The following is a 144,179-nucleotide window of genomic DNA, read 5'->3' as shown; positions in this document are numbered from 1 at the left end:
TAGTTTGGACATCAAGTTATCTAGTATCACCTTATTATCTTCCTCTAGTCTTTTTCAAGATTGACTTTCTATCTACCACTATGGGTTTTGAGTATTTTTCTACCAAACCTCAACCACCTCTAGATGATCCTATGTTTCTTGATTTCTTTATGAAATTGCAATATTTATACACTCAATACAACAAATTATAAGAGACTAATGATCCTTCTTACCATCATCTTACTAAGGAGCTAATATTAAAAGTGTACTCTATGCTTGAGAAAATTATAGAGAAAAAATAGAATCATCACATGGTTCTCTTTGAATTATTCCATAAGTATATGATTCTTCCTCTTCAAGGTCATCTTCTTCAAGGTCTACATATTTGTCTTCATCTATTAGATCTAAAGACCTCTTTAGAAAACAAGAAAGTGATACTTCCTTTGAGCCTATGTCAAAATTTCATGACAAGCCTATATTTGATCACTATGACGAAGACATGGATTCATGTTATTCACTTGATGAACAACACAAAGATCCTAGGCATAATTTTGAGATGAATTTTACTCTCTTGGAAGATTCTTATAATGTCATCTTCAAAACACTTCTTAATACTAAGCTCATCACATTGCCTAAGTCTAGTTCATATGGAAACCCATTCTTGGAAATTTATTGTGCTTATCATCAATATAATGATCATACCACTTCAAATTTCATGGAGTTGAAACATAATATCCAAGATCTTATTTATTATAGAGTAGTTTCTATTGAGAACTCTATAGACTCATGCAGTGAGGATCTCTTGAGAAAGATCATATTAATGAACCTATGTATAGTGATGATCTTCTTGAAAAATCCAATTCTTCCAACACTCATGTATATCCCAAAACATCAAATATTTCCAACATTCCTCCATCAAACAAATAACCTAATTCCTTTAGCAATAGCTATGTGTACCCTCAAGGGCTACCTCTAAAAGAAACTCAAGTTAACCTTTACTTGGCTGCAAATATTTTCTATACTACTAAGAATTATAAAGATCTTCAACATTCATCTGATGTTATTCCTACTATGACAACTTCAACTAGTGCTTCACTATCTCTTTAAGATTTCAAAAATCATGCTCTCCCTTGTCCTTAGAAGTGGCTCTATATTGAGAGGACTCTCAAAAAGATGAAGCTATAAATGTCAAGAAAGATCAAGATCAAGCACCCTTTCATCTCCTTCAAGATGTCACTCTTCCATATCCTATATCTTTTACACCTCCCAAGTATGAAGAGGATACCAATTCTACTATCTCCATTGAGTTTATGAAAAATTGTGAGAAAATTACTACTATATGATATCCAAAGAAACTTTTCAAGATCAAAGTAGCCATTCTTGTTTTACTTCTCCATATCCACTTCAAAATTCTATGCTCCTATCAAAGCTTCTCATGAGGCTATTGATGACCTTGGTCATGTTTCTCACTCTAAAGATGTTAATATCCCTATCCACTATCTGTTTGCATCTCCTAAGTGTATTATTGGTCCTTATCCATAAAAGATAAATCCTTCAAACTTTCCATCCATATTGGGACCTTATGTTCCTTCATCTCCTACATTTTCCACTCCTACCTCTCCTATTGTACCTCAAGATCAACAAAGACACTCATCCTTGACAAATTTTCATTATCTATCCACATGAACAAATCATATCATCCTTATTCATCCACAAATCCCATGTGTTTTGGAAGAAATTTGGATGTACAACATAGGAACTACATGAATCCATTTAAAAATATAGATCACTATGTGAATGCAAAGAAAGAAATAAATATTCAAGATACCGCAAAGGTACACTAACCAATGAGAAAAAAATTGGGTTCCTAAATCCACTATTGAATAAATGCATTCTAAATCTTCCAAAGGAAAAAAATAAAATAAAAAATCTATATGGATTCCCAAGTCTCTCTTGAAAGAATTGAATATTGAAAATAAATCAAAGTTGACATTCAAGCTTCCAAATACTTCTTAATCTCTAAGACTATATTGTCTATTAGTGTCCAAAAACTTCATCATTTACTAGGAAAGATTACATGATCATCATTGCAATTGAGTTATCTAGTAAAGGTTGAGCATATGAAGCTCATAACGGGTAGGATAATGATTGTTGAGTATTCAGTTGAGATCAAGCACATATACATGCTGAGAAATATAGTTGGAACCAAGAAAATTGACAAGTTAATGATTTCTAAGGAAGAAGATATATATAAGTTGAGTGATAGTATGAATGAGCCAATATGAACAAGCATCAGAGCATTCATGTCTTGAGAAATTTAGTTTTTTCATATGAGTTTGTAATGGTACAAACACATATGCAAACCATTTTGGAACACTTCTATATGAAATTTAATATTTTTAGAGCCAGCTAAGGAGATAATCACATGTCATTATAGTGGTTAATGCTCCCAAGGAATGCAATTCAACTAATGAAAAATTAGATAGAAATGACAAAAGATGGTGAATTGTAAATTGTTGATCAAGATCTAGAACATTCATATAACATCTATTTAAGGAGGATTCTAACCCTAGTATCACTGTGTATGCATGAATGAAGGAATGAATGTGCATATGTGTATGTGAAGAGAAAAATATTAAGTTTTCCAAAAGATCAAAAAGAGGGCAATCAGAGAAGCAAAGGACTAAATAGAAATATCAAATTAGGAGATTAGATCATAGACATAGAAAAAGAGGAGATCTAAGACTAGCTTATAGAGAAAACTAAGGATTAGGTACTGAATCAGTTATTTTTAATTGAATCAGGATAAATATCTTAACATAATGGTCTTAATAGACCTATGTAAACCTCCTAACAGAGTCCTTACTTCATCGTGAGTGTAAAATCATTTAACAAGGTGAGACCTAATAGTCTCTAAAATGAGTGTAAAATCATTTAACAAGGTGAGACCTAATAGTCTCTAAATATTTTAACAAGGAAGACCCCTCACAAGATAGATCATATCTTATGATCAATTATTGTAATCTTAACAAGTTAACTTTATTGTTGTAACTATGAAGATTTGAGGGTTTCATCCCCACCCCAGTTTTACCTTCACATTTAAGTGTTTCTAGATTACCAAATAATTGTGTTATGTGTGGAATCTTTCATGAATGTGATGAGTTTCATTTATGTTTCAACATTATAGTTTTAAATGGTAGATCTAAAGTATGAGATGAATTAGGTGTGAAATCATCATTTTGGTTTTATAAGTTAAAGTTTAAGATCTTGATTCACCCCACCTCTTAGTATCTTGTTTCCCATTAACCCTTTCCAACAATTGGTATCAAAGCCTAGTTCTCTTATTGGGAAGCCTAACAACTTGAGAGGATCAGATCATGGAGATGGAAGTGTATAAGATGGGAAAAATCATTGAGAACCAAACAATTGAAATGTAAATCATATTACAACAATTAGAAGCAAAAAAAGAAGAGTTAAGAAAAACCCTAAAAAGAAGGAAAGAGATAACTATTCAAAAAAATGAAACATAATGAAAAGAAGTTTACACAAAAGGACTACTTAATAGTGGAAAGACGGGTGGTAATGATGAAGCATTGACAAAACTACGAGAGAAGAATAGTGCCCTAATCAAAGAAGAAAAATATCTAAAGAGAGAACAAGAAATACAATCAGTTACACTATGTAAAGAAATGGAACAAAAGAAGAAAGCAATGGAAGACAGGCTCATGGTTGAAGAAGACAAAATAAAAATGGCTATTAGACTTGAAGAGAGATTATTTGAAGTACAAATTCTTACAAACAATCAGTTGAACATGATAAATCAATTGATAGTTGCCAATTAGGAAGCAAATAGAAAAGACTTGGAAATCACAAACCTAAGATTACAGAATGAGAAATTGAGAAGTGATTTAAAGCATGAAAAATAACTTATGGAAAGAATGAACAAACCCAGTGAAGTTGTCAAACACTTAAAAAAACTATCGAGGTCACCTAGAGTAAGTGAAACCTCTAGACTTGGATGCAATAAGAAATTTTCATCTACTGAAGAAGGGGAATCATCCAAGAGTGGAATAGAGGAATGTCAAATTCAAAGGAGAACCTACATGTCATCATTTCATTGTGGGAAACTTGGTCACATAACTAACATTTGTAGAAGAAAAAATGGTATGAAAACTTATAAACCTAAATTCACTGGTAATTATTTTAATTGCAAGAAAGTAGGACATCAAACACATGAATGCAGATCAAAGAACAATGAATCAACCAAAAATGTATCAAAATTCCAAGGTTATTTCTAAAAATATCAAAAATATGGACATAAAGCTTATGAGTGCAATTTCAAGACAAAACCTAAGTGGATACCTAAGAAACAAACACATACATTAAGGAAAGACAATTCCTACAGTTTGGATTACAATACATGGAAAAGTTATCACTATTATGGAGAAAATGGACACATTCCAGAGAATTGTATCAAAATACATTTCATAGTAAATAACAAGAAGTCGATAAATGGAGAAATAGTATGTTTCAATTGTCTCAAAGTTAGATATATCAGTAGAAACTACAAAACTAGGACACCAACACCATGTAATGGAAATGACAAAGTTGAAAGAAAGAAAACATGGATACTAATAGTGAGAGCTAGAAGCAGTGAAGTAGAAAAAGAAAAGATCACCTAGTTTAATAGATTAGGTGATAACTCCACATCTAACTAAATAAAGAAGGGATGTAGGAACTGTATATTCAATATTATATTTTACATTAGTTCCTAGCATAGAAGTGTTAAAGGTTCATATGTGCATATGTAAAGGTGAATTAAGAACATATTTTAAGGGAGAACCAAATCATAGAGTATCAAGCATCAATGGAACAATATATATTGGCCAAGATTTGTAGTGCAGACCAAGTGATCAACGGAGTTGATGTATTTGACTGAGTTAACTAGTATTGGCTGAGTGAGGTAACCTTGATAAAGAAAGAATGGAGACTGAGCTAGCTATCATGTACCAATAAAGTATGAGGGCATTAATTGCAAGCCTAAAATGAAAATATAAAGGTATTTATTGAATTTGGACATTCATTTTTATTCATTAGGCAATCAAAAAGCTCATGAGAGATTTAATTCAATCAAGGCAATTTTAGTGACTATTGCAAGAGAATAATAGAAGAATACCAACAAATTTGCAAAGTAAGTATTACTCTCATTGATGACTTATTTACTCAAAGGAGAAATCAGCTGTTACTACAAAACCTTAGTTCATAATCACATCTAGAAGTGAAATGTTGAAGGACAAAAGTGCACAAATTGTAAGAAATGACCAAATTCTTCCTAATTTTATAAATTCAGTAAACCTCAAAAACATTGTTTATCATATTGGAGTTTTATCATCAGTTTTTCCTAGAGTCTTGACTATTCAAGATATAAGATCTTGTTATCTATGAAAGGTAGGAGAAATTGGAGATTTTGAGATTAGCAAAGCTTATGAGAATTTATGTGTTGATGGAGTTTTGAAGAATACAAGATCATTACTGAGAAAGGGCTTACCCATCCCCTAGGTTTTCCAAAGGTTTTTAAGGTCAAATGGATAAAGATTATTCTTAGCCACATTTATGACATATAAATATGATTAGAAGGTGGGCCGATCAATATAAACAAAGTCATCATTTGCAGGGTAACTAGGCACCCTACCTTGGATCAAACAAAAATATAAGAAGCGCAACAAAGAACAAAATTGAAACTCTAACCAAGGAAAAGTGGAATGGTTAAGGAATGTCAATTGATGGAATTGAGGATCCATTAGTTGAAATTGTTGTTTGTGTGATTGTACACAAGTTTTATCAATCCAACAAGATAAAGAGTATACCATGTGTAGTAGTCGATTTGGGGTACAAAATTATGAAGAAAGATCATACCTATGATCTTGCTGAGCTGCAACTTCACCAACTTACAAAGAATCCATAAGCAGTAAGGAAAGTGAATAATACCTCTTGTAAGTTTGGATCTTTATTAGTTTGTATATTTTTATATGTACAAAATTCTTTTCCTACCATTGGAATAATTTCTTGAGATAGAAATCAACAAACTATGGAGCAAATAAGTGACTTAATTAGTAGATTGGGAGAAAATTTTGAAGCAATAATGGATAATTATTTTGAAGATTTAAAAATGAAGATGAGGATTCCTAAGTTTTTTGTAGATAAGTATTACAATGAAGTATGTTTTATTGGAGATACAAATTTTGTTTATGCACAAGTAGTTTTTTGAGGGTAGCATGGCTAAGACCAATACCTTACGATGTGAATGTAGATGAGGTCACTGCAGTAGTTATTGCTTTTTTGGTTGAAGATATTGATATAGCTGCCAAGAAATTTGCCATGTATGAAATAGTAATTGTTGAGCTGATTACTAAATCCAACACACCCAAAGAGGAAAAGAAAAGAAAAATGAAGAATCATGAGGGAGGTCATTAATATGAAGAAGGGTCTAGACAACCTATAGAGGCCAAGGAAGGAAAAGAAAAAGAACTTTTTGTTGCAAATCCTCGAGAAACTAAGAAGAGAAAGGTTGTTATTATTGAGCCTAAGGTAAAGGCCAATATGAAGAAGGATGTGCAAGGGATGGTGACACCTCAAAATCCAAAGGGAAAGGTGATTATCACTAGGTCAAAGACATCCTAGCCCCTTTCCAAGAAATTCATAGGAAGTCGAATGAAGAAGAGGAAACTAACTAAAATACAAAAGCATCTAACACAAGAGAAGTTGAGGATAAAAATAATTGTAGCACAAGAGGAGGAAAAAGATGATGAAAGGACCAAGTCTAATGAACACAAAAAAATTCAAATAGTGAAGAGAATCCCTCCAATGACTATGGATCTAGTATGTAACAAGTTGAGAGAATCAAAAATAATAATGGGAGTCAAAGATACTCATTATGATTCTTTGAATAATGTTGATCAAGATAAGCTTGAAGAAGCTACAATTGAAATGATGATCAAGTTTAGACATACGCCCTTGAAATTGGGAGATGGATTCCCAACAGGATTGTACAAATGAGTTGATGTAAAGTGAAAGTGGGCACTAGCCATAGAGAAACAAATAAGAGAGACAACACTAGCACAAGCTATACTGTATTTAGGGAAGACTCACATGTCTTTAGCCCTTAAAGAATTTGTAAAAAAGTTTATTATAAGAGATGGGTCATATAAGATTTTGAAAAATAAATCTCATGAAGTTGAGCAAGATAGTATCAATTATGGAAAAAAGAATTTGGATTGCTTACTCCATCTATGGAAGTGAGGGAAGGCAGAGATGCAATAGAATTTGAAGATGAATACAAGTAAGAAGTTTCCAAGCTAACCAATGAAATTTAGTAACTAGTCAATTAGTGTGAATAGAGAGAGATTGCCACAGTTGAAGATGACATTCACACCCCTCCACCAAATTTTAATATAATAATTGAAGAGGACATTCAATGCTTAATGTCAGATCAAGGTAAGCTCTACACTAACCCACTTTTTTTACATATTATAGCTTATCCAAAGCTATGCTATTTGAAGACTGATGATTTTGATGTGACATTAGTTATAGAGAATACAAGTTTTGAGAAATTTGATAAAGATTTAATTTTTTTTGCACCACTTACTTGTATGCCCCATTTTGAAAAATGGGAAAATTTTGTAAAGGATACATGCACTGAAGCAATAGTGGAAAAAGTAACATAGAAAGAGTAAGAGGTGACTCAAGCTCTTATTCAATTTTTGATTGCAAAGGCTATAGAACTCACAACTAAGACACCTATACAATAGGTGATTCCTAAACAAGTATAACAACTAAGATTGAGATCAAGTGACAAGGGGAAACAACTACAATTATCACTGCGTAGTGATACACCCCCACTATCTCAAGATGTGATTCAATCAATTGAGGCAGATGAGTTAGTGAGTCTTGATTTGGTAATTGCATTACCTATGTATGATTTTAATAAACTAACTTTTGAGAAAATGCAAGAGCTATAAATCTTGTTGAGTCCTAAGGAAAAGAAAGAAAAATTGAGAAGAGAGAAGAAGAGGAGGTAGACATTTCATATTGTCAAAAACATTTTTGTATATGCATTTGAGATTATAGATTTGAATCATAAACATACAATTTTGGATTAGCTAGTATATTTAGTTGATAAGATTCAGATGGAAGATATAAAGACCAATGATAAATTGTAACAATGGTATGAAAGAAGAGTTGAGCATAAAGTATTAGACAAAGTCTCATAGGAACTTGTACATAGACAAGCTAAGCTTTCTACATCACTCACATAGCTAGAAATAATTTTGAAAATCATCAATTCATTGTATTTGAAATTGTATGATATTGATTTCTTTATAGTTGATACTAAACACTCATTATAAATGCTACATGCAAACATGAGATCAAGTGTAGTTGCATTGGGAAAGAATGCAAGTACAAGCTCATCCTCATATAATGAGTTGACATTTTGTCACAAGAGGTTAGTTGAGCTCATGGCTAAAGAAAAAGATATAAAGAATAAGTTGACATTGATTCAACTTCAGTTACTCCCACATATAGAGACTATTTAGAAGGAGATATCTATTGCCAATTTTTTTTGAAGAAAGATACACATTTTTCACATATTATAGATTTTATTGTTATATCTATCAAGCTAGAAATTTAGTTTCAAATTTTGGATCAAGTTAACTAGAGATGGAATAAAGGCTATGCCACTATTGTGGCATGTCATAAAAAATCCTTCAATAAGTATAAGTTAGCCTTGACAACCCCAAGCCATTCATGACAAAAAAAAAAGGGGAAATACACCAAAGGGGGAAATATTGGTGAAATACACCACAAGGGGAAACATTTTTGAAGTGATAATAAACGCACTAGAATAGAATAAAGCAGCATTAAAAGATATCAGATGATCATTATGGTCTCCAGGGAAGTACTTATTTTGAAAGAAATTATTATCATGACAAAGTTGTTTTTTTTCACTAATGTCAAAGGAGGAGATTGTTGATCTCTAAGTCTATTTTTTCTATTAGTATCCAAATACTTAGTCATTTACTAGGCAAGATTACATAGTCATCACTGTGACTAAGTTATCTAGTAAAGGCCAAGCATACAAAGATCATACCAAGCAAGATAGTGATTGTTGAGTATTCAGTTCAGACTGAGAACATGTACATGCAAAGCAATATAGTTGGAGCTGAGCACATTGAAAAGTCAATGATAGTCAAGAAAGAAGATATGTAGAAGCTGAGTAACAGTACAAATGAGCCAATATGATCGAGTGCCAGAGCATTCACATGCCGAGCAGTTCAATTTTCTCATATGATTTTATAATGGCATAAACACATATGTAAACCATTTTGGCTGACTTCTATATGACATTTAATATTTGTAGAGATAGCTAAGGAGATGATCACACATCATTAAAGAAGGTAATGATCCCAAGGAATGCAATTCAACCAATCAAAAAATCAAATAGAAATAACAAAAGATGGTGAATTATATGTTGGTCTTAGATTGGTTTTGACAATTGAGTGTCAACATACTTAACCAATTTCTAAGTTCATGTTGAGTATGATATGGATTCTAAGCTACAGTATGTGTTGAGTTAGAGATTCAACAAGTGTTGAGTAAACTTTAGGTGCCAAGCAAGTTTCAAGTGCTGAGCCACTATAGGTGCCAAGTCATTATAGGTGCCTAGTAAATTATAGATGCTAAGCAAGATAGAGTTACTATAGGAGCTGAGCGATACATCAATCCTATATGTGTCAAGCATTGGCAATCAGTAAGTGTCGAGTACCATAGAATCAAGATATGAGTTTGTGCCTTCACAAACTTAGATGTAAAGCATTTTTGAGCCAACTTAAGATGAATCTTGAAGGATCTAAATGATAAGATCGAATCTTTTGCATTCCCTATGTAATAAACATGCAACCAATAGGAAAAGTGTAAAATATCATTCATACATTCATACCTAACCCTAAGTCTTTGAAGTCTTTATAAGGAGGTCGATACCCCATAATTCATGTATGGAAGAGAGATATATGGGAGAATGCTAGAAAAATTTAGAGGGGTGTAAAGACTTAGAGGAAGAGCAACACTATAAAATCAAGTTGTTTAGAATAGAGTATTAGCAATACGAGTAGAGAGTTATCAGATCAGGAAGGATCATATCAGATTAAGTAGAACAAGGATCTAGAATCAACAATTAAAGATTATAAGTCACCAGGTCAACACGTTCTAATACTTTCTAGCCATTGTATTAGGAATGAAAATCTTATGGAGATAGGTTGGTTTAATAGCCATGTTGTACACCTTTAACAAGGTGCTAAATCCTTTAATAGGGTAACATTCCAAGTGAGTGTTTGTAAATCCTTTAACTAGGTCACTTTTAATAGGGCATAAAGCCTTTAATAGGGTAGGCCTTTCACAAGGTAGAACATTGGAATTGGTAAAACTTTGTAACCTTAAACAGTTACATATTACTGTAGTGATAATTTTTGGGTGTCATCCCCACCCTAGTTTTACCTTCTCATTTTGGAGGGTTTCTGGGTGACCAAATCTTGTGTTATCTATTTTCATCCATGTCTTTAATTTTATGTTAATTAGATATGGTAGATGCATGTGAATGATCTTAGTTAAAAGTTTTTAGAGGTTAACTATTGTTACTTTTGATTCACACACCCCCCCCCCCCCCCTCCTCAAAAGTAAATCTTCCCACCTGTAATTTCAATAATTGGTATCAGAGCCTAGTTCTCACAAGAAGAAGCCTTAAAGCTTGGAGAAAAGATCTAAAAATGGAAGTCTAAAAACTTGAGAAGGTCATAGAAAACTAGGTGATTGATATACAACTCACTCTACATACTCTAGAAGAAGCAAGGGAAGAACTAAGAAAATCCTTAAAGAGAAGAAGAGAGATTGCCATAGCTGAGAATGATGCACAACACAAGGAGATTGACACCTCAATTTTTTTTGCAAATGGAGATTCCAAAGAGTTTGATGCAATAATAGTAGATCTAATGGAGAAGAATAGAGCTCAAGTAGAAGAGATCAGAACTCTCAAGATTGAACAAGAATCTCAAGCCATGATGCCTTGCGAAGTGACTGAATAAAAGAAAAGAGCCATTGAAGATAAGGCTATGGTAGAAGATGACAAGAGAAACCTTGCTAATGGATTGGAAAAAATGTCAATCGAATTTGCAAGAAATTTCCAACATGTAGCTAGACACCCTAAGTCTGATGATGAATGCACATCATGAACTAAATGTCAAGGATATTGAGATCTCCACACTAAAGATGCAAAATGAATAACTACAAAATGATCTGATAAGAGAGAACAAAATTGTAGAGAGTTTCAACCAACCTAATGAGGCCATCAAGTACTTTGAATAGCTACTAAAATCACCAAGAGCCAACAATGACACTTTAGGACTAGGATACACCAACACTAAAAAGGGAGAGTCATCCAAGATTGTAGAAGAAAGAAGTAACAAAGGTAAGAACATTAAACCTACTTGTTATTTTTTTGATTAAAAAGGACATACCTCTAATGTGTGTAGGAGTAAGAATTCCCATTAGCATGAAAAACCCAAAAACATGGGTCATTGTCACAAGTGCAACAAGTAAGGACATCAAGAACATGATTGTAGGACTAGGACTATCAAAACACCAAGATTTGAAGGTCACTGCTAAAATTGCAAGAAGTAAGGACATATAGCTTTTGAATGTAGATCAAATCCTATGTGGATGCCTAATCAACCAACAAGGGGAAATAATCATGGACATCACTATAATTGGGACTAAAACACCAAGTATAGCTGTCACTACTGTCAAGAGTATGGGCACATCCCTAAAAATTGTATAAGAACACATTTCAATGGAAACTATAGTAGATGGTTGAGCCAAACCACATGTTTCAGTTATTTGAAGACTAGACATATCAACAAAAATTTCCCAACAAGGTCAAAGGCACCTAACTCAGAGTTCAACAAAGGAAAAGGAAAGGTAGACATTGAACACATCAAAGGAGAAATGAATAAGACATGGAAGAAGAAAGATGGAGGAAGCACATCTAGTGAAGGGATCACTTCACCCAAAAGGTCAAGTGGTCACACTTCATCTAACTAAGAAAAAGAAGGTGTGTGGGATTGATATACAAAGCTTTATCATACATTAATTCCAAGACAAGTAAGTACTAAAAAGGATAGATCAGCTTGAATAGAGATGCAAAGTTAAAACTTCAAGTTTTCACAAGTGTTGCTGAGTTGCCTTTAGATGCCTAGTAAATCCTAGTACATGCCAAGTTGATTGCTAAAGCTAGTAGAGACTGAATAGTTAATTGTAGCCGAGTTGGTAGTGGAAGCTAAGAAAAGAGAAATTTTAGTTGAAGCCAAGTACGAGAAACTCCAATGCATGTTGAGTGTTGAAAGAAAATTGAAGCTAAGTGGATAGTTGTACATGCACTAAGCATTAAATGCTATGAAATTAGGGTATATGTTCATATTTTTAATCATTTTTCACCATCGCGAGAAAAGAGAAAAGATGAAGAAGAGATCAGAATGATTTCCAAGAAAAATTTTGAGCATTTGAGTAGATTTCTACACAAATTCAACATAGTTCATCAATTCCAAGGTATTTACACTAGTGCTGAGTTACACAGTTTCAAATTTTCTTCATGCTTAAACCCTAGATAGAAGAAATGTCCTCTAGTTCTAAGAAACCTTAGGAGAAAGAGCTATTTTAAGTTCAAATTGTGTCAAATGAAGTTAAACAACCAAATTTTTGACCTATCCTTGAAGTTGCCTACAAAAATTACCCAGCTAGAGCCCTATCCATAATTCCTCCTAAGGTAGTAATGGTGCAAGATGTTAGGAGATGTTATAACTACAAGATAGGAGCCATGGGATATATGGAGATTAGAGAAGCTTATGATAGGTTGTGTAAGAATAGAGTTTTCAAGGAAGAGTTCCAAATTAGGGTTTAACTCATGCCCTAGAGTTGCCTACTATTTTTAAAATTGAATGGATTAGGATTGTGCTAAATAGGATTCATGATGGAAGTTTATGGTTGGAAGATGGCCCAATTAAGATATCAAAGATGATTTTTCATAGAGTAATAGGGTATCCAACCCTAGATTGGCCCAAAACCCTTAGAAGTGGCTCTAAGGAAGCCATTTAGAAGAATATAGGAGCCAAATGGAACAAGAGAGGCATGACCATAGATACTTTTTAGGATCCTCTTGTTGACTTTGCTGTTAGAGTGATCTCTCACAAGTTTTACCAATCTAGTAGACTCAACAATGTACAATGCATTGCAATATATTTTGGCTATAAATTAGTCAAAAAGGATCATACCTATGATCTAGCAGAATTGCAATTACATCAAAACAATGAGAACTAAGGGAGCACAATGTAAATTTGTTGTAATTTTGATTTGTATATTTTTCTATGTATAGAATGAATTTCCATCCTTTGGAAAAGTTAGCTGGAAAATAAACAGGTCCATTGTAGGTCAGGTAAATGAGTATATTGAACAAATGGGGGCAAATTTTGAGACACTTATGACAAGTTATTCTGAAAATTTCAAGAACTCCATGAAATAGAGACTAAGAATACTTGTTTCATTAGTTAAGCAACATGCAAATGATGCTTGTTTTCTTGTAGATATTGATTATACTTACATACAAGTAGCCATACCTAGAGTAAGATGGCTTAGACCTCTTGGATATGAAATAAACATTGATGAGGCATCTACAACCATAATAACATTACTAGCAGAAGAAGTAGATAAGAGTACACCACATTTTGGGACTTATGATGTGGTAAGATCAAAGGTAGATATGGAGTTGAAAATTGCTTCCACATTAATGAAAAAGGATAAATTGGTGAAAAAGCTCAACGCCAAATTTGGAGAAGGCAAAGAAGAGATAGAGGAGGTAGAAGAAGATTAAGAGGTAGATGATGATGAAGATGAACAAGGACAAGGACTACTAGCATTAACCCAAGGCATGGGTAGGATTCTGAGGAATAAGAACGTGTCAAGTAGGAAGCACCAAAGATATAGTTGAAGAAGAGGAAAGCATAGAAACAACCTACTACATAGCCAAAAGGAAAGAAGAAAATGAACAAGCCTAGCCCAGGAAAGCCTACCACAAGGGAAAATACAAGGGAAACAACAATTAAGGTGGCAAAAGAATAGGAAAAGAAGAAATCCACAGAGTAGGAAGGGACAACACAAAAAAGAGAAGAAAATATGTGGCACCACCATAATCAAATGAGGAGAGGACAAAGTTTTGATAATAAGAAATTCAGAGTGGTAAGACGCTCCACCAAATCTAACTTAGAAAATATTTGTGACAATATTAGGGATAATGTAGATCTGTCAGAGTTAAAAGATATTGATTTTAATAAGCTAAGTAGAGAGGAATAGAACAAAGTGGAAGAATCAATCTACATTATGATGGCCAAGTTCAAGAGTACTCCACTTGAACTGGACAATACTATGCCTAAGGAGATATACTCCATTGTTGAAAATAAATGGCATTATTGCCTAAACATGGAGAAAGAAATAAGAGAGTCAACATTGGCTTGTGTAATGCCTAACCTAACTAAAGGTAAAATAAGCAAGGCTAGCAAGAAACATGGGAGAAAATTTGCACACAAATATAGAGCCTTCAGTATTCTACAAAATAAGATTGATAATGTTGTATAGAATTCCACAAAAATGTGGAAATTGATTTATGGGCTGACTACAATAAAGGAAGAACAAGAATATCCCTTTGAGGGAAGAAATAATGATGAAGAGGAAGAGGAAAATGAAAAGGAGGAAGAAGGAAGAAGGAGAGAAAGAGAAGGAAGAGGTTACAGTGGATGAGGAGACATAGAAAGGTAACATAGCAATAGTTGAAGAGAAACAATAGAAATAGAGTGTCCAAGACACACAACTACCACCACCTAGTCCTCTACATGTAACTCCTACATCTGCAAAAACTATAATTGTGAAGGATGATCCTGATGCTTCAAGTTAGAACATTAATCCATTGACTGTAGAGGATCTCAAAAAGATCCTTCACCAGACTACTTTGCAAGCACAATTGTGCACTAATCCAGATTTGGTAAGTGTAGAGAAACTTCAAAAGGCTATAGTTGAGATAACCAAGGAGAAGGTGAATACACAAGAATGACCTTCACAAATTCCTATAGCTACAAGTGGTCAACCAAAAGATCAAGTAGCACAAGACTCATTTTCTAAGATCTATTCCACAGTTACAATAACTTCAACTACCAAGGAGCAAACAAGATAGAAGGATACTTTTGCTCCTACAACATAGATTCAAGGTGCATCTCCTCTAATCACTATAATTGATCAAGGTATATTTAAAGAAGATAAGGAAGAGGAGAAGATCCCTAAGGAGAGAGAGAACAAGAGGCAATACAAAAATTGGTCAATTTTCCTACTACAAGGAATCCTACTAAGCAGTCGAGCACTAATGTAGTACCACTACAAATATCAACACCAATCTTGAGCTCTAGCAAGGTAGCAAGGGTACTTCACTATGGAGATCCTACACTTGATGAAGAAATAGTCATACCAATTATGACTACAAAAAAATGAACATAGCACAAATTAATGAAGTACAAGAGGCACTAGAGAAGAAGAAAAAGTAGGAGATACTTAGAAATGACTATAGAAAAAGGCAAGCATTAATAGAAATTAAGGAAATCTTTCTTGATGCATTCAACTTGCCAATACCTGATGAAACAAAGCCTATTATGGAGCAAATATCAAACATAGTGGACTAGGTACAAAATGAAGACCTTGATACCAATGTCAAATTACTAGAGTGGTCTGAGAAAAAATTTCAAATTAAGGTCAATGAGAAAATATCTTCTGAAATAGCACTATCACAAGTTGAACTAGCTAAGAAGGTAGAGAAGGTCAAAACAGTACTTGAGAATATATTTTCCTTGTAACCCAAATTGTGCGATTCCTCATATTTCACACAAGGGACTAGCTAGAGAATATTGAGCTTGGAGAGGAACCTCAAAATATCAAGCACACAGCTACCAAAGGATCTAGCTCAAATTCATAAGTATTTTGCTACAACACTTCACACCCAAAAAGAATTAGTTGTACTTACAGTAGATGAGGCCAACATCAAGGCCAAATTAATACAAATTTAGTCTACAATCACCCCACATATGGAAGTATTGCATAAAGACATGGCCTATGCAGAGAATGTTTTGAAGAAAGATCCAAATCTTTCTACATTAGAAGGCCTAGTATACCTTGCAACAGAGACAACCATCTAGCTTAAAGCACTAGAAATTGCATTAGACAATTGGGATGTTGCTTTGAAGATTATCATGGAGGTGAATAAAACCTTTTTGGCTAAGTATTCCATTCATTCATAGGACCCTTTGACATAAGTGTCAAAAAGGGGGAGATAATACAATATGTAGATATGGGGGAGAAATACATTTTTGAGATGGAGAATAAGATATGGGGAGATATACCCAAAGGGGAAGAGATACCCAAAGGGGGAGAGAGTCAAATTTTGAATTTTGAGGAAGGAAATATAGCCAAAAGGATACAAAAATAAACTGTAAGGAGATGTGTAAAAGGGGGAATAGAAACAAAGGGGGAGTACAAACAGAGTAGAAAAGAGCATCAAAAACATCAGCATGTGACAAATCTAACATAGGAGGTTTTGGATACAAAAATGGTGCACCAACTCAAGGGGAGTTACAAGTTTTTGGGTATATAGTCTTATACAAAATTTTGAACAAGTTTTTGAAGTTTTTTACATATGCTGAAAAATAATGTGTATTATACTCATAGAGATTAGATTCATAATGTTTAGTTAAGTGTTTTTGACACTCATGTCAAAAAGGGAGATTGTTGGTCTTAGATTGGTTTTGATAATTGAGTGTCAACACACTTAACCAATTTCTAAGTTGATGCCGAGTATGATATGGATGCTGAGCTATAGTATGTGTCAAGTTAGAGATTCAATAGGTGTCAAGTAAAATTCAAGTTTCGAGCAAGTTTCAAGTGTTGATTCACTATAGGTGCCAAGTAAAGTATAGATGTCGAGCAAGATAGAGTTACTATAGGAGTCGAGCGAGACAAGAATCCTATGTGTTGGGCATTAGTAATTAGTAAGTACTAAGTAACATAGAATCAACATATGAGTTTGTGCCTTCAAAAACTTAGATGTAAACCATTTTTGAGCCAACTTGAGATGAATCTCAAAGGATCTAAAAGATAAGATCGAATCTTTTGCATTCCCTATGTAATTAGCATGCAGCCAATTAGAAAAATTGAGAAAGCATGCAACCAATAGGAAAAGTGTAAAGAATTGAGCAAGAAAGATGGATGAATATCATTCATAAATTTATACCTAACCCTAAGTCTTTGAAGTATTTATAAGGAGATCAATACCCTGTAATTTATGTATGGAAGAGAGATATATGAGAGAATGCTAGCAAAATTTAGAGGGGTGTAAAGACTTAGAGGAAGAGCAGCACTAAAAAATCAAGTTGTTCATAATAGACTATCAACAATATGAGAAGAGAGTTATTAGATTAGGAAGGATTAGATTAAATTGAGTAGAACAAGGATTTGGAATTAGCAATTAAAGATTGTAAGTCTCAGGTCAACATATTCTAATACTTTCTAGCCATTGTATTAGGAATGAAAATCCAATGGAGATAGGTTGGTATAACAACCATGTTGTAAACCTTTAACAAGGTACTAAATCCTTTAACAATGTAGCATTCCAAGTGAGTGTTTGTAAGTCCTTTAACAAGGTCATTTTTAACACAGTGTAAAGACTTTAACAGGGCAGGCTTTTCACAGGGTAGACCATTGGAAGTGGTCAAACTTTGTAACCTTAAACAATTACATATTGTTGCAGTGATAATTTGTGGGTGGCATCCCTACCCGACCAAATCTTGTGTTATCTATTTTCATGCATGTCTTTACTTTATGTTAATTATATATGGTAGATGCATGCGAATGATCTTAGTTAAAAGTTTTTAGAGGTTAAATACTATTACTTCTGATTAACCCCCGCCAACCCCCTCCACCCCCCCTCGCTCAAAAGTAAATCTTCCCACCTATAATTCCAACAATGTAAATCATCAATCAAGATCTAGAACCTTCACATAACATCTATTTAAGGAGGATTCTAACCCTAGAATTAGTGTGTATGCATGACTGAAGGAATGAATGCGTGTATGCACATGTGAAGAGAAAAAAAAGTTTGAAAGAAGATCATAAAGAGGGCAATCAAAGTAGTGAAGTACTAAACATACTAGATATTATATTAGGAGATCAGATTAGAGATATGGTAAAGAGGAGACATAAGACCAATTTATAGAGAAAACTAAGGGTCGGGTACCTAATCAGTTACTATTAATTAAATTTGGGCAAATCTCTTAATAGAGCAGTCTTAACAGACCTATGTAAACCTCTTAACATAGTCCTTACTTCATTGTGAGTGTAAAATCCTTTAACAAGGTGAGACCTAGCAATCTCTAAATATTTTAATAGGGAAAACCCCTCACAGGATAGATCATATCTTATGATAAAACATTGTAACCCTAATAGGTTAACTTTATTGTTGCAACAATGAAAATTGTGGGTTTCATTCCCACCATAGTTTTACCTTCACATTGAAGTGTTTCTAGGTTACCAAATCATTGTGTTATGTGTTGAATCTTTCATGGATGTGATGAATTTCATTTATGTTTCACTAGTATTGTTTTAAATGGTAGATCTAAAGTATGAGCTGAATCATCTGTAAAATCAACATTTTGGTTTTATAAGTTTAATTTAAAAGTCCTAATTCACTTCCTCCCCCTCCCCCCTCCTCGCATCTTAGTATCTTGTTTCCCATTAAACCTTTCCAAAAAGGATTCCACTCCATCTCCCTCCAAAATTACTCTACCACCTCATACATCTAAGCCTTAAGATATTTCATCCATGTTTCATCATCCAACCACCTTTCAATATGTCTATCAATGTTGATCTTGCCCACTTTTTCACCTACACTTATGCAGTCCTTTCAAGCCTACACTTACCTACTATTTATCCTCCTTTTATCCTTCCAAAGAATAGAACCTTATCCTCCATATACCTTCCCTACTATCTCCCTTCCATCATCCTATTAGCATCTTTGATTAGACATTTTTATGGTCTTGGCTTATCATGACATATCCTTCCAATAGGATCACTATCCATTCTAGCTAAAAATCCAATAAATAAAAATTTAAAAATGCCTTGGTGAAAACTTGGTAAACATGCACCTTGGTAGAAAAGGTAAAGCTAAATAAATTCATCCCATGGTGAAAATTAGTTCTTTTGGCACCTTAGGCTTGAGTTGTTGAGATAATGATTGTTGCACATATTGCATAATATTTTTATGTTATATTATTTTAATTATTATGTAATTTTACACCTAAGAGCCCCTAGATGAGTGTGCAATATGTAGAGATTCCCATGGGATATTCTTGATGAGTTGTAATGTGACATTGTGATAACATTTGATGTAATTATTCAATATTGGGGAAAATAAGTAAATGTCCAATATTAAATGTGGGGTCAATTGGTTAGGTAGCACATGGTTTATGTAATGCTACTTCATAGTTTTGTGGGACATTCTACTATATAAGAAGCCACAAGGGTAGTTGTAAAGACAAGACAAAAGAGTAAAGGGAAAGAGCCGAGCAAGACAAGGCTTGACAAGTTAGCAAAGGGATCATTTGTGAAGGTTGGAAGCATGGCATGGGATGTGTGAATTTTTTCTTGTTTACATGGATTGTTTGGTTGTGGCTATGGCTCTGAAGGCTTCCATGGTTGTATTGTAATAGTGATTTCTTTGAATAATACAAAGTGATGGATGCTTTTTGGAGACTGGGTTTTTCCCTCAATGAGGGTTTTCCAAGGTACATCTTGTGTCACAATTTTCTGGTATGTTGTCTATTCTTTTGCATGTGGATTTTAATTGCATATTTATTTTAGATAAATTATGGGTTATGTGGAAACAATTATAAAAATTTTCTTGCAAGTTTCCTTACAAGTGGTATCAGAGCTATGGTTTTGTTGTTGTAACCCTAGATGGGAATACATGAGAGGATAAAAGAAAGGGCAAGATATATGGGTTTAATAGATAGTTTAATAAAGATCTACAAGTTTTTGATTTTTTTTATGATGAGATGTTGGTAGATTTTGGAAATGTGAAATTATTGGACAAAAAGGTTTTTTGGATGTTTCATTTAAATGAGAGTTTTAGGGGGAGCTTGTAGAAATGACCTCCTCGGCAAAAACAAACCTCACCATTGGATCCAAGTTAGTTTTTCAATAAATATTGATATATAATATGCCCTAGTTTAGCCATGCTAAGGGAAAAATATACAAAATTTTTTAGTTTCATCTCATGACAACCATAAAATTTAATCTAGTCAGAATTTTCATCATAAAAAAAAAAATTCATAGCGAAAATGGTAAAAAGTCTATCTTAGTAAAATGACCATAACTTTCTCTCATTATATCATATTTTGGACTTCTTATAGTCATTGGAAAGGTAATTTAGAGAACTACAACTTGGTGTAGGTTTGATTATGTGATTTTAACATTTTATCAAGTTTTAAGAGCCATAAAGTTAGATTTTTTTAATTTTGAGCACAGATTTGGATGTAACTTGGGCACGCAAAGTTAGATTTTGGACTTTGAGTAGTCAATGGAAAGCTCTTGGAGAGCTCTAAACATTATTTTAGATTTGGGGTAGGTTTGGCATGGTTTATTTGGTGATATATTGACTATGGTAACATTGCGAGTTTATGACATTGTATTTTTAAGAAATTTGGATTTGATGTCATTGTATACTAAGTTCATATTTTAGATTGGTCTCATGATGATATGGTTATGAGTGTTTAATTTGCATATGTGTGATGATTTTTTGGATCTACAAATTGTGTAGTATTATAAGTGGTCTATACTTATAGGTTGCATTTATGACTTGGTTATGGGTTGTCTTTTTCCATTGATCTTTCATTATTGATGCATATTTAGATTGGTGGCTTACATTTGGGTTTTATATGCTCTTAGTCAAAATGATTTACTGATTCTTTTTATAGAGAAGGTATGAGATGTTGTTACTAGGTTAGTCTTAGTGGAGGATTGTGGTTGACTATTTTATGTTGACAAGTTCCAAACTTTGAAAGTTAGATGCTTGGTTCATGGATGTGATCATGGTGCCATAGATTTTTGGCATGACATGATTGGTTACATAGGTACATCCTTAATGTTCATTGATTTAGATTCCTAATTTTTTAATGGTGGTATATTATATTCTTGGTTAAGGATCATAGTTATTTGGTTTCTTTTGAGGAGCTTATAATGTGCACTTTGAGTTCTTTGTTGATTTGATGCCTTGGTTAATTCTCATGGTTAGAGGATGGTTTTTCATCATGATGTCTTTGATATCTAGGATACCTGATTTAGTGGGAGCTTGTCATAGTGATGAGGTGGTAGTGCAAGATTGGTTCTTGATTTGGTTTGAAGATCTTGGTTTCACTTGTTACTGACACTTTGGTTGTTTGAGTGTAGACCTAGAGGATCTTCATAAAGGAGATAAATTATATGATGTCATGGGTCAATTGGTACCATGGTTGTGTGGGAGTTTTTGGCACACACACACACACACACACACACACACACACACACACATACACACACACACACACACACATAGATAGATAGATAGATAGATAGATAGATAGATAGAGTGAGAGAGAGAATTTTCTGATGTTGGAGGTTTATCTTAAATCTTATTACAGTAGAAGCATTTTTGACATTTGTATGGGGCACTTGTTATCTTCATGGTATGTGGAGATGGTTTTCTTTATGATCTGTGGAGATGGTTGCATCTTGAGGACTGATGTGGTTCTTGGTAAATGTGTGGTTTATGGTTTTATTTGACATGTTATCCTTGGTGTTAGGATGATTTCATTATAATGTCATGATATACTCTTCATATACATTTAAAGTTTTGACATGTTTTGGTATGTTTTATATGGAACATGTTGTCTCTTTGGTTGATATGGTTTAGATCGTATTGTCATGTTTATGTTCATGAGGCCATGTTTGGAACTTTGACATTGATCTTGGTTTAGTTTCTTGGTATTGAGTACATTGATAATTTTTTGGATACTTCATGATATATTTTTATGTTGCATTTGGATTTGGCATAGATTGATTAGTTATAGGTGCTCATTTATACTTAGAGATGGTGGTGATGCTAATTTATCTTATGATCAGAGAAGTATTTGTTGGGATAGTTGTTTGATTTCAGTAGGAAGTTCAAGGAGCATTCACTTGATATTGACTTGAGAGGAGATTATTCTTAGATAAGTCTTGGTTGGAGACTTGGATATATTGATGAGAATTCTCATTCCCACTCATGATGTACTTGGTGATTTACTACTTGAGAGGTATAGCCCTTTGTTTCTCTCAGGTGTATTATGTTTATGTTTGTCATTCATGGATATGGATCTAGAGCTATGGTTTATGAGTTAGTTATGTATTCATTTGAGAAATTATTTAGCATTGGTTATCTCCATGTGCATATGTTGTTGTTAAATTGGTTGAGTTTGGGAGATAGTTTTATATTGGGAATATTCTTTGAATTAGGAATGGTTATTCCTTGGTTTAGGGATGGTTTATGAGTTTGATCATCTTGTGATAGGCTTACATCCATGATTAGTTATATGATATGGTTTGGGTGTTGTTGTGGATTCTTTTTGGTGTTTTTTTGAGGAGATCTTACTTGGAAAAATTTACATCTAGAGGTGTGTGTAGAAGGACATGATACAAATTATTATTTTTATGGTTCCTCTTTGGTCCTGGTTATCTTCCTGGATGTTTAGTTTCACTTACATTGGATTTAAGATTGGTTAGATATTTTAATCACTAGTTTGTGTTGATGTATTTCATATGAGAAATGACATGGTTGTTCCTTTATCTCTTTCCTTTTTTGGTTGTGGAGAACTTGGGAGAGTGCTGGAGTCTTGTTATGAGAGTTGTTCTTGCATATTATTGATTTATCTATTGTGGATGTCCTTGATATTATATGGATTCACTTCTTTTATATGTTATGAGTAGATTGGTTAAAGATTTGACATTATCTTTTGCAATGGAGATTCTTGGTATATATGTGGAAAATATTTCTCTTGATGCTTGCGATTGTAGGTTATAGATTGAATATATTGATGATGTGAGATCCACTTGGTATACCTTTGGAGGTATGGATAGTTGGATGGGTTGACACTTGTTGTGGGTGTTATTTCAGCTATGGAGTTTTTCACAACTATAGATACATGTGATTACATTTGGATAAGGTGTTTGTGCTTGGCATTTTAGCTAGTATATGATTTTATGATCTTCTAATGTAAGAGGTTGGGTGGATTTCTCTTTGGATGGATTATATGTATGTATGGTGGCAATGGCATAATAGGAGGTGGATCATTCATGATCAAGATTATAGATACTTTGATTTTGTTATGGCTACTAGGATGGAGTACATGGTGTAATTGGATCCATGATGGTGGATGTGCTATGAGGGATTGTTTCCTTGTTCATTTAGTGGCTATGAATTGACCCTATGTAATGTATACAAGAAGTGGGAGATTGTTGTAATAATGAGTGTTGTGATTGGTGTAATAATGAGTGTTGTACACATTACATGATATTGTTATTTTTGGAAATATGACTAAGTAGGGTAATTTGGTATGATGATGGAGTTATCATTTATGGAAACATATATATAATGTGAGGAAGGCGCTATGTATAGATGATGTTTCTACAATTAGACATAGAAAATTGTCTAAGAATCGAATAGGTATATAGTAGAACATAGATAGTTTTGATATGTATGGATGACATATTAATTATTGGTATGTGCATAGTTAAGGAAAAATAGTACCATATGTGAGGATTATGTTTCTAAGTTTGCAATTTAGTATGGATAGTACAAAAGGAGTTATAGAATAAGCACTAGTGAAGGTAGTGTACAAAGAAAAACATAGAATATTAGTAATTGGGTAATTATGGGTTAAAGAATTATTATTTTTATGAAATAATTATTTAAGTATTTAGGGATGAAATCCTAGATGTCAATCCTAAGAGAGAAAGATTTAGGTTTATCAACATTAAACTATATTAGGAAATTGAAAGACAAGATTGATAATCTCAAATCTAGAAAGGAACCTAGAGAGAAGACAAAATATAGTAATTAGGTATCAAAATTAAAGAAAGAAAATGAGATTTTGAAACATGTATTGAAGATTGTTGAACTAAAGCTAAGTTTGAAGAAATATGATAGCAAGGTTGAGTCAGATCTAAAAATGCAGATCTAAGGTCCCGTCTTACTAAAGTAACATCTAAACTTGAATCCATCAAGATAGATCATGTAGAACTTGAGAAGTACAATAATATTTTGAAAGGAGAGTTAACCTAGGCTAAGAAATATTTAGAAAAGGTATATTCAAATAGTGAAAAAATTGATGAGCAACTATATTATCAAAGAACTTCCTATGATAAGCTTGGTCTTGGATATTTCATTGAAGAAAAATCAACAAAAAAATCCAAAGCAAGAAAGGAACAAGATCCATTTTTTGAAACCCCTAAACCTAAGAAGAATGATTTAGTCAAGTTTGAATCTAGTCAATTTGTAGATGTACCTAATGAACTTGAACATACAAGTCAACTTGAGAAAAATGATGAATCTAAGAAAATAGAGCAAGTTGAATCACCTAAAGAGGTAAGGTATGAATTCAAAGGTAGATGTTTTCTATGTAATGAAGTTGGTCATATGAAGAGAGACTATATAGGTAAGTCATTCAAATTGAATAGAAAGAAAATGGAAACCTCTTCTCAACCCTAATTTCCAAAAGGAATGATCCAAATTGATTAATCACAAGAGAGTGATCAATATAGAAAGGGATCAAGTGATGGGAAATAGGGAGAAAGGATGTTATATAATATTTCTATTATAGGGGGGATTATGTGCTTAATCCTAAAATAGATAAAAGACAAATACTCACCTTAAAATAAGATAAATCTAGAAAGTGTTGTTCTCTGATGTTTGTATGTAGTTTTTGGAAAATCTGTAACTTGTTTTGGACTGGAAATGTTGAGATGAAGAAAACCCATAAATATTTTGTCTTTTTGAAGGGAGGTCAACCTTGACCCTATTGGCAAGGAACAATCTTACCCTAGGACAAAATTATACTTTGAAAAGTTGACCTTGAGTTGCACTACTCTGATGAAACCTAACAATGAAGCTATAATACTCAATAGATATGCAATTATATTTGAAATGTAAATAAGTATATTGATATGAAAGATTGAACATAAAATTAACAAATATAAATCAAAACCTCCATGATTGTATGCTTAGAATCCACCTTAAAATAAGAATGAATAGATCTTAAAGATGAACAAATGATCTTGATGGAAGATTACACTACCATGATGACTAGATCTAGGGTTTTGAATGATGAATCTTGAATTCTTGAACAAAATCCTTTCGAAGGCTTGAATGTTTCAATCATTGATCTTCAATGGAGAACTTGAATTCTTGAATGGTAGAATGTTTTCTCACTTTAAAAGTAGGTAGTTTCTCATAGATAGTAGTCATTCATGTGCTATAGATCCTTGATGGTCTATATATTGTAGATATGTGTGGATGAAAAAGTAGATGTCAAAATGAGGGAAGAAGGCTTCCTTATATAGAGATCTAGGGCACTAACTCCTACAAAAGACCAACATAGGAGCATTAAATCCAATTTAATCTCAACTCTTAGGAATACACCTAGATTAAACTTAATTTAAGATTCCACCATTCTAAAACCTGAAACAACTAACTCAAAAGTGAGAAAAGAAACTTTTCAAAGCCTAAGATCCCAAAACTCATAGAAATTGAAAATGGAGATTGGGGGTAGGGACAAGATCAACTCTGCCCTAAGTTAGGGTCGAGGTTGACTTTGACCCAGAGGCCAAAGTCCTTAGTTTCACATAGGAGTTTATCAAAAATAGGTTGGAAATAGAGAGGGAGAGAAGAAAAATAGAGGGAAAATAGCTAGATCCATGCAAGGACCCATTCAAGATGCTTGACATGACCCTTGACCACTTACTCAAAGGGTTAAACACTCTTAACATGGAAGTGCTTCCATTTTAAGATGATACATTAAGCCCCCACTTTAGCAAGAGTATGGAATCAATGCAAACTCTTGTTAAAGGAAGAGAAGAGAGAAGAGATCCAAGTGCATTCATCACGAGATAAAATAACACTTAAGTAAGGACATAAGCCCCCAAACTAAGGTTTCTAACTCAACATACACACACGAGAGTGAAAAATGAAAACCAAAACAACAACATAAAAGGGTTAGTACAAACAAACCCAAATCAACGAGCACAAGAAATCTTGCTAAGAAATATTTCTCCTGCTAATATCATATTTAGAAAGCTATCATAAAAACATAATTGATTACATAAAAAATGCAAGAGAAATGCTATAAATAACATAGCTTCATGATCTAGTCCTACTATCATGAAATAAAAAAAGAAAAAAAATAAGAAGTGATTACCTTGCCTAGTAAGATGCTCACCCTTCATGAATCACCAAAAGAGAGGGATAGTCAAATAGGTGGCCAAACCTGATAGTTCACCCATAAACTATGCTTGGAATTGTAAATGCATCTTCTTACAGCTTCTAGAATATTCATAGGTCCACCTTCTTATATCACTATGAATATGAAATGTGCATCTTCTCAAGATTTAACATATTGAAAATTTGAAAAGTGTGTATCTCTTTTGGACTTAGCAAGTTATGTGTGTTTTAAATTACGATAAAAGCAGGTTTTGAAGGGACCTCGAAACCCTTTAACAAAAAATAGAAAGATAAAGCAAGACAACCCAACCAAGAAAAAACCTGCAACAAACTGTAGAACAGTATCAAAAGCAAGTTTTAGAGGGACCTAAAACCACTAGAAAAGTCCAAAAACAAACTAATCCAGGTTTTATAGGGACCTGGAACCATAAAAAGTCTAAACTATAAAAAAACTAGAAACCAAGACCAGAGTCCCCAACCAGCAACCAATACCAGATAGGCACCAAACCAAAGAATCCACCCCAGTGCCACTATTGCAGCTCCAGGATCAATTTAGCTACTTTCTTACCAATAGCAGTAGTCTCGTGAATGGAAACAACATCCATAGTAGCAACATCTTTCATAGCACTCTTCCTCAAGCTCTGCCTAGTTCTTTTGCTTGGACCCTCAGCCAAAATGATATCTTCATTCGCCCTTTTGCCCAGGCTAGCAGTGGCTGCCCAAATACTCGAGGTGACCTGTTCCATCTTAGTGCTACTCTCCTTGATTAACATAGTGAGGTTTTGCTCATAGTTGTTAAGTTTTTTAGGGATGTCTCCCATCTGTCCTTCCATATGACTAAGTTTAGCATTGATAGTATCCAGGTTATGTTGCAAAATTTCCACCTTTTTCTTCAAACCCATTATTTTATTGTAGATCCAGGAATCAACCTTGAGACTGGTGTCAGCTTTCTCCTTAGCAGAATGCAGGAAGGTAAGCATGGTATCCCTCTGCATAGCATCACAATCATCTTCAGAAGTCTCATGAGGGGGGGAGCAGACATTGTCATTGATATTCTCCATTTCTGTTTGATCCTCCTTTCAACCCTCAACATAGTCCTCAGGATGAGCAGAGTCCTTCCTTTTTTCTTCCTCTATCCCCTTAACAGGAGAAGCAGTAATAGTCGTATGGTCCTCCTTATTCTTCTCAATAGGATTCCCAATAGTGTTATCTTCCACTTTATTACCCCCACTAGAAATAACCTAGTTGCAATCATTATTAGATTTACTCTGTTCAAAGTTACCTTCACTATTGTTTTCCTCTTTTCCTTTTTCATTATTATCTTCAGTCTTCAGATTCCCATCCAAATTAGAACTTAACTCTCTAGTTTTAGTATCATCCTCATCCTTAGGTTTTCAATTCTCATAGCTTTTTGAATTATCAGTCTCAGACTCCTCATCCTCAAGAACTTGAGAGGCAGAGGGTTTCAAATTCAGGGCATTTTCTTTACCTTTAATAGAGTCACCCTTCTTTCTCTTAATGGGCTCTTTCTTCTTGTCCTTAGAGGGAGTAGAGGAAATGTGCTTATTTTTACAATATCTCTCAATAAGAAGGATCATACCTTCATGAAGAATGGGTCTGGAATCCTTTTTCTTATGGGCTCCTAAACTATTAAGTAAAGAAAACTGCAAAAAGAAGGGGAAAGATATACTATCTTTATATCTGAAATGATTTAGAAAATCAAAATGACATTTATGAACTCTTTTATTTCTTCCATCAAGTATGAAATACTCATGGATGCAGCATAGAACATCCCTCTAGATCTCCTTTATCTAGTTCGCATTAAAGAAATCACCATTCTTTTCCAGAAGCTTCTCCTCTTCTTTCGTTTTCGAAAACTTTTTGTAGGCTGCATTTGAAATACTAGTTTGCTTAGTGAATTTTATGCCCACCGTAGGAAGCCCTGTGATCTCAGCAATAAACTCCTCCGTAAGTTTCACAGTCACACCATGGAGAGTGACTTTGGCATTGGACCAGTTCTTAAAGAAACCCGTAGTGATGTGTGGCTTAAAACAATTGAGTCGCTCCATGGAACGAGTCACTTTTCCTTTTTGCAGAATTTTCCAAACATCCTTGCAAGCCTTCCATGCCTCACAATTTTTTGGTTCTTGTTTGTACGGTTCGCCCCCATCAGTAGAGAACAGTAAACACATTCAAACCAGAAAAACTAGACGCTTAGAAGGAGAGGGTTAGAAAGAAAATTGTTTTTCTTCCCACCAAAATAGACACCTTTGTTCAGAGAAACATGCAAACACCACATCGCATTCATTTGAGTGTACTTCATAGGGAATGAAAATTTGGCAATAATTTGATCACTCCACGAAATCATTAACTTTCCAATCTTTTCAAATCTTACCCACCTTTGCATGAATAGCTTCATAATGAATAATTCCTTTGAGATCAACTTGATTATTTAATTCATCAGTCCACCTCACCATTTGCCCCATTAGGACAACATAGTTGGCAACCCAATCAACATCACCATTGGCCTCCCGAAAGGTATGAGATATGACAACTTTTTCAAATTTTTGAATAAGGTATTTAATCTCCTTGATAGTGGTCTCTATCGACCATGAGATAGCACTTTTATTATTAAGGATATTAATAATATTTAAAGAGTCACCTTCCAACCATAATTTTGGACATCCCAAATCCACAACAATTTTCATAGTATAAAGGGTCGTCATAGCTTCAGCAATGTGACTATTAGTCTGACCTATAGGGATAGCTATAACATCTTTAACTATTCCCATATGATCTCTCAACACACCTCCACATCCCGCACTCCCTAGATTTCCCTTAGCAGCACCATCAAAGTTTCCTTTAATCCAACCATTCGGAGGGGAACTCCAAGTGACATTCAATCTTGGGTTATCAGTTTGAGTCTTAGGGTTTCTAGGAAACATAGGATTATCAATAGGAAAGGTTTGATTAGATATTTCCAGAGATCTAAAATTCTCCTTACAAGCTCTAATAATAATCTGACCAAGCACCCATCCAGGAACCTCTCTGTTTCTAAAAATTCTATTATTCCTTTCTTTCCAAATACCCCAGCAGAGATGAGGCAGAGTAATTTTCCATAGAAATTGAACATCAAAATTCTTAGACGGGCATTTCCAGCTTTTAAAAGAAGATTCCACATTGTTATGATGAACCCAAGTCAAGTTCCAATACATTAGGATCTCAATCCAAACCATCTGGGAATAAGAGCAGTTCAGAAATAGGTGGTCTCTATCTTCAAAACCATTCTTACATAAAATACACCTATTCACCAAATTTATACCTCTTTTTTGCAAGTTATCAAGGGTCATAATTTTATTTTGAAGCAGGCCCCAAAAGAAGAAACTAATTTTAGGAATGAGACCCTTAATCCAGGCCTGAGACCACAAGGGATGATTTTCCTTCTCCTTAGAAGCAAAGAGTGAAGAAGCCTTGTATTGCCCACTAGGACCAGCATACCAAATAATCTCATCCTCAAAAGAAGGGTGAAGAGAAATAGAATTGAGAGATAATTGGATGTGATAGAAACTTTGATCAATGTCCTTCAAGTTAACCCAGGCATCATTCTGCCAATAATGACTAACAAGAGTGCCATATCTCTGCTTGCATAAGTCAACTTGATTCAGATCTTGAACATCTTCAATCAGGAGGTGATCCTTAAGCCAGACATCTTCCCAAAAACTCACCCTAGACCCATTGCCAATTTTCCATGAGCACCCTTCTCCAAGCATTTTCTTAGTACCCTGCACAACTCCCCAAATTGAGGAGGGATGAATAACATCAACAGAGGAGAAGAAATCAAGAAGAGAAATAGAGTTAGGGAGGTACTTTTGTTTCCAAATGGTACTCCATTCTTTCTTCTCATGGAACACATGTCATCCTTGTTTAGCTAGAAGAGCTTGATTCATGCTTCTGATTTTCTAGATACCCAGACCACCTTCCCTAACCGGTTTACAAACATGATCCCAGGCAATTAAAGGTATTCTCTTTTTTACCTCTAAACCAGTCCATAAAAAATCCCTTTGAATTTTATCAATAGCCTCAGCAAATTTAGTGGGGATTTTGAAGAGACTTAAGGCAAAAGTTGGTATACTTTGGAGAGAAGCTCTAAGAAGAATTAATTTACCAGCCTGGCTTAAAAGGTTCCCTTTCCAACCTACCAACTTCTTGCTGAATTTTTTAATGAGGTCTTCGCAGAAGGAATCTGAAACCTTCAAGCCTAAAGGAAGACCCAAATAGGAAGAAGGGAGAGAACCAATAGAATATCCAAGGATTTTGGAAATTTTATGTTGTCCAAGAATGGGGGTATTGAGAAAAAACAAAACACTTTTATTCCAGTTAACCAGTTGACCAGAAGCAGAGGAAAAAAGATTTAAAGCTTGCTTCAAATTTTTGGCTTCCTTGACTTTGAATTTCCCCATAAAAATGGTATCATCAACAAATTGGCCATTAGAACAAATAAGAGGATGGGAAGAGGGTTGCAAACCCTTAATGACTGCTCTACACACTAGATCCCCAATGTACCTCCCCAAAAAATCAACCATTATAACAAATAGGATGGGGGAAAGAGGGTCCCCTTGTCTCAATCCCTGAGAGGGATTAAAAAAAGGAGAAGAGCTACCATTAACTAGGATAGCAATAGAAGAAGAAGAGATTAACTAATGAATCAGTCCAACAACTTTCTTATCAAAGCCAAAGGCAAGTAAAATATTAGAGATGAAAGACCAATCAACTCTGTCATAAGCCTAAGCAATGTCCACTTTCATTACAAATCCTTGATTGTTAGAACAAGATAAGTTATGAATATTCTCATGAGCCGAAATAAAAAAATTGAGGATTTGTCTACCTGGAGTGAAGCCATTTCGTTGGTCAGCAATGAGCAAAGGGGTCACCAGAAGCAGTCTTGAAGTAAGAACTTTGGAGATAATTTTATATAGAGAATTACAAAGACTAATCAGCCTAAACTGGTCAAGTGAGTTAGCTCCAATTTTCTTAGGGATCAGGCACAAGAAGGTGGAATTAACTTCCTTCAGCATTTGTTTTGCCCCAAATAATTCCTTCACCACATCACAAACATCTTTTCCTACAAGTTTCCAAAATTTTTGAAAGAAAAACATGGGAAAGCCATCAGGACCTGGAGCTTTATCTCCTCTTAGAGAACAAACAGCTTTGAAAATTTCATCATTCTTAGGAATTGAGCTTAACAATTTGTTCTGATCCTTAGAAACCAGAGTGGGGATCACTCTGAGAAACTCAGCTTGATGTTCCAAATTGATGAAGGGATCCACTGTCATTAGCCCTGAGAAAAAATTCACCATTTCTTCTATGATTTCCTTATCCTCCTTAATCTTCAAATCTCCCTTCATAAGATGTGAAATGTGAGATTTGGCTCTATGCTTTAGCATGGATAGATGGAAAATTTTGGTATTTTTATCTCCTTCAGTCAGCCATGTCAATCTAGATCTTTGCCTCTAGTAGATCTCCTCTTTTGTAATGATGTCATGGTATTGAGACAACTTATCATTTTCTTCTAAAAGAAGGTCAGGCGTGTATCCCTCCTTCTGAATTTTATCCTGAATATTTTGGATCTCCTCTTTCAAAATAGATTTATTCTCAAAGATGTTCCCAAAGAAATTTTTGTTCCAAATTTTAACTTTCTTTTTGACATTTTTAAGTTTAGTAGTCACTCTGAAGAGAGCATTACCATCAATTTTGATATTCCACCATTCTTCCATTTTTCTTTCAAACTGAGGGTACTTCATCCACATTTTTTCAAATCTAAAAGGAAAATTCCTCTTCGAACTAAACTTGATAGCAGAGAAGATAAGAGGGAAATGATTAGAACCAATTTTCTGGTGGGCTTCCAGTTTGTAGATGAAATCTCTAGACCAATCCGAAGAGATAAGAGCACGATCAAGCCTAGCCTGAATACAATCATTACCAACTCTCTTATTACTCCAAGTGAACTGAATGCCATGAAGATCCATATCCAATAGGCCCTCTTTGTTAATAAACTCTCTTAGGTCCATTCTTCCTTCAAGCTAGGTAGCATTACCTCCCATTTTTTCATGATCATAAAGAGGGACATTAAAGTCTCCCATGATTATCCATTGTCCAGAGTAATCTATACTTTTAAAGTTGGATATAGAATCCCAAACCTTCTTCCTTTGGCTTTTCATGTTGGGCGCATATATATTCACAATATACCAATCCTCATTTTGATCAGCACTGGTAATTTTAGCAATCATAAAGTATTTATTGGCACCCAAAATTGTCCCAGCAAAGCAATTTTTTTTCCATAGCATTAGGGTTCCCCCTGAAGCACCTTCTGAACTACTAGCATTTAAAGAGTAATTTTTAAAAGCTTTTATTTGCTTTTCTTTCTCTTTATTCATTTTTGTTTCTTGTAGCAGAAGAAAATCAGGTTTCTGTTCTCTAACAAAATTCCTAACAACATCTAGTTTATGATAACTGTTCAACTCCCTAATATTCCAAGTAATAATTTTCATTTCCATTTTTTAGGGTTATAATGTAGAATAGTTGCTTGACAACCATCAACACTATTCTGCAAGCTTTCTATCTCCCTGGTTTTCTTAGAAGATTTCCTTCTACGTCCATCCAAGGACCCAACATCTGGTTTCACCTTTGACTATTGGTCTAATTTTTTACCAGAATTTATCGGGGTCAAGGCTTTGGGGTTCACTTTAGTATGTGAATCAAGTTTACTGCTTCGAGTCTCGACCCCTTTTATATTATTCTTTTTTTCATCCCTTTTCCTTGAGTTTAGTTTAAGCTGTGAGATACCTCCATCTTCTTTGATAGCTTCTAGGATAGGAAGGTCCTTTATAAAAGTATCCTGTGAAAAAATAGGGTCAAAAGCCTGCAACTCCCTGGACTGAGTTGGTTTTTCCTCACTATGGGCTCCTGATTTAGCCAAGAATTCTCCTTCCTCAAGCTCAAACTTCTCATCCATATCACCCCATTTATCCTCCATCTTTCGATAGAGAACAATTTTCTTTGATAAGTCTGGCAGCTCATCTATTCCTTGTTCAGGTAAAATGGGATCAAGTTGTAAGCTAGTCACTTCTTTTTTAGAGTTCTTTTTCTCCGTATCAGACATGAGCCTAGCCCCATCCTCAAGAAGAGGCTTAGAACCAGTATCCACAATCGCTTGTGGAACTTTTTCATTCTCATACTCTTTCTTCTTTTGCTGAAACTTAGTCTTATTCGCTACCTTCTCAGTACTGAAGAGATTTTTGCTCTTGCAAGGATGGTTTTTAACTAAATGACCTTGCTTCTTACAAGCATAACAAGCATTAGGAAGATCTTCAAAAAAGATTTCTTGGGTTTTCTTACCAAGCTTAGAAATTAATTCCACTTTGTCTGGGAGATGATTCAGATCTGCCACCTTCACATACAGTCTAGCACTGTGGAGTTTGGATCTGGTCATAGTAGCATTATCCAGAGCCACCAATTCACCAAAAGAGCTGGAAATACCCTTAAAAATGTCCTCAGAGCCACCAATTCAGCAAGTTATGTGTGTTACCCTTAGAGGATTTAGAAATGCATGTCCCTTCAAGATTTAGCACATATATAAAAAAATTAGAAAAATGTGTTTCCTTCCAAGATTTAACATATAAAATAAAAACTATAGTACAAGGGAGACCTTATATATTTCCCCTCCTTATTGTGGATATTTACTAGACATGATAAGGAAGAGAAAGAGGATACCTACTTCACAACGTAAGGAGATATCTTGTTAACAATGTATACTATATTCTTAATGATGGATATTGACCCCTACATTCAAGAGTATAGATAATCATGAAAAGGATATGTCACTTATGGAAAAAGGATTCTCAAAGAAAGAGATCTTATTAGTAAGACCCCCATCATAGAGGAATGCTTTTAGGTAAAATATCATCTTTCAAAGAAAATCTAAGTGGGAACAAAGATTCAATCACCAAGCCTCCTATAAATAAGAGGAAATGGAATCTTTGGAATGAGGAAAACAACTCTAACACCAAAGTAAGGGTAAGAGATTATAAAGAACATAATTTTCAACATAGAGAAAAGGTGATGACCTAGGACAACAACCTCTCAAATAAAAAGATTATCCATAGTCAAAAGATTAGTCAATATGAAGAAATAATATTGCAATAGATATGAATGTCACTAAGCTAAGGAAAGTAGTTCCCTAGACAAAGAGAAAGAAGGAAGAACCTTGCCCCCCAAGGAGGAAGACAAGGGATATATTTTCAAAAAAAATGTCTTAGAAAAAATTATCTTGAACAAATTCTATAAATGAGTATAAAAAGAATACAAAATCATAGAGAATGAGGAAGAAAGAATACCAATTAAGCCTAATAAAAGACCTAATGGATCCTAAGGGATTGGATGAAAATAAACCTCTTGCCCCATGGTCTAGAGACAAGAGGAGAAGAGATATATACTATATAAACAAGAGGAGAATCCCCTATCTCAAAATTATGAAGGAAATGTAAAATTCCATGAGTGAGATTTTGAACAACCAACACCATGCAAATCTAGTTTAGGAAATATATGAATAGGATACTTAATACCATGCTCATTAACTCCAAGACCTAAACCTTTATAACCTTGTTTAGTGAGCACAATATATCCTATAGTGTACATATCATGTAAATCTTCTGTAGGAGGTGATTTTTTATCATGCTCATGATTAGAAAAAAAGTATAAGAAGGAATAATAGGTTTTGAAGAAGTTTCTTTAATCTTTCCCTTAATATCATCATGAATCAAAGGAGAAGGTAAATCAAAGAAGGCTTGCACATCTTTATCCTAAATTATAGCTTGAATGTCATCATAAGAAGAATGAGGATTAATACATAGATAATTAGTTATCAGATTAGAAATAATAAGATTCAGATTAGGAAGATTAGGAGATGGTATATCATCTAGAAAATCCTTCACATAATCCAAAAGAATAATAATTCTACCACATGAATCTTTAATGAAAGTTTTAAATGTAGAAAGACTATTATCAATTAAATTCACAAAAGCACAAGAAAGAATAAAATGAAAGATCATGAACATAATAAAATGAATGATACTATCATAAACATCATAATTATTGTAAAGAGATGCTAAAAGAAGGTTAAGAAGAAACATAACCACACACCAAAGCATCTTCATAATATTCATAGTAAACAAAATGTAAGAAATATTTTGTAATTTGAAAGAGATTTTGCAATTTTTTTGTATTTTTGAAATATATAAATGAAATAAATCTAAGTAACATGTGAGATCTAACATAAGATGCAATTCTAACAACAAAAAGAAAGATTTGTCTATCACGGGTTCATCAAAATGAATAGAAAGAAAATGAAAACCTCTTTCAAACCCTAATTTTCATAAGGAATGATCTGAATTGATTAGGCACAAGAGAGTGATCAATGCAAAAATGGATCATGTGATGGAGAATAGGGAGAAAGGAGGTTATATAATATCTCTATTATAGGGGGGAGTATGTGATTAAATCTTGAAATACATAAAAGACAAATGCTCACCTTAAAATAAGATAAATTTGGAAAGTGTTGTTTTTTGATGTCTATATGTAGTATTTGGAAAATTAGCAAACTATTTTGGATTAGAAATATCAAGACAAAGAAAACCCATAAGTCTTTTGTATTTTTGAAGGGAGGTCGACCTTGACCCTATTGGTGGGGCACAATCTTACCCCAGGGCACAATTATACCCCAAAAATTTGACCTTGACCTATATTGCTCTAATGAAATTTATATTCATGGATCTTGCAAGTTTGACAAAAATGGTATCCAAATCTGCTCTTCAATTAATTTTTCCACACTTTTATGTGCAAGAAAGATGGTTTTGTTGTTTGGATGAGGGGTTTTCCTCAGTCAAACCCCAGTTTAGAATCAACCTTAATAATAGAATTGAAAGAGAGAATGCTAGCAAGTAGTAGAAGTAAATCTAATAATGAAGCTTTGATACTCAATAGATATGCAATTGTATTTGAAATGTAAACAAGTATATTGATATGAAAGATTGAACATAACATTAACAAATGTAAATAAAAAACCTCCATGATTGTATACTTAAAATCCACAATAAAAGAAGAATGAAGAAATCTTGAAGATGAACAAAGGATCTTGAAGGAAGATCACACCACCATGATAGATAGATCTAGGGTTTTGAATGATGAATCTTGAATGCTTGAACAAAATCCCTATAAAGGCTTGAATGCTTCAATCCTTGATCTTCAATAAAGAAATTAAATGCTTGAATGATAGAATGCTTGATCACTTGAAAAGTAGGTATTTTCTCATAGATAGTAGTCATTTGTATGTGATAGATCCTTGATGGTCGATATATTGTAGATATGCATGGATAAAAAATTAGATGTCAAAATGAGGGAAGAAGGCTTCCTTATATAGAGATCTAGAGCACTAGCTCCTAGAGAAGGCTGACATAGGAGCATTAAATCCCATTTAATCTTAACCCCTAGGAATAGACCTAGATTAAATGTAATTTAAGAGTCTACTATTCTAAAACTCAAAATAATTGACCTAGAAGTGAGAAAAGAAACTTTCTAAAGCCTAACATCACAAAAATCCTAGAAAACTTGTGTGTATCATTCAATTATGTGAAGAGTTAAGGAGTAATAAAGAGTGATTTGACAAAAAATTTGAAGGAGAATTGAAGTGTTTCAATTTAAAAGTTTAGAAATCCCTAAATTACACATTGAAGTGAGGTATTTCACTCTTAAGTAAGGATTTAATCTGTGAATTGTGTTAAGATTTCAAGTGTAGAAATGGACAAGTCTTTGTTACATAATGTGGAAGATGAAGCAAGATCCTAGGTGAAGGTAAATCTTGTTAAATATGTGATTGATGACCCTAGCACCACATTGTCCTAAATGTCTAAGAATGTCATTCACCTAGAAGACATGGGTAGTTACTTAAGAATAAAATTTGAAAATGTAGGAGATTAACACGTCTTTGAGGAATTCAATCATATCTACAACCAAGATATGAGTTATCAACAAGGCATTGAGTATCTGAAGGATAATGACCTAGTCAAGTTTTTGTTTTATTATGAGTTTGATAATGAAAAGTAGACCAAGATAATATTAAGTAGAATTCATGATGAAAAGTTTTGGTTAGGGGTTAATGTGGTTGAGATCTTAGCTCACCATATTCATGAGGTCAATGGATTATGCAATGAAGGTAGTATATCAGTGAATGATAAGAATATCAAGAAGTTAGTACTTGACAACACTAAGTCTATTTACAATGATAGAGGTGTAGTGATGAGTAGAATCAAGGAAGAGGATGTTAGATTCTTGAGTAGACTTATAGTAGCAAGGATGTGCTACAACTTCAAAGAAGATGATATGGTAGTTGGCTTTATTCAAGCATCTTTTAAGACCTATCTTGACAAAGAGAAATTCAACTTGTGTGAGATCCTAAGAGTGTAGTTGATAGAGAATCTGGGTAAGATAAAGAAGGTTAAGAATGACCAGTTCATATTTCAATCCTTGGTCACTCATGTTTTTTTATGTGATCCAAAGATTTCCATTTATGTAAGCATCAACCATAATGAGGAGAAATAGAAGCACAATGGGAAAGATTTCTAAAGTCTATAACATGCACCTTATTGAGAAGGTCAATGATAGTAAAAATATTATTATGAAGACATACCAAACTAAGATGAGGGAGATATTCAGAATTCCACCCTCCATGACAAAAAAGTACAAAGAAGATATTTGATTTATGGTGGATGTTGAGATAATGGGTGTTGCACACATTGCATAATAATGTTATATTTTATTATTTTATTTTATTATGTAATGTTGTACTTAGATGGACGTGCAACATGTAAAGATTCCCATGGAATATTCTTGATGAGTTGTATTGTAACATTGTGAAAATATTTCATGTAATTATTTAATATTGTGGGAAAGAATTAAATGCCCAATATTAAATGTGGGGTCAGTGGGTTAGGTAGCACATGGTTTTAGCACATGGTTTATGTAATACCACTTGGTGGTTTTGTGGGACTTGCTACTATATAAGCAACCACAAGGGTAGTTGTTGTGAGAGTAAGAGAGAGAGAGAGTGACAAGGAGAAGAAAAAGGCAAGAGTCGATCAGGACAAGGCTTGACAAGTTAGCCAAGGGAGCATTTGTGAAGGTTGGAAGCATGGCATGGGATGTGTGGATTCATGCTTGTTCACATAGTTTGCTCGGTTGTGGCTATGGCCATGAAGGCTTCCATGGTTGTATGGAAATGGTATTTTTTGTTGAATAATACATGATGATGGATGCTTTTGGAGGCTGGGTTTTTCCCTCAATGAGGGTTTCCCAGGGTATATCTTGTGTCACATTTTGTGGGTATGTTGTCTATTCTCTTGCATGTGGATTTTAATTTCGTGTTTAATTTTAGATCTATTATGGGTTATGTGGAAACGGTTATATTCTTTATTGCCAAGTTTCCTTACAGTGGATATAGATTTCACATACATTAAGGCAATAGAGCCTAGGATGTTGTATGTTGAACCCTTGGGATATAAGATCACTGAAGATGAAATAGAATGGTATACCAAGGATATCCTTGAATCAAATAAAGATGAGGAATTTGATAGACCAGGAACCTATGAAGAGCTGATTCAATCAGCTAGCCAAACTCAATTGGAAAAGTTAGCCAAGAAGAAAGTAGAATCTATTATGAAGAATACTATGGAACAAGCTAGGATGATAGCTGACGAAGAGATAGCAGTGAGGAAGATCATAACAAGGATGAAAAAATTTGGTCAATAAGGGATGATGTACATTCTACCCTTGGCATCTGCTAGACCATCAGAAGGAGTAATAGTGGCAGCACATTCTACTACAACACCTATTGCCTCTTTTGTAGTAGTATCAAAATAGAAGGTACCCATCACACCTTCTATTCCTCTAATAAAGGAATTAGAAGAAAAAGAAGATAAAGTTGTTGAGATGAAAAGGAAATTAGTTAGACAGGAAGAGGGGAAGAAAGAGTAACTTGATTCTCCCAAGAAGAAAAGAATGAAGGCAATGGAAATGGGATCAGGAAAGAGATAGAAGGAACTAATGCTTAGCTTGCCTAGAAAGAATATGTGAGGTCAATTAGAGCCTCAAAAGATAATACAAAAGAAACTAGAAAGTGCACCCTTAGGAAGAAAGGAATGGAAGCCTAAAATTGAGAAGGTAAACAATACAATCATCAATAAAGGGAACTTTGTTCAATTAAATACGTTTTATCATTTATTTATAAGGATTGACATATTAGAGCTAGAAAATGTTGTTATTAGACATATAATTTTGTCTAATAAGAATTTTGAGGATATTAAGGATGAAATCCCAAAAGACCTCTATGCTAGGCTAATCAACAAAAGGAAAAAAGTTGTTGAAGAACATAAAAATATAAGGAAAAACTAAATCAGTAAACTATGTCAAGTGGATAATGATGAACATATGGCTAGTTTAGTGAATAGTCTAGAATCATATTTGAGAAAAAAGAAAAGGGTCATACTAATAATGAGAGGGAATCATCATGAAGTTAATGAGGAGACTAAAAGGACTATTGTGCAAATGATGGAAAACCTAAACAAAGAAGCAACAACAACACCACATCTCTCAATTGGAATTGATATAATGTAGATTGGTGACACAAAGGTCACAATTGATACAACTAAGAATCATTTTAAGGTTTATGGTACAAGAATTGTTGGCAATATCTCCACCTACTCTAGTTTTGAAGAAGAAGTAGATGATAAAGAGGACAAAAGAAAGAGTGAGGAAGAAGAGAAAAGAAAGAAGGAAGAGGGGGAAATGAAGAAGGAACAAGAAAGAAAGATAAAAATGGATGAGGAAAAGAAGAGGAAAATAAAAAGAAGGAAGATGAAGGTAAAAATAAGACATGGAGGAAGAAGAGAAGAAGAAGAAGAAGAAGAAGAAGAAGAAGAAGGAAGAAGAGGGAAAAAATGAGGAAGAAGAGAACAAGAAGAAAGAGGTAGAAGAATAGAAAAGAAGAGAAGATGAAGAGAAGAGAAGAAGAGAGGAGAAAGTAAACAAGAAGAAGGAGGAGGAAGAGGATAAGATGACAAATGCACTAAGAATATATCTTACCCTTGCAACTATAATAGACTAAGATGATGATGATTAGACATAACTGATATCATCTTTGAATAAGATCATCAATAAGAACAAACAGGTGAAGAGTTTGTAGAACAATATTATGGATGTAACTGAAAAGTTACATACTACACTTGTAGTGAGAATGACAAATCCTTATCCAAAGGATAGAGATAAGGTATAAATTCAAGCATTTGATGGTAAATTCACCAACTTGTCAGTCATGATAGCATCTCAAGTCCCTGTAAAGCATGATGCTCAAATGTTTGACATATTATGTCAGAACATCAAGAATGATCTAGGATCTTTTGATACTCGTATCAAGGAGCTAAGGAGATGTGAGCTAGAAAGAAAGGTATTGTATCCCAAATGTTCTATGTCTTTTAATTTCACTAAGGATAGTAATGATGAGCTAAGAATGAAACACGCTGAAGTCAAGGCACTAGCAGATCAATTTATTCAACCAAGCACCAAAATTGAAGACATTGAAGGATAGATAAACAAGACTTATGATGAAATAAGTATGATAGAATAAAATAGATAAATAATTGCAAAGAGGTTCTCTCTTTTGAGAGAACACCTATCATTAAATATTAGCACACTTGAAAAACAAGTAGAGGGGTGTCTGAAAGAAAAGATATCCTTTGATAAATTTGAAGGATACATGGGAGAATAATTTGAAAAGTGTGAAGGAAATTTTAATGACTACATTTCATGTTTATCCACCTAAGTGTAGAGGTAAAGTTCTACAATTTTGGAATGTATATAGTTTTTGACACCTTTGTCATTGATGTCAAAGGGGGTGAAGTATAAGAAAATTGTATAAAGTATAATGTAAGGGGACTAAAATTAAAGTACTAAGGGAGATTAATATTGTATAGTAATAGGAGTTATAAGAAAACATGATTATAAATGTAATTATCCACATAGATTTTCAATTTTGAAGTTTTGTAAATTTTTGTAAAGGACAAGTTTTGAAGAAAGTTATTGTACAATATTTTGGGACTTAGACAATTTTCCCATATGTTCCCATAAATTCCAAAGGGGGGATTATTGGAAATATGGCTAGGTAAGGTAAGTTGGTATGGTGATGTATTTTTCACTTATGGAAACATATATCTCATATGAAGAAGGTACCATGTATAGATGAAGTTTCTATATTTAGACATAGAAATTGTCTAATTATCTGATAGTTATATAGCAGAATAGGGGTAATTTTGATATGTGCAAATGGTAGATTAATTATTGGCATGCACAGTTAAGGATAGATACTACAGAATGTGAGGATAATTTATGTAAGTGCACAAGTTAGTATAGATAGTATAGGAGTTATGGAATAAAAACCAGTAAAGGTAGTGTATAGAGAAGAACATAGCATATTAGTAATTGGGTAATTATTGGTTAAATAATTATTTTGTTTATGACATAATTATTTAAATATTTAAATATGACATCCTAAATGTTAACCCTAAGAGAGAAAGAGTTAGTTTTATATTTTTCCAAGCATCTGAAAGCTTGAAGGATGTCTGGGCAGGTTTTGATCAAATGTAAAGGTATAATAGAAAGATTTTATTATGTGAAGTAATGTGGAAATTTTATGTGATATGTGAACTCATATGTGAAGTGTATTGATGCAAATTCTGATGCATGATTAGAGGTATGCAAAGAACAACAAGGAAAGATCAAATATTAAAGATATCAATAATAAAGAGTTTTTTTTGTATCTATCTCTTTCGTATCAAGAAACTATATTGTATAATTGTATTTTTGGGCAGTGAGCTCATCTTTCATACATTTTATAATATTATAGAAGAACTCATAACAAGGTAGAGACTTTTAACAGGGCCTAGTCCTCTAACAAGGACCGAGACACTATATGTACTTAATAGACTTCTAATAGGGTCAAAATCCTTAACAAGATAATTTTGTGTTAATGAACAGATTGTCCTCCAAAGAAATACATGTATATTAACCCCAAAAATCCCAGATAGGAAGATTGAATATGTACTAATAGTTGGGTCACTTTGCTACTGAAAAGCATAAATGCCCTCTAAATTTATCTGGGTACAACTCCTTGTAAATGATTTACAATGAATCAACTAAACTATGATTGATAATGCTTTTAACTTGAAAGCAAAAATGGTTTGCAAACATCTATCTGTAAACATGATATAGATGTAGAAAAAGTAAGTAACTAAAAAGGAAATAAATTACACAAAGTCCATTTATCCAAATTTTACATAACAAAGAAAATGAAAAAAAGTAATGAACTTTTCATCCTCTTGAGAAAGTGAAGAATCAAAGCTTCAAAGACATTTTGAAATCAACACATATTCAGAAAATAGTGACACTAAAATACATTTAGAGAAAACTAAAATTTATACAAAGAACACAATCAATGGAAATATAATTGCCCAAACTTCAAGTTTTGATGTGTAATTATCCCTCAAATCTCCCTTCTCTAAAATGTAAAAGATTACATTGATCTCGTTATATATTTGCATCAAAATCACCATCTAGAAGAAATAGAAATTCCCTCCCTTACATTACGCTTAAAATCAAAATTTCTCCCTTTTCCTAACACAAAGTATAGAAAAAGAACAAGAGCTCTGCTCTTCCATAACCCACAGTCTACTTTCTTTCCCTCTCTGAAGAACTAGAACCCTTATTTCACCTCTATTTCACATATTTATCTCCTCTTTCTTTGTGAGAACCTTTCAGTTTCCCTAACTAAATCTTGAAAATATTTATCATATTCTCTTTAACCTTCTAATTTTTTCATTCTCTCGCAAATATAATGTTTAATTACCAATTAAATATTAGGTAACAACTCTAATGACATATGACATTTAAGTTGTAATACAATATATCATCCTTCATATTTCATATAGAGGCCTGAGGACACCTAGAGAGATCATGTGAGAGATTTGTTTATAACTAAGATTCTTGGTTTTTCATACTTGTGATTTAATGTTCTCTTGGTGAGTGTTGTTGATTGATAATATGAAACATTTAAATCTCTCTGAACTTGACATGATTGCTCAAATGATGAATTGGGGGCCAAAGATAATGAGCTTAAATCTCAAGTTTATATTTTGCTAATCGTTAGGGAACTTTCATGTTTTAAGGATTTTCTTGAGAAGGTTCTTACCATCAATGGTGTATTCTATCAAATAGTTCACAATCAACCTATATCTGTATATTCATGTTGTGTGTTAGTGAGGTTGTTAAAAATTGTAGGTGGTATTCCTGCCATTGGCATTCATCACCTACAATGGCTATGTCTACACATCATGCCTTCCCATCACATCTAATTCCACAAGCCATGTCAAGATCTTGGGTTTGTGTTTGGCTCTGAATGGTTTTGGTGAAACATATGTATGTTAGAATTTTAACCAATGGAATTTCATCAAATAGTTCATATGCATCTTGTGTCCTTCTACTTATCAAGTTGATGGTGCTTTGGTTTAAAAAAATTCTTGTTCCTATTCTCCATGCATCAAATCCTTGAATATAAATGTGAACTTCTTATAGAAATGCTACCATACATGCCAAGAAGATCTTCATTACTTGTAACTCTAGTCGACATATGGCATTCTATCAACCATGTCACATTTATCATCTATGACCTCTGGCCTTCATTATGAAGTTTTCACTTGATATTATTGATTGGGAACCCTTTTCCAAATGAGATGAAAGTGATATGAACCAAATTCTTTGACTCCTTTCACACTTCTCTTAATGTGACATTCATGGTAACTCAAAAAAGTAGAGGACCAACCTCTCGACATTGCACAAATTACCCAAGGATCAATTCTATTGAATTTGTAACTCATAAGAAGCCCTACCAAGTGGGAACATGATGAGGTAAAGATTCTTTGCATTAATTCACCCTTGATTATCACCATAGGCTACTTCTAAATACTTCTTAAAGGTTTTGTAGTCTACTTAGGATGTTGAGATCAAGTTTGAAATGAGTATAGGATCATAGGATATAGGAAACTTCATTGAGTTACACCATTTCTTTTCTTCTTAGAAAGGCCAAGTGAGCACCATCATTCTCCACTTCTCTATCAATATAATCAATTTCATTTGGATTCCTTTTAGTTGGATTCTAAAATCTGAAAATGCAATCATATATACTAATAATCAAACTTGAGCTTCATCACCTTGACTAAACTAATTGTACCAAATTGGATCACATAATTGTCATGAAACAAGGACTTTAGACATATCTTTGAATCCTCTTAGGAACATCTTGAATCTCATGGACTTATACTTCAGAAGTAAAATCACTAGAACCCTTGCAGAATGGAACTAAATTCTAGGGTTGAATCAAACATGGATTCTGAACTTCTCTAAATCAAATGAATTTGCATCTCAAACCATGAATTTGAATTTCTCTTGTACACTTTAACCATTGAACTTGAACTTAGACTAGAAACTAGAAGCTAAATTTCAATATTGACAACTAATGAACCTGCAAGATGAACCATTTTGAAACAAAGAAACACTGGACTTATTCCAATCAAATCGAACCACTTCGAATTGCTTTGAACCTTAGTTCAAAGAGGTTCAAGACCATAAATTGAAAATTTTAATTACTGGGTCTATATTGGGTACCAACATTTTTCTTACTGGATAATTTTGTGGGTACCATCCCCACTAAGTAATTCCCTTGGCCAAGGTTTCCCTGGTTAAAAAATATGTTGTTATGGTTTTTCTTTGTGTATGGTTATTATATTTCAACATTATTAGTTTACTTTCATATGTATGTTATAAAGTAATTAACAATATTTAGTTTTGGAAAAACATTTGTATAATATTGATTCACCTCTCCCCTCTAAGTATTCCCTATTTGTAATAGTTATATTGTATTGTTTTATTTTAATATGTAATTTCGCACCTAGGAGAACTATAAGATGGATGTGCAAAATGTAAAGATTCCCATGGGATCTTCTTGATGAGTTGTACTATAACATTATGATAATATTTGATGTAATTATTTAATATTGGAGAAAAGAATTAAATGTCCAACATTAAATGTGAGGTCAATGGGTTAGGTAGCACATGGTTTTATCATATGGTTTATGTAATATGATTTGGTGGTTTTGTGGGACTTGCTACTATATAAGAAGCCACGAGGGTAGTTGTTGAGACAAGACAAAAGGGAAGACAACAAGAGTTGAGCAAGATAGGGCTTGTCAAGTTAGCCAAGAGATAATTTGTGAAGGTTAGAAGCATGACATGGGATGTGTGGATTCATGCTTGTTCACATGGATTTCTTGGTTGTTTCTATGGCTTAAAAAGGCTTCCATGGTTGTATTGCAATGGTGATTTTGCTGAATAATAATTAGTGATGGATTCTTTTTGGAGGCAGGTTTTTTCCCTCAATGAGGCTTTCCTAGGGTATATCTTGTGTCACAATTTTGTGGGTATGTTGTCTATTTTCTTGCATGTGGATTTTAATTGCATGTTTATTTTATATCTATTATGGGTTATGTAGAAACAATTATATTTGTTTTTCTGCAAGTTTTCTTACATGAGTACCATAATGAAAACATAGAAAATGTGCATTATGTGTCATTCCTCCATCATCTATATCTATGTCTTTTCTCCTTGATCTTGACAATTTTGAGCTATCCATGCACATTGGCTATCTTATCCACTAGCCTCCCTATCATGATCTTGCTTTTTCACTCATAGCATTCATATCTAGCTTCATTCTTATTGCTCTATCCTATCATTATCCTATCTAGTTGACCTCTTGGTATTGATCTAAATAAAGAGAAACACATGGTTCTTAGAAGCCTTTTAATGTATGTACTCATTTTGGGATATACTCTTTCATGGCCTCATGCCATTATCCTAGATGCTACCTCACTTATTGGCTTCCACTAGTTATAAAAAATATGGTTCATTTCAATATTTTACCCTTTTCCCTAGCTTGGGTACTATTGAGCCAATCCTCAAGGATCACTTTCACTTTACTTTATACTACTTAACTATCCATCTTTTCTTATTCATTGGCTTGCTACTCTATCATACCCTACACCTTCCTAGATAATAAGATAAAATGCTATGATCTTTCTTAAGAGTTAGTTAATCTTGGAAAGTGTTGAAAACCTAGAAATAGGTACTACATGAGACCCTTGCCCCTATATTTATCAGAATATTTCTTTGCACTCATAAACCATTCACCTTATTCTACATTGACTTTCCTAGCCTTGAACTAACTCTTGTCTATGTCTAGTGGGCACAAATTGTAGAGCTAATTGGGTCTTCGAGTTGCATTGACATTTCTTTGGCATCTCTCTAAACAATATTTTTCAACACTTCCCCTTGACATCATGTATTTTCCAACACTTATCAAATATTTTAGCTATAGTTTAGGATGTTATGATACTTCTCATTAGTGGACTTGAGTCCTAAGGAGACAATCATGTGACCTCTACACACACACATGAACACTAAAACCAGCTAAGAATTGATGACTTATTTTCTTTGTGTGTTTTCTATGATAATTTCTTTACCAAGTGTTCCTCCCCTAATAGTCTCTTGAGGATGTATGAACTAGAGTATGGGGAAATAGGGCATATTTTCCTTTAATTTGTATCTACCAGTGTACTTTGTAGCTCTTAGGTGTCTTGAAAATATTTTTTGACACTTAGGATCTACAACATACCATCCTTGTCTATTTTTCTGTAAGTGCACACTTATGGCCATCTTGACATTTTTTGTCTTGATGCAAGCATAATCTTGCTCCACTAAACCTAGGGAATCCAACTGCACTATCATCTTGACCTTTATGTCTTTGATGCATAGGTTGGGTTTTCACATTCCTATTCAATATATATAATCTTTGTATCCTCATAGATATACTAGTGATGATTGTATGATCCTCTAATGTCCCTAATAAGGCTTGATGATAAAAACTATCACCTACTTATATAACCCTTCAAATTGCACCTTTTCATACTAGCTTGTATTCTAGGGTTCACTCTAGCTTAGCTTGCATTTGAGTGTCCAAAGAGTCTTCTTTATCTTTCATGCATGGGCTGGTCAACTTTTTTCATCCTCTTGGTTATTCTCAATCATGTCTTCCTCTTCTTTTGATCTTTTCATCATAAGGGGTTAATCTCATTATCATATTTAATCTAATCTTTTGGAACCCTTTAATACCCTTTTCAACTTATCTTGATCCTATTTTTGAACTTCTTGGATTTGTGCAAAAAATTCACCCTACCAAATTTTGAATCTTGGATCCATTTTTTGGATTGAAATCAAAATTTGGGTCCATCTTTCTGGTCAAAATTATCTTTTTAATTTTTTCCTCCTACATATTTGGATGACTTTCTAAGGCTTAATCTCTAAATCTTTCTAGGGAAATTATCATTTCTCCATTTCTTCATCGTTTCTACTCCACATATCTTCTCTTTCATTCAACTTCATTTCATTTCACCTTTCTTTTTGTTTTGACCTAGAGTTGATGCTTTTTTCTGGTCAAAACTAGTCAAACTAGGGTATCTCTTCATTTCTTGGTGACTAGTCTTTGGCTTTAATTTCTTATTTGTCATCATAGAACTTTCTTTATCTTGATTTCATCAAATCTAGCTCATTTTTGCATCTCCTCTATTCCATTTCAATTTTGATCCTAAGGGGCCAGGAATATTCTACCATTACTATAAATTGGTTTTCCTTCTATGGATACCTATTTTCTCTTAATTTATCATCTTGCTTCACATATCAATGCTCATCTTGGGTATTGGTATTCTTTGTCTCTTTCCTAATGTTTAGTTTTATTTCTAGCTGACTGTACATTCATGATTTTCTATCTATCTATCTTCTATCTTGCCATCTTCATTCTTTGACATCATGTGCTCCTAGATTGATAACACATCATTCAAAGAGGGGACAATGTAATCACCAAAAAATGATCATTAAGACTATGTGTTAGAGTGGGGTTGTCATTGCACCAAAATACAAATATATAAATTCCTGATACAACCACTCAAATTAGAGTACATAGGAGGTGGTTAAGCCCTTGTCATAAATCCCAAGGGGATTACTAAACAAATTTCTAACAATCTCCCCCTTAGTGTTACTCGAGGGTTTGAGGAGTTGAACCTATGATCAAACTTTGATACAACTTGTTAGAGTGGGGTTGTCATTGTACCAAAATAATGATCTATCAATGCCCAATACAAGCACTCAAATTATACTAGACAGGAGGTGATTAAGCCCTTGTCACGAATCTTGAGAAGAGAACTGGACATATTTCTAACACTATCAGCCCCCTTTCTAGCATTTTTGCATAATTTATCCATTGTTTATTCCTTATCAAATAATTAAATTACAATTTATTTGAGTATTACGTATGGTTTGACCACCTTATCCTAAGTCTTTTGTTTAATTGAAAGAACTTGTTTTGTTTTATCCTAAGTCTGCACATAAATCATAATTACTATTTAAAAAAAAGAGAAAATAAATTTTTTTCTCACATGAGGGACACACTTTTCTATGTGAGAGAAATCTTTATTTTCAAAATATCTTTAATTCTCCTCCACTCATCTTTTTCCTCTTAAATATCATTGTTGATCTTTCTTAGTTGAGATTCTTGTGCACATGGATCACTTGAGATGTATTCTCCACCCTTGATTATGTCTATTTTCCCTCTTAATATTTTTACTCCATTTATCTTTGAAAGGAGGCTCTCTCCTCACTCTCTTATAAGCTTATGGTCTCATGCTATTGTTATGCTACAAGTTCTATTGGTAGTTTTGTAGCTTTTGAAGGACTTGGAACATTCTTGAATTTGCATTCTCATACTTGCATCATGGATTATTTGCATGTATCTTAGCTTTCTTTATGCTCTATCTTAGATCCAATAGCTTAATTAGAGAGTTTTTTAATACTTTCATTCTTGTTAGTTTATCTTGCATTTGCATTTCTCACTTATTTCATTTAGACTTAATTTTTCATTTTCATTTAATTTCATATCAATTCTTTGGTACTGGAATTCTTTCTCTTATCTTTGGACCTCTCATTCTATGATGCACCTTACAAGGTTTGCATAGCTTGGTTCATTTGAGAGCCACCATACTACTATTTGCATTATTTAATGTCACAAATAGAGAGCTCTAAGTCTCATTTAATGGTTGCCAACCTATTGGTTCCTTTGGATGGAATGTCTTAGAGAGGTGTACTCATTAGTTTTTGTATACAAACATAACAACCAATCTAACTAATCCATATTAATTATCTCCTTTATGTTCAACGTGATTATTTGAGGCTCTTTATCTCCCTCTTTGGCATTGATGGAATTAAATCTTGAAATAAACCATCCAATATCAATCATCAAAATATTTAGTAGGGTAAAAGCACAAATTTGTGTCACCATTTAGGATACCAAAACCTATATTGGTGAAATCTCATTTCTATATCAAAACTCAATTTTTTTCAAAAACTAAAAATACCCTTTTATAGATATCAGATTCAATACCATCATTATATAAATTTTTGAGTTTTTTCATTAGCTATCATATGTTATAATTTTAAAATATTATAAGTTGATATTTCAACATTTTAGAAGATGCTCCCTCAAAAAAGGAAAAAAATTTAAATCATATCAAAAAAATTTAAAAATTATATTGATCTCTAGAGGAGAGAGTCCTCTTTATGAATATGTAATTTTTTTCAAGAAGGTATAGATTTAATAGGGAAGTTTTGATGGGAGAAAAAAATTGTTAGATTCTAACAATGTTGAGCTTGAGTGCTTATAACAAAGAGAATATATATCAAAAATAATTATTTCTTTTTTTGTTCCCTAGCTATACATGCCATCTATAGGATATTTTTTAATTAGAACAAAAAAAGATGATTTTAATATACTTTTTTGATAGGAACCACACCCTATATTTTTTATAGTTAAAAAAGGGACTTCAAAATAAAAGAAAATTAATAAATTCTTACTCAAAAAAATTATAGAAATTATAGGTACAAAATTCAACCAATTCTACACATTTCATCAGTTTACATCATCTTTAAATTCTAAACACAGATACCATTTTTTTGTCATTAATGTTGAACTGTCGCATTCTCATATCCCATTTCTTTATAAAAGGTGACATAGGTTTGTGCTTTTACCTAGTAGTAAAATAGTTCTATTCAAATTGATCTTCCATCTTCTACTTTATCTTCATTAGGTTCTTTGCTTGGCCTGTAACTTATAACTCCACTCATGTACTCTATATACTTCCCCTAGGGCATTAACACCTTCTTTTGAATCGTCTCTTCAAGTAAGAGTTACTTCATTACACATATTCTCCTCTACTTATTCTCTGCCCCTTTCATTTATATACATCATGTTTTCAAATGCATATCTCCCTTATGAAATCACTCCTAAGATATCTCTCCCCTTGTAGAACATGTTTCAATATACAGTTTTCCCCTTTTGACAACAATGCCAAAGGTAACTATAAGCTTCAATAAGAAACTTATAAAATTTATAGTTATACCTTGAACCTTGCATGTACTGATCACTTCTTTGCATTACATCATTATTAAGAATTTAGGACATACTAAAGAGTTAACTCATGCATCAACTCCAAAAAGATATTTCGATAAATCAAAAATTGATGCAATCCTACATCTTCACTTAGTGAACATTGGATATGGGAATGATCCCTATTTTACCTCATAGATATTCAAAATCTCCATCTTTCTTATACCATAATTCATGATCTCCAATTCCCTTAAGATAGCTAAAGATTCTTTTTGCTGCAGTCAAATGTGTCTACTTAGGATTGGCTGAAATCCTTGCTACTATTCCAACTACATGTGCAATATTAGGTATATTATGAACTACAAATTGCAACTTCCCAATCATAGATCTGTATAGTATCTCATTCACTTTTTCCAAGTTGTCATCCTTATAAAATTTACATCCAATGACCATTCATGTACCTACTAGTTTTGACTCTTCCATACGAAATGTTTTCAATATCTCTTTGATGTATTAGGACTGAATAATGTATATTCCACCTTTAGTTTGATGAACTTGCAAACCAAAAAAGATTTTATCTCACCAAACATTGACATTTCAAATTATTTCCTTACTTTATTTGCAAATGACTTACACATAAATGCATTTCCTCTAAATATAATATCATAAAAAAATATTTTTGTTATTAAGACCTTATCTCCAGCTTCACTCTTCAAGTTATTAAGACAACACATGCTTGATTTCTGTGTTATCTCCAACATGTGTTATTAAAACCTTATCTAATTTTTTTAATGGTACTTTCTAAAAAAATTTCCTAAATTAGGCTCAATTCTACGTTATCCATTATTTCCAACATCCATTGGAAGCTCAACATTTTTCTCAGCATGCTCTTGTTGTGGCTTAGATAGTCCAAGCTATTTCACGATGGCTCTCTACAATTATTTAGATATCCTCTATTATGACTCAGTTTTATGCTTAGGTAAAGTGTCAGGTGATTTTCCCTAAACATAGACAAATCTATTATAGTCTTTAGGTTCCTTCTTGCTTTCCTCATCGTTTTAATCCACAAACTCATCAATTTTCACATCTAAAATCTCAAATCTATTGTAGTTATTTCTTTGCTCCTAGAAGAGTATCCTAGGAATATTCCTTCATCCCCTTCATCTCCTTTTAGTCAAAATTTCTATTTCTAGCATCCTTATGAATATAACACCTACTTCCAAAGATTTTGAAATAATTTACATTCAACATGTGTCCATACCAGAGTTCATAAGGTGTTTTTTATGTCATTTCTTCAATTGTACTTGATTAAGGGTGTAAATAGTAGTATTCTCTGCCTTTCTCAATAAAATTTATGCAAATTCATTTCTTAATCAATATTTTAATAGTACAATCAACAATAGATCAATTTCTCCTTTTAACGATGTCATTTTGTCATGGTGTCCTTGGTTCAGATGCTTATCTTTTCATTTCATTCTCATTACAAAAGTTAAAAAATAATTAGACATGAACTCACCTCCTCTTTAAGATCTTAAATATTTTAGTTTCTTAATAGTTTCCTTCTCAACTCTTGACTTGTAATATTTGAAAATATCAAATTTATAAGATTTAACTCTTAGAAATATTACATTCATCATTCTTGAATAGCCATCAACAACTAGAATGAAGTATATATATCATTATAATAAATTTCAACTTCCATATGACCATAGAGCTTAGTATGAACAAAATATAATATATAATTAGATGAATATAACTTTCTTGAGAAACTTGACTTAGTCATCTTATCGAGTTGATATTCTTTACACATAGCATTATCAAGCTTATACAAGTTTGAAAAACCTCTCACTTTCTTCTTCCTACTAACTTTAACCATGTTATCAAAGTTTACATGGAAAATCTTCTTATGCCATAACTAAACTTCTTTAACCCTAGAAAAAAAACACACAACTATATTAAAATCTAAGTAGAATAGGTTACTTCTTGTTTATAATTTTTATAATAGTTATATAATTTTTGAATCCCAATCATCATGTTCTGACATATTCAACCGTTACACATTCTTCTGTTATCTACTGAATCGAAACAAAACAAGAAAATGTAAAGGGCTATTGAAATTTTTTAGGATGATGTAATATAGAGAGCTTGTGTAGGTTTTAAACTAGGATTTATGATGCATGGGAAAATTAAATTTTAAAAGAGAGAGAGAGAGAGAGAGAGAGAGAGAGAGAGAGAGAGAGAGAGAGAGAGAGAAATTGTTGAGGAGAGAGAAAGTGACGAAAATAGAAGGAAAATAATAAAAAAATAAAATAGGAAAAAAGGAGAAAAAAGGAATTTCTATTTTCAAGGTGCATAGGTGGCATAAAAAGAAAAATAATAAGTCATTCCATTAATCGAGGTGTATAGATGGCAATTTAGAAGTTTGTGGAAAGTTCCTTGAATCGTGTATTTAATATTTGTTGGGTGCTTAATTGTATTTGGGGTGGGAATTTAATATTTATTTAAAGGTAGTTTTATTTACCTTTTATCCCACATTGGTTGTGTTTGTAATGTCTTGGGTTAGAAGTGCCTATTTAAGCAAGGCTTATTATCATTTGTAATCGAGTGGGAGAAATAGAAGCTCTTCAAGAAAAGCTCTTCAAGTAGAAGCTCTTCGGATGTAATTTCTTGTAGAAGCTCTTAGCGAGAAATATCTCTTATATTGTAAGAATTTGGAGTTTTTCCATTTGGAGAATATTCTAATGAATTTCAAGTATTAATGGAAGTTTTATGAAGCATTTTGTCATCTCTCTTGTCTCCATATTATTGCATTTTTGGTTGTGAGTTGGTACGGGTGGTGTGGCCCATCATCAGTGGTATCAGAGCATACCTTTGTCAGTGGTAACAGAGCATATCTTCATCAGTGGTATCAGAGCGGGAGTTCCTGAGTGTGCGGACAAATCACCGAACGTGAGGCAGTTTGCACTAGGACCTTGAGTGGGTGAAGTTTGTCAAGAAGTTCTTGATTGTGTAGACAGATCACCGACTGTGAGGTAGTTTGCACGAGGTTCTTGTTTTGCACTAGATTTGTTTTATATAGACTTGAGTATGGAGAAGAGAAAGAAGAAGATGACTTTTGTGATTGGATGGATTCTGAGGATTCCTCGACTTGAGAAATTTAGAGCAAGAAATCAACAATCATTGCTAGTTGATTTGCAGAAGCAAGTGAATAAATTAGAAGCTGAGTTGCAGAAACGAAGAGCATGTCACCAGAAAAGAGATGTTGATAATTCCTTGGATGTGGAAAAGGAAGATGATCCAGTGGAAGAGCAAGCAGATGAAGAGAAAATTATTTGCGAATCAAAAGTTGAAGAAGATGAAAGAGAAGAGGAAGAGCATGAAGATAACTAGATTTGTATGCCAAAAGTAGATGAAAGTAATTGGAAGACTAAAACAATGGAGGAAGAGTATAGTGCCTTAGTTTGAGATCAAGCAAGTGGAGTAGTTACGTGCATTTTTGACGACATAAAAGAGGCAAGCGAAGATGAACATGTCAAAGAGATAATTTTTTATGAATCATGGGATGTTGTCTTTGATATGAGTTTAAAAGATATTAATGATGGTTTGAATGAGGATCTTGTTCGTGATGAATGGTATGCAAAGGAAGATTGGTATGGTGTTGCTGGATTTATTATAGGTGTGATTAATTCAACAAGATTGGATAAGGATGAGATTTATACTTGGATAGAGTTCATTACAAAGGAGAAATTTTAGGATCGGATACTTGTTCCAGCTATGTGTTGGAGGAAGAGGAAAAAAATCTGTCAACAGTGGCTACTTCATTTTGTGAATCCATATTCACAAAATTTTTCCTACCATGGGAGTCGGATGTAGGAGCATCATGCATCAGCAAAAAGAAAAAAAAATGTGGAAGATTTGCATGTTGGTTTTCTTGTCCCTATTGAGGTGGAAGCTTGTGGTGAAGATGAAGATGGTTGTATATCTTTCTTTTGGCGTCAAAGTGTGGGACACACTTTTCTATCTACCAAGGGAGTTTGATGCAGGAGCATCTTGCATGGGAAAATTAAATTTTAAAAAAAATAAAGAGAGAGAGAGAGAGAGAGAGAGAAAAAAAAATTGTTGAGGAGAGAGAAAGTGACAAAAATAGAAGGAAAAATAATAAAAAAATAAAATAGGAAAAAAGGAGAAAAAAGAAATTTCTATTTTCAAGGTGCATAGGTGGCATAAAAAGAAAAATAATAAAAATAATTGTCATTCCATTAATCGAGGTGTATAGGTGGCAATTTAGAAGTTTGTGGAAAGTTCCTTGAATCATGTATTTAATATTTTTTGGGTGCTTAGTTGTATTTGGGGTGGGAATTTAATATTTATTTAAAGGTAGTTGTATTTACCTTTTATCCCACATTGGTTGTGTTTGTAATGTCTTGGGTTAGAAGTGCCTATTTAAGCAAGGCTTATTATCATTTGTAATCGAGTGGGAGAAATAGAAGCTCTTCAAGAAAAGCTCTTCAAGTAGAAGCTCTTAGCGAGAAATCTCTCTTATATTGTAAGAATTTGGAGTTTTTCCATTTGGAGAATATTCTAATGAATTTCAAGTATTAATGGAAGTTTTAGGAAGCATTTTGTCATCTCTCTTGTCTCCATATTATTGTATTTTTGGTTGTGAGTTGGTATGGGTGGTGTGGCCCTTTATCAATTTAAATTAATAAAGATATAATCCCCTTCTTGAAGAGTAGAAGAAATCTAGTTCTTTGGATGAACCACTATAAAATTTGTTTGTCTTGTGTCTTGCCTTTTTCATTTCATCTTTTGTTGTTCTATATTTTTCTTTTGGCTCAACAATTGGAATTAGAGTTGGTTAAGCTTGATTTTATTTTCTAGAAATCAAGAAGGATTTATAGGCAACATGGACGAGGTAGATAAGTTAAAAATTGAAAAATAATTTGGACAAAACTTTGGGCTATGAAAAGTGTAGATTGAGTCTTTTCTTATCATGGAGGATTTCTAACCTACATTTCTTGGATTTATGATAGATAAAAACTAGTAGAGAATGGATTTGAAAGAAAGGGAAATAATTTTCTTATCTCTCTTGAGTAATATGATATTTAATTTTTGAAGAGAGACCATGAGAGAGATCATTGAGAAATTATTTTCATTATATGAGATAACTTCAACATCAAACACAATTTTTATAATGAAGAAGGTTTACAATCTGAAAATGAAAGAAGGGGGAGTAATGTCAAATCATTTAAATAAGTTAAATGCATTTGTTACTCATATCATTTCAATTTTTATAGCTTTAAATGATGAAATAAAATCCAGTTTATTGTTATGTTCACTTCCAAATAACTGGGAAGGTGTAGTAATGATTGTGAGCATTTTAGTAGAAGACAAGAGCAAGCTGAAATTTGATGAAGTTGCAACCACACTACTTAGTAAAGACATGTGAAGAAAGCACCAAGAACCCTCTTTCAGTGATGCTTTAACAATTGTGAGCACAACAAATAGAGGTAAAAGTTATGAAAGAGGCATATCAAATCATCATTCAAGGTCTAGAGGAACAAATGACACTTTTTGGTTTTGTAGTAAACTAGGGCATACAAAAAAGTAATGTTAGAAATATAGAAGGTATCACTGATGTTCTATAACCGAGGAGATCTATAAGAGAACATAACTGTCCAAGAAAATTTCATGATTATTACTTATTATTTCCTTTGTGTTCTAATAAGGTAGAGCCATAAGTAGTTAAACAAGCATGCAATGATATAAATTCAATGTATTGGATGGATGCCATGAAAGATGAATTGAATTCTTTACATGTTGATTAGATATGAGATTTGGTATCACATCCATCAAATTGAAAGGATTTGAAAAATAAGTGGGTTTACCAGATAAAAGAGAAAAATGGAGGAAGAAAAAGTTACAAAGCCAAATTAGTAGTGAAGGGATTTTCTCAACAAAAGGGTGTCAATTTTAATGATATTTTCTCTTCCATGGTGCAAATACAAACCATTCACTTGGTTTTGGGCATTGCAACACCTTGGGATCTTGAGATTGAGAAACTTGATGTGAAAACAATGTTTCTACATGGGGATATGAAAGAGGAATTATACATGGAGAAGACATAAGGATTCATCAAACAAGGGTAGGAGAATTTATATTGTAAATTAAGGAGAATTTTATATGGGATAAACAAGGTTTTAATCACTATAAATCATACCCATGTATTTACTACAAGAGGATTCCTACTAGTGACTTTATGATTTTACTAATTTATGTTGATGGCATGTTGGCTACTAGGAATAGTGTGTACATTGTTAATGGGCTGAAAATGCATTTGGATCTTCATTTTTCATAAAAGATTTAGGGGTAGTGAAGAGGATACTTGGGATGGACATAATTAGAAAAAGAGATAAATGAGAAATTAGATTATCTCAAGAAAAATACATTTAAAAAGTCTTAGAGAAGTTGTCAAATACAAAATTAGTTGCTACTCCATTAACTCCCATTAACTGATCAATTTTGCTTGTCTTTTAAGATGTGTCCTTCCACTTTGGAAGAAAACTTGGGATGGATGGTGTTCCTTATTCTTCGTTAATTGGGGATTTTATGTATGTAATGGTTAGCACAAGTTTATATATTGCTCATGTAGTGGGAGTTGTGAGTGGTTTTTGAGTAATCCTAGAAAAACTCATTGACAAAAAATTCAATGGATTCTTCTCTATTTGAAAGGTACTTCCTCTCATTTTTTATGTTTTAATAGTATGACTCCTTATATTTGTGATTATGTTAATTCTAATGTGGCTAGAGATTCAGAAAAAAGGAGATCTACTATAGGTTGTGTTTACTTTTGTTGGGGTAGTGATTAGCTAGACTTCTCATAAGAAAAAAGTTATTGCTCTTTCCTCTACCAACTAAATTTATTTCTTACTAAGGCGTCTAAAGAGATGATATGATTACAAATATTTTTTGGAGAGTTGGGGTTTAAACAATCCAACTTCACTCAATTTTTATTATAGCAGGAGCGTCGTTCATTTAGTTAAAAATTCAGCTTGCCACAATCACACCAAGAATATAGAAACCAAATTTCATTTTATTCTTCATAATCTAGAAAAGGGAAGATTACAATTAGAGAAGATTGATAAAAAAGGTTAATTTGGCTAATGTGTTAACAAATGTTGTATCTCGAGAGAAGTTGTAATTTTAGAGCTTATCTTGGTATTGTCATGACAAAGCCATAAGGATTCCAAGTGGGGCATATATCTATCCAGCTCTCCTTGCAACATTTATTGGACTTCAAGTGGGAGATTGTAATAGTTATACAATGTCTGAAGCCTAATCATCATGTTTTGACATATTCCACAATTACACATAATTCCTTCATTTATCACATTATATAAAACAAAACAAGATGAGGTAAAGGGTTAATGAAAGTTTTTAGGATGTGGTGATATAGAGAGATTTTGTAGGATGTAAACCAAGATTTTAAGTAATAAATATATAATCACCTTTTTGAAGAGTGGATGCAATCCACTTCTCTAGATGAACCACTATAAAATTTCTTTGTCTTGTGCCTTGCATTTTTTATTGTTCTGTATTTTTCTTTTGGCTCAAAAAAAACTTCTCATTCAATCCATATTTTTTTCCAAATGTTAGCCTCAAATTGATTCTTCAAGAAATTGGTCATATTCTCCTTGCTCAGTTAATACTATGCTTTCTCGATCAATACTAAGCTTGGTTAGAACTACACTTACTTGGTTGACACTGGTCATTATTCATTAACTGGTTGACACTGGTCATTATTCATTAACTTAATTATGTGCTTGATGATTACTCTAATAGCTTTGTGACTATTAGTCCTTTATTTACTAACCTCATTGACAAGCTCGACACAACTCACTATTTTGTTGTCTTTCCACTTCATAACTTATTTCCTTCCTTTCCAACCAAAGTAACTTGCTTGTGTATCATCTCAACACTTAATTAAATCATCAAATCAATGCTATATTGCCAAAGTCTAAGTCATCAAGTGCCCGTTGAAATACACATACTTATAAGTATTTTCTTCCATTCCATTTTCTTTTTCATCATTCAACCAACACTACACACATATGAATATTTTGTACCTTACTGAATCAACATGATGTCTTGCCTTTCTAGGCTTGACATCAATAACAACATTAAAAAATTATCTAACTAATCCACATATATTATCTCCCTTATCTTTAGAATGATCAATTGGGGCTAATAAGAGGTGGCTAAAACCTTGAGGATAGCTTGGTTGTACTTTTCATGATAATTTTGGAGAAAATTTTATGATGTGTGAGGGAGGATTTTTAAACATAATTCTTGAATGATTTATATGTTTGTTCATTTTTTATTTTTTTTTAAATTTTTTTTGGGGGGGGGAGGGGGCGAAGGGGGGAGAGCCATATATGAGATTTTAAAGGGTTAAGAGCTTGATTTAGTTATGTTTAATTGGCTCTTCTTCTTCCTTGTATATTTTTGAAAGTGCAGACTTTGGTTTGAATGATGCATCTCAAGTCAAATTTGTCTTCGTCTCTTCATATCCCTCCTTCACTTGAATCTTAATAGGACTTGAGGTATAGAATAAATTTTTTATCTTATACAATATGAATCTATTATATGTTCTCATGTTATATGATATATTTACTTTCCATTCATGCAGTGATTTAAAAGAATTGAGTTCTTTTTTGTGAAAATTGATATGTATTTTCCTATGATTTTTAGCAACCCATTTTTGGAGATTTTTTATTTGAAAAGTCTAAATTGAGTCTAATATCCTTCATAACTTATTATTTAAAAGGTAAATTCAGAGATATCAAATGGGTTTCTCATAGATTTTATTCTTAGGGTCAAACTAATAACCTAATATGCACATTTTTCATACTAAATTTGTCCATTTTGGGTTCTATTTTTTCAATCAAGTATAAATCTAAATGATACAAATTTTAAAAGTCATATACATATGTTAATTTGATATCAAATATGTTCCTATGTCTTATCTTTCATCTTCCACTAGTTTGATGGGTTTTTTTATATGTTTTGTTAAAGTTACAACCATTTTAGTGAAGATAGGTATGAACCATGACTAGGGTTTTCTATTTTAGAATATAAGCCATAAATTTCATTGGGCCACTATTGGGTCTTCACATAAATTTAAAGGAAAGCATGCATTGATATTTTCTTCATTCTCACTAAATTGATTATCTTAATTATGTATTTTTCAAGAGATATGGTTTTTTGTTCAGTGATGGCTATTCTTGGCATTCAACTATTATTTGAAAGAAATCAATTTTGAAAGTTGTTAAGTGTTTGAGGGTTGTAGTTTATCAAAGGCTTTTAGGGCCATATTTTTTATTCATTTGGACCCTAAATTTAATGAATAAAGTTTTGATATAATGTATGCAACATTTTGATTCATTTCATGCTTTTTGAAGGATAGATTAGGGTTTAGGGTTGTCTAGGGAGCTAGGGACATCTAGAGGTTTTCTAAACCCAATAAAATAATGTTCTAATTTAATTATCAAATTTTTATTAATTTAAATTATTTTTCTATGCTTTTATGACAATTTATTAAGAGTTAAGTAAACTAAGAACTTTAGGTGAAGGACTCGCCATAGGTGTTAGTATCCAGAAGTGGTAGGTAGAGGATCATAGTTTAGGAGGTTGATGCCAATATTTAAGGGTCATGTGATGATGCTCACCTATTGAATACCCTAGAATTCCTCACTCTTGATGTTGTTTCCTCTAGAAATCCTTTTTGCTTTATTTTTTATAACCTTATTATTCTTTATTTTGGTAATAATCTACCACCTTAGGCATGTCCTAGTTGTCACCTCTTATGTTGACCATTGTTGATTTTATTTCTTAGCTCCATTTGTTGTCTCATGGATGATCCCTATCCATGTTCCCTTTCAAAGTGGCCTTTGAAGACTTTATAGTCAAGTGTATTATTTTGTGTTGAGATGTATTAATGTGAATGTATTCATGTAAATCTAATCTCTTAAAAGGAGTCATAAGTATATTGCATAATGATGTAATTCAGTTAGAAAGTAGTGTAAAGATAGAAAGGGTAGATCTAAGAGAAAGAAAAGGAAAAAGTGAACATATTGTATTATTTTTGAGGATTTAAAAGATATTATTTTAATAATGGTATTTTTTCAATTATCTCATATGTGTATGGATAAAATAAAAATGAACCTACGAAGAGTTATGCAATGATGTACCTAATTAAATGATAAAAAGAAAAGAAAACATTATCTTTTAACTTAATGTTCAAAGGATGTGTTATGAATGATAACTTGTGGAAATTATGCTAGCAATCATGCATAATTATGATATGATGGTAGAGACTAACTTGATTTTATTGATCACTAAATGACTTATATTTACCTAATGTAATTAAAATTAATTTTGGTAAATAATACAATGAATACCATAATGAAAATTTATCTCTACCATAATTTGTAAATAGAACTAATATTAAGCATATACTAGTAGAGATTATGAATTTGATGATTGATTTTGAGGAAATGGATTGAGTTGATAATTCAAATAATGATAGTTGATTAACTTACATTTAACAAAGATGTCAACATTAAAATGATCGTAGACTAATAAAGATCACAATTCAATGCATAACTTGATAGATACAAATATGTTTGATGACATATCTTTTGTAGTTATTTTATGGTTAGTAACCTCATATTTGAGTTTTTTTAATATTTGTTTATTTGTCTTTTTAAAATGATGTATATCTCATTGGTAAAATCATACTTGCAATTTTAGTAGTTAGATGGTGTTTTCTCTCAGGTTCCATAGTGTTGCCTGACATCTAGTATCAAAGCCCTAGGTTGCCATACTAGGAATTATGGAGACTCATAGATGATTGATGAATAACTCTTAATATTTTTTATAGACCCTTTTTAATATTTTATAGAGGGTTAGTAAAACTTGAATCCTATAAAAGAAAGATAAATTCATGGATATTCATGTTGTCTTTGAATGGTTTTATCTTTCATCAAAAACTTATGTTTTTCATTTTGGGTTATAATAACATTAATTATATTAATAGTTTGTGTGCTCTTATTCTTGGGAAAAGATCTAGGATTATGATATGTAATTATGCCTCTAGAAATGGTAACTGCTATCCTATCAATCCTTATTTTACCAAAACTAGTTCTTAGCTTCTAAAGATTATGAAGTATATTTTCAAGTTTAGTTCATACTAATTGTGTATTTGTTTGTGTCTTTGATAATTCTCACATTGAAAGATTAACAAAATGATAGTATTTCTTGGTGATAAATGTATTTGGGTGTGTTTGTTTCTTCCCTTATCTTTTAGTATATGATATAGGAAATCTCTCTCTCTCTCTCTCTCTCTCTCTCTCTCTCTCTCTCTCTCTCTCTCTCTCTCTCTCTCTCTCTCTCTCAGACTAAATTATTTTATTAAGTCAAGGTAATTTTATCTTGCATTATGTTCAAGTATGAGTAGATCATGAGTAAGTGCATTTACGATTATATGAATTACAATTAGGTTATGTATCTTAATACATTTCTTCAAAAAACATTCTTTTCTTTGAAGTGTCTTGCAAATGGATATATGTAATAGTATATAAGAGAATAAAATATTATCAATGATAAATAAAATATGCACTTTTATTAAACAACACTAGCACCATGTGAGTCCTAATTTTCTATTGTGCTACAAAAAAAAGACGTCATAAGTTAAGTGTTTCAATTAGTTCTATTTGAGACAACTAGAATAAAACATTACACTCAAAAATTTCATGCAAAAGTAGGCATACTAAGACAATCTTCCCCTAGCAAGTTTATGTTCATATTGGTAAAATAAAAGTTTGGATGACATATTAAAAATTGAGTAAAATATACATATGAATGAATAAAATCTTGAGAGTAGTGTCTTGATATTAGAGGTGATGAATTTGATTTTTTTTCCTAGGCAGGAGTATAGTTCATAAAAATCTTACAAAATATGTCTTCTTCTTGAAAGACATGAAGAATAATTGGCCTTAATAGTAGAAAGTAAATATTCTTTTTTTTTATTTCCAAAATACTAGTTTCAAGTACATGCATGTTATGTTTAAGTGTAAATGGTATACTAATGCTCTACATGACTTAGATTTAGTCTCTAAGCACCAAGAAGTAGAAATTTGTTTATACATACTATATTGTCTTTTATCTTGGTTAGAAGAAAGTTAGGAGTAAATAATAATTGTAATAGGAATGTTATTTAAGCTCACAATTTATATTCCCATATGCCATTTAGGGTTAACAACTTAATTTTTTTAAAACTTTTTCATTGGGTCATGAATGTTGAAAGAAAGGAATAATTTTTATACCTAAATTCAAATGTTGGAGAAATGAATATGAAGAATAAATAACAATGTCTGATGATAAATTTCTTGATGATTAACACAATGCATTCTGAGATATGTTTCACATATTAGATAGCCTTTTTGTAAAGTTGCTATGTTTATTCCATAAGACAAAACTATGACCTTTTATGATAAGAAATTTCTTATGTTACTAATATATATATATATATATATATATATATATATATATATATATATATATATATATATATATATGATTGTAGGAAAAGAATGACTTCTAGGAGTACGTCAAATTCTAGGGGGTGGTATAATGCCCCTCTAACCCTAACATGTAATTTGGAGTACTAAGGGATGTAATTAGAGCACTAGGGTTATCTTGAAGGAATATTTTCTTCTAAGTGCTTGGGTCCAAATGTTACGTCATGTAATCCAACTGACAATGATAAATGTATTCCTATAAGATACCTCAACCAAGTGGATGAGATATTGTAAGATTTTTATTGATAATATATTTAATGATTAGGAACTTGACTATTAATTAGAATAAAAAAATTATTGTGATGTGTGTAAATATTGTATCTTCATGATGATCTTCTTGTAATTTCTATCCTAATAATACTATCTATTTTATTTGGATTTGGATGAACCCTTTGATTTGATTATTATTGATGGAATGCATACCACCTAGGTAATACTCTTTTTTAATTCTAGAACAACATCTTAATCACTCAATTTATATGTTGCTAATGATTTTTTAATTTCATTAGTGCATTGTTAGTAAACAAATTTGTCACTTTGAAATCATGTAATTCAGCCCAATGAAGTTTACGTAGAAAACTATTCCCAATAGTTGGATAGGCCCTTGATATGTGGTCTTCCTCTATGTTTAGAGGGGCAACTCCATCATAAGAAGTACATTTTGGATTTTGAAAATGCTAAGGAAAAAATAAGCATTAAGATTTGTTGCACTTTGTTCTTGCTTAAAGAATGTACAGACTTATAACAAGAACTCAAAATGATAAAGATTTTGAACTCCATCAAGAATACTAATGAGATATGTATATATGTATCAAATGAAGGAACTCTGACTTTCTATATCATAGACACATTTTTAGGATACCAAGAAAAGTACTTGATCACATAGAATATATTTCTAACTGAATATTTGACTTTACCAAAAGAGAGACCATAAAATGCAATATTCTCACATGATGAACATAATTGATAAGATTTCAAAAAATCAAATATATTGAAAATCATTTGAAATTAAATTGGTTTTCAATGCATGAAGCAATACTACTTCAACAATAAAATTGTTCTCTAAATTCTCAAATTTATAGAAAGTCATTTTATAAAACAAAATAATCCTTTATATAGACCTAAGGTCAAGAAACTACCCCTTTTATGGTTAATATTCTACCTCCCAGTCATGTGTTTTTGGTGAGGTTAATTAACCTTGCTGAAATTAACTTGTACTAGGAAAACATCTAAAAAAATGACTTAAGCACAAAATTCTTCAAAAATATATGAACTATACATTTGATTACTAAAATATATAGTTGTTAGAATCCATCCATCAATATGTGATAGATTTATTCTTGAAAGCCTTGTAAGTGTCAAGGATCTCTACCATCAAATCATAATTAAGAATGAACACATTTTCCATCCTAAGTTTAGTAGTGAAGTATTTTTCCTAGATCTCTTCCAACTCCTACTAATATGTTGAAATACTACAATCCTCAATAATGACAAAGACTAGGCTTAGCTTCTTCATGGTTTCAACATTTGACACTTGATGAATGCTATCTCTGAATGAATTCTAATAGTGGCAAAATCTAGAAGAAACTAACAATCTATAAGGCCCTTTCTCTAGTGCCTTATTATAAATGTTAAATGTCATGGATACAATAAAAATATAAAAAAAGATAGGGATGTAAGATGATTTTTTTGGTTATATTAGGTTGATATGTTAAGACCTTATTGAATCAAGGCTTGGGATGTCATGGCACTAGCCTTAGAAATATGAAGAGGACTTCATAATATCACGATGATTCAACACTCACCCTTGTGAGAGGAAGTTGTTATTACAATTGGGTAAGTGTTTACATAGGATGATTACATATGATGCAAACATAATGATTCAATTATTATGCAAGTAGTGAGAAGATTAACCATTATGTTGATGTTTCATTAGGATAGATTGTATTAATTAATAAAATGTGATGGTTGTATCCAACGATGGATTTTGGACCTATGTTGACATGATTAGGAAAGTATCCTGATTACCTGACATAATTAATTTTAAGGACATACACCTTATGATGTGTTATCTCATAATGATAATGAGATACTACTAGTAATTTTACTATATTTAATTGAATTAAAAAAAATACTAGTGATTTATTTTATTCCTCTAATTGTGACATTTACATTTGATGATTTTTGCTTATGATATATACTAGGACCTAAATTTCATAATGGATGATTTAATAGTTATGTATTTATTATTTCATCAATATGATAGAAAAGGGATTGTGATGGGATTCAGGATGTTAATTTGATCATGTTAATTAAAGAGTAATGTTGATATGCAAATTTGTGATATTTTAATGTTTTGAATGTTTAATATGGAAATGATTATAAAAGGAAAGTTATTCATAATAATTTAATATGTTGAGGTGAATTAGGAAATATTAAATTTTTCATGTACCTATATACATGTATTTTATATGATTTTTCATTGGACCACTAATGCTCGAGTTTAGTGTGCAAGAAATTGAACCATGAAAATTAATTGGGGAAACAAGGTCCAAACTCATGTGGACATAGTATAGCCAAGGTGAATCTTTGGAAGATTAAAAACCTAATTTTAATGTATTTATATTGTAAATATGAGTTTTCATGTGTGTACCAAATTCAAATTATGAGTAAATTAGGGACATGTCATTGTGAGGTGTAATGTGTTTATATGTATCACTTGACACTTGTAATTGTTTATATGTTGATGAAAAAGGAGATAAGATGGCACTTATCTCTCATGTTAGAAAAAATGATATATGGATTATTCACAATGGCTATTCACATAATATGACTAGAGATAAAACAAAATTTGAGCACATGGAATATTATATGGAGGTAGTGTGAGATTTGGAAACAATGAACCTTGTAACAAAAATGGAAAAGGATGTATTTCATTGACTAAAGAACTTTTATGTGACGATGCTTATTAGGTTGAAGGACTAAAGAATAATCTATTGAGTGTGGTATAGTTGAATAACATTGGATTCAAGGTAGAATTCATGAATGGACATGCCAAATTACTGGATGGAAAAGAAAATCTAGTTGGATCTGGCAAGCAAACAAAAAGTAATCTATTTTATCTTGATATTAGTGATTTTTCATGTTTAATTGCTCAAGTAGAAGAAAGTTGGTTATGGCACAGAATGCTATGTCATGTAAACTTTGATAATCTAGGTAAGACAAGAAAACATAGAAGAGTAAGAGGTATTCCTAGTTTGAAGAAGCCTGACATGGGTCTATGCAAGAATTGTCAAATGAGTAAGATGGGAAAGACTAGCTTCAAATGCAAAAACTATCAGTCAAAAGAAGTCTTAGAAATTGTTCATACAGATTTATGTGAACCTATTGGAATAGAAAGCTATAGTGGAGAAATTTTTTTCATTCTTTTTGTTGATGACTATTCTAGAATGATGACAGTAATGTATCTAAAAGAAAAATCAAAAGCCTTTCAAAAATTCAAGTGGTATCTGGCAAGAGTAGAAAAGGGTTGAAAGAGATTGAAATGCTTAAGATTAGACAGAGGTGGTAAATTTATCTCCAATGAATTCAATAATGTTTGCATTAAAAGAGGAATCAAAAGACAAGTATTAGCCCCTAGTATACCACAACAAAATGGTATAGCTAAAAGAAGAAACATATCTATCATGGATTGTGCAAGAACCTTGATGATTGAAAAGAAAGTTGCTCTCAAATACTAGAAGGAAGCTATCAACACCGTAGTTCATACCTTGAACAAAGTACAATTGAAGAAAGATTCAAACAAAATACCTTATCAGCTATGGTATGGCTACAAACCTAATGTAAGTTACTTGAAAGTATTTGACAGCAAATGTTATATATTGAAAGAATCTAGAAAAGGAAAATTTGATCTAAAAGGTGATGAAGGCATATTTCTAGGATACTCCTACAGAAGTAAAGCATACAAATATTTGAATTTGTCTACTCATAAAATTATAGAAAGTGCAAATGTTAGAATTGATGAATTTGCAGAAAAGAGTGAAAAAGAAAGCAACAAGGAACTAGAAGATTATAGAAGATTTGTTTACTATGAACCTGATACCCTGCCAAATCTATCTAAAAGAAAAGAAGATTCATCTCTCAAGTCCCAAAAATCTCCAATAGTTACTAAGTTATAGATAGTATAATCTGAGTTATAGTTTGAAGGACCCAAGTCACAATTAGAGGCTACCAAGCTAGTTCAAACCGACCTTGATAGACTTGAGTCATAGACAGAAGGACCCAAGCTTGAAACTAAAATTCAAAATGAAGATGGTGGAACTCATTCAAAGAAAAAAGAACTTGTGTTAGCAAGATATGTCAAAAGGTATCATGCACCTGATCAAATTATTGGAGACAAAACATATGGAACAATGATAAGAAGAAAATTAAAAGGTACATGTTTACTTGCTGAATTTGAACCTAGAAATGTTAAGGATGCTCTAAAAAATGGAAGTTGGATTGAAGCAATGAATGAAGAGATAGAACAGATAGAAATGAACAAAACTTGGACTCTTGTTCCTAGACCCAAGGATAAAATATAATTGGTACAAAGTGGTTATTTAAAAATAAGCTAAATGAAGATGGAAAAGTTTTTAAAAATAAAGCAAGATTGGTGTGCAAAGGCTATTCTCAAGAATAAGGTATTGATTATGGTGAGACTTTTTCTCCTATGGCAAGACTAGAAGGTGTTAGAACTTTACTAGCATATGCAACACATAAAGGATTGAAAGTATATCAAATGGATGTTAAATCTACATTCTTGAATGGAATTCTTGATGAGAAAGTCTACATTGAACAACCATAAGGTTTTGTAGATCCTAAGAAAAAACACTACTACATTTGACCTCATTTTTCTACCAAAATTTTTGACCATCAATTAAAAAGGTTTAGGTTGGTCAAATTGTAGAAGGAATTTTTTCTCTTTTTTAAAAATCTAACCCATTTTGGTCAAAATTTTGACCAACATGGGCTTTAACTTTAAAATGAAAATCATTTGACCAAGCATACAAAGGCGTTGGAGGATGGTTAAGGGTTTAAGTTTTAATTTGCGAATGGATTCCCTAAAATTTGTCTTGAAATTGAAATTGAGATTGAAGGAACTGGTTAAAGTTTTGGTAAAGAGGGGAAAATATTTGCACAATTTGATGTTTCTTGGTTTGGGATTACTGTTGGTGTTAGTCATGGCATTGGCATTTATTCATAACCACATTGCAGAGGGGTAAAAATTGATGGGGAAGTAGAGCCTTCATCATTCTTGTTACAATCAGGTCATCTCTACTCCCTAATCACAAGGCAACCGCATCAGATTTGCCAGAGCTAGTCTTTTGGTCACAACAATATGATTTCTTAGCCTTAATGCCCAGGGCACATTATTCTGCTGGCCAGCTAGGGCTAGGGCCTATTTTGGTAAATGAAACATTTGGAATGAAGACATTCTCATTATTTCTGACAACCACAATAGGGTCAGTGTATGAGTACCAACTTCCAAAAATTTTAGGTATATTCTCTCTTTGTAATGAAAATATATAAAAATGTTGAATTCTTTGACCCATAAGATGTGAATATATCCATTGGTCTCTATTTTTTGGTGAAAACTATAAAATTCTATATTTGTCCTGACACTTTTAGCAGTAAGAAGCATAAACAAGCCATAACCTATTCCATGCATTGAGGTGAATGCTTTTCCTTCAAACCCAATAAAATGTTGCTACTTTTGGAATTGATACATGTGTAAGTATCTCAAGTATAGACCTCTGGAGAAAATACTTGCTATTCACCGCATTGTTGTTCTCAATAAATCAACATTTTAAATTTTTTTGGCAACTTTTAAGAAATTTGTGGTAGAATAAAAGCTCTTAATAAATGCCTAAAATGCTCCCACCATCACATGCCTACCTTGCATTTGGGGTGAAGAGGCCAAGCACCAAATATCTAGGTCTTTTTGGTTTCATGCACCTTGCTTTGTAGGTTGAGAATCAAAAGAAATAAAATAATTTCATTTGTGCTGAGGTCTATGGTTAAAAATATTCAATTTTTACCAAACAATTAGAAGCAAGTTGAGCAATGGAGAAGTTGCTATTTTTGAAAATTAGGGTGATTTTTTTGATTGAATGCCCGTGAAATTTGAAATGTGACAAAAGTTGAGAGACAAAAAAAAACCACTCCGGCACACATACATGCAAGAAATAGTTCAGGTTTCAAATTAGACCATTTATTTTTCCTATGGACCTAATTGTTTTGCATCTGGTTCTTTCTATTGAAAATGCCACCACTATATTTTACATTGCATGAAGTTTCATTTATTTAACAACATTTCTTATTTTGTATGCTTGGAAATTGACTTCTTTATGCTTTATGAGTTCACATGGATGTTTTAGAAAATATCTCTAGGATTTATAACATAAATTGGACTCAAGGAAAACACATTTATAAAATTAATAACCTATGTGAGCTTTAATGGGAACATTTCTATAAGCTACCATAGTGTAAAATTGATAACTTATTAAATGTGTGTCTTTTTGGGAACATTTCTTTAAGCAATCAATGTTAAATTACAACTTTTGAGGACTAGCTAATCATGATTCATGAATTAAATCTGGACCATTTGAAAGAGAAATCTATAAAGAATTTGGTGCTATAAGTAGAATTTTGCTTGATGATACTATCTTTTATTTTGGTTGTTAATTGTTTTCAATCAAATTATGGCTATAATTAGCATGCATATGTAATTTACAATGTATTGAATATCTCAATGTTTACCCAAACAGATGTGGCACATAATGTTTAGTAATACATAATATGTTATGCTTATATGGGTTAGGAATGTCAAGTAGAAGCAATATTCTTATTTATGTTAGGAGTGTGAATAAAACCCTTTGTGGTTATAGATGTCAAATGCACTTGATTTTCTAGAATCAAATTTGTCTATGCAACTAACATGAGCCAAAAATTTCCTCAAGAAACATGTGGATTATGAAAACCTCATTCACTTTGGCCTTGATTTTTCACATATCAATTTATATTTCATGTGATATTATCCTCAAGTTCTTTCTATCAAGCTTTGATTAGTTTTCTTGTATGAATGCTTCTTATTTTCTCATATGTTTTGCTTTTAATAAAAGACAAGTATAGCACAAAGAAATATGATGCCTTTAAAGTGGATAGACCATAGGCAGCCATTTGATTCTAAAGTTACAAGATCTATTCTAGGAGTGTTGCTTTAGGTTGGCAGGATTGTTTTTCCATTAGATGATGGTCGACTTGGGGAGCTTCATTTGTCAGGCCTTGGTGAGGAAGATGTTGGCCCATCTCCACACAGTGTGTTTCGACAAAAAAATTTGCTAGTTATGAATGGTCAGTAATAGATGCACCTGAAAGTGAAGGTGGAAATGCAAGATATTGTAGAGTCTCAGGGACCTTGGAATTGTGTTGAAGGGCTCAAGGATGCACAAGGTCAAGATCAAACAACTGATTCTAGAATCTCGTCAGCAATGAGAAGGAAAAAAGGAAGAGCTTATCAGAGTTGTTCTTCTATTCAAAAGATGCATAGGCACAGTTTACATTCTGAAACCAATGATAAGTACAAACCCAATAACAATATTGACACCCTTTTCGAATTCGTGCTATGCAACAAGATAGATCCTTTTTCTTGGTGACAGATGATGGGATAACCTTTGAGCACCTTCTAAATGAAAACTTATGGATTTGGTTGAAACACGATCATTCATATGTTGTTCATGGCATATTAGGAGTATATAATGGTAGTCTATTTTTTGTTGACAATTATGATAATCTCTTCATCCGTGAGAGGAATGCTATTGGTTTAATATGGTTCAACTATAGTACCATGGAAGGAGGAAGAAAAGTGATGCTAGGATCACCATGGGATGTTCATGGTCAAGATCGTAAGGTTACAGCTGAGGATGCACTGTTTTTAATTGACAAAAATGGAAACCTTATTGAGTTTACAGTTAAGTCAATAAACTTTTCTTGAAATAAATTGAATATAACTTTTCTCAAATTTGAAAGTCTTTTGGTTAAAATAAAGTTTTAGTGTTTCATTAACAGTCATATTTACCTTTAATAATCTTTTTTCTGTAGGTTGCAATGAGAAAATTTGTATGGCAAGACTGTGGTTAGCTAGATAATACACAAGTTGCCTCCATTGTAGATCAAGAACTGTTAAGGTACAATGTAGTTTTTGTGATAGGAAATGATGGATTCACTCTACATCTAAGGTTGTCTATGCGAACATGAAGGATTTGCTCTACATCTAAATGGGCTCATTATTCATAAAGTTTCTTGATTTCTTAATACCTATATCATTGACATTGTCATCAATGTTTCTATCCCTCATTCTTATGTCAAAGATGTTTCATAGGTTTGTAGGTAGTTGAACTGGAGATGTTTTAAAGTTTTTGTGTGATGACAAACTGAGAAATGATGGCCTCATTGCCATGAATAAAAACAAAAATGTAAATGAATATTCGAGAAAATAGTCAAACTAGAAATAATTTAATGGCTAAAGCAGTGAATGATTAGAAGTCCAACTAAATCTCCTTAAGATCAGTTTGAATGATTAAATGGTAGCACCTCCTCATCTTGAACATGGCAGCAAGGCTTTAAAATAGTTGTAGTTATCCTCCTACACAAGCAACAATGTAAAAGAGCTTGTAAAGTGGAATGAAAATATTAGTGGGAAATATAATATTTTCGATTTAGTGATTTGTGGTTTAATAAGGTGTATGGGAGGGCTTGTGAGATCCCCATGCTCATTTTAAAACCATTATTTTAATTGTGAGTTGATCATTTTTTTTAAAGATATGAAAGGTAACTTTGATGTTGGGATGCTAGTTTGCCAAAATGGTGGAAGGATGCCTCCAGGTGCCTTGGGGATGACCAAATGTCTCCTAGATGTTTCCTTATATTCCTTACACTACACTATGTTTCAAAATGTTTAGGTAGTTACAAAAATTATTGTGAATGGCCAAGGGATGTCACCTACTAGTTGCACCCAAACTACCACTATGGATGAGGATGGGGGCTTGAGGGCCTAATGCATGTTCTTGTGGAATATGGGTGCTATCTTATTAGTGTTGCAACCCTTCTTAATGTTGTTTTGCACATAACAATTTCATTTTAAGAACTCTTTAAAGATCATTTTTAATGCAAATTCCTTTTACTTGTTTCAAGGATTCTTAGGAATTCTCTTTATACAATATTTTTTCAAGAACGAGTAGATCAGTCAAGCATTGATTGAGATGCTAGAGATTTAGTTTGACAAGATAGTGGAATAGTTGCCTTGTTTATGGATCAATATTAGTTATATACTATGATTGATCAATAGAAATTTCTATTACATGCTGGTATGCCTAATGAAATAAAATGATTGTGTCCATCTACTTCTTTTTAATTTAGTCTCCCATCCTATCTCGTATATTATTTAATTACTTTATTTTGGAAGATTAGTTTTTGTTTATCTTGCAAAACAAGTGGTAGTAGGGATATGCCATGTATTCAAAGTAATATTTTCTCAAATGCGAATGTCATCTATCAGTTTCAAGTCTTGAAAAATAGCAAGGTATATGCCTCCTCACTAAAGTATCCAACACTAGTCCTCCTAGTGTTCCAATGCCTATATACACTAGTACCAACTTGCACTATTTTAATGAGATAAATATTCGTGTTAGTAAATGTGTTTGAGATATACATTGTTTGTGCATCTATAATTAGATTTTAGATTCTAAATGAGCTACTTTACTATTTTTTTTCATATACAACGTAATATCTATATTCAAGATTATTTAGATGATGTTTCTCCTCTACCATTTTACATTGGAACTATGTTTAGATCACCAATCTAGCCCTTCTTAATTTCTTTCTATTGCCAGCCTGATGTTCTTCAAAAAGAGCATAACTGTATACCTTATGAGAATTATGTACAAACATTTCTAGTTGTGAGTATTAATCCTCTTTTATGATCATTTTCCTATGCACTTGATTATCTTTCTTATCTTGGATTGAAAATGTGTTTTATTGCCACTAAAAGCAGTGCTATCACTATATTTTTATTGAAAGTAAATTCTACAATTGTAACCTGGAATGCTTGTGTTTTTTGGTTAAATTCTTTATATAAAGGAATCAAAAGATATTCAAAAGTTTATTTTCAAAAACTTGCAACTGTTGTTGATTTCTTACTTTCAACACCACTTTAACTCATTTGCTTCATTTATCATATCTAGATGAAAGGTCTTGAAGATGAGCTCGAGCGCTGGACCCTGACTTACACTTTTTGGAATCAGTCTAAAAGAAAACTTGACATGCAAGGATGGCACCTTGTCACATTTAAATATTTAGATGTTGATGGAAAATTTATGGAGAAGATCAAGTACAATAGAAGTTTAATTTTTTTTTTTTTGTATTATTAATTTACCCATTTGAAATATCCCTTTGGGTGTTTTCTTTGAATTTTTGTTGAAGAATGATAGCTACAAGATTCATATCTTATTATTAGTTAAATTTATTTCTAACTATGAATTTATAGTAAAATAAGCAATGCTTTAGAAAACATTACGTGATATGGAACATTATGGAATGCCAAATTTATTTATTTTTGTCTATCCCATACCTTTGAGAGAGAGACACAAGGTAAGCAAAGGATATATGAAGGTTAATCAAAATCAATGCAATATATAGGATACAAATTTTAGTAGAGAATTAGATAAATATGTTTGCAGTCTTCTATTGAATGACCTATCTAGCTGACAACATAGAAGAGTGGAGAAATGTGATTAAACTTTCTAATGGAGTTGTCTGGGAAGATAGTAGCAATATGTCCTTTAGGGTGTTGTAGTATTAAATGATCATGTATAGTCCAAATGAAGTAGCTCATTTTATACTTTCACAAACCATTCATTCCTTATGGGGTGTCTGAGTTTATTCAAGGCCTCTTGATCAAGGGTTGAGCTTCTTAGCATTCAGTAGTTTCAGCCTTACCCTTAAAAGTGTAACTATAGTAACTTCTATCACCCAGGCATCATATGACTCCCATGCATATAAAATCCTAGATGCAATAAACATGCAATTATTGTGAGATAAAAAAATCAAAAAAACCATCCACAACCTAAGGATGATTCAGAAACAAACAGGCGATTGATAACAGCTAATAATAGCTTTGGTGAAGACAAGTAGTTAATGCTTATATAACTATGGCGAGAGAGAAAACTAGATAAAAGTGGTATTTTAGAGGTAGAGTAACCACCATGGTATGCTTCCCTAGTCCAATATGTAGGGGTGCTTATTTTACTACATCATTTCTATATAGAACCTTTCTTATGTAGGGTAGTCATCACCATCCCATATAAATCCCATATAGTGTGATACATTGTAGTAATAAGTTATTAATAATTTTTGGCATTCTATATTATAATATTTTTATAGCTATAGAAATCCACCAGTCTCCAAAAATTGAAAGAAAATAACTCATGCAAGCTAATAGGAAAGGGGATTTTGTCCCGGATTAATCTAGGCAAATAAATCTAGGAGAAATCCAAGTTAACCTTGCGGAAACCATATTGAAAACATCCAGAAAAGAATATTTATGTCATTGTTAAAATATTTCATGATACAAAATATCTAGGAAAAAATGTATTTATGGATAACCAAAATACATACAGACTTAGAATTTTTCTTAATATTAATATTCAGAAAATAAAAAGTCTAATTATCCACCTGTTTTAAAAAGAATCCATTTGTGGATCCAAAATTGAGTCAAGACCAAAACATGATAGAAAAGGCTTGTTAAGTAATAAATAACCAAACCATAACAAAGACTAGTTCTCAATGCACAGAAATTAGATATACCCTAATGTAAATTTTTGTTTTGCACTATTTAACATGTAATACTTTTTTCAATATTGTGATATTACCATATTGGTATAGAGGATAGTGTATATTACATAAATGAAAATAACTTGAAGTTATATATCAGTGCCTATTTTGTCATTTTTGAGGTGCCTTATTTGTCAAATTAAAATTTGTTACTTTTGCCCCTCAAGTTGTGATCACTTGTCTGCAATCTATTGTTCTTTTACTTTCATGTTGATGATGCATTGGAGTACTATCTTTAAAAGTCTAGCTGCATTTGCATTTGCTTTTAGAAATAATCTTGATTCCAATAACAAGGACTCAAGATATTATGTCTCTGTCTCTGTGTTTGTATTTATATCATTTCTTCAAAGTTACTAAATGAAATATAGAAAGATCATAAGTGATAGTTCAATGACCTTTTGCTGAACATTAAATTGTAAGCTATGAATTATTGATATATGGGCATCTGCATTTGATTCAGTTGCTTTGTGCTATTGGGTTGGGTGGCCTAGACCACATCCCTTCCAATTCTAGGTTTTTGGTTCTTTAGAATAAGAGAAGGCATAGGGGCAGGTGGAAGGGGTAGGTGGGAGGGATGTAGTTGTTCCACTTGGTGAAAATCTCAATATGAAGGATGCTTTTCATGTAGATGTGAGAGTGACCTCTTTTTGTTGCCCACCTAATGGTATTCTATTAGAGCCCGTGGTAGGAGGCAAAAAAACATTTATCCCACCTTTTGAACTATGGTGCACTTCATTTTGAAATATTCTAAACATGCCTGCCTTTAATGCTCATGAGAGAGAATTCCCACTTGAGAAATTCGATCAACTATCATTTAGTGGTAACCTTTGAGGCTATCATGGCTACTGCATTCCATCAAAGTGCATGCTACTGCCAGAAAAAGTTTCTATATCCTTCATTCTTGACCACTAGCTAACTTCTACCTTCTCTAACCAAAGTCAAGGTGAACATAATATTGTCAAAGTAGAAAGATTTTGTTTGAAGAAAATATTTATAATGATTAGTCTGCATTTAATCTACAAGTTGGAGATCTTAAAGGAATATTTGGACTTTTAATGGTCTAGATACATGTGTTGCATACAAAATTTGGTGCCTTGGACATGTCATATGGAGGTGGAATAGGCAAGTTCTTTAACTTAGGAACCATGTTGTGGGTGGCATTTTCTTAATGCAAGGTGATATTCTTTATTTTAATATTCTATTAATATATAGGTCCTATTGAAGAGCCTAGACCAATAAATGGGTATTATTGAAAAGTTAATTTGATTTCATATGAATGACATGTTAAGTTTTGGTGAGCTTGGTCCATATAGAAGTCTATTAATAGATAGGTTTCAGATGAACCACTTAAACAAGTCAAAATGAACTTAATCCCTAAACACACATTTCAATATTATATATGTTGGTGCAGGGGTGTGTGGTACATGGGATATCTGATACATATGGGGTAGTAACAATACAAAAAAGAGAGAGTTCAGCAGATGACACAGGATTTGCATTTGTGAGATGTAAAGTGACAAGGTCAGGAGCTCTATATTTGGGGAGAGCGTGGGGAACATTTTCAAGAGTGGTGTTTGTGTACACCACTAGTACATTAGGCCCCCATTTTTGACCAAAGGCCTATTTGGGTTGTTAAATTCTTTTTTTTTAAAAGATGGACTTGATATCATCAAAATTTCAACCATGGTTAAATTGATAGTCAAAATTTTGACCTTCTGAACATATGATGTGATAATAAAAAAGGGCAAGGCAATGTTCATTTTGTTTCCATGTGCATGACTGCAATGGGTAGGAGTTTAATTCTTGTGTCTTTCAAGTGTGCCTTTTTTGTGAGCTCTCTAAATTATTTTTTCGATGGGCTACTCATCAATCGCACTGCAATTGGATGGTTATTGTCTTCTCTTCTCATCATCAACATATGGTTTCTTTAAATCGCACTAGTATGTCATTGCAAGGCCCGATTTCTTCTTTTCTCAAAAATCTCTCTTTTCTTAGAATGCTTTCTCTTAGGAATAACAACATTAGGTTTACATTCCTTCTTAATTGGGAAGGGATTTTTCATCTATACCAAGATTCTATGAATAAATAGGAAGGCTCCATTCCCTCTAGTAGGTTTCCATTCTTTGCAAGTTCCCATTGTGGCTAGACTTAAGTGACACACTAGACGCTTTAAACAACACAGACTTATTAACTAGTCCTCGATCGAACTAGTCAGATTGTCTTATCAAATTTTCAAATATAATTAGTCATTTTATCATACGGTCATTGTGTCTTATAGAGAGAACGTATATATTCAAAACCAAATAGGTCAGTCTTATATGAGATACCTCATTCTTGAATCCAAACATCATTATCATTGTCAAACATAACACATACATAAAATCATTTTGGTTATTCACTTGTTATACAAGTTAGTCTTATCTTTTTGGTTTTCACAAGTCATGCACTTATGCATCTTTGGGATATCCACAAGCTATTAGAGATGTCTGGATGGTTCATGACCTTATTTTTTTTGTTTATTGTTTGTAGGGTTTTTGCCATGAAGTCTAAGGACAGACATGTTGGATGTTTGTGATAGACATGTCCACCTATAAGAAAAAAGAAAAAGTTGCATGCACTTCTTTAGGATTGCAAGAAAATAAAACACTTCACAAATACCAATAATATGATTTGATGATCATTACATTAGAAAGTAATAGCTGGGAAAACAAAGGCTCTATTATTATCATTATATATAAAGCTTCAACTACTACAACTATTGCTACTATTCTTCATATGACACGATTGAGAGTATTCAGACGTTGATAAATAGATCAGTGAGATCACAACAACACTCATCAAACAACTAGTAGCAACACAAAGCTGATAAGCTATAACATTCATCACAACCATTCCATTTATTGATTATAAATGGAAAAACAAGTTTCATGATTCCATGTTAGATAGTAAAACAAAATAAATTTGTCATTTTCATGTATTCATATAATATAACAAAATAAACCTGTAAATGATAGGAAATTTTGTATAGAAAACAGAAACAATGCAATCATGTAATCAAAAGTGAAAGTGAAAGGGAAATGGAAAGTTTTGTACATTCATATTAGATAACAAAACAAATTTATATTAGGGATGATATAACCTTTTACTAAAAAAGGAAAAAACTAAAAGCAAAAGTAAGAGGTCCATATTTTCATATTAGATAACAAAACAAATTCATATTAGTGGATAAGTCTTTCCTCATGATCTTTCCTATAAATTCATGGGTAGAATAAAATCATATTGAATCTCTTATGCCTGAGATGATCAAGTGATTGATATTTTTTTCAATTATTCTTGTGTCATATTATGTAGAGCAACACACAGGATGGACATTAATCACAAAGATAATGTTGTAAGGATTATATCCTATTTTAAGGATGTCCACTAAGAATTTGAATGTGATGCTGAATGAAACATAGGAATTTTGGTTTTGAATAAATCAAATTAAAATTTGTATAATGATGTTTGTTAAATTTTAGCTTTCCTTTTAATAGTATATCTACATTTTATGTTGGTATCTTTTTACAATTTTTAGTATGGCACAGTAGCGAAATTTGTAAAATGAAAGCCCTAATTAGATGAGGGTTTGCAAGAGCAATTTGGGGCTTTCATAGTTACAGGGTATATGAGACTAAATTGGTTGTAATTTCTTTTGATTGGGGTTAAACAAGAACACTGTTGAAAGCTTGAGGGCTAGAAGCCACATATGTCACACACTTGTTTTGTAAAAGTGGGGTCAAATAGGCCAAAAACTAGTGACAGTCATCTATTGGGGAGAGTTGGTCCAAAAAACCAATATCTAATTTTGAGATATGTTGAAATATAGCCAATTGGGTATCAAAATATGTGATTATGAGAGTCTTTTGGGACATCTAGGAGGGAAAAAAAATGCTCATTGGAGACTTAATTGCAAATTAGGCCTAGTAGGACAACAAGTTGGGTTTACCAATGAAATGAACAACTAGAACTTTGAAAATAGTTTGTTTGTGTTGGACTAAGTTAGGGGAAGATAGTAGGAGTCTTGTAGCAAACTTGAAGCACTTTTGCACACATTTGGCCTAAAAGCCTAAAAGCCCTAGTTTCTCTCCAACACATGATGGGGAGACATTAGACTATTGCACTCTTAAACTTGATTCTAAGAGGAGTTTCATGACCTAATATGACTCTTCCTACTTTTTTTGGCCTGAAAAACCTTAGATGTGAGCATGAAGATGGTCATGTCTGGTCTTGCAAGCTATAATGGACTATTCCTAAGGTTTTCCAAGCTCCTAAATAGCTATGTTTTAGTGATTTTTCATTCTCAACACCTGAATCTACTTTGAAAATCTTGGGTGTAGCCTTCATTAAGGTGGATTCTGACCACTAAAATAATATTCACAAGTGTTCAGTCTTGCATAGGGATGGTATATAATGGAATAAACAAACTATAGAATAGAGGTGAAAATGGAAATGAAGGTAAATAAGGATTTCATCTAGCCTCCTCACACAAATCAAGGTTTCCATGCTAAAAGTGTAAATAGCTGATGGAATCACCAAATTGCATACAAATAGGTTTGCAAAATAGGATGCATGGGCCCAACTAACACCCATTTTTAGTTTTGACACTTTGGTGCCTTTTTTTATTAAAATTGAAAGTTGATTTACTATTTTTTATTTTTGTAATAATTAATAATTATATAAATTAATAGTGTTTAAAATAACTTTTGAAAAAATTTGTTGCTTATCAGAGCTAGATGAAAAGGGAGATGACCAAAATTCAATCCAGAATGAAAATAAAGCTCTTCTATATATAGAAATTCCAAAGGATGTTGATCTAAGGAATTTCAGAAATTAATAATTTTTAACCAAGCTAATTTCGAATAATAATTTAGTCTAAGAAAGGAGCATTTACTCCTAGATTGATTTAACTTCATTTTAAAGTACTGGCTCTGAATTTGTATTGACTAGACGTCATTTTAGAGTAGTAAAGTTGTAATATGGATAATATGGTAACAAAAGGTGATCAATGCCAATGGTAGTCACCTGGTGTTAAAGAAATTAGGAACATCTTAGAGGAGACTTGGGTTGTATTGGCTATGTCATTTGTGATTCTTCTAATAAGGTGTTAAATTGTTGATAGAAGCAACAAAAGTACTTCGTCCCGGACAAATAGGTGTTGAAGCTGTGCTTCTTGTCCTCCAAATGATCAGAGCTTTTAATATGGATAATATAGCAATCAAAGGTGATTGAATGGTATTTACCTTGCATTTAAAAAATTGGCAATATTGAAATAGGAAAATTAGGAGCATCATGAAGGAGGCTTGGTCATATTGGATATCATTTTGAAATTTACCATACAACATTGTTTCAGAGACGGTAGTGTTGCAATTTTTATTTAACATTCACATTGATCAACACCAATAGCATATGATAAAGGTGATGCTTTTAATATGGATGATATAGTAATCAAAGGTGATTGAATGGTAGTTAACTTGTGTTTTAAAAACTAGCAATATTCAAATTGAAAAATTAGGAGCATCATGGAGGAGGGTTGGTCATATTGGATATGATTTTGAAATTTACCATACAACATTGTTTAAGAGAAATCAACAACATATGATAAAGGTGATTGATGATACATCAAGATGGCTAGAGTTGTTCTAAGTGGTTTTATGTTGCTATGAGTTTTACTCTATTATAAGATAGGGTTAGTTCCTAGACTCATTTTCTCAAGGCTCTCTATAATAGTGTTCACTATGCCATGAAGCCCTCTTAACTACATCACTCCATTGTGAGACAGTTCACTTTCTATAGAGAGATAACAGTTTCAAGGCTAAAGAAGATATTATTTTTTCAAAAAGACAAAGTGATTTAGGTATATTGTGGAGCTCCTAGGTAAAGATTTTGTTGAAGGGGCCACCAAGCACCAAGTAAATTCCAAAGTTTCTTCATTGCTTGTCATTAATTTCAAACATGGTGACAACAGTTTGCATTGCTATGATTTCTAGGCATATACTTACATTCATTATCACTTAACTCTATTATAATATAGGTTTGGTTTTTCTAGACTCATTTTCATGGAGCTCTCTCTAGTGCTTTACTCTATTGTAAGACAGATGAACAGAGATGACTCTACTACTTCACTCTATTTTTTAATGCCAATAAAAAATGAAGCACCATTAACAAACACTTCACTTTATTTGGGAGCTTAGAAAGATCAAACTTGCATTAAGGTTATAAACTATGAAATAGAGATACTAAATGCACAATCTTCAACTTGGATAGATATCAACCATGAAATGAAGATATTTTCTGCATTAAATTTATTGTTGAAGATTTTTCAAATTATAGTTTTATTTCAAATTTCATATTTTGAAGAACTTGTTTGATCTTGAGTTTTTAGTTGAATTTATCTTGCCTCTAAAACAAACTATTAGTGTTGGAGCTCTATTTCTCATGACAGATTTTGAGTTTTTGATCACTTCATGTACAAATCTTATAGGCTCTGAAGAAATTTTTGGATGGAGATGTTGTATTAATGTTAGATCCAAAAATAAATAGAAACCCTGCTGCAAACTTAGTGAAAGAGAAAGTGCTATTAAGGAGTGGTTAAAAGGCTTGGCAGTGATTTGGTTTTGACTAATCAGGTATGCTTCATGTGTCTAGAATCTTGATATTGGTTTAAATATGAGCTGACTATAGGTTCTTTATGCACCAAATTTCTACAGAGATCTTCCCATTCTAGACCATCTTGATACATAGTTGCAGATTTGATAGGATTTTGCTGGTTGGAGAGGGAGACTTCTACCATTAACCTCTATGTTTTTCTTGATGTCCATACCGTGTTCCCAACTTGCCATTTTACCACAACTTAGAAGAAGGCTAAAGTAGTGAAATGTTTCCTTACAACTACCATTGCCAATTCCATTTTTTTACAAGTTTGAACAACATAAATTTAATATATCCATTTACTGCATATGATGGACACACAACCCAACCACAAAATGGACACAACAGGAAAGGGAAAATTTTATTAACTGTGAGGAAATGCTAATACATTCAATACAGAGAAAATAGACTTCAAAACATGCCCTAAGGGCTTACAATAGTATAAATCTAGAGATAATTTCTCCTTTCAGTACCTCCTCTCAAACTCCACTTCGAACTGAGTTTTACAATGCCAGAAATGTTCTTAAATAGACCCCGGAGGGTTAAGGATTAGGAATACATTCTAGAAAGTGCTAGTAGGCATCCACTGACCAAATAGAAGGCTCTAGAAGTTGCATTAGAAGTCGGCACAAAATTAGAAGAATCCAAAAATGGTAACCGAACTTTCGAGAGGCATAACTTTTGAATCGTAGCTTCGATTGATGAACCATTTACATTTTTGAAAAGCTCTCAAAGTGCTCTATAGCCCTATGGAGGAGCTATGCTCATCCCCCATTTTTTTGCCCTATTCAAGGTCATTTAATGCCCCTAACCTAACTTTGAAGCATTCTTAGGATGTCTCCAAAAATTGAAAAATTGTGATAACTTTCAAACCATGGGGCCTTTTGACCTGATTCTTTTTCTGGAATGCTCTAAATTACAATAAAAATATTCTGACCAATTTACACCTTCTAGTTCACCAAAATGATGGCTCAATTACATACTACTATTTTTTTGGCATTTACACGTATCCCAAGGTGATTAAAAATTCTAACCCAAAACACTAATAGTGGAACTGTGAGAGTTGGAAGCTTTATTTGACCCAAATGGGTATCCAGAAATGAAAACACATGAAATAGAAACTAAGTCTAAGTATATTTTTTGGATGACACAGGATTGCCCTTATACCTCTGGATGCTTCTGTATCAGACACCTAGGGTAGATTGAAAAGTGACCCTGTCACTTTATGAATGGTAGAGGAAATCCCAAATGGGAAACCTCAGCTGTTGATATCCAAGTTGAGTCCTCAATCGATCATCCTTTCCACTTGACCAAATACTCTTCATACTACCTATGTCTGGTACTCCTACCCACACGATGATCTAGAATGTCTTCTATCTCCTCCTTCTTAGAAGTGGGAATTGGACATGGCTCTAACATCAACTCCTCATCTACACCATCGTCATGATACTCTGTTAAGTTTTCAATGTTGAAAATAGGATAAATGTGAATTCCATCTGGCAACTCCACCTCATATGCATTTCCTAAGTCATGTTTCTTCAAAATTTTGTAGGGACCAAATTTCTTCATTTTCAGCTTGTTGTAAGTACTGGCTAGAAATATTTCTTTTCGTAAAATGTACCATGACTAGATCCCCTACTTGGAATTCCTTATGCCTTCTCCTTTGATCAGCCATAGCTTTATATTATTGATTCATTTTGGTAATGCATGCCTGAACCTCCTCATGTAGACACTTGATATGTTCAACAAATTCTTCAACTTCAACACTTGTCCTCTCCCCTTGCTCTATCTTCCTCAAGTCTGGTGCAGTCCTTAGGCTACTCCCATATACAATTTGGAATGGTGATCTACCAATACTCTTGTTTATAGAGTTATTGTAAGCAAAATTTTCTTGTGGTAGAATCAAATCCCACCCCTTGGGCTTATCCCCAACTAAACATCTCAGCAAATTGCGCAGACTTATGTTTACCACTTCTGTTTGGCCGTCAGTCGGCGGGTGATGTGTGGAACTGAATTTCAAGTCTGTTCTCAACTTCTTCCACAATGTTTTCGAAAAATACCCCAAAAATTTAGTGTCTTTGTTAGAAACTATACTCCTCGAGAGACCATGTAGTCTTACCACCTCTTTGAAAAATAAGTTTGCAATATGGATAGCATCATGAGTTTTGTGGCATGGAATGAAATGTGCCATTTTGGAGAACCTATCAACCACCACAAATATTGAGTCATTACCCCTTTTTGTCCTCGGCAATCCAAGAAAAAAATCCATACTTATGTCCTCCCATGGCTTTGATGGAATAGGAAATGGCTGATATAGTCCAATATTGTGACTAAATCCCTTGGCCACTTGACAAACCTGGCAACTCTGTACAAACTTCTTTACATCCTGTCACATTTGAGGCCAAAAATAATGTTCTTTGAGAATGGCAATGGTCTTATCTCGACCAAAATTTCTTGCCATCCCTCCAATGTGTTTCTCCTTAATCATATTTTCCCTCATGGAACTCCTTGGAATGCATAATTGACTGCCCTTGAATAACATACCATCCTGAATCAAATAGTCTAACCACTTAGTTCTATCTACAGTAACAGGTTCTTTACAAGCTTTCCATGCTTCAGCAAAATCAGGATCCTCAGGGTACAGATTCTTGAGTTCATCAAACCCAACTACTTCAACCTGCATTACTATAAGCAACAACTATCTCCTACTTAGTGCATCTACAACCCTATTAGATTTTCCACTTCTATGCTTCAACACAAATGTATAGCTCTGCAAGAACTCTACCCACTTCATATGCCTCTGATTCAATTTACCTTGGCTATTTAGGTACTGTAATGCCTAATGATCAGTATACAAAACAAATTCCTTTGGCAATAAATAATAACTCCATTTCTTTAAGGCCTGAACTATTGCATAGAACTCTTGATCATAAACAGAATACTTCTATTTCGCATAATTTAATTTTTCACTAAAATATGCAATAGGCTTACCTTGTTGGCTTAATACAACCCCAATAGTGTTGCCACTAGCATCATAATCCACTTGGAACACCTTTCTAAAATATGGAAGCGCCAACACAAGTTGTTCTGTCACCTTCTTCTTCAACATTTCAAAACTTGTAATGCCTCACTAAACATAACTGAAAGAATAGAAAACAAAGAACAAATACCATAAACGTAATAATTCTTTTTTTATTAAAATCTTCTTAATACAAGTACATATACATAGATTGAACCATTCTCAATCTGAAATCCTCAATAAGAAATACAATATCATCCAAATATGTTTCCATAATGATGCTGATACAAATCGAGTTCAGTACAATAATGTAGTACAACATCATTTCTAAACACCTATGTCCAACATAGGGACCCCTGTTTCAAATAGTAACTTCAACAGTCATCTTTGGTTACTTGCTAAACAATCTTGAAGCACCTGAAAACTACACAGAATGAAACAAACATAGAAAGGGGGGCTCAGTACACACTGAGTTGAAAAGAGTAATCCACCTGTAGACATGCTAGATTTAAATATATACGTATCCATAATGTAGTTATCTGATTCACTTAACATTATGCAGTTTCAAAACTAATTTGCAAGAAGTAAACATTTACTTAACAAAGAAAAATTAAACTCGCATTAAGAATAACTCATAAATGAAGCATATATATACTGAGGTGTCATCATTATGGCACTAAGATTCTGTATCCATGTATGGTATGCTCATAGTCAACACATAATGGTATTCTCTATTATACTTGTCAACGACAGAATAGAGATATGCCTTGTTCTCCGTACTTAACCATATAGGTTTAAGTCATAGGTAAGGCCAATTATCTTTTATATGTAATTAACCAACCCAATTCATTTTAAAGTTATCACTGAATTAATTAACTGAATAGGATAAACCAAATTCAGCCACCCTAATATATGTTCATCACAACTATTTTTAAAATACACATCAAGCAGATTTATAAAAGAATGTTCATGCAACAGATATAAACTAGTATACAACATGATTCTACATCCTTTAATCTATTTGAAACATATCTTATATTGCCAATTTAAAAAGTAACTTAGGTTACCATAACAACAAGAGCATACTATAATATTAAAATCAAATAAATATAATCAAATTGACATGTCACTTTAATTATATTTCCAATAATACCGTTAAGTTGGCATATCACTTTAATGATATCTACCAATCTTAATACTGTACCATTGTCCCCTATTGTCGTAATAAACTAATTAAACTTTCCAAAATGACTAAGATAATAAAATTATATTAAATATGATATTCTTGTTTGATCTAAAAATTCTTATCAAACATATATCATTATTCCATCTTTTCCATTGAAATCAAATTTCTAATGCATAAATAAACTGCCAATGAATCTGAGTGCAAGTAAATAGTAGATTGCAATTACAGAATGAAAGAATTCTATTTTGAAGCATTTTATTTTAAAACATCATATATATATGTTTATGAATTACTTCGTTTTAATAGACATATTTCAAAATGTCCAAATTCTGACAATTTTAACATCAAATCAATAACCATGCTACTGTTTATTCAGCTATACATATGAATATCCAATGGCAAGTTTTATTATTATTTTTTCTTTTAAAAGAACAGCTTGTAAACTAGACCACTTAAATTTACACAACTATTTTACAATATCCAAGCACCTAGTTCAAACTATAATCGGATCAAGACAATTACAAATTCGAAATCAAATCTTATTGTCATCTTCATAGATGTTGCTTTACAAAAGATAATTAATGTAATAAATATTATGCTATCATAAAATAAATTACACTATGTTTACATTTCAAGATTACTATTTGACAAAATGAGAATGCTTATCTATTCAACCAACTGCCATGGTTTCGATGTTCTCATTGGTTTATTATTGTTCATATACATATATAAAAGCTGTAACATAGGTTTCAACAAAACACCATTTCATTTAAGGTCTACTGTGAACTACTATAATAAACTTTAAACCATAGAACGGTCTACACAATACATCTATGTGTATGTGATATGTTTCATGTAACAGAGTTTAGAGTTTTTTGTTAAACACATTATATACTTGCCATGAATAATGATATTGACCGCTTTATGACTAACACATTATGAAACCTCTATCACTTGCTATGTTCAACACAATACATCCACTTATGATTTCAGTCACAAATAGGATGACAAATCTACCATGTCTCATATAATCAATAGCAAATCGAAAACTATGGTTTACTATATCACACATACATACCATTCGATGAAATGTCTCAGATCTAAACTAAGGAAATTAACATTATAATGTTTCAAGTTAACCATTTGACAAAATGCCTTGGCTCTCGACTATGATCTTGAGCTTGTATTTAAAGTAAACCCGAGACTGAGGTTGTGCCTCTTACATAAGTATAGTTCAAGTGAGCTCTGCTACATGGGTACTCACAGAGTATGATAAAAGTTTTTTTAACAATAAAACACTTATATGCTATAATACAATCCGCCATCATGCTATCTGTCATGAACATGAATTTCTCACGTAGCTCGACTCTTCGAGTATAAAAGAAACTATAACCCATTTCGTAAAAACTAACACAAGTATATACATATCTGGAAACTGTTCTTTAACAATCAGGCCAAGATCAAAACTAAAACTCACAACATCAAACATAGAGAAGAACACACATACAGATCCTCAAATTTATATAAAACATGAAATGGAAAGACCCATTTTAAACAACAAATACACCTTACCCACAACCAAACATGAATATTTATAGAGCTCGGCACCTCCAAATGCCCAAACCTGCGAATACCCATACTTAGGTATCAATAAGTATGTATTTTAAAACACAGATCTCATATTTCCTTCAACAACTAACACTATAGAGCATTAAAAGATTTAAGTTAGAAAATGCCCCCTACCTCAGATTACTGAAGGTCAAATGCACAACACAATACTAGCTCTACACTAAAACTTGTTGTCGAAGCCGAAATGAAAAGAATTCCAAAACACACTTCCTAATCGAATACTTACCAATAGGTATGAAAATTTGCAGAGAAAGCAATAGAATTACTTGTTGTCAGAAATAAAACCCTGTTCAGCCCCATAAGACAATATCTCCTTCCAACTAAAACCCTACATATTGCCGAACCTTCAGCAACCAAGCATAGGTGGAATGCATAATTAGAACAAAAATGCCAAAATTTTGGCATTACTTCCACAAAGCCCAACTTGCAAGAATATGGTGACTAAGAACTTCAGTGCCATTAAAGCCCCACTACAAAATGGCATTCAATAGACTTAACTCTGCAAAGAGCCGTGTATATGGCAGTTCACTACCATTGCCATGTATTTGGCAAGGTACAATGCATAAATATCCCCAAGTTTGCATTTGAAACCCATAAGGGTTTTAGGGAATTATAAACCTCAATTTAAATAACCAAAACATTTGATATAACATAGGCTTATAGGTAAATGGTATAAGCCATAGGTTGTAAACCCCTTTAAAAAAAAAAAAAAAAAAAATATCAATATATATATATATATATATATATATATTCTAGAACCATTAGGATATTTTAGTCCTTATAAACACAAAGATATTATGTTAGGATAATCAATCCAATTAGAATTACATAACATATTAATAAAAATAACCCTAATAATATCACAAATCACAAGTAAATAAAATTAGGGTTATATTCTTCATAATCACTACAAATGACTGAATGCTCTAAAATCAAAACTATGTAAGTCTGTATAAAAAAAACATATGTATTTGAAGCAAGAAAATCATTTAACATTTATGCATCAGTAAAACACAAACTAAAGCATAACATCACAATTAAATATATATTTCTCTTAGCTGATAAGTCAAATCGAACTGAAATAAAATTTCCTAATATTAATCCAAAAGTATTGTGCTTACACTACAATAATGTAAAATCAGAGATATCTAACATGATAATCTTGAGATAGCAATATGTTCTGACATAAAACACATGTTCCAAAAACTATAAAAACCATGTTCTGTAGATAATACGATCATAACATCAGAAAATAAACTTATAACCACAAAGTCATAATATGCAGTAAAACCCAAGCAGTGGTCAGGCATGACACCCTCCCCCACTAGGATTCGACTTTCTCCTGGAAGTCAGCAAACAAGTGTGGATGAGCTGCTCTCATCATATCAGTGTTTTCCCAGGTAGCAGATGATTCATCATTGGGGTCCCATAGGACCTTTACCTACCTTATTTCTCTTCCCCTTAAACTCATAGTTCTGCTTTACATGATCTGCACTGGTTCTAGCATAATTTGACCATCCAAAATCTATAAATTTTTCCAATCAAGCATGTGAGAAATATCAGGAATATACTTACACTATACTAAAACATGAAATACATTATGAATGCATGAAAGACTCAGTGGTGAGGAAAGTTTGTAGGCAACAGGTCCAATCTGCTCCAAAATTTCAAACGGACCTACAAATCGTGGTGCTAACTTGGATCCCTTTCCATATCGAATTGGACTCTTACGTGGCCTTACTCGGAGAAACACTTTATCACCAACCAAGAATTGATGGTCAATCCTATGCTTATTACCATATTTCTTTTATCTACCTCGAGCAGTAATAAGGTGTTCTCTGATCCTCTTCACCTGCTGCTCTAGATCTTGTAACATATCAGGTCCTAAAAGAGTCCTGTCTTCCAAATTATCTGAGCTGAGAGGCATCCTACAAGGTCTACCATAAAATGCTTGAAATGGTGCCATACCTATGGAACTGTGATATCTATTATTATATGCAAATTCTACCAAGTGTAGGTACTCCTCCCATTTATTCTGTCTATCCATTACGTACATTCTAAGCATGTCCTCCAAAATTTGGTTGACACGTTCAATTTGTTTGTCAGTCTCTGGGTGATAAGATGAACTAAAATTCAGCTAAGTACCTAAATCTTGATGCATCGATTTCCATAGAGATGAAGTAAACACTGGATCCCTATCAGAAATAATCTTTTTAGGAATTCCATGTAACTTAACTATCTATTCCATATATACTTTGGCAACCGTTGTTGCATTATAGGATGATCTAACATGAATAAAATGAGCAACCTTCAAAAATTGGTCCAGTACCACCATAATAGCATCATGCCTATGACCTTTCATAGGCAATCCAGTAATAAAATCTATAGAAATGGTGTCACATTTCCATTCTAGAATATTATGTGGCTGCAATAATCTCGCAGGGTGCTGATGTTCAGCCTTAACCTGCTGACATTCCAAGCATCGAGCCACAAAATCCGCTATGTCTCTCTTCATTCTAGGCCAATAATAATGCTACTTAAGGTCAGCATGCATTTTCTTGACACTCGGATGAGCCGAATATGGTGCTTTGTGGGTCTCAAACATAATCAAATTTCTCAAATCACCCAAATCAGGAATGTACACACTCCCTCTATACAGTAGTAAACCTTTAAAATTTACTGAATACCCCTCAAAATGCCCTTCCAAGATGTTGTCACTGTCAATACCAGCCTTAACATCCTGAAACCAAAGATCTACGAAAAGGTTCTAAAAAATCTTATCCTTAAGATCCACTGTGAGGATTAGAGAAGATAATTCATGTCACCTTCTGCTAAGTGCATCAGCAACCATGTTCTCCTTCCCTTGCACATACTTAATCTCAAATTTGTATTCACATAGGAACTCCATCCATCTTCACTACCTAACATTGAGGTCTGGTTGTGTGAAAAGATACTAAAGGCTTCGATGATCAGAATGCAACTCAAAATGTTGACCCAGAAGAAAATGCCGCCACTTGATCAAAGCATGCATAATCGCAGCAAGTTTGAGATCATGAGTAGGGTAATTCACCTCATGAATCTTAAGCTTTTTGGACTCATAAGCTATAACACGTCCCTCTTGCATCAACACTACCCCTATTCCATCCAGGGATGCATCAGTGCAAACCACAAACTCCTTAGTTGAATTAGGGACTATCAGAACTAGTGCACTGGTCAAACATTCCTTAAGTTTTTGAAATGCTACCTCGCATTCATCAGTCCACACAGATTTCTTCCCTTTTCTCTGAAGAGATGTGATATGATGGGCTATTCTAGATAAATTTGACACAAATTTGTGGTAATAGCTTGCTAAACCCATGAAACTTCAAACCTTGGACACATTTGTAGGTGCTAGCCAATCTACAATAGCTCAAATTTTGGATGGATCTACAGAAATTCCATCCCCTAAAATGATATGCCCTAAGTAGAAAATCTCTGATTTGAAGAATTTGAACTTCTCAGAATTGGCATATAGTCTATTCCTATGACTTAGGCATTCCAAAACCTACTCTAAATGCTGCTCATGCTCCTCAATAGTGTTGGAATACACCAAAATATCATCCAAAAAAATCACTATGAACTTATCTAGGTAAGTTCTAAACACACCATTCATAAGGCTCATGAAGATAGAAGGTGCATTTGTCAACCCAAAAGGTACCACTGTGAACTTGTAGTGCCCATATCTGGTGTGAAAAGTTGTCTTATAAATATCACCTTCCTGGATTCTAATTTGATGATACCCAGATTTTAGATCAATCTTCAAAAAGACTCGGGCACCCTTGACTTGGTCAAACAGGTCATCAATTCTAAGAAAAGGATACATATTCTTAATAGTGACCTTGTTTAACTATCTATAATCGATACAAAGTCTTAAGGAGCCATCTTTCTTCTTGACAAAGATTACTGGAGCACCCCATGGCAAAACACTTGGACGAATCAAACCTTTCTCCAAAAGCTCCTCCAACTAAAATTTAAGTTCAACCAACTCTTGAGCTATCATTTTTTATGGAGCCTTGGAAATTGGTTCCGTTCCTGGCACTAAATTGATTCGAAAATCAATTTCTCTTCTTGGAGGCATTCCTAGCATCTCCTCAACAAAAACATCTAAAAACCTTTGCAAGATTGGATGATCGAGAAAAGAACCTCTAACTACAGAATCTTCTAAGTCATTTACCAAAATGGAAAATAAACTGCAACCTTTTCGTACACACCTTGCCAATTGCTTGGTAGAAATAGTTTGCAAAGAGATGGGTCTCTTGTTTCCAGCAATAACCCTAGCTGATCCAAGATCATCTACATAATGAATTGTCTTATCCTTGCAATTCAAAATGGCTTGATGCTGTTCTAACCAATCCATACCCAAAACTATATCATACGATCCTAAAGGTATAACCCTAAGGTTCGCTGAAGTTGTGAAAGATTTCGTACGAATCTTACAGTCAGGAGCAATAATATCAGCATTCACCCTAGAACCTGATGCTAACTCCACTTGCCATCTGTTCCTTGCCTTAACCACAAGAACACCACTATTTGCAACTAAAGCAGAAGAAATAAATGATTCTGTAGCTCCAGAGTCAAATAAAATAGATACTTTCATACCTTGGGTATTACCCTGAGCTTCAATAATCATGTTCTGGTGTTCAGCTTGCTTCTGATCCAGGTTTGCAAAGATACAGTGGTTCCTGGCAGAATCACCAACTGTCGCTTCAGACCTAGCTGGCTTAGGTCCAACCTTTGGCTTTTCCTAGTTAGGGCACTGAGACTGATAATGACCTAACTGTCCGCAATGAAAACAATCAACAGATTTCCCGAATCCCATGTTTTGACCCAAAGGATTAGGAGATGTCTTATTACTTTGCATACTCTGAGTTGGTTGAGATAGTCTAGGCTATTCTGAACCCTTGGAGTCCTTATAAAACTTCCTTTTCTTGAATTTCCCACTTGAAAATGCTGATTTTGAACTACTCTGTGGAGGCTTTTGATTCTTATTGACATCCAGAGTAGGTGGATTCATGTTGGTTTTGTATGAAGCCCCATGATATCCAGACTTCGTCTCAATTAGCTTTGCTCACTCTGAAGCTTCCTGCATAGACAAAGGTCTGAAAGTTCTCACTTCCTCCCCAATCTTGGGCATAAGCCCTCTAATGAAATGTTGTATCATGGCCTTATCATTTTCAGCCCACCCAAAAAACTTCTTAAGTTTGTAGAACCTACGTTCATAAGCTTCCACTATAGAGCCAGATTGCATAATCTGAAAGAACTCCTCTGCACGGACCTGACACCAATATTCTGACATGAACCTCTCCTTAAAACCCTCAACAAAGAGTTCCCAAGTAACTAGAGAGATATCAATGCCCAGCTTCTCCAACTCCTACTCCCACCACAAGGAACCAAATCCTCTCAAATGCATAACTATCCATCTTACCTTCACGTTACTCAAGTAACAGTGTAAGACAAAGCATCGCTCAATATTTAGCAGCCAAGTTTCTGTCACTGTACCTTGTTTCATACCATAAAATAATGGTCCTTTCATCTTGGAAAGATCCTTGAGCTGAGCTCTAGCCACTGGATCTTCCTCAACAAGAACCTACACAAGAGGTCTCCTATCATTCGCTCCCCCACCAAGAATCTAGTTATTAGCCTCAATATTATCGAGACATTCCAGTATCCTCTAAAGTACCATAGCTTGATCTACTTGATTATCCTGGTTGTTTCCAACCCCAACATTTTGACCAAATTGATCATTCCCAGCAAAATTTTGTTGCCTAGGACCTCTACCATGGCCCCTACCCCTGCCTTTGCCTCTTCTAGTAAGGTTATCCTCAGCAATGCCATGTCCTTGAGCTCCTCTAGTGATGGGAGGCATGATAGCAATCTAAAAAAAATTAATAGTTAATAACACATCGATAATAGGTTAAACCCTATAACCAAAGAGTCCTAGTTATTCTAACCCCACTCTGATACCAAATGTAATGCCTCACTAAACATAACTGAAAGAATAGATAACAAAGAAAAAATACCATAAATGCAATAATTCTTTTTTTATTAAAATCTTCTTAATAAAAGTACATATACACAGATTGAACCATTCTTAATCTGAAATCCTCAATAAGAAATATAATATCATCCAAATATGTTTCCATAATGATGCTGATAAAAATTGAGTTTAGTAAAATAATGTAGTACAACATCATTTCTAAACACCTATGTCCAACATAGGGACCCTAATGCTATTTCAAATAATAACTTCAACAGTCATCTTTGGTTACTTGCTAAACAATCTTGAAGCATCAAAAAACCACACAGAATGAAACAAACAAAGAAAGGTGGGGTTAGTACACACTGAGTTGCAAAGTGTAATCCACCTGCATACATGTTAGATTTAAACATATACGTATCCATAATGTAGTTATCTGATTCACTTAACATAGTGCAGTTTAAAAATTAATTTGCAAGAAGTAAACATTTACTTAACAAAGCAAAATTGAACTCGCACTAAGAATAACCCATAAATGAAGCATATATATACTGAGGTGTCATCATTATGGCACTAAGATTCTACATCCATGTATGGTATGCTCATAGTCAACACATAACGGTATTCTCTATTATACTTGTCAACGACAGAATAGAGATATGCCTTGTTCTTTGTACTTAACCATATAGGTTTAAGTCATAGGTAAGGCCAATTATCTTTTATATGTAATTAACCCACCCAATTCATTTTAAAGTTATCACTAAATTAATTAACTGAATAGGATAAACCAAATTCAGCCACCCCGATATATGTTTATCACAACTATTTTTAAAATACACATCAAGCAGATTTACAAAAGAATGTTCATGCAACAGATATAAACTAGTATACAACATGATTCTACATCCTTTAATCTATTTGAAACATATCTTATACTACCAATTTCAAAAGTAACTTAGGTTACCATAACAACAAGAGCATACTATAATATTAAAATCAAATATTTATAATCAAACTGACATGTCACTTTAATTATATTTCCAATAATATAGTTAAGCTGACATATCACTTTAATGATATCTACCAATCTTAATACTGTACCATTGTCCCCTGCTGTCGTAATAAACTAATTAATCTTGTCCAAGAATAATTTACACAACTATTTTACAATATCCAAGCACCTAGTTCGAACTATAACTGATTCAAGACAATTACAAATTCGAAATCAAATCATATTGCCATCTTCATAGATGTTGCTTTACAAAAGATAATTAATGTAATAAATATTATGTTGTCATGAAATAAATTACACTATGTTTACATTTCAAGATTACTGTTTGACAAAATGGCAATGCTTATCTATTCAACCAACTGCTATGGTTTCAATGTTCTCATTGGTCTATTATTGTTCATATACATATATAAAAGCTATAACATAGGTTTCAACAAAACACCATTTCATTTAAGGTCTGATGTGAACTACTATAATAAACTTTAAACCATAGAACGGTCTACACAACACATCTGTGTGTATGTGATATGTTTCATGTAACAGAGTTTTTTGTTAAACACATTATATACCTACCATGAATAATGATATTGACCGCTTTATGACTAACACATTATGAAACCTCTATCACTTGCTGTGTTCAACACAATACACCCACTTATGATTTCAATCACAAACAGGATTACAAATTTACCATGTCTCATATAATCAACAGCAAATCAAAAACTATGGTTTACTAAATCACGCATACATACCATTCGATGAAATGTCTTAGATCTAAACTAAGGAAATTAACATTATAATGTTTCAGGTTAACTGTTTGACAAAATGCCTTAGCTCTCGACTGTGATCTTGAGCTCGTATTTAAAGTAAACCCAAAACTAAAGTCGTGCCACTTACATAAGTATAGTTCAAGTGAGCTTTGCTACATGGGTACTCATAGAGTACGATAAAAGTTTTTTTAACAATAAAACACTTATATGCTATAATACAATCTGCCATCATGCTATCTATCGTGAACATGAATTTCTCACATAGCTCAACTCTTCAAGTATAAAAGAAACTATAACCCATTTCATAAAAACTAACACAAGTATATACATATCTAGAAACTATTCTTTAACAATCAGGCCGAGATCAAAACTAAAACTCATAACATCAAACACAGAGAAGAACACACATATAGATCCTTAAATTTATATAAAATTTGAAATGGAAAGACCCATTTTAAACAACAAATACACCTTACCCACAACCAAACATGAATATTTACAGAGCTCGGCACCTCCAAATGCCCAGACCTGCAAATACCCATACTTAGGTATCGATAAGTATGTATTTTAAAACACAAATCTCATATTTCCTTCAACAACTAACACTACAGAGCAGTAAAAGATTTAAGTTAGAAAATGCCCCCTACCTCAGATTACTGAAGGTCAAATGCACAACACAATACTGGCTCTGCAATAAAACTTGTTGTTGAAGCCAAAATGAAAAGAATTCCAAACCACACTTCCCAATCAAATACTGACCAATAGGTATGAAATTTTGTAGAGAAAGCAATAAAATTACTTGCTGTGAGAAATAAAATGTTGTTCAACCCCGTAAGACAATATCTCCTTCCAACTAAAACCCTTCATATTGTCGACCCTTTAGCAACCAAACACAGGTGGAATGCATAATCAGAACAAAAATGTCAAAATTTCGGCATTACTTCCACAAAGCCCAACTTGCAAAGATATGGCGACTAAGAACTTCAGTTCCATTAAAGCCCCACTACAAAATGGCATTCAATAGACTTAACTCTGTAAAGAGCTGTGTATATGGAAATTCACTACCACCACCATGTATTTGGCAAGGTACAATACATAAATATCCCTGAGTTTGCATTCGAAACCCATAAGGGTTTTATGGAATTAAAACCTCAATTTAAATAACCAAAACATTTGATATAACATAGGCTTATAGGTAAATGGTATAAGCCATGGGTTGTAAACCCCTTTTAAAATAAAAAAACAAAATATCAATATATATATATATATATATATATATATATATATATATTCTAGAACCATTAGGATATTTTAGTCCTTATAAACACAAAGATATTATGTTAGGATAATCAATCCAATTAGAATTACATAACATATTAATAAAAATAACCCTACTAATATCACAAATCACAAGTAAACAAAATTAGGGTTATATTCTCCATAATCACTACAAATGACTTAATGCTCTAAAATCAAAACTATGTAAGTCTGTATAAAAAAAACATATGTATTTGAAGCAAGCAAAGCATTTAACATTTATACATCAGTAAAACACAAACTAAACCATAACATCGCAATTAAATATATATTTCTCTTAGCTGATAAGTCAAATCGAACATGATAATCTTGAGACAGCAATATGTTTTGACATAAAACACATGTTCCAAAAACTATAAAAACCATGTTTTGCAGATAATACAATCATAACATCAAAAAATAAAATTATAACCACAAAGTCATAATATGCAGTAAAACCCAAGTAGTTGTCAGGTTGTCGTAGTCTTTTCTATCCCCTCTTATTGTGTCATTCAGGGGTGCACATATGCCACTGAAATTCTTAATAAACTTTCTGTAAAAACTAACCAGACCATGGAATGATCTTACCTCAGTAGTAGACCTTGGAGTAGGCCATTTCAAGATGGCTTTTACCTTCTTTGGATCCATTTTGAGACCTTCATGTGATATAACAAACCCCGAGTAAACTAACTCCCTTTTTGCAAAGATACACTTCTTCAAATTAATTAACAGTTTCTCTTCCCTTAACCTTTCAAGGACACTATGAATATGCAATAAATGTTCTTCCAAAGTCTTGCTGAAAATTAAAATATCATCCAAATAGACAATAACAAATTTTCCCAAGAACTTCTTAAGTACCTCATTTATAAGCCACATGAAGGTGCTCGAGGAATTCATCAATCCAAAGGGCATGACTAACCACTCATAAAGACCCTCCTTGGTCTTGAAGGTTGTTTTCCACTCATCTCCTTCTCATATCTGTATCTGATGATAGCCACTCTTGAGATCTATCTTTGTGAAGTACTGAGCTCCACTCAAGCAATCCATAAGATCATCCATTCTTGGCAAAGGAAATCGATACTTGATGGTTATCCTATTTATAGCTCGAGAGTCTGTACACATCCTCCACTCTCCATCCTTCTTTGGTGCCAGTACTGCAGGTACTGCACATGGACTCAGAACCTCCCAAATCAAGCCCTTCCTCAATAGCTCCTACACCTGTCTGTTTAGCTCCTCATTTTCAATAGGAGTCATCCTGTGAGCAGCCTTGTTAGGAAAACTAGCTCTTGGGATTAAATCTATCTAATGACTTATTTGCCTTACTAGTGGCAATCCTTCTAGAACATTATCAGAGATAATATCTCCAAACTCACCTAGTAAATCTGAAACTTCAAGTGCTATTTCACTACTACCTTCTTTATCCTTTCGAGGAATCAAAGCATAGCACATATGCTAATGTTTCATGCCATCTAAAAACTTCCTTCCATCAACAAGACAAATCCTTACACTGTTACATACCTTTTCGCCTTCCTTTTTCATGGGCTTTAGTTTGTGGTGAACTCCATCCTTTGTTAGAGAGTATGTGTTTGCATGACCATCATGTACTACATGCCTATCAAACTGCCACGGTCTTCCCAACAATAGATGGCAAACATCCATTGGAATAACATCACAGAGGACTTCATCATGGTAACTCCCAATTTTGAATTTCACTATACATTGTTCACTTACCAGGACCTTATGATCATCTTTCACCCAAGCAATCTGATAGGGCTGTGAGTGTTTCTCCCTCTTGAGCTTCAGCTTAGAGACCATCTCCTCTAATACCAAGTTATCAGTGCTACCACCATCAATGGTCACATCACAACATTTATCCTCACACTTGCACCTAGTACGAAATAGACTCCTCCTTTGTCTTTGTTCAATCTCACCACTTAGTAGGACCCTTTCATTTTCTAAAGTGTCTCCTCTTTTTGCATCCTCTGAATGTGATGATTGTGCATCCTCATCCACATGAGTAACCCTAGCTTGACCCTCAGCTCTCCTATCTATCCTTCCTTGTCGTCGAGGGCATTCAAAGGCATGATGACCTTCTTCATTGCAATGGAAATAGGTACCACAAAAACCTCCTCTTCCTTGTCCATGTCCTCTACCTCTTCCTCTCTGATTTCCAAAGTCTTGATCTCGAGAGCAGTTGAAACCCTCATTCCTTTGGTTCCTGCTAGTACCCACATCTTCATTCTTCTTTTGGGTTTCATTTTGGCCTCCAGATGACCTACCACTACCTCTTCCTCCTTGACCATGCCCTCTTTTTCTCCCTTCAAACCTCTTATTTAGCTTCTCTTCAACTCATAGGGAAAACGGGTATGCCTCTTCAACGCTGGTCATTCTTACCAGACTTAATTCCTCCTGGATGCTAGGTCGCAACCCACTGATATAACGAGCAACCTTCTCCTTATTTGCTTTTGCATGCCCCACTCTAATCAAAAGTCGATAAAACTCCTCTGTATATTCCTAGACTAATTTTTTTGCTTGCTTTAACCCATGCATCTTCTTAAACAAATCAATCTTATAATCAACAGGAATGAATTGCTTCTTCAATTTGTCCACCATATGATCCCACCTTGTGATCTTCTCCTTTCCTCTTCTATTTCTTTCCAATTGAACCTCTTGCCACCAAATTTTGGCACGTCCTTTCAGTTTGGCCTTTGCAAACTTAACCCTATCTAGATCCCTGATATCCTAATACTCAAAGTACTCTTCTAGTTCATTGATCCAGTCGATCAACTCATATGGTTTCAAATTTCCTAAAAATACACCCACATCAATTGTAGGTCTTTTCCAAAACTTAGTAATGGCCCTAAAAAGCCTTTCCTTTGCCTAATTTAGAACTTCACCATCGAATTCCCCTTCTGGTCCAATTTCTTCTTCTTCATTGTCATCCTCACTTTCGTTGCCTGTGGCAACATTTGTTCCTCTATGGAGCTCCTCCTGCAATGCTTGTACCTACCTTTGGAGGGCTCTAACCTCCTTAGGATTAATAGCTCTAGACCTTCCACCACGCTCTCTTCATGGAGGCATCTTCTTAACTCAAACCCACAACCACATAGTCCTGGTGCAAATTGCCTCATATTTGGTGCTCTGTCTACACACTCAAGAAAACCAGCTCTGATACCACTTGATGGACACATAACCCAAGCATGGAATGGACACAATAGGAAAGGGAAAATTTTATTAACTATGAGGAAATGCTAATACATTTGTTATAGAGAAAATAGACTTCAAAACATTCCCTAAGGGCTTACAATAGTATAAATCTTGAGATAATTTCTCCTTTCAGTACCTCCTCTCAAACTCTACTTCAAACTGCATTTTACAATGGCAAAAATGTTCTTAAATAGACCCTAGAGGGTTAAGGATTAGGAATACATTCTAGAAAGTGCTAGTAGGCATCCAATGACCAAATAGAAGGCTCTAGAAGTCACATTAGAAGTCGGCGCAAAATTAGAAGAATCCAAAAATTGTAACTGAACTTCCTGGAGGCATTACTTTTGAACCATAGCTCCGATTGACAAACCGTTTACATTTTTGGAAAGCTCTCAAAGTGCTCTAGAGCCCTATGGATGAGCTACACTTATCCCCCATTTTTGGCCCTATTTGAGGTCATTTAATGCCCCTAACCTGACTTTGAAGCATTCTTAGGATGTCTCCAAAAACTAAAAAACTGTGATAACTTTCAAATTGTGGGGCCTTTTGACTTGATTCTTTTTCTGGAATGCTCTAAATTACAATGATAGTCTTTCAAACAATTTACACCTTCTAGTTCACCAAAATGATGGCTCAATTACATACTCCTATTTTTTGGGCATTTACACGTATCCCAAGGTGATTAAAAATTCTAACCCAGAACACTAATAGTGGAACTGTGATAGTTGGAACCTTTATTTGACCCAAATGAGTATCTAGAAATGAAAACACATGAAATAGAAACTAAGTCTAAGTACATTTTTTGGATGAAACAAGATTGACCTTATACCTCTAGATGCTCCTGCATCAGCATATCCCAAATTCATGGATTTCCATGAGATGACATCACTTTAAAGCAAGAATAATGTGCCTTGTCTATTCTTTTGTATTTTGCATATGAATCTAACAACTACCATTACCAATTCTATTATTTTTCAAGTTTGAACAACACATATTTAATATATCCATTTATTGCATATCCCACAATCATGGATTTCCATGAGATGACATCACTTTGAAGAATAATATGTCTTGACTATTCTTCTATATTTTGCATATGTATCTATCATTGCATTTCCAACAATAAAAATTATCTAATGATACTAGTCTTTTCATCATACTTTGATGGATGTCCATGGCCTACTCTAGAGCTCCCATTTTGGAAAAGGGGGGGAAGATGCCAACAAAGGTTGTGCTTGCCTTTATTTTTGCATGTGATTTTTTGGTCTATTCATTTAACATAAGGATTTGTTTTCTCTTCAATTCCTTTCAGCAAAAATAGATTTGCAGATTGGGTTTCTTTAGGAATTCTCTTTTAGTTGAGCTCACAAGGGAGATCAGCTAGCGAAGATTCTCTGTAAGCTTTTAATATGCTTCATAGATGAGATTGCATTATATGGTTTGAACAAGATGTGGAAAAAAATCAAGTGTGTGATATTTTAGAAGATTGAGGATGAGCCCATTCCCAAGTTTAGTAATGAGTCTCAAAGCTCCTTCAGCCCGAGTATATCATGTCCTTTAGACAATTTTTTTGAAGCTACATCAATACTATATCCTTCAGGTGTTTGATTTTTCATCTTTATTCTTGTTGTTTCTCTAATTATAAGATTTACAAAGTGATTTTCTAGATAAATTTGATATAATCTTCATTTTCCATATAATCGTCTTGTAAGATTCACAAAATGATTTTATAGATAAATTTGATATTTGAGCTGAACAATAATGCTCTTTTCATTAACAGTTCCTATTATAGTTAGTGCCTATGACTAAAATCATGATCTTTTGCAGCAAAATTCTTGGAACTGGAAGAAGAGTAGTATATATTATTTTATGAAGTCTTATTTGTGGTCGATCATCCTATGGATTGGTGCAATGTTGATTTGTAGGTAATACCATTATAGATCTTGCATTGTTACTGTGTTTATTGGGGCCTGCATTATATTATCAGTTTTTTATCTAATGCTTAGTGTATTTTGAATTTGATTTCTTGGATTTGGAATAAATTGGTATTAAATATTATTTTTGTTAAGGAAAGTGTTAGGTATATTACAGTAATGGATTTCTTTCTAGGGCATTTGATCCTTTTGTGACTACCTCTGAAACAAGTCAAGCTATCAAGCAACACCTCTTAAACTTTATGAGATCAATCTTGACTTTCATGGCATTTGCATATTCTACATCCTAGTAAATCATAAATCACTATCAACTATCTTATCATTTGTATATTGTATGACTAGGTAAGATATTGAATCATATGATTGCATAATGCATGTAGATTATATTAAATAATCAAATATTTCATATAATTTCATGCAACATGATTTAGAAGGTACAAAAATCTACCACTAAGCACTAGAATAGCTTAGAAATGACAAATGTATGCTATTGTCATTTGTTTTATTATTCTACAAAACAATTCTTATGGTTTAAGTTTTTCAGCATCAATTTGTAATTTCAGTCAAAAATCTCTATATATCTTTTCTTGCGAGATAGGTTTGCTTAGTTTTTATGTAAATGCCTTTGCTTTTGTAGCTTGGACTTGAATTTACCACCAATTCTCTTTATACTATAGTGGGGGTGGTTGTATTGGCCTTGTTTGTTCAACTTTTGGGCTCTTCTATTCAGAAGGGGATCTTTGCAGGAGGTTTTGGAATAGTATTGTTGGCTCTAGTTGGTCATGAGGTAATTAATATTACTTTATTCTACCATCAGAAGGGGCTCCACCTCAGCTATGTTGTATTGTTAATAGTTTCTTCAAGTGTTTGATGTTGTAATGTGTGCTTTGAGTTTTAGACTTTAGTTTATGCCTGCCAACAATAGGACTACTTTGCTTCATTAGAATCATGAATAAGGAATGCAAAGGTAAGATTTTTTAGGTTTTTGCTAAGAAAATGTTGATATTAAAGTAGTTGGGCTTCTAAAATAGCTACTTGGTATTTTATGCAAATTTGTTTGGTGTAATTTAAGATTTGAAGAAAACTATTGAAATTTTTCCTGTCCTTCCTATCTATCTTTCCCACTTTCCTAGTGTTGATATTATTCTCCATCAAGTTGTTGTGGAAACTTTCATGGCCATGTTATCTTTTATATTTTGGACATATCACACACACCTTCTTCATCAATTTTTTAATTTATTATATCTTAAGTTTTAATATTTACCGAGCTCTTTTGATTGTAGATTTTTAGCAACTATATGTCAAGCATAATGCTCCATATAACCTGGCCATTTGTTGCAAAGGAGTGGATAAAAACCAAGATTGATGGGTATGAAGTTTTTGGAGCTATTGAGGTTGGTAATATGTCATTACATGATTCAATAGTACATAAAATAGTTGCATTTATGTACAACATCTCAAAAGATGCTAAACTTGAAAAGATAGTGAACTATATGCTTCTCTTTATCATGTTGGTAGAGGTATAATTTGATTTCCATTTTATTCAGATTATTTTCAAACACTTATTTCTATATATATTTCTTAATTTTATGTTTTTCAGCATGTTGGTTGGTGGTCACCAACTGTTGTTAGAGGGGATGATCGAGAGGTTGTGCATATTTTGAATTGCAAATTTACTATTACTACAGTATGGAACATTAGTCAGAAGTCACACTAGCATATAAAGACTCATTTTGTTATTAGCCATTTAGATGTGAACAAAATTAGAGTAAGTAGACTTGACTTATTTTCCTTCTAGCTTGTGTGATCATGATATGCAAAAGTGTCTTGTGAGTTTATGTAACAAAGTATTTTTTTCATTATGGCATGTGGGAGAATGTCTAAGTTACTAAGACACTTATGATTTTGAAGTTTGGTGTAGTTTTCTTTTTCTCTAGCATTAATTTCTAAGTTTATTTTCCTTATTTCAAGATAGTTTATTTCTATTAGGCTCATAGGGAGGATTGAAAAATTGAACCCAGCCACTCCATATCTTCCATCTACTTGTCTACATGTGCCCAAATTCTGTGTTATTAAGCTTGAAAGCATTTTGAATAGAGGCAAGTTGAGTTCATTATTTTTTGATAGATCCTTTGAGATCATCAATGAAAATTGATAGTGACATCCTAAAAAGGCATGATGTTGCCCTTTCTCCTTCTTTCTAGCTATTTGATTAGTACCAATATCTGTTTGGCATGAGGTTTTTGACATTGTGGCTTAGCTTTGATGGAATTGATCACTACATTTAATAAAAATTGATATCAACTTTTCAAGGACAAGTCTTGATAATTCTTCATGAAGTAAATAGTATTTGAATTGGTAGAGTTGAACTCTGATATAGAATTTGTTGCTTATTACATGCATTGGTTATGTTCAAACACCAAAAGAAGTGCTTGAGCCAAGCCTCATTAATGTGTGGGTGGAAATTCAGGATCCTAATGGATTGTTCAAAATGTTGATCCTGATGGTATCTATAGACCATTCAATTGAACTATGTATTTTTTGTAGCATTCCTCTAGGAGGAGGATTCAATTGAACTATTTGTCTAGGATTCCACATTTTGCATGCATGTCTACCAGGGCAGTTGCAACTTAAACAAATATATTCTCTCAATATATCTATTTTGTGCATATCCAGCAAACATGGCTTTTGATGACCACATTACATTCAGGTATCCTGTCAAACAATTCACATGACTTATCTATGCTTCCATTTTGCAAGCATGTCTCCCAAGTCAAATGCTACTACTTCATCTACACCATCTAAAAAAATCCTTTATGCTTTGATGGATGCCTATAGCTTATCCCAAAGCTCTCATTCAACAATTATGAGATGATCAATCAAGAGAAAATAGTTGAGAGCTTAGAGTGACACAATTTTTAGATGATCATATGAAACAAAATGGGCATGCAAGTAGAAAGAAACTAGAAAGACATTGTGTACAGATGAAGGCATGAAATGGATGGTTTTCGAGCACTCAGCACAAACACTCAACATTCAATACATATAATCATTCAAGATCAAATGGGTGTGTGGGATTATACGTATAGTGAATAATAAAGGAGGGAATTGAACCCTCCTTGAGGCTCACACTTTTTGAGTTCCACTTTAGTAATGGCCCTTCCTATGAAATTTTTGTCTAAAACCTTTCTAACAAGATAATGTGTTATGAGCTCTTCATTAGTGGGATGGAACGTGGATCTAGGAGGCAATTTTGCATTACCCATTTCATGACTATAACTAAAGTTAAGAGCCTCTATTATTGAATTCTCTTCCCTATCACCCATATTCATTTCCTTTTATATTCATGCTTCACATGGGAGTCTTTTTATATGATGATTTATTGTCAATCATGTCCATTCACTACCAAACAATTCATATTCTACAAATTTGAGATGCTAGAACTTTTGTGGATGTGCAGGCCATTGGAACATATTGTAGGGAGGATGGCGAACTTATTCTCAACTGTCAGACTTAGGAAAGTGATACAAATTGTAGAATCTTAACATATGGTTATTCAAATTCTATATCTCCTAAATGATTTCCTTTTAGTGTATAACCTATTGTGCATAATTGCCAAGTTTGCTTATTGTATCGAGCATATTAATGAAGAAGCATATTAGTTACTATCGATGTTTATGATAGTTTGATTAGTTACTATCAATGTTTTTCAGGCATTCTATAAAATAGTTCACATCCTTGTGTATGATATGGCATTTTGCATGCATCCTGCACTCTCTCATTCGGTTGATGATGGATTATGGAGAGTGATATGAAATGATGATGCTAAAAAGCACACACAATCAAATCCAAAATGAACTTGCATTACAAATGGATTGTGGAAATTTGATATTGTTAATTTTGCATGCATGTCTACCAGGACAATCACAACTTAAACATATGTTGGTAGACATGCATGCAAAATTAAAAATATCAGATTTCCACAATCCATTTGTAATGCAATTTTGTTTTGGATTTGATTGTGTGTGCTTTTTAGCATCATCATTTCATATTACTCTCCGTAATCCATCATCAGCCAGATGAGAGAGTGCAGGATGCATGCAAAATGTCATATCATATGCAAGGCATGTGAACTATTTTATAGAATGCCTAAAAAAAATTTACACCTAGGTGTTGGTAGAAATTTCTACCTTCACTGGTCAAAATTTCTACCTTCATTGGTCAAAATTTTCTACCTTCATTGGTCAAAATTTCTACCTTTATTGGTAAAAGTTTTCTACCTTCATTGGTGAAAATTTTTACCTTTATTGGTCAAAAATTTCTTCCTTCATTGGTCAAAATTTCTACCTTCATTGGTCAAAAATTTCTATCTTGATTGGTCAAAATTTTGACCAATTCTTAGCAGAACTTACACCATGGCTATGGAAGTTTTTCAACCAATGTATTGGTCAAAATTTTGATCGAAAAATTTGGTTGAAGTTTGGTAAAAAATTGGGTCAAAATTTCAACCAATAATGGTCAAAAAATGGTCTCAAATGTACTAGTGAAAGGACATGGTTTGCAAATTACACAAAGCATTATATGGTCTCAAGCAAGCTCCTAGTGCTCGATATGAAAGTCTTCATAAATACCTGGTATAGATTGGCTTTCAAAGGACAAATGATAATAGTAATCTATATATCAAAGAAGGACCGAACAAAAAGATTATTTTGACAAAAATATTTGTTGATGATACTCCATTTACAAGAAATGATGACTTATGAAAAGCATTTTCAGAAGAAATGAGTAAAGAATTTGAAATGTCCATGTTTGGTGAGATAAGTTCTTTGTTGGATTGCAAATATAGCATAACAAAAGTGGTATCTACATCACTCAATCTAAGTATATCAAGGAGATACTAAAGAAATTTGGAATGGAAGATTCAAGACCAATTCCAAAGAAGTAGATTAGACCACATACAAATCAATGATTGGAAAATTGTAGTATGTAGTACACACAAGACCTAATATTCCTCTAGCAGTTGGAATAGTGGCAAGATTCTTAGAAAATATTAAGCAAAATCACATGATGGCAATCAAGAGAATCATGAGATATCTAAAAGGTACTAAAGACTATGGTTTATGGTATAAAATTGGAGGCAATTTGGACTTGAAAGTATTGATGACAAAAAAATAACTAGTGGTGGAGCATTCTTTCTTGGTAAAAGACTAGTGTCTTGGACAAGCAAGAAGAAAAATTGTACATCTCAATCCACAACAAAGGTGAAATATGTAGCAGAAATAATTAATTGTTCTAACATTGTTTAGTTCAAGCAATTGTTGAAAAAAATGAAGATAGAGGTCAAGGATTTAATAGTCATATACTATGATAACACCAATGCAATTAACATATTAAAGAATCCAATGATGCATACTAAAACAAAGCACATCGCAATAAGATATCACTTCTTAAGAGAATTGGTGCAAGAAAAAGAAGTCAGATTGGAATATGTTGATACAAAGGAATAGATTATAGACATATTCACCAAGCCATTACCTAAGGATGCATTTTTGCATCTAAGAGGTAAGCTAGGGGTCATTCCCCTATCTAAAATTCACTAAATAAATTTTAGTGAATGCATCAACCATAACTTGTTGAAGATCAATCAGTTGGTAAAGAATTGGCAAGGGCATATTGCAAATGAATCAGTACTTAAGGTACATTGGTATTTATAGAATTATTTTCTTTGACATGTGTTATCAAAGAGGGAGAAGTTTACTGTCATATCTTTGAGAAATTTTTGGAACCAAAATAAAGTAAGGAACCAAAGAAGGAGAAGTTTGCTATAAGAGGAAGAAAGTTTTGAATGAACTTGGCAAAAGTTGTTGTAGATAGAGAAAGAATCCAATGAAAGGAAGAGCTCATACTAATAGAGGGAGTTCTCAAAGAATCAATCCAAAATTTCATTTTTCTATGACATGTTGTGTTGCCATCAATGTCAAAGAGGGAGATTGTTGGATACAATTGATTAATTGTGTATTATCTTTGATGTTATGCAAATGTCATAATCATTATTAGTTAGTATATGTTGAGCTCACTTAGGTGGTAAAGATAGTTTTCTATGTCTACTAAGAATTCTTGTGTTTGCCTCATTTAGAAGGTAGTGTCTACCGAGTTCACTCAGGCATGAGAAAAAAATATGCAGAAGATGAGTGTTAACCAAGCTCACTCAGTTAATGAAAGAAAGTTGGATGGAACTAGTGCTAACCAAGCTCATTTAGTTGCCAAAGGATTTTTGCAAGTTTGTAGTGTTAATCGAGCTCCTATTGGTTAACAAAGCAAATCATTTTTGAGTTAGTTTCTACCGAGTTAGGTCAACTAATGAAGGATTTTCTTAGTTTGGCATATTAAGCTTAATTGATTTATCTTTCTAATTGACTAAAGTGGTGAATATTAATTATTCTAAGTTGCATTTGAGTTGACTTGACAAAGTGGAAGATATAAGTATAAGGTCAAGTTGTGATTTCAAAGTGTGAGTGTGTGAAAAAGTATGAAGATGTTATTGAAGATTTAATGATGAGAAGAGGAAGCAAATTTGAAGGATAAGCAGAGTATCTTTGTGGAGTAGCAAAGTTATATTCGACTAGGAATGATCAAGTACAAGCCAAAATAGAGATCTATAATCAAAAAATTAGTTGCATTCAAATCAGGTTATCTCATTGTTACTCTCTAACCATTGTAGCAGTGATCTAAATCTCTTAATAGAGTTGTCTTAACAACTATTTCCAAATCCTCTAACAAGGTGGTAGTTTTATTGAATTGTCTCAAGACCTCTAACAAGTAAACTCCTAATAGGGTGATTAAATCCTTTAATAGGTCACAACTAATAGTGTGTTTTATAACCTTTAATAGGGTTGGTTTCTAACAGGGCTCACTTCAAAAGAGTGAAAAACAGTAACTAGTTGCAATTGGCAGTTTTTCCCAAATTGGGTTTCCACATTAAATATTGGTGTCAAATGTGTTCATTTATTTTATTTTATATGTATGTAACTCAATTAAATTAATGATAATCATAGATAACATCTAAAGTTTATAGGTAAAGCATTTACCAAGCTAATTCAGTTATTACCCAGTTACAAAATTTTATGTGTTTACCAAGCTTTAGTAGTATTCAATCTTTAGTTTGCATTTTTGTACTGACATCTAAGGGATCTAGGATTTATTTTAGTAGTAACTGATTCGGCACCTCCCCCCCACCCACCCCCCCCTCTCAATTACTCCTCTTATATTTCCAACAATAAATACAATACTTTTCCACTGATGATACTAACACTTTATCTGATCATACATCAGATCTCACATTACATAAGGATCACATATATTTCAATCTATCTTTACAATAGTTCACATGTAACACATCTTTCCCAATAACTTCCCATTATTTGCGCAAGATAAGATCTCTACTTATATCTCACAAATTAACATATCTCTTCTCAATCGACAGTCATGCCTTCACATGCTTGACATAATATAAAATCACTTATAGATTAATATCTAAAATGTTGTCTGCTTATGACATAGTAATTATTTTGTCACCAAAATAATTCCTTAAGTCGTAAAACTCATATTTCTAATATGCTTTGTTTTATTCTTTCAAATACCTGAACTAGTATTATAACTATAACTTGCATCATACTATCCATACACATTTATGCAATGAATTGCATCATCATGATATTGTCATAAAGTTATCCTCAAATGCACATAATCTAACTCAAAGTGTGTTGTCCATGAACATCACATCTGTCTTTGCACTACTACAAATTGTCTAACATTTAGACAATTTTCTATCTATAAATGCATAAATGAAATGTTGAGTACATATTTCCATAAATGAAAACTCTCTAGACATCTAACTAACCATATTTCTAACAATCTCCCCCTTTGGCATTGATGGAAACATTTGGGAAGATTGGCTAAGTCCCAAAATTATGCCATACAAAATAAAAACAAATAAAAGTAAGTACACAAAAATTGCCTTCAAATATAACAATTGTATTCATGTTTTGATGGATCATTATATTCCTTACCACTCCTTATGTTGATACATAAGTGTTCTCCCCCTTACATATACATATACAATTTTCCTTACATATATTAATCCTCCTTTGACATCAATGGAAAAGGTGTCAAAATTTGTAAATAAAAACTTTGTGGCTTGTTGCTGATCAACTTGATATCCTAGAAAAAAAAAATTCATAAACAAGTTTCAGTCCCTCAACTTCTTTCTTCCAATCTTCCTTGACTGTATCAAATATACCAGTCAATGCAAAAATGCATAAGACGCCACTATGACCATACTTAAAATAGTATAGGCAAACTTATCATAGGAGGCTTTAGCTGCAAGACACTCCTCCAATTCCCTTTATAAAATGTTGATCTTAGGTGAAAAAATCTCCCTTAGAGTAGAGAACCTTTTTATTACCTTTTCCTTATTAGCCTATGTGCCTCTGATTGCATCATGGATCTTCTTAGCTTAAGTTCCAAAATATTCAATGCTAGCATCTAGAAATTGTAACCTTGTAGTGAGTTTTGTAATGCTCTGCTTGGAGATCCTTGGAACAAGGATAAATAAAAGCCAATATAATTTTTTTTTAAAAACAAGCATGGAATTAAACCACATCAACACACAATTGATCACAAAATTGTAATCGAAGACTTAAATAACCAATCCAGGAAACCAATGAATCTCTAAGCATTACTATTTGCTAATATGTCCAAAACCAACTATGATAGGTTTTGTAAACAAGAAATAAAAGATCTTTGACTTGTTGAGAACTAGGAAGAGGAACATCCCAAGAAGGTACCTAGAACACCCTTGAGATCTTGATCAACATCCCAAGAAGGTACCTAGAACACCCTTTGACTCTTGATCAACAAGTCTAGAGATACTTGCTATTTTTCCAAGTAGTTTTTTGCAAAGATGTCACAGGATACATTTCCAGTGTTGTATGACATTTCACAGTACTACCAAGAGATACTTTTCTAGTATCATACCATACTTCTCATAACTATTGGGTGATACTTTTAGGGAACATGTGATAGAGTTAACTATTACCATACAAAAATTTACCAGTGTCATATGATAGAACTTATAACTTCCATGCACTACTTTCCAGTATCATATGATATTTCTCCTTAATGTGTATGATACTTTTCTAGTATCACCCAATGTTGAAATACAATAATTGAGGCTTGGACACTTGAATTCAAGAGATATAAGACACCATGTAATAGGAAGGAGAAAACATCAATCCATCTAATCCATAACAACATATGAAAGAATACACAAAAAACAACATTGCAATAAACATACATGGTTCATAATCCAAAACATCTAAAACTCATGCCCATTTCCTCCCAACTATAATGGCATCATGAGACTGCATTATTTGTAGCCATTTTCTAAGTGTAACATCCCAAACTACCAACTAGATAGTTGGAGTTTCCTTATGAGGGTGTTACTACTACAATGTAAGTAACATCATAAGAAAAAAATATCTAACTTGCTAATCCATCAAAGTGTAGATAATCCAGCTAGTAGTGAATCACCTAATCCAACAATATAATATAACATCATAATATAGAATGCATAAAATAAAAATAACATCATCTAACATGATACCTGCGCATTCTAATTAAAGTATAAATCTCAAGGAAACAAACTGATCTGAAAACACAAAATACCAAGTGAAACATCAAGCATCAGTCTCAACTATAAATAGACTATCTCTGTACACCAATCCCTAGTAGTGGTATAGGTAGCTACACCTACCAACCAGATGCAACCCATAGGCCCACTCCTACCATGCTGATGGAGATAATGATTCAACCACAAATACACATAAAACAAGCATCCATGGCTAACACTCACACCAAATAGTAAGGATGATAGAAACCAAGATCGTGAGACAATGCAAGTTCAAAAGGTCCTAGTAAGACACTTTATGGGTCAACTATGTAAGTACTGTAGTGGAGAGTAAGTTGCTTGCCATCATGAAGCCCATGCTAAATATCATGTGGAATCAAACTCCCCAGGGAGTCCATCGCACTGTGTCCTCATATCAACTCTGGGTGCTTACATTTTTAAGTTTCCTTGGATCAACTTTGAGTGCTCACATTTTTAATTATCTTAGATTTATTACCCATTGATTTATTTAGTTATCACTTATTTAGAAATTTCTTCACACTATCTTTTTAGAAGGTAATTGGGATAGCGAGAGAAATCCCTCCACATGTTTACCCTACATAACCATTCTCATCACATGATGAGTGTTAGTAGGAAATGCATATTCCCAACCCAAACCTAGTGAACATAACTCCACTAATGATAACCTAGAGCTCGAGCCTCATAAACACCTAACAAATGCATGCACACATACTCTTGTGTGGGCACACCAACAACACAAAGTTCATACAAACAAGGGCTAGATGAGAACACAAGAAAAACAACGCTCAACCAAATACAATATTGGGAGTATGGATGTGTCATGCATCCAAATGAAAACATAAAATGAAATAGTGGTTGGACTAATATCTGATGGATAATCCAAATCCATGACCAACACCATGCCAAGAAAACCTAAGAAAATTGGGTGGCACAAAAATTGAGTCAAAAACTTCAAAAACCCAACATTAACAAAATTCAAAAAAAATAAAACCCATTATACCCATAGGTAAATGAGCCATAGAAATCCAATAAAAATTGGCTTTTTACCCTGTATGCAAAAACAACCAGCATAACAATGTAAAACCCCAAACTCCCATCTCAAAAAAAGAATGGAATGCTCATAGCCACCCAACTGGGTAGAGTTAACACTCAGAAATAGAGGGGAACACTAGTTCTCAACCTCCCAACAAACAACAACCAAAAAAATGAAACAAAAATAGAGTTGAAATAGAAAAATAGGAGAGCCCAACCTAAAAACCAAAAGGGCAAAAATGCCAATCTAACTAGTAAAATAAAAACCTTGTAGAAGCTGTTGAAAATCATGACTATCCAAGGTCTCCCTGAGTTGGATCCAACGAAACCAATCTCACAATGATCCCATGCCTATAGCTCCTACAAAAAACATAAACGAAATCCTATAGAAGAGAATTTGGAAATTTACTCTCAAATTTCTATTTCCAAAGGTGAGAAATTAGGAATAAAATTCATTTTTAGATATTTATTCCCTTTTAAAGTAAATAAAAGATTAGGGTAATTAACTAGGTCACCCAATTAAACCCTAAATTCAACCCAAATAAAAATAGGCTATTCCAAGTAATTGGAATTCAACTATGACAAATTTTTCAGGAATTAAATTAAATAAGATAAAGCCCAAAATAACTCTTAAACCAAAAATGACAAAATTCTTTAGTAACTTTCATGACAAATGTGAAACGCTAAATGCATAGACATGCTCACGAGTCTAATCACATAATGAAAATGAGTCTAGATTTATTAAATATTTAGAGGGTTTCATTTAAATAATTAAATAGGATATTTCAACCATACAGAGATGTCATTGGCTAAATTTGAACAGTTGAAGCACTAACTCTATGTGCCACTGCCAGGGATGACATTAATTAAATTTGAATAGCTAAATCACTAACTCCATGTGCCACTACTAGGGACATAATTTATGCACACTAAACTACACAATCAAGTGTAATTACATATAATAATATTAAAAAAGCAATAAATGCATCAAATCACCTAATTTAACCATTTATTTAATTATATTGAAATAATCCATTTACATCACTCACTTTTGCATAAAGCATCAAAAGGAAAGAATGAAGTAAATAACCATAGCATAAAATCCAAGTATCTAGAATCTAATAAGTCCATCATATAAACATAGACAGAGTATATGTTTGAATATAAATAACAAGATATCATTATAAAGCATCATGTCACATGAATACAAATCATCATGTAGATATTATCAAACTAAACAACATAGCATTTAACATCTATGATACTAGAAATTAAAATATAGTATCTAACCATTAGGTCATCTTGAATGTCATTTGACATGAGTGTCAAAGTATCTCTCAAAATCAAAATATAACAAGGTACCAAATGCAAACATGAGAGGCGTTGCATCCTCCCTCACTAGGCATAGGCTTAATCCTAGAAGCTTGTAAAAAGATAAGGGTACAAATCTCTCAACTATGTAGTATCTTTCCAAGAAGTAGAAGTTTGATCACTTGGGTCCCACTAGACCCTTACCTTCTCCATGTCTTGACTTTGATGGTCAAAATCTAATGCTAAATGATATAAATGGGTTCTAAAGAAAGTTTCTCATCCTCCACTTGCAAAGCATCCCAATCAAGTACATGGGTCACATTAGGAATATAGTGCCTCAAAACAAAAACATAGAAAACATTATGGATGCATGATAAGCTAGGTGGAAACACTAGTCGATAAGAAATAAGATTGATCCTCTCAAGGATCTCAAATGGCTTGACAAAATGTGGTACCAACTTAGAGCCTATCCCATAATGGAGGGGGCTCTTCCTTAGGTGCACTCTCAAAAACACCCTATCACAAACTAAAAAGTGATGATCCAACATATGGGCATATGTATACTTCTTTTGTTTATCCTGAGTAGTGACAAAATGCTCCCTAATACAAACAACCTCCTACTCTATATCCTGAAGCATCTCTAGACCTATAAGTACTTAGTCCTCCAAGCAATCCCAACTCAAAGGAGTGTGGCACGGTCTACCATACAAGGCTTGGAAAGGTGAAATTCCAAGAGAACTATGATACCCATTATTATATGCAAACTCAACAAGGTATATATAATCCTCCCTCTTCACCTTCCTATCCATCACATACATGTGAATCATGTCTTCTAGAACCTAGTTGACTCTCTCTATCTGACCATCAGTCTTTGGGTGGTAAGCCAAACTAAAATTAAGCTACACACCCAAAGTATGCTGGAGAGATGTCCATAGTGTTGAAGTAAACATTGGATCTCTATCTGATATAATCTAATGAGGTATTCCATGAAATCAAACAATGTCTTCCAAGAAAACATGTGTTATCGAAGAAGTTATGTAGGATATTCTCATGCGTGAAAAATGTGCTATCTTGGACAACTTTTCCACTATCACCATGATATAATCATGTTGTCATGATAACATAGGAAACCCTGTGATGAAATCAATAGATATAGTATCCCATTTCCACTCTAGAATGGTATGTGGCTGCAAAAGATTTTCTAGATGTTGATGCTCTACCTTTACTCTCTAAAACTCAAGACATCAAGCAACAAAATCAGCAACATCATGCCTCATCCCTACCCAAAAGTAAAACTATCTAAAATCAACATGGATCTTATTGATGCTAGGATGTGCTAAGTACGGTGCATGATGTTCTTGCAAAAAAATCAAGGTAAAGATATCACCAAACACTGGTATACAAATACACCCCAAGTGTCCCAATTATCCATCAGACTCTAGCAAATAACCTAAAAACCTCCCCTCAAGGGTATGTTTAGACTCAATCTCCACCCTCACCTCCTAATACCATGTGTCACCAAGAAAAGCCTCCAAAATATGGCCTTGCAAATCCACTCCTAGTGACAAAATTGATATCTCATGTCTCCTCCTACTCAGGGCATTGGCAATGAGATTTTCTTTCCCTTTGATATAGTGAACAGCAAAATCACACTTATATAGGAACTCCATCTAGTGATGTTGTCATGCATTCAGATTTGGCTATGTAAAGATATATTGTAAGCTACAATGATCCCTATGTAGCTCAAAAATGTGTCCGAAAAGGAAATGTCTCCAACACACAAGTGCATGCACCATGGCCGCAAGTTCCAAATTATGAGTGGGGTAGTTAAGCTCATGGTCCTTGAGTTTTATAGAGTTGTATGCAATCACATGACCATCTTGCATGAATACTACACCCACACATTTCAATGAAGCATCTATGTAAACCATAAAATTGCCTACAAGATTAGGCATTACAAGGACTCATGCACTGGTCAAATGCTTCTTAAGAGAATTAAATGATGCCTCACACTAGTTTGACCAAATATAATTCTTCCCTTTCTACTAAAGAGGAGTGATGGAATGAGCCACACGTGAGAAATCCTTCATGAATCAACTATAGTAACTCATTAAACCTATAAAAGTATAAACCTTAGGAAAATTAGTGGGCACTAGCCAATCCATGATGGCTCAAATTTTCTTTAGATCCACTAAAATACCATTACCTATGATGATATGTCCCAAATACTTCACTTCTAACTAAAAGAATCCATATTTACCCAAGTTTCCCCAAGTTTCCATACAACTGATGATCTTGCAAGTACTACAACACTTGGCGTAAATGGACCTCCTATTCCTCTATAGTCTTAGAATAGATCACTATGTCATCCAAGAATACAATGACACACTTATTGAGGTATGTGCAAAATAATCCATTCATCATACTCATATATACCAATGGCAAATTAGTTAACCTAAAGGATATAGTTGTAAACTCATAATACCCATAGCATAAATGAAACATTGTCTGATTAATGTCACCCTCATTGATACAATGTTGATGGTATCCCAACTTAAGATAAATCTTCAAGAACACTCTTGGTCCCTTCATTTGATCAAACAAGTCATCTATCCTTGGCAAAGGATATCGGTTCTTCACCATTACCTTATTCAACTGCTAGTAGTCAATGCATAAATACAATGATCCATCTTTCTTCTTCACAAAGATGACTAGTGCACCCCATAGGGATACACTAGGATGAATATGACCCTTGGCCAAAAATTCTTCCAACTATAATATAAGCTCACTTAACTCTTGAGTAGTCATGTGGTAAGGAGCTCATGAAATTAGCTTCAGTCCTACCATGAGATTGATCTAGAAATCAATGTCACATTGCAGTGGCATACTAGGTATCTCATTAGGAATCATGTTTTCATACTCATGAAGGAGTGGGTGATCATCAAGTATTAATGTATGACTCTTGACCTTATGAAGATCATTGATAGAGACAACAAAAACTTGACACCCCTTCCACACACTCTGGTCCAGCTAGTTAGTTGAGATCATCCAAACTGAGACTGATCTCTAGACCCCCACAAGATCTACTTGCCTACTTGTTTCATCAACATAAAGTACTAACTTACACTAAGAATATATGTTCACCTATGGGTGGCTAACCAATCCATGCCCAACACAATATCATATGATCCTAGAGGTAAGATGCAAAGATCCACTGTGGTAGTGAAGGTACTAAATTCCAATTCATAACCATTGGCCAAGGAGTCCACAACCACTTTAGATCTAGTGTCTAACTCAACTTGTCACCTATCAACTTGGAGTTTTGCTAGTAGCCCACATTGTTGAACAAGAAATGGTAAAATAAATGAATCTGAAGCATCTAAATCAAATAATATTGAAGATGAAATACCATGCAACGTACCTATATCCTCGACTATGGTATCTTGGTGCTCATCTTGATGGTTATCAACCACTAAAAAAAATTGATTGGTTCAACCTACGTCTCTCATGGTAGGCTTGAATATGGTTGTACCTCTACTAGTTCCTAACAAAGTCTATAAAGGACATTCCACTTCTCTATGGCCAATCTAGTCACACAAGAAACATGCTCCTCTAATACCAGATCCATGTCCACATCCACCATGAGAAGCACTAGAATAAGTTGCACTTCCCTTGCTAGAATCATGCTAACTACTCTAAGATGGATGATTGTACTAGGACTATTTACCTCTACTCTATTCACACCCCTTACCTCCTATGGAACCTATGCTTTTTCCAACCTTAAACCACTACTGATAGTTCTATTGCTTCTTGTGATCATAACCACCCTGCAAGGGTGCTGACTAGGTTTGGCCCTTTCTTAAGGATTGTGACTGAGGGAACTATACATCCTTCCCTAAAGTCTATCCACTATGGATCTAAGAACCTTATTTTTCATTGAACCCCTTAGCCATATTTCTCTTCACAATCCTTTTCTTTTTGGTAGCAAAGGCAACTGTCCTAGGTTGATGCATCGGAACATCTCCAATGATGGAGTCCTTAAGACCATAGAAAAATGTTAAGTGAGGACTACCTTATCATGGTTATAACATGAGTACTACTTGATCTCAAAGAATCTCATTTCACACTGATCCACCAAAATGTTCCCTTATTTAATCTCATGGAACTCATCAAGTCGAGCCTCTTTGAACTAAGAGGATAGGAACCTCTCTCTGATCCTCTCCTCAATGATCTCCCAAGTGAGATCTTCTATACTGATCTGGAGCTTTTTTCCCTCAATTTTTCACCAAATAGATGTGTGGTCTCTCATCCACATGACAACACAATGGGCTCTCAAGTTGGTTTTATATGGATACATGGAAAAGCAATGTTTCATATCAAGTAACCAAGTCTTAGACTTAAGGCCACCTCCCTTACCATCATAGTATTGTTTTTTAGACTACTAAATGGATTTAATCATGTTAATGCAGATGGAATCCTCACCATCCTAGTCTTGACCTTTCTGATGGTGCCCTCTACCATTAGGTGGTGTGCAAGAATGCTCACATTCACATTCTTCTTTCTCTCTATGATTTGACATATGGAAATCCCTTGTTGGAAACATGAATGCTGATTATATTCCTATGAGGGAGTATTGTAGAAAGATGATTAGGTCATTATCATGATGATATGTTACATTCATGACTATGTTTGTTATTGATGTCAATATAGAAATTTTCTATGGTACCTAACAAAAGAATAATGGAAAGATCAAGTTGGTATGGATAGATCATTGAGTACTTTTAGTAGCAAGGTTAAAGGGAGAATATACTATATGTCTAGTATACAGAGGTAACCCCAAAAGTATAAGATATATAGCATGAAAGAAGTTATGGAATTTTTAGTTAAGATTGTTCTAAGATAGAGTTTTAAAAGGCATGTTCTAGTACACTTGTTATATCTCTTAGAAAATCTATTATCCTAAGAAGTCAAAGTTATAGATGTGAAGAAGGCATGTTATTGATGATGTGGTTAAGCTTGCTCATCATAATGTTACATGTACAAAAATTTATTCAAGTTGCAAGGTGAAAGATTAATGTTATCACTAGTGTAACATGCTCTTAATGTGGTCCTATAATAATTACTTGAGAAGTTGTAATAGCAAACTCAAGGAATCTTTTTATGGATTTGATATAAAGAAAGGACAGTTTCCTTTATCTTAGACATGATGTATGAGATGATTTTAGGCAACATGAAGAGCATAATGTGAACATAATTAGAATAGAATGGAAGGGAAGGAAACTTCATTGCTGAGGTTTTATTGTGTGATCCAAAGTTTGATACTTGGATCCAAGGTTTGTGACCTAGTCTACAAGGTCTAATAGTGATTGGTCTAGTTGACAAGACAAAGGAAAGAAGTTGAAGATAGTACACACAATTATTCTACAAGGAATAGTTGAGAGATTAGTTGGATAGTGAGTTCAGTGGTCTTGTCCTAGAAGCTATTTGGATAGTGGGTCCTTTTGTATTCTACAACTCCTAACAGGGTTGGAATCTCCTAATAGGGATTGGAAATCTCCTAACAGGGACTCTTATGTACTAAAATTTTGTAATAGACTCCTAATAGTATCCATCCTCTAGCAAGGAATATTTATATTAGTACATCATCTTATGGGCATCATTCCCACTGGGATTTTCCCTCTGATCAAGGGTTTCCCTAGTTAACATATCTAGTGTAATTGTCCATGTGCATCTTATTATGGTTGTAGTTTACTTTAGTTGAATGGATAAGATTTTTTAAGGTTAATAAATGTTTTAAGTATTAGATAACTAATTCACCCCACCACCCCTCTCAGTTATCTTGGTGGACTATTATTTCTAACAATTGGTGTCAGAGCATCAGATCCTTGAAGATAAAGTTTGACAACTTTGGGAGATCCATGGCAAGCATTTTCAAGAAAGATAGTCCAAAATTTGATGGAACAAATTATGATAGTTGGAAGGAAAAGATGAAGACACGTCTATTGTTTATGGGTCCAAGATATTGGATCTTGACAAAAACATCAAAGACAATCATTTCTAAAAAGGATTTGGAGACTTGTATTGAGGAAGAAAGAGACCTTTTTATGTTTGACATGAGAACTAGAGAAGCACTATTGACTGCACTTCTCAAAATTGAATATAATCAGGTAAAGTCACTTGTTACTTCACATTTGATTTGGAAAGCTTTGGAAACTATTTTTGAAAGTCATGAACATTCTAATAAATGGAGGCTACAAAATTGATTTTTTGCATTTTAAGATGCTAAAATGATGGAAGATGAATCTATAAGATCATTTGTAGGTAGAATATCAGAAATTACTACAGGTATTAAATTTCAAGGAGGAACCAAAGAAGATGATGAGGTTATATGGAAGATATTGAAGACCTTAACACCACCATTTAAGTCATCAGTTCATATGATAAATTTTTTTTTATCTTGTACCAAAGATTTCACAAAGGAGACATTACTTAGAAGACTTGAAGAAGTTGAGAATGAGCTTAGATAGTTCAAAGAATTGACTAGAACAAAAACACCTTTTAGTGCCTTAAATATTTGACCTAGTTTATCAAGGAGCACAAGTGCTAAAGGAGACTTTGCTAGTAGTAGTAGATTAGCTAAGGATAAAAAGATTGAAGGAGTCACCCTTATAGTAAGAAGAGAAAAAGATGGTAATAAAATATTTAAATGTTGGACTTGTAATGAATTTGATTATTATACATCTAAGTGTCCTAAAAGAGAGAAAAATTATAAAAGAAATTTCAAACCTAAAAGAGATAGAGAGTGTCTCTATGCAAATGAAGAAGATGAATCTGATGAACAAGTAGTAAGTGCTAGTGATGATGAAATAGGATTTGTAGCAATCAAAGAAGAAAGCCCACAGAAAGTAGCTTTGGTATCATAAGTTGAAAAGAATTCTAATCGGATAATTGATATTGGTTTTTCACATCATATGTCTAGTGATATGAACAAGCATGTTAACTTCAAAGGTTAGGATGGAGGTATTGTCAGAGTTGGAAACAATGTAGTATGTCATGTTAAAGGTATTGGATCTATAACTCTTGACGCTAAAACTAACACTAAGGATGCATATTTTGATGATGGTTTGAAGTACAATCTTCTGAGTGTTGGAAAACTAGTGGATAAAGGTTATTAGTTGTAGTTCATAGAAAAGACATGCATGATCAGAAAAAAAGATGGAAAGGTAATTGGAACAGGAACCAGATCTACAGGTAATGTATTTTAGTTGAATCCTACTGAAATGACATGTTTGGTTGCAAAGGTAGATGATAGTTGGTTATGATATAGAGATTTTTTCATATAAACTTTGATAGCATTATGAAGACTAGTAGTATGTTTGTAGTTAGAGATTTTCCTAAGATTATAAAACTTTCTAACACAATTTGCAAGGAGAGAATTTTCGCAAAGCATAATAGAATCTCTTTTCCCTGCAAAAATTTTTCTACTACATCAAAATTGGAGATTGTACACACAGATCTTAGTGGTCCTACAAAGACTAAAGGATTCTATAGTGAAAGGTATTTCATGATTTTAGTTGATGACTTTTCTAGCATGATGTGGGTTGCATTACTTAAATGAAAATCTAAGACATTTGATAAGTTCAAGATATTCAAGAATAGAGTTGAGAATGAATCATGCATGAAGATTAAATCATTAAGATCAGATATAGGAGGAAATTTTACTTCAAATTAATTTAAGATCTTTATTGAAACAGCTAATAGAATCAAAAGATAGTTATCAGCTCTGAAAACCCCTAAATAGAATTGTATAGTAGAAAGAAGAAACAAGTCAGTAACAAAAGCAACCAGAGCTATGTTAGCTAAGAATGATGTATCCAAGATGTTTTGGAGAGAAGCTATGAATAAAATAATCTAAATTATGAATAGAGTATAGTTCAAGAAAGCCACAAACAAGACCCCTTATGAATTGTGGTTTGATCACTTACCTATAGTTAAGTATTTCATAGTTTTTGGTAGTAAGTGTTATATCAAAAGAAATGATGATATTGGTAAGTTTGATGCTAGAAGTGATGAAAGTATGTTTCTTGGTTATTCATTTAAAAGAAATGATTATAGATGTTATAATCTGAGAACTAAAATTATTATGGAAAGTGCAAATGTGAGAGTTGATGAGAAATTTAGGATATAGGAAAGAATAGTAGATTACAATTCAGATGAGGATGTTGTTACTAAACCAAGGAATGATGAAGTATTTGAGACTAATAATAATTTGTAGAATGAAGGAGAGATAAGGTAGAAACAAAGCTTGGAACCTTCAATAGAGCCAAGAGTTGAGATAATAGCTCCTACTTTGGGTAAGAATATGAAAAAGAATCACCCACTCGAGTAGATCATCGGAAGCAAAGATAAAGGCATGATGAAAAGAAGCAGAATCAATGAAGAACTATGTTTAATATCTCAAGTTCAACCTAATAATGTAGATGAAGCATGTAAATATGACTATTGGAGGAAAGCTATGAAAGAGGAATTGGATCAGATAGTAAAGAATGAGACATGGGAATTGGTCTCTAGACTAGTAGATAAGAATGTGATAGGAACTAAATGGGTATTTAGGAACAAGATGAATGAACAAGGAAAAGTGGTATGGAATAAAGAAAGATTGGTATGTAAAGGTTACTCATAGAAAGAAGGAATAGACTATGATGAGACCTATGCTCTTGTGGAAATAATAGAAGCAATAAAGTTTTTCTTAGCACATGTAGCATATAAGAAATTTAAGGTATATCAAATGGATATCAAGTTAGCATTTATAAATGGAGAACTTGAGGAAGGTTGTCCTTTAATAGATGAAAATGACATACTATGCAAATTAAAGAAAGTATTGTATGGGTTGAAGCAAGCACCCAAAACTTGGTATGAAAGGTTAGACAAGCATTTGAAAAAAGCTTGGATATAGCAAAGGTATGGTAGATAGTAATCTATATTAAAAGAAATTTTTGATGGATTAATTATTTTGGTAATATTTGTTGATGATATCATATTTGGAGAAAATGATGATGAAAGTGAAAATTTTGCAGAAGAGATGAAGAAAGAATTTGAAATGAGTATGATAAGATAAATGAAACATTTTATAAGATTACAGATTGTGTAGGATAAAGAAGGAATCTTTATTTCTTAGACTAAGCATGTAAAGGATTTACTAAAAATATATGATTTGGAAACATGTAAACCCATTGGAACACCTATGGTAATTGGACACAAGTTATCTTCAAAGGATGAGACACTACTATTGAGAAGAAGTATAGATCTATGATTGAAGGTTTGTAATATCTGACTCACACAAGGCCAAATATAGAAAATAAAATTGGAATTATTGCAAGATTCCAAGATGATCCTAGAGAAGCACATTATGTAGCAGTCAAAAGGATATTTTGATATCTAAAAGGAACACTAGAGTTTAGATTGAGGAATGATAAATCTAATCATTTTACTTTGCATGCTTATACTAATGCTGATTGGGTAGGTAGTATGAATGATAGAAAGAGCACTAGTGGCAGAGCCTTCTTTCTTGGAGGAAGATTGGTTTCTTGGCTAAGAAAAAAGTAGGATTGTACCTTACAAAGTATAATGACAGTAGAATATATTGCAATAGCAAACAATTGTAATCAAGTTGTTTGGATGAAGCAGATGCTAAAGGATATAAAGATAGAATTTAGTGAACCTGTTGTCATACATTGTGACAATACAAGCATAGTATATATGTCTAAGAATCTAGTGTTGCATTCTAAGATCAAGAACATTTCTATCAAGTATCACATGTTGAGAGAGAAAGATGAAGAAAAGGAAATTAGATCAGAGTATGTGAGCACTAAAGAGAAGATTGCAGATATTTTCACTAAGCCTCTTCCCAAAGAGACTTTTGAGTATTTGTGAGGTATGCTAGGGGTTATGCCCTTTCCTACATTAGAGTAGAAGATGCAAGAATGCATTAATCTAGTGTAATAGAGCACTATTGTTTGTTTGGATTGAATGTTGATGCTTCCTATATGGGGGAGTATCTGTGATGGACAAATTCATCTAGGACTCCTATTGGATGTTGTTTTTGAATAGTGTCTTTGGACACTTGAGCTAACTAAGAATCACTTGTTGCAAAGTTTTGATGCTTGTTGAAACCTTTGACATTGATGTCAATGGGGGATAATTTTAGCATGAAAAATAATTTGAGTACATTCAAGGAAGAAGTATGATATGAGGGAATGATTGATGAAGAGGATTTGAAAAGAAAGATTAATAACCTTTTGCAGTTGGTATTCTTGGAACTAGATGTTTTTCATCTATGTTGCCATCATTGCCAAAGGGGAAGACTATTGGAAACATGAATGTTGATGATATTCCTATGAGGGAGTATTGTAGAAACATGATTAGATCATTATCATGATGATATGTTACACTCATTAACTATATTTTTCATTGATGTCAACATAATAGTTTTCTATTGTATTTGACAGAAGAATAGTGGAAAGATCAAGTTGGTATAGACATATTGCTAAGTAATTTTAGAAGTGAAGTTAAAGGAATATTATACTATATGTCTAGTATATGAAGGTAACCTTGGAAGCTTAAGACATTAAGTATGGGAGAAGTTATGCAAGTTTTGGTGATGACTATTCTGAGATAGAGTTTACAAAGACATGTTCTGGTAAACTCAATATATCTCTTAGTAGAGCTATTATTCTAAGAAGTCAAAGTTATAGATGTGAAGAAGACATGTTGGTGATGACATGGTTAAGATTTCTTGTCATAATGTTACATGTATGAAAAACTATTCAAGTTGCAAGGTGAAGGATTAATGTTATTGCTAATTTAACATGCTCTTAATGTGGTCCTATAATAATTAATTAAGAAGGTGTAACAGCCAATTTAGGGAATTATTTTATGAATTTGGTATAAATGAAGTACATTTTCCTTTATCTTAGATGTGATGTATGAGATGATTGTAAGCAACACAAAGAGAAAAATGAAAAGATAAGCAAAGAAGAGCAGAAGTGAAGGAAACTTCATTGCCAAAGTTTTATTGTGTGATATGAAGTTTGATACTTTGATCTGAGGACCTAGTCTACAAGGGTTGACAGTGATTGGTCTAGCTAAAAGGACATAGGAAAGAAGTTGAAGTACAATACACACAATTATTCTACAAGAAATAGTAGAGATATTAGTTGGCAATGAGTTTAATGGTTTTTCCCTAGAATTTGTTTGGACATTGGGTCCTTCTGTCTTCTACAACTCCTAATAGGGTTGGAATCTCCTAACAAGGATTCAAAGTCTCCTAACAAGGACTCTTATGTACTAAATGGTGTAATAGACTCCTAACAAGGTCCATCCTCTAACAAGGAATATTTATATTAGTACATCATCTTGTGGGCATCATTCCCACTAGAGTTTTCCCTCAAATCAAGGGTTTCCCTAGTTAACATATCTAATGTAATTGTCTATATGCATCTTGTTATGGTCGTTGTATACTTTTTTTGAATGGATAAAGATTATTTAAGGTTAATAAATGTTTTAGGTATTAGATAATTGATTCACCACCCCCCCCCCCCCTCCCACCCCTCCCGCCAATTATCTTGGTGGACTATCATTTCTTCTACAACTCCTAACAGGGTTGAAATCTCCTAAAAAGGATTCAAAGTCTCCTAACAAGGACTCTTATGTACTAAATGTTGTAATAGACTCCTAACAAGGTCCATCCTCTAACAAGGAATATTTATATTAGTACATCATCTTGTGGGCATCATTCCCACTAGAGTTTTCCCTCTGATCAAGGGTTTCCCTAGTTAACATATCTAGTGTAATTGTCTATGTGCATCTTGCTATGGTTGTTGTTTACTTTATTTGAATGGTTAAGATTATTTAAGATTAATAAATGTTTTTATTATTGGATAATTGATTCACACCACCCCCCCCCCCCCCCCCCGCTCCCCCCTCCCAGTTATCTTTTTGGACTATTGTTTCTAACATCCCCATGGTGAGATGCCTTTTCCTAGCCATGGTCATGTTGGTTTTCCTCTATACAAGGTCCCAACTGAACTATAATCTCTTGCAGTAAAGGCATCAATGCCATCATGACCATTGTTACCATGTTCTTCCCTACCATCCTATCATTAATCATGATGGTATTCTTCCTCATCACTATTTGATTGGTTACTACCCTAGCCACCAAGTCTACATGCAGGAGGCATCACTACGGAAGCAACAAGATAAGGGTCAGAGTCATATGTAACAATCATAAGAGTCTTAAGAATAAGCTAAAATAATATAGAAATATTTTTAATAAAATAATATCACAATAGAAGCATAAAATTGAGATCTCAATGGTGCAACATGGGCTCTAACACTAGATATGTAATGCCCCACTCAGAGATCCTTGGAACAAGGATAAATAAAAGCCAATATTTTTTTTTTAAAGACAAGTATGGAATTAAACCACATCAACATGCAATCAATCATAAGATCACAATGGAAGACTTAACCAACCAATCCAAGAAACTAATGAATCTCCAAGCTTCACTACTTGCTAACATGTCTAGAACCAACTATGAGAGTATCTGCAAATAGGAAACCAAAGATCTCTAACCTATCAAGAACTAGGAAGGGGTGCATCCCAATAGGGTACCCAAAATACCCTTCAACTCTCAACCAACAAGTTTGGAGATACCTTTTTCTTTTCTCAAGTAGGTTTTTGAAAAGATGTTAGGTGATACTTTTCTAGTATTGTACGACATTTCATAGTACTACTAGGTGATACTTTTCTAGTATCATATGATACTTCTCATAACTACTAGGCAATACATTTAGGGATAGTGCAATAGATTTTACTATACCATGTGATACTTTACCTGTGTTGCACAATAGAACTTATAATTGGTATGCGATACTTTGTAGTATTGTATGATATTTCTCCTTAAGGGATGCGATACTTTTCTAGTATCGCCCAATGCTGAAACACTGTCACCCAGGAATGCAAAGAAATAACCTAATGAACAATCTAAAGGGAAAAATAGTTAGAACCTCCACACCAGGGAGTACTAGATCCACAATAATCAAGGCTTGGATACTCAAATGTAAGAGATATAAGAGAATGTGTAATAGGAAGGAGAAAACATCAATCCATATAATCCATAATGGCATATGAAAGAATACACATAAAACAACATCACAATAAATGTACATAGTTCATAATCCAAAACATCCAAAATTTGTGCTTGGTTCCTCCCAACTATAATGGCATCATGAGACTACATGCATCCTAGTTATCTCTTGAGCATAACATCCCAAACTACCAACTAGATAGTTAGAGTTGTCTTATGAGGGTGTTACTACTACAACGTAACATCATAAGAACAAAAGATCTAACATGCTGATCCATCAAAGCATAGATACTCCAACTAGTAGTGAATCACAACATCTTACAATATACTATAACATCATAATATGGAATGGATCAAAGGAAACTAAACATAATCAAACATGGTATCCAAGCATTGCAATTAAAGCATAAATCACAAAGAAACATACTCTAGTGACCTAAAATACCAACTAAAATATCAAGCATTGATCTCAACTAGAGATAGACTACCTTCATGCACTAGTCCCTAGTAGGGGTATAGGTATCTATGCCTCCCAACCATGTGGAACCCATAGGCCCACTCACATTGTCCTAGTGGAGATAATGATCCAACCACAAACACACATGAAAAAAATGTCCATGGCTAACACTCATGCTACACAATAAGGATGATTGAAACCAAGATCATGAGATAATGTGAGTAAAATAGGTCCTAGTAATTGGAATTCAACTATGGAAAAGATACCAAGAATTAAATAAAATAAAATAAAGCCCAAAAAACCCCTCAAACCAAAAATCACAAAATTCCTTAATAACTTTTGCAACAAATGTGAACCTCTAAATGCACAAACATGCTCACAAGTCTAATCACACAATGCAAATGTGTCTAGATTTATTAAATCACTAGAGGGTTTAATTTAAACAATTAAATTGAATACGTCAACCATATAGGGATGACATTGGTTAAATTTGAACAATTGAATCACTAACTCCATGTACCACTACTAGGGACATAAATCATGCACACTAAACCACACGATCAAGTGCAATTGTGTATAGTAATATAGCTAAAGTAATAAATGCATTAAATCACCTAATTTAACCATTTATTTAATTATACTGAAATAATCCATTTACATCACTCACTTTTGCATAAAGCATTAGACGACAAGAATGAAGTAAATAACCATAACATCAAATACAAGTATCTAGATTCTAATAGGTCCATCATATAAACTTAAATGGTGTATATGTCTGAATACAAATAACCAAATATCATCATAAAGCATCATGTCACATCAATACACATCATCATGCAAATATGATAAAACTAAACAACATAGCATCTAAAATCTATGATATTGGTAATCAAAATATAGTATTTGACCATCAAATATCATCATAAAACATCATGTCACATCAATACACATCATCATGAAAATATGATCAAATTGAATAACATAGCATCTAACATCTATGATATTGCAATCAAAATATAATATATGGCTATTAGGTCATCTCAAATTTCATCTGACATGAGTGTCAAAGTATCTCTCAAAATCAAAATATAACAAGGTACATAATGCAAACATGGGAGGCACTATAATTGTATTAAGTTCATTCATTTGACCCTTTAATTTATTCTCAAAATATGTTAGTTATTTGTATGACAGTGTGCACTATCCATAATGTTGGTCATATTCTTAACTAGACTAAGTTACTAAGAGGGGAGGGGTGAATTAGTAACTTCTAAAGCTTCTACAATTTTAACTATTAATCCAAAAATCCAATTAGCATTTTAATCCTTCACATATAATCTAATCTAATTGTATGCATAAGAAATTGGAAACATGAAAGCATTCATAACACTTGACACAAAGATTTGGTGACCCAAAAACCTTCCAAATAGAAAATAAAACTAGGGTGAGGATGATACCCACAAGCTTTAGTATTGTATTATAAATTTGACCTATTAAGGCTTACATTAATCACTTCTGATGATTTGCCCTATTAGGAGCAATAAGGACTACTAGGTCCACCTTGTGAAAGGATTTATAAACATACAATGAAGTATGCACTCAATAAAGAGATTTACAAAAGATTTTTAGGTCTACCTTCTTAAAGGATTTGACTAATCCACTTGTTAGGATGAAATAGTAGTTGATCTCTAATCTATAACTTAGTTTTCTAAATGAGATTCCTTTAAGTGTACAAATCACCTTGTTGTGATAGATGAATCTTTGTTGCTCCTTATACTATTATAGCCTTTGTAATTTGCACTTTTTTCTCTTCTCTTTAGATTACATTTTATATGCATTATTACTACTCACATTGGATGTGATATAAAACACTATATATACCAATCCAATTATACAAATTACGAATTTGGCCACAATACAAGTTTACACAGATATTACAAAGTTGACTTAAATGAAGACACTCAAGTTCTACAGACTGACTCGGTGAGGGTTTTGATACTCAACATCGACTGTCAATGCTTGGCATCATCATGCACTTAGTAGACATAGAATCTTGGTCCATACTAATCACTTTCAAGTAGTCTTGAACTCAGTCTATACTAGTGACTCAGTGAATATTGTGAAACTTGTCATATAAACAGAGTCTCTTGGTTTACATTATATGACTCAATAAACAGTATCACCTTGAGCTCAATATAAACTGAGTCACTTGGTTAACACTAGACTTGCATCACATAAACTAAGAACTTAGTAAGCACTGCACAACTCAGTTTGCATTGGTAAACTTGACATACAATGAGATGCACAATTTACACTGTTGATCTTCATAATGACTATAACTACTCAATAAACAATGGAATTTGTCCAAAGGATTGGGTAGCAATTGTAGAACTTGGCAACAACTAAAATGCTTAGCAAACACTATTATCTATACAATAAGCTCAATAGCTATTTACAATATGAATACATGTATGTCACTTATAACAAATTTGAATAATATTTCAACAATCTCTTTCTTTGGAATTAGTGACTAAAACATGTATTAGCCAAAAAGTTTCCTAAATACCATCACCTTGTGATACTACCCCAGTAGAATATACTATTTTTGTGATTTTTCAAAATTGATTTTGTAAGATATATATCTATACACGGTAAGGTTCTTTCATATAGTATACTATGCATCTTCTTACTATCTACAACATATACTTATCATGCATATCTTTCTCCCCTATTGTTTTTATAACTTATTATATTTTCTCCCCCATAACTTTTTACATCTTTGTCCATTTGTCTCCTCCTATACATCTTTCTCATATCTTCTTATTCATAGTATATACTCCCCCTATACATATCTTTCTCCCCATTTTTGACACTAATGCCAAAGATTTATTCTATTTATTTACATGTTAATGCTAAAATGAGATAAAAATTCTAAATGTATCTTGAGTATGATTGCCAAGGTCTTATCCTAGTCCTCTTGCAAGACCTTACTTTTGTGTAGTGCAATTTGCACTTTTGTAGACAACTCTATCATATGGTCTACTATGGAGAAGTTGTCATGGATGAGAGTTTTAGAATGTGCAATATATTTTTGCAATGCATCCATGTTGGGAAGAATCATATTCTATATATCTACTAATGTAGATCTGATCTTTACTTCTTCTCTAAAAAATTCTGCTTGCATATCTGTCAAAAACCTTATCTTCTTGAAGTGTGCATAACTTGAACTAGGGTCAAGTTGCAACTGTTGAACACTTTCCTTAAGGTCTTCATTTGTCTTGGAAAATTTTTCCTTTATTTCATTGGTATAATTAAAAACATCACATAGCTTACCAAAAGGTGATGATACATTTGTACAAGATGTTACCAGAGAGCCCAAAATTATAGAAAGTTCTACTTGATAGATAGCTATATGTTGAGCAATGTGATCCAACACTTTATTTTCAAATTTATTCTCTGCCTTCTATAATAACTTATCCTACCCATCAGTATCTTCATTGAACTTTAGAACTACCTCTACTAATTAATACAAAATTGGCTATAAAGACTCAATGTCTACACCTATAGCATCTACCAAAATATTCTTTGCATCCTCAATTATTTTAAATTCTTTATCCCTTTCCTCTCTTAATCTCTATTTTTTTGCTTTCTTCTGGAGGAGTTCACCAAATGACTACATTTTCTATGGATTAAGCTTGGAGATGTTCTAATTAGGGATTACAATTTCCTCATCTAGGTCTATTTCTTCCTCCATCTCTTTTCTTTTGCTCAAAAATTTTGTGCTCAATTGAGGCTTGGTTTCAACTATCATTGCACTTATTGCTTGTGTGCCCAGAATAGAAATAATTGTAGACATATTGGGACTAGCTATAAAAACTAATATTGCACTTATTGAAGGAATACTAATGGAAATACCTAAAGAATCCAAAATTGATGTGGCAATCATAGATGTGTCCAAAACTAATGCACTCAAAACTAATGTATTCAAAATTGATGTAGCCAACTTGGTAGAAGAGGGAAGAGTTTGCAGCTTGGTAGATGAAGTGGCGGTCACTTTAGTTAATGATGTGCTGAGCTAAATTGGATCAAGGAGTGATTGGACATTTGTATTCACACTAGTAGTCATAATCAATCTTGTTGAGACCATCTCCATGCTTGATGTTGTTAATAACTTACTTGGAGAGTGAGGAAGTGAGGCAATAACTATTGCATCAGTCTTGATTGGATCATTTTCCTCATCTTCTTGTGTTGCTTCCTTGGTAGCCTCTTGCTCTTTATACTCTTCATAATCAATAGTAGAAAAATGTGGTGACTCTTCACCATCCCCTTCTTCATCCTTATCTCCATCATCATCATCATCGTCATCATCGTCGTCATCTTTTACATCAATAAGAAAATCACTTAGTTTATGTAAAAGATAGACATTTTTCCATGTGTTTGTTGCATTCCTTACAACATGCTCAATGTTTTTCATGAGAACCAAACAAGTGCTAAATTTGAGAGTTGATTTTTCCTCATTTTTCTTTAGAGATTCTATAATCTCTTTGTCTGTTAAGCTCGGTAAAAGCTACCTTAGTGTTTGCCTATAGATGTCTTTCATAGTTCACATGGTGAATTCCCATCTTGGATTCATCTTCTCCATTAAAACATTAGGAATATGAGATGTAAGCTAGTCAGGTGAGTACTTTGCTTCACCCATTTTATCCATGACCAGATCTTCTATTTTTTTCTTGTCTTCATTAGTCCTAATCTCATATTTTAATTCTTTAAATTTTTTATACCTGCTTCTACTTCTAGTTCTTTCAACCTATCTTAGAAGATGGGTGGAGGTCTGGTAAATATAATGTCTCCTCCTTCATTGTCATCTTTCTTCCATGATCTCCTAATAAACATAGCACTAGATGGCTTAGCTAGCTTGGTAATAATTACCTTGCCCTTTTTCTTCAGTGGTTCATCTTCCTCTAATTATTCTTCATCCTTTGCCTCTTCATCCTCACATTTTCCCTTGGTTAACAAGAGAGTAGAACTTGTTTTTAGTTTAGTAATTCTTTTCTTTCCTTTGTCAACCACCTAAGGGAGCTTGATCTCCAGTTCTATCCTAGCTTTAGCTTCATCATAGGTGTCAAAATATGCAGTCTTAGGATCAATTGGTTCATTAACAAGTTCTTCAATGATGTCTTTGGTTTCATCAATATTAGCCTCATATCCAAAAGGTTTTTCCCATGCTATTCTAGGCATGATTGTGTGAATGTACTCTATCACTATCTACCATGAAACACACATCATCCTTATAATCTTCAAAAAGTTTCTTGGGAATTTGATATCTATTATTCATTTTCTCCTTAAATGTATCAAAAGAGTTGTCCACAATACTATTATAGTTCTCACCCATCTCAACAATAAACTCATTGATTTGATATAGCACTGGCACATCTTTTCTCCACACAACAGAACCTTTTGAAGGGAAAATTTTGTGAACATAAAAGAATAAGCATCTTAATAGGGATCCAAACTTACATGAGTTATTCTTTGATGTCCTGATGCTTTCCATGTTCTTATTGAACTATTTCAATAGTATCTCAGTAAGGTCAAAAGATAGATTATTCTTCACTACCTTGTATGCAAGGTTAACTGCCTTCCATGACATGTTGTTTAACCTACTTGAGCTATAAATCTTATGTGCAATGATATGGATTCCAAACTTCAATTCCACATCAGTGACACTACTTAATTTCATTTCTCTACCATCCCATTCTACTATGGTTTTCTTTTCAAGTTCAACCCAACCTAGGGTTTTGGTTGTCTTAGCTTTGGCCAACATTGGCAGACTAGTAATTTGATGAATCGTCTTCTTTGTGATTAATACTATTTGCTCCAACCACAACTACCCATTATACACTCAACTAAGGATAAGCCTAATCCATTTTACTTGAAATTCACAGGGCATGTAAGGGATGTGAGTTAACCCTCTAGTCTCTAGGTGTTGGTGCTCGGGTTTCAAAACTCCATTACACATAGTTTTTCTAGGGCATCATCTATTTCTAAAGTGCCAATCTCTTGAATAACACATTTAAAGTGAGTTTGGATATCATTTATCGACAATACCTTTGGAGGGATTTGTGACTGCACTCCACTCAAATCTAGGTTTTTTGTGATTTCAAGGGTGACCTTGAAGTCTGGTGCCTTCCATTCACCAAGAACTAGCATGTCTAAACCTCACTTTTCCTTGCAACTGTTGGATGCCATCTTCACTTGGTAGGGTTTGAGAGAATTCAAAAACTTTTGCTAACAATTCACTCAAATCACTTGGATGCTCTGAAGATCACACTTTGCAATAGCTCTCAAAAAATTTCATGGTAAAAAATGACTTTGATTCCATTCCTTTTATCAAATTTTGCTATAAATTATTAGTACAAAAGGTAGATTTATTGACATGACATTGACAGACTATCATCTACTTCAATTGTATTGATCACTTAGTAGAGTCTTTAATTACTTGGTAACCATATAAAATTTGGTTACTCCTGACCTCACTCGGTAGATTCTATGACCTAACCTCACTTGGTAAGGAAAGTAACTTAGTAGTAGCTACTATCCCTTTTTACTCAATGATCCCTTTTTATCTTGAATACATATATGGATCTTTTTGACTTTTCAACTAGAACTAATTTGGATGTCTTCTTTGGTAGCCTAGTTATAGTTCTCCCTTGAGAACTTAAGTAGAAATGGTAGAGTCACCCAATTCTTGAGTGACTTGATCACCATTGCTTGGACTTGTATTCTTGGTAGACTTTAGAACCCATTATTGTCTCATCTTTTTAGATGTTATTAGCCTTTGCCTTCTTTTCATCTTCTATTCTACTAGTATTCATATGCTTCTTGGCAAGATGACCAAGTTCTATACAAGTGAAACATCTTTTATTGGTATCTCTTTTCCTCATATGATGTTTTGCACAATTTATTCCAATGTGTCCAAATTCTCCATAGTAATGACATCTATACTAGGTGTTGTAGTCCCAACCAAATATTGCTTTCACAATTTGCTCTGCTAGATTCAATATCTTGGTTTTGCATGCTGATGACTTGTGTCCATGTTTCTTACATTTCTGGCATTTGCCTTCAAATCTTGGTTTCTCTTTGCATTCATTAGCCTTATGACCATGTTGATTGAAATTGTAGCATATTCCATTGAATTTTTTTATTCCATTGTTACAACATTTGTTTGATGTATGACCTATCTTACCATAGTGATTGCAAGTAGGTCTCTAATTCTTTTGGGCTCCTTGCTTGGATGATTCTCCTTCTTCTGTATATCCAATTCCTAGTTTTCCTTTTTGTCTATAGAGATTTTTCTCATTCAATTGATTCATGTCTGCTTGGGATTTCATCATTCTTTCATTAATTTGTCTTTAAAAGTTTAAATCATTTCACAATCTTTCATTTTTAGATCGTAGGCTCATGATTTCTTCATTTCCATTGGAAAATTGATAAATAAGGTCTTCTTGCTAAAGGGATTGGTGTTGGATTTCATTGTTCTTTTCTTCTATCTCTTCTTTTATATTATTTTATCTTGTTCTTCTACTCCATGACTTCACATAGCCTTATTGACTGAATTTCTCATTCTCTTCTTAGTTTTCTTACTTCTTCTTGCAAGGAACCATTCTTTTCTAAGAGTTATTTGATTCCTTCATTGGCTTCATCTTGATTAATTGAATGAATATCTTCAATATTTTCTTCAATGTACAGATGATTATTCATTTGGATTGCAAGTTCTTTTCTTCTTTTCAAGGATTGAGAGAGTTACTTCTTTGCTTTCTTGAGTTGGGCAATAGCTATTCCCAAATCTAGCTTTTCATTGTAAATAGATTTGTCAAGTTGAAATATCTCCATGGGTTTAATCTTTTCTCAAGTTGTTAAGCTTTCCTCTAAGAACCACAATGCTCTGATACCAATTTTTATAAATATTCTTAACTAGACTAAGTTACTGAGAGGGGAGGGGTGAATCAGTAACTTCTAAAACTTCTACAATTAACATTCTAATTAGCATTTAATCCTTCACATATAATTTGATCTAATTGTATGCATAAGAAACTAAAAACATGAAAACATTCGTGACACTTTGACACAAAGTTTGGTGACCCAGAAACCTTCCAAATAGAAAGTAAAACTAAGGTGGGGATGTTACCCACAAGCTTTAGTACTGTAGTATAAAGTTGGCCTATTAATGCTTACATTGATCACTTCTGATGATCTATCATGTTATAAGGAGCAATAAGGACTACTAGGTCCACCTTGTGAAAGGATTTACAAACATACAATGAAGTATGCACTTAGTAAAGAGATTTACAAAAGACTATTGGGTCTACCTTGTTAAAGGATTTGATTGATTCACTTATTAGGATGAAACAATACCTGATCTCTGATCTACAACTTGGTTTTTTGAATGAGATTCCTTTAAGTGTACAAATCACCTTGTTGTGATAGATGAATCTTTGTTGCTCCTTATACTATTATAGCCTTTGTAATTTTCACATTCTGCTCTTCTCTTTAGATTACATTTTATATGCATTATTACAACTCACATTGGATGTGATACAATAAACTATACATATACCAATCCAATTATACAAATTACAAAGTTGGCCACAATACAAGTTTACATAAATATTAGAAAGTTAGCCCAAATTAAGACCACAGCTTGTAAAGACTAACTCAGTAAAGGTTTTGATACTCAAAATCCACTATTAATGCTTGGTATCTTCATGCACTCAGTAGACATAGAAGCTCAATCCATACTGATCACTTCCAAGTAGTCTTAAACTTGATCTACACTAGTGACTTGGTGAATACTGTGAAACTCATCATATAAACTAAGTCTCTTGGTTTACATTGTATGACTCAATAAACACTATCACCTTGAGCTTGATATAAATTGAGTAACTTTGTTAACACTGAATAACTTGGTTAACATTGGACTTATGTCACATAAAATACAAACTTGGTAAGCATTGCATAGCTCAGTTTGCACTGGTAAACTTGGCATACACTGAGATGCACAATTTACATTGTTGATCTTCACAGTAATTGTAACTGCTTGGTAAACATTGGAATTTTTCCAAAGGACTTAGTAGCAACTATAGAACTTGGCAACAACTAAAATGCTTGGAAAACACTATTATCTATACAATAAGCTTAGTAGCTATTTATAATCTAAATAAGCGTATGTCACTAATAAAAAATTTGATTGATATAATGTCAACACATACAACTTCTTACCTTCATCAATATCCTTTCTTAATTCCTTGATGCATACATCAAGTGCCTTTAAATAATTCCTTACATTCATGCACACTGTATCAAAAAGTGATGCATCATGCTTTGCATGTGCTTGTGCTAAAGAAACTTTAGACAAGGTTGTGAATTCTTCATCAAAAGGCTTCAAAAATTCTTTAGCCTTTGACTGCAAGTCTGGATTAGTTGTAGTTGTAGTAACTATCTTATGCATTCTCTGTAGGACTTTAGTTAATGTCTTCTCCAAAGAGTTCATGTATTTATTCTTTTCAAATAACTTTCTCAATGAACTCATTAACCCCTTTCTGGTCATCGTCATCATTAGAAAGTGTTTTCAATAGTTTGATTACTAATGATGGGTTGGGTCCAGGTGTTGAAATAGCTACAATTATTGGGGCTACATAAGTTATGGTAGCCTCATGCTAAAACACTACCTTCCCAATTTTTGACTCCACATGTTTTAGTTTGGTCAAGAATTTTTATTCTTGCATCACAATCTTCTACCTCTAGTTTAGCTTAGAATCTTCTTCTTTTTTATTCCTCTTGCTTCTTTTCTTCTTTTCTCTTTTCTTCTTCTCTCTTCTTTACTTCTTCTTTCCTCTTCTTCTCTTCTTGTTTCTTCTTATCCTCTTCTTCTTCTTCCTCATTAGAGCTCGTGTGGGTAGTGATATTGCTAATATTGCTCATAATGTTTGATCCATATTGAGAAAATGAATTTTCCTTTGCATCAAATATTATGTGTATACTATCCACTTGCATGGATTCAGTACCCATAACTATGTGAGAAGGTAATGGGGCTTTCTATATCTCCTCAACATCTTCCTCATCACTAGATGTGTACTTGCTTATACAAATATTGGTCTCACTAGTTTTGACTATGTAATTACTCTTGGCATAGAAGTCATATTTTTTACCATGGCTTCCTCTATCTCCTTCTTAACTTCTTCATAATTGCCTCCCATCATAAGCATTTATCTTCTTTTGTTCCTTAGCAAGGGCTCAATACCCTTCAAAATTATATCTATATCTTCCTTAGAATTAAGTACACATGGTTTTTTCATGATACTTTCTCTTAACTTTGTGTCTTTTATCACTCTTTTCTTCCTATTTAATAATTGATTGTATAGGTCTTCTAGGATATTGTTTTGAATGATGTTGAACCTTTTGTTCCTCAAGATCATGTTTCTTACTATGGCATTCTCTAGTTGCCTTCTCTCCATATTATTATACAAGCCATAGTATTTATTCATCTATACAAAATTATGAGCATTTATAATTTGCATGTTTAGGTTTTCTACCTTGGTTTCCATGCCTTCTTTCTTATTAGTGTTCTTCCTTCTACTATTGCTTGTTCTACTAGTTTTTCCTTAGTTTCATCCTCTGATTCCTCTAATTCACTAACTTGGAAGGTCTTTATCCCATTTTTGGGTCCACTAGAAGTTTTCTTGATCCTTTTCCTTGTAGATGGTGTAGGTTCTTGCTTTATCTTTACCAATCTTTTAGACTTCCTCTACACAATAGGTGAGTCATACTCTAATTGCCTCCTAGATTGATCTTGATGAACCCTGATTGGTTGCACTTGTGCAACTACTGCATAGGGTGTGGGTGTCTATGCACTAGGTTTTACAATTTTTACACATGTAGAAGGTGTTGCAAAATAATAGGTGTTGCTACTATTTCCAACATAATACCTTTTATTTAATCAAACTCCACTCAAGTCATACTAGATTCCTCGAGGATCAAATCTATCTTCTTCTCCACTTTCTTATTAATATCTTTGCTATGAAGTTCAAAATGAACTTCTTTTACCTTCTCCTCATTGTTAATCTCAAATTGGTTTTGACAAGTGTGTGTTAATACACTTAAGCCATTTACTTAGTTCATACCAAGCTAGTAATACATGTCGAGCACAACATGTAAATATTAGACCATGCTGAGTTACAATGCATGTTGATTCACTCATGTGTTGAGTCACTCAAGTGTCAAGTAGATAGACCATGTTGAGTGATTTAGGAGCTAAGTAAATAGTGGATGTTTAATGATGTAGGTGCCAAGTCACAATAGAGAGATCAGTGCATGTTGAGCATCAGGTACTTCAAATGCTAAGTGAAATAGCTTTGACATATTTTTTTGTAATGGCACAAACAACTATGTAAACTATTTTTGAGCTGACTTTAGGATATATTTTAATATTTTGGAGATAAGGATGAATCTCTAGTTGGATTCCCTATGCAATTACATGTGGCCAATTAGTAAATGGGAAGTTTTAAGCAACAAAATGGATGAATCTTAGTCATAGATTCATACCTAACCCTAAGTCACTAAGTATTCTTGAGGAGGATGAAACCCTAAACTATATAATGAGCATATAAGGAATTGAAGGAGTAAAGAAGATAGTTTTATAGGTAGAGCATTTATGGTGACTTAGAAGTTATGGAGAGAGATTGAATTAAAAAATCAATTGGAGCAGAATAGAGGAAAGAGAAGTGTATACAACAAAGAGACATCAAATCAAGAAGGATTGAGAAGACAATGTTTAGAGGTGATATTTTATTAGGAAAGCAAATGCCAACTGCAAGATCTATGCTAAGACATTCTAATAGGTAATTTTAGTAAAATCCCTTAACACAGTAGTCCTAATAGACTATATGAAATCCTTGAATAGGGTGCTTACTTAGTTGCAAGTTGAAGTCCTCTAACAAGGAACATTTCTAATAGGGTGTTGAAATCCTCTAACAAGGTGAGACTTAATAGTCTTTATAAGCCTTTAACAGGGTAGACCTTTCACAAGGTAGATCATGTTTCATGGTCAAAACATTGTAACCTTAATTGGATACACTTTATTGTTGTAGTAGTGAATATTTTTGGGTGTCATCCCCACCCCAGTTTTACCTTCTCAATTGGAGGGTTTATGGGTAATCATATCTGGTGTTATGTGTGTGATTGCTTATGTGTTTACATGATGTAGATGTATATGCTTTACATGTTATTTTAGTTTATCTATTGAATGCAGGAGATGGATGTACAGTGAAAGTTTTATGGGTCCAAGTTTGAACTACTGATTCACCCCCCCCCCCCCCCCCACCAAAAAATTTCACCTTTCCTATTGTAATTCCAACAATTGGTATTAGAGATTTTTTCTCTGAAAGTGAAGGTTTACAGGTTTGAGGAAAGATCTTGAAATGGAAGTCTACAAGTTGGAAAAGACCATTGAGAACCATGAGATTGAAATACATCTCACACTACATCAACTGAATGAAGCAAGAGAAGAACTAAAGAAATCCTTGAAGAGAAGGAAAGAGATTGCTATTGCGAAGAATGACACACAATACAAAGAGATAGGCACTACTAAGCTATTTGCAAATGGAGAATCTAATGAATTTAATGCAACAATTGTAGATCTAATAAAAAAGAATAGAATCCAAGCTAAGGAAATTAGAAATCTCAAGTAAGAGCAAGAATCACAAGCTATACTGGTATGTGAAGTGGTTGAACAAAAGAAGAAGGTTATGGAAGACAAAGCCATGATTGAAGAAGTCAAAAGAATTTCAGCCAAAAGACTAGAACAAAAGTCAATAGAGCTAACCAATATTTCCAACATGCAATTCAATACCCTAAGTCAAATGATGAATGCCAACTATGAATTGAATGTCAAAGACATTGAGATAACAACATTCAAGTTGCAAAATGAACAACTAAAGAATGGCCTAAAGAGAGAAAAGGCTGAAATTTTCAACAAACCAAATGAAGCCATCAAATACTTTGACCAATTATTGAGATCCCCTAGATCTAACAATGATACAATTGGATTGGGATACATAAGCACTGAAGAAGGAGAGTCATCCAAAAGTGTTGAAGAAAGGAACAACAAAGGTAAGAACTTGAAACCTACTTGTCATAATTTTGGTAAGAAAGGACATACTACTAATGTGTGTAGGAGTAAGACTATAAATCAAAATTTCAAGCCTAAGAACATGGTTCGCTACGACATGTGTAATAAGAAAGGTCATCAAGCACATGAATGCAAAACTAGGACCATACATAAATAAAGATTTGAAGGATATTGCTATGATTGTTAGAAGTATGGGCATAGAGATTTTGAATGCATATCCAAATCCATGTGGCCATCAAATAGGAAAGAAAAGGCAAGGAACAATGGCAACTCTTACAGCTAGGATTATAATACAAGATACAACTATTATTATTATCAAGAATATGGACATGTTCCTAAAAATTGCATTAGGACACACTTCAATGGTAACTACAAATGGCAGTTGAGTCAAACCACATGTTTTAATTGTTTGAAGACTAGTCATATTAGTAAGAACTATCCAACTAGGTCAAAGGTACCAAGTTGTGAGTTACATAAAGGCAAAGGCAAGGTAGACGTTGAACACATCAGAGATGAGATGAATAAGACATGGAAAAAGAAAGATGATTGCAACACATCAAATAGAGAAGGTATCACTTCACCTAATGGGTCAAATTATCATACCTCATCAAACTAAGAAAACTAGAGGTATGAGGGACTAATATTCAAGTGTTATATCTCACATCAGTTCCAAAAGATTATAGTACCAAAAAGACTAAATTAGCATGAATAAAGATGCAAGATGTTGTTAGAAATTTCAGACAAATCTTTGAGTTTTTCTTGTTGTTTCTGAGCATGAAATATTTCCTATGTATGCGAAGTGGAATGCTAGAAGATGTTGAGCTAGCAGTCTAGCTAGTTGATGTCAAGCTCATAGAAGCTGTTGAGTGAGCCTAAAATTTATTGATGCCAAGCTTATAGCTGTGTAAGCACTCAACATTAAATGCAAGTTTTTAAAAGGGTATATGATCAATTCTAGCTCATTTTTCATTATTTCAAATTTGAGAAGGAATGAGAAAAGAAGAAGGTGATCTAGAAATCCATTCCAAGTGTTTGTAGAAGATTTTAGTAGTGATCTAGCACCAATTTGTCATATTTTCTAAGGTACTTATCAAGAGTCAAGCTACGTAGTTGAAATTTTCATAAACCCTAGTTTGACACAATGGCATCAAGTTCAAAAAATGTTGAAGGGAAGGAATTTTTGAATATCTAGTTAGTTAGTAATGAAGTTAAGTAGCCCTTGTTTAAAGCCATTCCTAAAATTGCATATAAACAAGATCTTTCTAGCGCATTTTTTATGATCCCATCAAATGTGATAATGGTACAAGATGTGAGGAAATGATTACTATGGAATTGAAGACTTCTTTAGTTATCAAGAAGAAGGACAAGCTAGTAAAGAAACTTAAAGATAAGTTTGGAGAGGGTTTTAAGGAGGAGGAAGAAGAAGAAGAAGAAACTCATGCATAAGAACCTCTAACTTTAACTCAAGGTGTGGGAGAATACCAAGAAGAGGAGGAGATTGAAGGTGCTGAGGGAGAAGAAGTTGAGGAAGTACATACTCCTATCAAGCCAAAAGAAGAGGAAGGCCAAGGCACAACCCGTGGCAAGGGCAAAGAAAATTGTAAAACCAAGTCATCCAAAGTCCACTACACCTACTACAAGGGCCACCACATGTGCAACTACCCAAAAGGCCAAGGAAAAGACCAAGAAAATAGAGCAAGGAGGCCAAGAGAAAAAGAGACAAAGAAGGAAATATGTTTCCCAAGTAGATTATGATGAAGAGAGAGAAAAGTTAGATGACAATAGCCAATTTAAGGTGGTGAGTCATAATCTTTTATTAGATCTTGATAATTTATGTGAAAATGTTAGAAATAGTGCAAACCTATGAAGCTTTAGTCATGTTGATTTTGATAATCTAGGCAAAGTGGAGAAAAAATAAGTAGAACAAGCCATATATGCTATGATGGAAAAGTTTAAGACAAGTCCACTAGAACTTGCCAACTCTATGCCAAAGATTCTATATGACAGAGTTGAGTAGAAATGGCATTATTGCCTAGATTTAGTAAAGCAAATAAGGGAAACATCTTTAGCCCAAGTAATGCTGAACTAACTAAGGCATAGATTTCTAAGGCTATCAAGAAATATGTAGTTAGGTTCAGACCTAAATATAGAGCCTTTGGAATTCTACAAAATAATATTGAAGATGTAGTCAAGAAGTCCACACAAATGCGAAAGCTCACTTGTGGGTTGACAACAGTCAAGGAAGGAGAAAAAGCACTCATTAAAGTGAAAGATGATGAAGATGATGATCAAGGTGACATTGTTGAGAGAGGAATAACAATGAAAGTAGATGACAAGGCAACAACTAAGAGTGAGCAGCCAAAAGAACGGAGTATGCAAGACACACAATTGCCAAGTGTCAGTCCTTCTCATGTCACAAGTACTAAGACTATAATTGTTATGGATATTTCTAATCTATTAGCTCAAAACATTAATCCACTTACTATAGAAGATTTTAGATCAGTCTACACTACATGGTAATTTTTTTGAAAATCCAAGTTTGGTCAGTGTAGATGAACTACAAAAGTCAGTGACTGATACTACAAGGGAAAATGTGAATCCACAAAACCCACCTTCTGTCATCCCTTCAATTAC

The sequence above is a fragment of the Cupressus sempervirens genome, chromosome 10 (genome assembly GCF_028749045.1).
Source record: "Cupressus sempervirens isolate cs-2001-9-10 chromosome 10, ASM2874904v1, whole genome shotgun sequence".
Taxonomy (NCBI): Eukaryota; Viridiplantae; Streptophyta; class Pinopsida; order Cupressales; family Cupressaceae; genus Cupressus; species Cupressus sempervirens.
This window is presented reverse-complemented; position numbering follows the sequence as displayed.